Source organism: Eubalaena glacialis (assembly GCF_028564815.1).
Source record: "Eubalaena glacialis isolate mEubGla1 chromosome Y unlocalized genomic scaffold, mEubGla1.1.hap2.+ XY SUPER_Y_unloc_1, whole genome shotgun sequence".
Lineage (NCBI taxonomy): Eukaryota > Metazoa > Chordata > Mammalia > Artiodactyla > Balaenidae > Eubalaena > Eubalaena glacialis.
Window position 1 is genome coordinate 757,157 of NW_026871142.1, and position 144,179 is coordinate 901,335.

Consider the following 144,179-nt stretch of genomic DNA (forward strand, 5'->3'; position numbering starts at 1 on the left):
ATGGTGTGTTAGCTTCTGCTTTATAACAAAGTGAATCAGTTATACATATACATATGTTCCCATATCTCTTCCCTCTTGCATCTCCCTCCCTCCCACCCTCCCTATCCCACCCCTCTAGGTGGTCACAAAGCACCGAGCTGATCTCCCTGTGCTATGCGGCTGCTTCCCACTAGCTATCTATTTTACATTTGGTAGTGTATATATGTCCATGACACTCTCTCACCCTGTCACATCTCACCCCTCCCCCAGCTTTCTTTTGATTTCCATTTGGATGGATATCTTTTTCCATCCCCTCACTTTCAGTCTGTATGTTTCCCTGAGTCTGAAGTGGGTCTCTTGTAGACAGCATAATACAGATCTTGTTTTTATATCCACTCAGCCAGTCTATGTCTTTAGGTTGGAGCGTTTGAGCTATTTACGTATAAGGTAGTTATCAACATGTATGTTTTTATTACCATTTTCTTAATGATTTCAGATTTATTATTGTAGGTCTTTTCTTTCTCTTTTGTTTCCTGCCTAGAGAATTTCCTTTAACATTTGTTGTAAAGCTGGTTTGGTGGTGCTGTATTCTCTTTCCTTTTGCTTGTCTGTAAATGTTTTATTTTCTCTGTCGAATCTGAATGAGAACCTTACTGGGTAGAGTAATCTTGGTTGTAGTTTCTTCCCTTTCACCACTTAAATTATGTCCTACTAATCCCTTGTGTCTTGCAGAATTTCTGCTGAAAGATAAGCGGTTGTCCTTATGGAGATTCCCTTGTATGTTATTTGTCATTTTTCCCTTGCTACTTTTAATATTTTTTGTGTGTGTTTAATTTTTAATAGTTTGATTAATATGTGTCTTGGCATGTTTATCCTTTGATTTATCCTGTATGAGACCCTGCACTCCTGGATTTTATTAACTATTTCCTTTCCTATATTAAGGAAGTTTTTAATTCTAATATCTTCAGATATTTTATAGGTCACTTTCTTGTCCACTTCTTCTTCAGCAACTCATATATTTCAAATGTTGGTGTACTTAATGTTGACCCAGAGGTCTCTGAAACTGCCCACAATTCTTTTCCTTCTTTATTCTTTATTCTGCTCTGCAGTAGTTATTTCCACTAATTTATCTTCCATGACACGTATCCGTTCTGCTGCCTCAGTTATTCTGCTATTGATTCCTTCTAGAGAATTTAATTTTTTTCTTGTTGTTGTTGTTCAACATTGTTTGTTTGCTCTTGAGTTCCTCTAGGTCCTTGTTAAACGTTTCTTTTATTTTCTCTATTCTATATCTAAGTGTTTGGATCATCTTTACTATTTTTACTCTGAATTGTTTATGACACAGACTGCTTATTTCCTCTTCATTTCTTTGGTCTGGTTGGTTGTTTCCTTGCTCCTTCATCTGCTGTTTGTTTCTCTGCCTTCTCATTATGCTTAATTATTGTGCTTGTGGTATCATTATTGCAGGCTGCAGGTTGGAGGTTCCGTTGTTCTGGTGACTGCCCCCAGTAGCTAAGTTTGGTTCAGTGGGTTGTGTAGGCTTCCTGGTGGAGGGAATTTGTGCTTGTGTTCTGATGGATGAGGCTGGGTCTTGTCTTACTGGTGGGCAGGACTGCTTCTGGTGGTTTGTTTTGGTGTTTCTCTGACCTTATTATTCTTTGAGGCAGCCTCTCTGTTAATATGTGGAGTTGTGTTCCCGTCTTGCTTGTTTCTTTGGCATAGGGTGTCCAGCACTGTAGCTTGCTGGTCTTTAGTAGAACAGGGTTTTATCTTTGAGATGGAGATATCTGGGAGACCTTTCACCTTTTAATATTACATGGAGCTGGGAGTTCTATTGTGAACCATTGTACTGAACTTGGGTCTCCAAATTTAGAGGCACAGGCCTGACACTAAGCAGGAGCACCAAGACCCTGTCAGTCACATGCCCAGAAGAAAAGTGAGAAAAAAAAAGGAAAGGAAAAATAAAATAAATTATTATAAAGTTATTGGAATACAAAGTAATTATTAAAAATAAAAGAAGTTAAATAGTAATTAAAAAGAAAAAAAAAAGAAGAGAGCAACAAAACCAAAAAACAGGGAGCTTCAAGATGGCAGAAGAGTAAGAAGTGGAGATTCCCTTCCTCTCCACAAATACATCAGGAATACATCTACATGTGGAACAGCTCCTACAGAACACCTACTGAATGCTGGCAGAAGACCTCAGACCTCCCAAAAGGCAAGAAACTCCCCATGTACATGGGTAGGGCAAAAGAAATGGGAAAAAACAGAGACAAAAGAATAGAGACTGGACCTGCACCAGTGGGAGGGAGCTGTGAAGGAGGAAACATTTCCACACACTAGGAAACCACTTCGCAGGTGGAGACTGCAGGGGGCAGAGAGGGTAAGCTTCGGATCCATGGAGGAGAGTGCAGCAACAGGGGTGCGGAGGGCAAAGTGGAGAGATTCCCGCACAGAGGATCGGTGCTGACCAGCAATCACCAGCCCTAGAGGCTTGTCTGCTCACGCACTGGGATGGTCGGGGGCTGGGAGCTGAGGCTTGGGTTTCAGAGGTCAGATCCCAGGGAGAGGACTGGGGTTGGCTGCGTGAACACAGCCTGAAGGGGACTAGTGTGCCACAGCCAACCAGGAGGGAGTCCGAGAAAAAGTCTGGAGCTGCAGAGAGGCAAGAGACTTTTTATTGCCTCTTTGTTTACTGGTGCTCGAGGAGACGGGATTAAGAGCACCTCTTAAAGGAGCTCCAGAGACGGCACGAGCCGCGGCTTTCAGCGCAGACCCCAGAGATGGGCTTGAGACGCTAAGTCTGCTGCTGCCACCACCAAGAAGCCTGTGTGCAAGCACAGGTCACTATCCACAACTCCCCTCCCAGGAGCCTGTGCAGCCCGCCACTGCCAGGGTCCCGTGATCCAGGGACAACTTCCCGGGAGAACATACAGCACGGCTCAGGTTGGTGCAACGTCACGTTGGCCTCTGCCACCGCAGGCTCGCCCTGCATCCATACCCTTCCCTCCGCCCGACCTGAGTGAGCCACAGCCCCCGAATCAGCAGTTCCTTTAACCCTGTCCTGTCTGGGAGAAGAAGAGATGCTGTCAGACGACCTACGCACAGAGACAGGTCCAAGTCCAAAGCTGAACCCCAAGAGCTGTGCGAACAAAGAAGAGAAAGGTAAATTTCTCCCAGCAGCCTCAGAAGCAGTGGATTGAATCTCCACAATCAACTTGATGTACCCTGCATCTGTGGAATACCTGAAAAGAGAATGAATCATCCCAAATTGAGGAGGTGGACTTTGGGAACAACGATATATATATTTATTCCCCTTTTTCTCTTTTTGTTCATATGTGTATGCTTCTGTGTGTGATTTTGTCTGTATAGCTTTGTTTTACCATTTGTCCTAGGGTTCTGTCTGTCCTGTTTTATCTTTTTTTTTTAGTATAGTTTTTAGCACTTATTATCATTGGTTGATTTGTTTTTTTTTTTGGTTTGGTTGCTCTCCTCTTTCTTTCTTTTTATTAAAAAATATTTATTACTTTAAAAATTATTTTTTAATAATTCTTTTTAATTTTTTGATAACTTTTATTTTCTTTTACTTTATCTTCTTTCTTTCTTTCTTTCTTTTTCTCCCTTTTATTCTGAGCTGTGTGGATGACAGGCTGTTAGTGCTCCAGCCCGGCATCAGAGCTGTGCCTCTAAAGTGGGAGAGCCAAATTCAGGACACTGGTCCACAAGAGACCTCCCAGCTCCACGTAATATCAAATGGTGAAAATGTCCCAGAGATTTCCATCTCAATGCCAAGACTCAGCTCTACTCAACGACTAGGAAGCTACAGTGCTGGACACCCTATGCCAAACAACTAGCAAGACAGGAACACAACCCCATCCATTACTAGAGGTTGCCTAAAATCATAATAAGTCCACAGACACCCCAAAACACACCACCAGATGTGGATCTGCCCACCAAAAAGACAAGATCCAGCATCATCTGCCAGAATACAGGCACTAGTCCCCTCCACCAGGAAGCCTACACAAACCACTGAACCAATCTTAGCCACAGGGAACAGACACAAGAAACAATGGGAACTATGAACCTGCAACCTGAGAAAAGGAGACCCCAAACACAGTAAGTTAAGCAAAATGAGAAGACAGAGAAACACACAGGAGATGGAGGAGCCAGTCAAAAACAACCAGACCTAACAAATTAAGAGGAAATAGGCAGTCTACCTGAAAAAGAATTCAGAATATTGATAGTAAGATGATCCAAAATGTTGGAAATAGAATAGACAAAATGCAAGAAACATTTAACAAGGATGTAGAAGAACTAAAGAGGAACGAGGCAATGATGAACAACACAATAAATGAAATTAAAAATTCTCTAGAAGGGATCAATAGAAGAATAACTCTGGCAGAAGAACGGATAAGTACCTTGAAATTAAAATAGTGTAAATGACTACTGCAGAGCAGAATAAAGCAAAAAGAATGAAAAGAATGGAGGACACTCCCAGAGACTTCTGGGACAACATTAAAAGCATTAACATTCGAATTAGAGGAGCCCCAGAAGAAGAAGAGAAAAAAATAGAGACTGAGAAAATATTTGAAGAGATTGTAGTTGCAAACTTGCCTAATATGGGAAAAGAAATAGTTAATCAAATCCAGGAAGCACAGAGAGTTCCATACAGGATAAATCCAAGGAGAAACAAGGCAGACACATATTAATCAAACTATCAAAAATTAAATACAAAGAAAAAATATTAAAAGCAGCAAGGGAAAAACCACAAATAACACAGAAGGGAATCCCAATAAGGTTAACAGGTGATCTTTCAACAGAAACTCTGCAAGCCAGAAGAGAGTGACAGGACATATTTAAACTGATGAAGGAGAAAAATCTACAACCAAGATTACTCTACCCAACAAGGATCTCATTCAGATTTGATGTAGAAATTAAAACCTCTACAGATAAGCAAAAACAAAGAGAATTCAGCACCACCAAACCAGCTTTACAGCAAATGCTAAAGGAACTTCTCTAGGCAGAAAACACAAAAGAAGGAAAAGACCTACAATAAGAAACACAAAACAATTAAGAAAATGGTAATAGGAACATACATGTCGATAATTACCTTAAATGTAAATCGATTACATGCTCCAACCGAAAGACATAGACTGGCTGAATGGACACAAAAACAAGACCTGTATATATGCTGTCTACAAGAGACCCACCTCAGACCTAGGGACACATACAGACTGAAAGTGAGGGAATGGAAAAAGATATTCCATGCAAATGGAAATCAAAACAAAGCTGGAGTAGCAATTCTCATATCAGACAAAATAGACTTTAAAACAAAGACTATTACAAGAGACAAAGAAGGACACTACATATGATCCAGGGATCAATCCAAGAGGAAGATATAACAATTGTAAATATTTATACACCCAACATAGGAGCACCTCAATACACAAGCCAGATACTAACAGCCATAAAACTGGAAATCGACAGTAAAACAATTATAGTAGGGAACTTTAACACCCCACTTTCCCAATGGACAGATCATCTAAAATGAAAATAAATAAGGAAACACAAGCTTTAAATGATACTTTAAACAAGATGGACTTAATTGATATTTAGAGGACATTCCATCCAAAAACAACAGAATACACATTCCTCTCAAGTGCTCAAGGAACATTCTCCAGGATAGATCATATCTTGGGTCACAAATCAAGCCTTGGTAAATTTAAGAAAATTGAAATCATATCAAGTATCATTTCCGACCACAACGCTCTGAGACTAGATATCAATTACAGGAAAAATTCTGAAAAAAAATACAAGAACATGGAGGTTAAACAATACACTCCCTAATAACCAAGAGATCACTGAAGAAATCAAAGAGGAAATCACAAAATACCTAGAAACAAATGACAATGAAAACACGATGACCCAAAACCAATGAGATGCATGCAGCAAAAGCAGTTCTAGGAGGGAAGTTGATAGCAATGCAATCCTACCTTAAGAAACAAGAAACATCTCAAATAAACAACCTAATCTTGCAACTAAAGTAATTAGAGAAAAAAGAACAACAACAACAACAAAAAAAAAACCCAAAGTTAACAGACGGAAAGAACGCAGATGAGAAATAAATGAAAAAGAAATTAAGGAAACGATAGCAGAGATCAATAAAATTAAAAGTTGGTTCTTTGAGAAGATAAACAAAATTGATAAACCATTAGCCAGATAAATCAAGAAAACAAGGAAAAACACTCAAATCAATAGAATTAGACATGAAAAAGGAGAAATAACAACTGACACTGTAGAAATACAAAGTGTCATGAGAGATTACTGCAAGCAACTATAGGGCAATAAAATGGACAAACTGGAAGAAATGGACAAATTGTTAGAAATGCACATCCCTCCGAGACTGAACAGGAAGGAATAGAAAATAAGAAGAGGCCAATCACAAGCACTGAAATTGAAACTGTGATTAAAAATCGTCTAACAAACAAAAGCCCATGACCATATGCCTTCACAGGTGAATTCTATCAAACGTTTAGAGAAGAGCTAACACTGATCCTTCTCAAAATCTTCCAAAATATAGCAGAAGGGGGAACACTCCCAAACTCATTTTAAGAGGCCACCATCCCCCTGAGACCAAAACCAGACACAGATGTAAGAAAGAAAGAAAACTACAGGCCAATATCACTGATGAACATAGTTGCAAAAATCCTCAACAAAATCCTAGCAAACAGAATCCAACAGCACATTAAAAGGATCATACACCATGTTCAAGTGGAGTTTACCCCAGGAATGCAAGGATTCTTCAATATACGCAAATTCATCAATGTGATACACCATATTCACAAATTGAAGGAGAAAAACGATATGATCATCTCAATAGTTGCATAGAAAGCTTTTGACAAATTCAACATCGATTTATGATAAAAACCCTCCAGAAAGTAGGCATAGAGGGAACTTTCCTCAACATAATAAAGGCCATATATGACAAACCCACAGCCAACATCGTCCTCAAATGGTGAAAAACTGAAACCATTTCCACTAAGATCAGGAACAAGACAAGGTTGCCCACTCTCACCACTATTGTTCAACATAGTTTTGGAAGTTTTATCCACAGCAATTAGAGAAGAAAAGGAAATAATAGGAATCCAAATTGGAAAAGAAGTAAAGCTGTCACTGTTTACAGATGACATGATACTATACATTGAGAATCCTAAAGATCCTACCAGAAAATTACTAGAGCTAATCAATGAATTTGGTAAATTAGCAGGATACAAAATTAATGCACAGAAATCTCTTGCATTCCTATACACTAAGGATGAAAAATCTGAATGTGAAATTAAGAAAACACTCCCATTTACCATTGCAGCAAAAAGAAAAAAATATCTAAGAATAATCCTACCTAAGGAGACAAAAGACCTGTATGTAGAAAATTATAAGATACTGATGAAAGAAATTAAAGATGATACAAACAGATGGAGAGATATAACATGTTCTTGGATTGGAAGAATCAACATTCTGAAAATGACTATACTACCGAAAGCAATCTACTGATTCAATGCAATCCCTGTCAAACTACCACTGGTATTTTTCACAGAACTATAACAAAAAAAATTCACAATTTGTATGGAAACACAAAAGACCCGGAATAGCCAAAGCAATCTTGAGAAAGAAAAACGGAGCTGGAGGAATCAGGCTTCCTGACTTCAGGCTGTACTACAAAGCTACAGTAATCAAGACAGTATGGTACTGACACAAAAACAGAAATAAAGATCAATGGCACAGGATAGAAAGCCCAGAGATAAACCCACACACATATGGACACCTTATCTTTGATAAAAGGGACAAGAATATACAGTGGAGAAAAGACAGCCTCTTCAATAAGTGGTGCTGGGATAACTGGACAGCTACATGTAAAAGAATGAAACTAGATAACTCCCTAACATTATACACAAAAATAAATGCAAAATGGATTAAAGACCTAAATGTAAGGCCACACATTATCAAACACTTAGAGGAAAACATAGGCAGAACATTCTATGACATAAATCACAGCAAGATCCTTTTTGACCCATCTCCTACAGTAATGGACATAAAAGCAAAAATAATCAATTGGGACCTAATGAAACTTAAAATCTTTTGCACAGCAAAGGAAACCATAAACAAGATCAAAAGACAACCCTACAAAGGGGAGAAAATATTTGCCAATGAAGCAACTGACAAAGGATTAATCTCCAAAATTTACAAGTAGCTCATGCAGCTTAATATCAAAAAACCAAACAACTCAATCCAAAAATGGGCAGAAGACCTAAATAGACGTTTCTCCAAAGAAGATATACAGATTGTCCACAAACACATGAAAGAATGCTCAACATCATTAATCATTAGAGAAATACAATTCAAAACTACAGTGAGATATCATCTCACAGTGGTCAGAATGGCCATCATCAAAAAATCTACAAACATTAAATCCTGGAGAGGGTGTGGAGAAAAGGGCACCCTCTTGCACTGTTGGTGAGAGTGTAAACTGATATAGTGACTATGGAGAACAGTATGGAGGTTCCTTAAAAAACTAAAAATAGTACTACCATACAACCCAGCAATCCCACTACTGGGCATATACCCTGAGAAAACCATAATTCAAAAAGAGTCATGTAGTACAATGTTCATTGTACCTCTATTTACAGTAGCCAGGACATGGAAGCAACCTAAGTGTCCCTTGATAGATGAATGGATAAAGAAGGTGTGGCACATATATGCAGTGGACTAGTACTCAGCCATAAAAAGAAACAAAATTGAGTTATTTGTAGTGAGGTGGATGGACCTAGAGTCTGTCATACAGAGTGAAGTAAGTCAGAAAGAGAAAAACAAATACTGTACGCTAACACATATATATGGAATCTAAAAAAAAAAAAAAGGTCATGAAGAACCTAGGGGCAAGACGGGAATAAAGACACAGACCTACTAGAGAATGGACTTGAGGATATGGGGAGGGGGAAGGGTAAGCTGTGACAATGTGAGAGGAGCATGGACATATATACACTACCAAACGTAAAATAGGTAGCTAGTGGGAAGCAGCCACAGAGAACAGGGAGATCAGCTTTGTGCTTTGTGACCACCTAGATGGGTGGGATTGGGAGGGTGGGAGGAACGAGATGCAAGAGGAAAGAGATATGAGAACATATGTATATGTATAACTGATTCACTTTGTTATAAAACAGAAAGTAGCACACCATTGTAAAGCAATTATACTCCAATAAAGATGTTAAAAAAAAGAAAAGAAAAAAAAGTAAAATAAAATCAATAAATAAAAAGAAAATAATACAGATAGACAGAACTCTAGGACAAATTGTAAAAGTAAATCTGTACATTCAAATCACATAAAGAAGCATACACATACACACTCACGAAAAGAGAAAAAGGAAAAAAAAGATATATCATTGCTCCAAAAGTCAACAACCTAAATTTTGGGATAATTTGTAGTCTATTCATGTTTTCCACAAATGCAGGGTACGTCAAGTTGATTGTGGAGATTTATTCAGCTACTCATGAGGATCCTTGAGGGATTTTCCTTTCTCTTTTGTTTGCCTAGCTCCTGGAGTTCAGCTTTGGATTTGGCCCCGCCTCTGCATGTAGGCCCCTGAGGGCGTCTGTTCTTCACTCCGACAGGATGGGGTTAAGTAGCAGCTGATTAGGGGGCTCTGACTCACTCAGGCCAGGGGGAGGGAGGGGTACAGAATGTAGGGTGAGCCTGTGGCAGCAGAGGTCAGCATGACGTTGCAACAGCCTGAGGTGTGCCATGTGTTCTCCAGGGGTAGATGTCCCTGGATCATCCGTACCTGGCTGGGGTGGGCTGCACAAACTCCTGGGAGGGGAGGTGTGGATAGTGACCTGTGCTAGCACACAGGATTCTTGGTGGCTGCAGCAGCAGCCTTAGCATTTCATGCCCGTCTCTGGTGTCTGCACTGATAGCCACGACTCATGTCCATCTCTGGATCTTGTTTAGGTTGTGCTCTGAATCCCCTCTCCTCACACACCCTGAAACAATGGTCTCTTGCCTCTTAGGCAGTTCCAGACTTTTTCCCAGACTGCCACCCGGCTCGCTGTTGTGCACTAGCCACTTCAGGCTTTGTTCATTCAGCTAACCACAGTCCTCCCCCTGGGATCTAACCTCAGAAGCCCGAACCTCCATTCCCAGTCCCCAACCGTCCTGGCCAGTGGGTGAGCAAACAAGCCACTCAGGCTCTTGAGTGCTGGTTGCCACTGATCTTCTGTGCAACAATCTCTCTGCTTTTCCGTCTGCAACCCAGTTGCCGTGCTCTTGTCTGTGGCTCTGAAGCTTACTCCCTGCCACCGACATCTCCACCAGTGAAGCTGGTTATTAGTGTATGGGAACTTTTCCTCCTTCACAGCTCCCTCCCCATGGTGCAGGTCTCATCCCTATTCTTTTGTGTCTGTTTTTTCATTTTCCTTTGCCTTACCCAGGTATGTGGGATGTTTCTTGCCTTTCAGGAAATCTGAGGTCTTCTGCCAGGGTTCAGTAGGTGTTCAGTAGGAGTTGTTCCACATGTAGATGTATTTCTAATGTATTTATGGGGAGGAAGATGATCTCCACGTCTCACTCCTCCACCATCTTGAAGGTCTTACACTCCAGCTCCTTTTCTCTCTCTCAAGATTGTTTTGGCTATTCAGGGTCTTTTGTTTCTCCATACAGATGGTGAAATTTTTTGTTCAGGTTGTGTGAAAAATGCCATTGGTAGTATAATAGGGATTGCATTTAATCTGTAGATTGCTTTGGCTTGTATAGTCATTTTCACAATCTTGACTCTTGCAATTCCAGGACAGGATATATCTCTCCATCTGTTTGTATTAACTTAATTTCTTTCATCAGTCTCTTTTACTTTTCTGCATACAGTCATTTGTCTCCTTAGGTAGGTTTATTCCTAGTTGTTTTATTCTTTTTGTTGCAATGGTAAATGGGAGTGTTCCCTTAATTTCTCTTTTGGATTTTTCATCGTTAGTGTTTAGGAATGCAAGAGATTTTTGTGTACTATTTTTGTATCCTACTACTTTACTGATTTCATTGATTAGCTCTAGTAGTTTTCTGGCAGGTTCTTTAGGATGCTCTATGTATAATATCATGGCATCTGCCAACAGTGACAGTTCTACTTCTTCTTTTGTGATTTGGATTATATTTCTTTTTCTTCTCTCATTTGCTGATGTTAAAACTTCCAAAACTCTGTTGAATAATAGTGGTAAGAATGGGCATCCTTGTATCATTCCTTATCTTAGTGGAAATGTTTTCTGTTTTTCACTATAGAAAAAGATGTTGGCTGTGGCTTTGTTATATATGAGTTTTAATATATTGATATATGTTCCCTTTATGCTTACTTTCTTGAAAGTTTTTATCATAAAAGAGTGTTGAATTTTTTGAAAGCTTTTCTGCACTTATTGAGAGGATCATATGGTTTTTATTCTTCAATTTGTTAATATGGTGTAACACATTGATGATTTTCATATGTTGAAGAATCTTTGCATTTCTGGGATAAACCCCACTTCATCATGGTGTGTGATCCTTTTAATGTGCTTTTGGATTCTGTTTGCTAGTATTTTATTGAGGATTTTGCATCTATGTCCATCAGTGATATTGGCCTGTAGTTTTCTGTCTTTGTGACATCTTTTTCTGGTTTTCGTATCAGGGTGATGGTATTTGTAGGGAGAGTTTGTTAGTGTTCCTCCCTCTGCGAGATTTTGGAAGAGTTTGAGAAGGATAGGTGTTAGCTCTTCTCTAAATGTTTGAGAGAATTCACCTGTGAAGCCACCTGGTCCTGGGATTTTGTTTTTTTAAAGATTTTTAATCACAGTCTCAATTTCAGTGCTTGTGATTGGGATGGTTTTATTTTCTATTTCTTCCTGGTGCAGTCTCGGAAATTTGTGCTTTTCTCCATTTCTTCCAGATTGCCCATTTTATTGGCATATAGTTGCTTGTAGTAATCTGTAACGTCTGTTATTCACTTAGACAGGACTGGTTAAAAGTAGACCTAATTAGGGTGCTCTCACTCACTCAGGCCAGGGGGAAGAGGGGTACAGAATGTAGGGCAAGCCTTGGACACAGTGGTCAGCATGATGCAAAATGAATGCACAAAATTCTCTTGAATTCCTATACACTAATGATGAAAAATCTGAGAGAGAAACTAAGGAAACAATCCATATTACCATTGTAACAAAAAGGATAAAATACCTAAGAAGAAACCTACCTACAGAGACAAAAACCTGTATGCAGAAAACTATAAGTCACTGATGAGAGAAATTAAGGACCACACAATCAGTTGGATAGATATACAATGTTCTTGGATTGGAAGAATCAACATGGTGTAAAGAGCTATACAAACCACAACAATCTATACACTCAATGTAATCCCTACCAAACTACCAATGGCATTTTTCAGAGAACTAGTAGAAAAACATTCACAGTTTGTATGCAAATGCAAAAGACCCCGGATAATAAGAGCAAACTTGAGAATGCAAAATGGAGCTGGAGGAATCAGGCTCCTTGGCTCCAGACTATACTCCAAAGTTACAGTAATCAAGACAGTGTGGTATTTACACAAACACAGAAATATACATTAAGGGAACAGGAGAGAAGGATGGGAGTTAGACCCAGGCATGTATGGTGAACTTATCTTGGATAAAGTAGGCAAACTACACAATGGAGAAAAGACAGCCAATTCAATAAGTTTTGCTGGGAAAACAGAACTGCTACATGTTAAAAAGTGAAATTGAACACTTCCTAATACCATACACCAAAGTGACCTCAAAATGGATTAACAACATAAATGGAGGTGCAGACAATTTAAAACTCTTAGAGTAATCTCTAGGCAGAACACTCTATCACATAAATCACAACAAGTTCCATTTGACAAACCTCCTAGAGAAATGGACATGAAAACAAAACAAACAAATGGGACCATATGAAACTTAAAAGCTTTGGCCCAGCAAAGGAAACCATAAAGAAGACAAAAAGAAAACCCTCAGTATGGGAGAAAATATTTGCAAGTGAAGCAACAAACAAAGGATTACTCTCCTTTGTAATAGTAATATAATAAATATATAAGCAGCTCATGAAACTCAGTATCCAATCAAGCAAACAACCTAATCCAAAAAATGACAGAAGAGATAAATAGATATTCTGCTGAAGAAGATATACAGATTATAAAGAAACACAAGAAAGGATTCTCAACATCATGAATCATAAGAGAAATGCAAATCAAACTTAATGAGGTAGCACTGCACATGCTCAGATAAGCTATCCTCAATGTATAAAACACAAATGTTGGAGAGGGTGTGGAGAAAGGGAAACACTTTTAAATTTCGAATGAAGTTAAAGACAACTAAGTGCTACTAGAGCCATTGTATGGAAAACACCGAATGAACTTTTTGGCCAACCCAATAGTTGGTTAATTTGAATCAGGATCTAAACAAGGTCCACTGATTCTATTTGGATGTTATGTCTGTTAAGTCTCTCTCTTCAATTGTTCATTGTAAAATAAAACCCAGATACAGAAAATCACCTAAAACAAATACGGCTTAATGAATTATTATAAGACAAATACCTTCTGGCCACAGTTAGGTCAAGAAATAGAAGTTTTTCACCCACCCCGGAAGCCTCCCATGTGCCCCATTACAGTCACAACTCTCTTTCTCCTCCCAAAGGAACCATTATCTTTGACATTTAGAGGAATCGTTCCCTTGCATTTCTATGGTTTTGTTACCCAAACACACTTCCCTAATGACTCTGGTTTAGTCTTGTCCATTAAAAAGATTATTATAACCCTTAAAATTTCTTTTTTGTAAACGTTTTATTTGAGAATAATTTTAGATTGATAGGAGAGTTGCAAAGATAGTGTGGAGGGTTGCCTATACCCTTCACCCAGCTTCCCCTTATGTTACCATCTTATGTAACCATAGTATAGTTCTCACAGCTAGAAAACCAATATTGTAACATTACTGTTAACTTCATACTTTATTCGAGTTGCACTAGTTTTATTCTACTAATGTCCATTTCTGTTCCAGGGTGCCATCAAGTCCCATGTTTTATTTAGTCATCATGGCTCCTTAGTCTTCTCCAGTCTGTGACAGTTTCTTGGTCTTTCCTTGTCTTTTATGACTTTGGCATTTTGTAAGAGTTTAGGTCTGTTTTAGTTTCCAGCTTCCCCTTCCATCCCTTTCTTTTCCTGATCATTTATCTGTTGAACAACCCATATTTGACCTGGAGAATCTCCCACAGCCTGGACTCTGCTTGCTGCATGTCTGTATTTCCCCCAGATTGGCAGTTGGATTCAAACACTGGATCAGACTCAGGTTTGAGCCCTTCAGCAAGATCTTCATTTACTTTTAATACAGAACAATACCACTTCCTACCCTGCTTTTTCCCCTGCCATTGACCTGTCAAAGCCTGTTCTCCCTTGGAGTTAGCCTGTCTTCCAGACCTCAGCACCACCTCCCATGAGCAGGGGTGAGCCCCACGTACAGGCCAAAGTGGGGGGGGGGGCGTAACAAAGCCCTCATTCTTCTTTCTGACTCCCATCTCTTACCTTGTTATACCTTCATGCCCAATGAAGCAAATTGAGTTGTTGGTTTTTTTGTTTTGTTTTGTTGTTTGTTTTTGTTTGTTTTTCACACCTGAAGTTGGTATGCTTCTAAAGGGATATGGACCATATCTTATTTTTAAATGCATCTTCCTATAATGCCTGGAAAGTCCTAGGCCCTCAGTATTAAATAAACAATCAGTGAGTGAGTATCTTAGTTTGAGGTCTGTGGTTTCTTCTGGGTAATGAGATCACAGGAGTCCTATGGAGGAATGTGTCCTGGGGACATGAATGGGGGGACAAAAGGCTGTACAGAAATAGAGGACAAGGGGCACGTTGCAAAACAGGAAAAGAAGAATGAGAGGAAGGAAGGCAAGTGTTGACCTTTGAGTCCGTTTGGCAAAAGACAGAGTTCTGCATACTTTGCCTTCTCTGCACCTGGAGGGCTGTCCCCACTCCAGCTCTTCCTGCTAATTGAATATCAGCCTGACCCTGTAGCAAGCTTGAGCATTCAGGCATTACAGCATCTACTGCAATCTGTGTTGACATCCCTGTGCTTGAAGGTGAGGACTAGCCCCTAGCAATACAAGGGAGATTAGCATTCTGTCTTTCCAGAATAGGATTTTCTGGGGTGACATTAACTCCCTCTCCATGTCCTCTCGTCCTTGTAAATTGTCTTCCTCAGGACTGCTCCTAGATTAACTTTTAATAATTTGTGCATTTTCCATTTTTCCCCTTTATTTCCTCCTACCCCCTCACCCCCTCAAAAAAAAAGAGGTCAGTTGTTGAGAAGACACTCAAGCTACAGAGTGTTGATCTGTACACATATTTTTTTCCTTTTAACAGCAGATCACATCCTTTGTTTTCATATTTTAATGTTTAAAATGTCATAGACTTCCATATAATAATAGTTGTATTTTTAATATCCATTGATTGAGAAATATATAACAAATGAAAGCACTATGGCTATACATCATGACAGTATACATCGTGACATTTGAATGAAAAATATGTGTAAGCATATTTTTTATTCATTCTAGACAGTGCTTGGGACACATAGGGATTTCCAGAATCCTTGTAATAATTAAGTTACACCCTGCTCCCCACAGTGGTTTGCCGCTTACATGTTAGAAACAATGGCTTGTTTGCTTTTTTCAAATGGAAGTTGATTTATTATTTTTCCTGATTATAAAAATAATCCATGTAATTCATAAAAATTTCAGACTATGCAAGGAAACATAAAGGAAAAAAAAGTGACTCATAATCTCACAATCCAGAAATAACAACTGTTAACTGTTCACATCCTGGTATCTCTCTTTCTTGACTTTTTCTTGCATGAATATAGAGATAAATATTGTGTCACTGTGAAGAGTTTGGGCTCTTGAGTCCAACATATCCCAGTCTGTACCTCAGCTCTGCCACTTAAGTGAACTATGGCAAATTACTTAACTGCTTAGTGCCTCAGTTTCCTCATCTGTAAAAGATGAGTGTAATACCTACTGATACCATTGGGTTGTCATGAGGGTAAGTAATTAGTGTAAAGCTTTTTCTTCAGTGCCTTGTTTATTTATATGCTCATATTTAAAGCTCAATAAATGTTAGTTATATGTATAATTTCTTAATCAAAATGAAATCATATTCTCTGTATTGTTTTGTAACCTGTTTTTTCACCTAAGAGTATATGATGGACATATTTTCATGTCAATTTTCTTCCATCACATCATCATTTCATTGTACGGATATGCCATGATTCATTTAACCAATCTCCTATTATGGAGGAAGCACTAATTTTTAGACATGACTCTTTCACTATCTAGTCAGACTTCTAGGTCTTTTAATGGTAGGTTAAAGGTCACTGATCAGAAACCCTCACTTACCTGCAGCCCCTTCAGTGGACACTGCTCAGTTTCCTCTTTCCCAGCAGTTTTTAGGATTTACTGGTGCAGAAAAGTGGACCACTTCCTCAAGCCTCAGTTAGCCCAGGTAAAGTCCAGGGACCAGGTAGTGTGGTCAGCAGAGTCGGTCTCTCTCTGCCAGGAAATGACTAGGTCTGAAGAAAGGGCTTGACCCTCTTCTCCAAACAGCTCAAGAAACAGGTTTTTTGAAGACCCCCTATATACTAGACCTGGCAGGGCTGCTGCTTAGTTTCACCTCCACTCAAGCTCAGGAATGTTTAAACACAAGCCAAGTCCGGTCTGAGGTGAAGTGTAGAAAAATGGGTCTTGAAAGGTGTGGATCACTGAGATCAGCCTGTACCCAGGAAAGATCAGTACAATAAATCTGTTGTATCAATACGTTAGTTTCTATGCTTTCATATTGTTTTCTTTTCTTTTTGAGAAAAAAATTTTTTTAATCTAGTCTCACCTGAACTAAGAATGAGAGTGATTGTAATTCCCTAGGCCAGAGACTTCCTTGGTATGTGGGTGGTCCTGGTCACCATGATTTGTATCAGAGAAAATGGAGTGATGGCCAAAAAAATTAGGAAACATGGGAATGTGAGAACTGATTGTTAGTAAGTACACCGGTCCTTTCTTTTCTTCCCCCACTCTTTTATTTTTTTAACATGACCTCACAGAATTGTACTAATTGTAATCCTTGGTTGATGACACACTCTCATTGTTTATGGATGTCCCCCTTCCCTCTTATCTATCTACCTACCTATCATCTATCTATTATCTATCTATCTACCTATTATCTATCTATCTATCTATCTATCTATCTATCTATCTATCTATCTATCTATCTATCTATCTATCTATCTATCTACTTTTGCAGTAAGAATTGCCCTCTTAAGCACTACACATGAGAAGTACTGTCTTGCCCCTGTTTCACAACTTAGCAGCTACTCATCTGGTCTTGGTCTTCACTTCCTTCTCAGACATCTGAAGGTATCTTCTTCTTCTTCTTCTTCTTCTTCTTCTTCTTCTTCTTCTTCTTCTTCTTCTTCTTCTTCTTCTTCTTCTTCTTCTTCTTCTTCTTCTTTAGTTTATTTTATTGAAGTGTAGTTGATTTACCTTGTTGTGTCAATTTCTGCTATACAGCAAAGTGATTCAGTTATACATATATAACATTCTTTTCCATTATGGTTTATCACAAGATATTAGAATATAGTTCCCTGTGCTACACAGTAGGACTTTGTTGTTTATCTATTCTAAATATTGAAGGTATCATCTTGATGCTACAGCTTTGGTAATAGAGTTCTTCTTTTCCTTATCTTCAGTCCCTGACCTGGTAAGGATTCATGACAGCAGCATCAAATCCTTAAGTGAGTTCTGTCACAATAGGATGTGGATGGCAAATAGCCAAAGCAGGTCATGGGGAAGGATGGACAGGCATCAATATTCCCTAAAGCTGATGCCTGGTCCTATGGAGAGCTGGATATCAGAAAAGAGTTGAAGTTCTAATATCAGGGAAGTCAGCAAGGTGTGGAGGTCAAGGCAAGAATAAACCAAAAGGCAAGGCCATTCCAAAATGGCCTTATCTCCCAAGTGACACTGCCTGCCTCTGGCTATCTGCCTATTCCTTTCTAAGCATGTTTTGCATGCTAAAAAATTAGATGAATTCATGATGTCTGGTGTGTGCAGAAATAGCCAAACTGTGGGTGACAGGAATCAAGGATTTGTTTAGTGCAGTGGGAGTGAAAACCAGAGTTTGCAAAGAAAGAACCTGTCATATCACTGAACATGGCTGGGCAGATGCTAACTAGGAAGCTGCTTCAGTTTCCCCAATACCAATGGACTCTGAGGGACTAAGCACTGATCATTCTGAAGAGAAACGGTTTATTGGTTGCAAACTTATGCCTAAGCACCCTCAAGGGATTCTTTCTAACTCATAAGTCCAGGCACAATTATCTCATACTTCACATTTATCTCATACTTTATATCCCTGATATAGTCGTTTACCTCGCAAGCCCCCTGATGTTGCTGGAAGATTTTCCTTCCCCATCCTTTTCACCTTTTATGCCAGAGAGTCATAAAGAATCATCAAATTCTTCATCTTATCTTCTAGGAGAAGCTAACTGGTGTGGCTTGACTTTTTCAAGGCCCCACCTTTGTCTTATAAGGTAGAGTACACTTGCTGAAGTTTCTGTAGCTGCTGGAAGGTGGGTGAAGAGGGCTTCCCTCCCTACTGCAGGGCAGTGGGGAATTACATGAGCTTGTGTTGTACTCTCCTGTTCTAAAAACAAAACTTTGCATAAGGTTTGTTCGGCCTGTGGGAATGGCCAAACAAACCACGTACATGCAGGAGACATGGAGACGCAAGAGGGGCCAAGACCTACAAGATGAGCTACCAGGTGCAAACTCAAATGTCTCTAGGGACCAGGGGTACTAGAAATGAGGGAACGGGCTGAGAGTTATAATAGGGAATGGTGGGGATTATGGTGAACTAGAGAGGGCATGCTCCTTCTAAAGGCCTTCAAAGTTAGTTTTTCCAACTTTTTCTTGTAAAAAAAAAAATCAAGCATACAGGAAAGTTGAAAGAATAGTATAATACACACCTGTATGTCATCTACCTCGTCAAGTCAACAATTGTCAGTATTTCACATATTTATTTTATCTGTCTCTCTGTGTCTAGGAATGTATGTACATATGTATGTATATATGTATGTGGGTGTTCTTTTTCTGAACAATTTAAAATTTTAAAAATGACAATAACTGGACTGTCTAAACAAAACACAACTGCAGACAGATTTGGCCCAAGGGCTGCTCATTTGTGACCACAGGGGAAGGACTGGACACAGACCAAGTGTGGGGACCAAGAGGAAGTCTTCGGAGTCCAGTTAACACCCAGTTAACACTAAGAGCTCCTACGCGGAGCAAAGGGGGACCAGCAGAAATGGGCATGGCCTTCCCAATCCTCCCCTACCATTTTGTTTCTGAAAAGAATAGATAATCTTTTTCAGATGGGCTAGGGTTCTACTTTTTTTTTCTACATGTTTTTGTGAGACGTATCATATGTATAAAAGAATTGAAATAATAATGAAGACATTAGTATGATATATTGTTCTATATTACTCATTTTTATAATTATAATATATAATAACTAATATTTATATAATAATGAGGACACACGTGTATTTACCACCCAGCTAAAGAAATAATATGCTACCGGTAGCTTCAAAGGCCCCTGAGTGCCTCTCCCTAATCTCCTTCCCCTCATCTCCTCCCCTACCTTGAATAACCTCTATGCTGATGTGTTTGTCTGTCATTCCCTTTCTTTTATTTGTAGTTTAATCACATATGTTGTTTAGTTTTGCCTACTTTTGTGTATATATGTGTGTGTGTGTATATATATATATATATATATATACACACACACACATACACACATATATATGGTATTTCTCTCTGACTTGATTGTTTCCACTCAACACTAAGACTTTGAGTTTCATCTTTGTTGACATATGTAGCTTTGCTTTTTGTATTCCATTGTATGAATATGGGTGGATGTACCATGGTTTATTCATCCATGGTCTTATTTATGGACATTTGGGTTGTTTCCAGCTTGTTTTTGCTATTATGAACCCTGTTTCTAGGACATTCTTATCCATGTCTTTTTTTTAAACATCTTTATTGAAGTATAATTATTTTACGATGGTGTGTTAGTTTCTGCTTTATAACAAAGTGAATCAGTTATACATATACATATGTTCCCATATCTCTTCCCTCTTGCATCTCCCTCCCTCCTATCCTCCCTATCCCACCCCTCTAGGTGTTCACAAAGCACAGAGCTGATCTCCCTGTGCTATGCGGCTGCTTCCCACTAGCTATCTATTTTACATTTGGTAGTGTATATATGTCCATGCCACTCTCTCACCCTGTCACATCTTACCCCTCCCCCTCCCCATATCCTCAAGTCCATTCTCTAGTAGGTCTGTGTCTTTATTCCCGTCTTGCCACTAGGTTCTTCATGACTTTTATTTCCCCTTAGATTCCATATATATGTGTTAGCATACTGTATTTGTTTTTCTCTTTCTGACTTACTTCACTCTGTATGACAGACTCTAACTCCATCCACCTCACTACAAATATACAATGAAATATTACTCAGCCATAAAAAGAAATGAAATGGAGGTACTTATCCATGTCTTGTAGTGTTCATGCGTAAAAGTTTCTCTAGTGTATATGCTTAGGAGTGGAACTCCTGAGTCATAGGTTCTGTGCAGATTCAGTTTTACTAGGACATGCTAAATTGTTTCCCAAAGTGATTATATCATATGTTTTCAGCAGAGTGTGGGTACACATTGTTCCATATCCTAACACTTGGCTTTAACTGACTTTTAAATTCTTGCCAGTCAGTTTAGTGTCAAATGCTACCGTGTTGCAGTTTTAATTTGTATTTCCCTAATTACTAAAGAAGTTGAACATCGGTTCTTATACTTATGGGCCATATTTCTTCTGGAAAATATCTGCTTACATTTTTTACTCTTTTTTTATTGGTTATCTTTTACTTAATGATATGTAGGAGCTCTTGACATAGTCCATATACTAATCCTTTGTCAGTTGGGTGCTGTGAATGTCAGTATACCAATTTACAATAAGAAATAGAGTACCTGGCCTCTAGGGCCAGACTGGGTTCAAATCCCAGCTCCACCCTTCACCAACTATGTGATCTCAGGCAGTTAATCTCTCTGTGCCTCAGTTTCCTTAACCTCATCCATGGAGTACCTAACCCATAGAGTTACTGTGCCAGTTAAATGAGTTAATATATGTAATGTACTTAGGATGGTACCTGGCCCCTTTTAATCAACATATGCATTTCAATAGAATGTTGCTTAGGGCCAGGGATTTTGTTTTGATTCGTCTACTAATTTATCCTAGGGACCATTAAGAGTGCCTGGCACATAGTAGGTGCTCAATAATATTTGTTGAATCATCTTTCTCCTCGTTTGTAGATTGTCTTTTCTCTTTCTTTAGAGATTTTTTAAAGTTCTTAGTTTTAATGTGAATGTATCAATCCTTTGTGTGTTGTTTTAATAAAAATGTCCCCATATGAGAATATGAAGATATTTTTCTATACGTTCTTCCAAAATTTTAAAAGTTTGTTGTTCTTAAAAAAATTTTTAATAACTTTGGGAAAAAGACAGAGATGCAAAAATAGCACGTTTAGTTACTTACAGAAAACGTTAAATCGCCACAAAAGTCGATTTGAGTGCTTTTGAGTCTGTAAATGGGATTAGGCTAAGCCTCTTAGCTCCTCTTCAAGCTCATTCCTCCATGTTCTTAGCCTCAGGGCTGAGTGTTCCATTCTAGGCCTTCTCTCCTCACCTCTTTAGCCTCATGTTTTCTCTAAAATTTCTTAAAGTCAATTACTCATAGAAGGACATAAGTAAAATCTATTTTATATCTCATTCATTCATTCAACAAATACTTATTGTGTGCCAACTATTGTATACAGTGTTCTAAGTGCTGGGGTTTCAGCAGTGTACTAAACAAGGTCCCTGTCCTCATGATGCTTATATTCCAGAGAGGGATGACAACAAAAAATAAATAAATATATAATGCCAAATGGTGATATATTCTGTGAAGTAAAATAAATCAGAGTAAGGGGGATGGGGATGGGGCTGCCATTTTAGGTAGACTGGTCAGGGAAGGCATGTGGCTATCAAGAGGAAGAGCCATTCCAGAGAGAGGGAACAACAAATACAAAGGCCCTGAGGCAGGAGCATACTTGTTCAAGGAATTTATTCAAGGAACAGCAAGCAGATACTGTGCCTGGAGTGGAGTTAATAACAAGTAGAGAAAAGAGTAGGAAGTGGAGTTAACAACAAGTAGAGAAAATAGTAGGAAGTGGAGTTAGAGAGATGGTGGTAAGGTTAACCATGGTAAGTCCCTGAGGAAATAAGTTATCTTGGATCATCAATTGCTACGTGTTGGGTAGAAGCAAAGCCTAGGGCTGGCTTCCTATTCTGGTCTCCTGTTCTCTGGTTTCTCTTCCCTTCTATACTACTACTCACTTAATCTTTTGAGAATTCCTTCTGTACTACCACTTTCAGGGGTCCTCTATTGCTTATGAGATAAGGGCCAAATTACACAGCATCTGAAACCTTACTCATGCTGTTCCTCTATCCAGAACACTCTCTCACCTCTTCTTTGCTCAAGGTCACATGATAAATATATTCAAGACAAGAAGCCAGTTGTCTTGACTCTAGTCATAATAAGCAGAGCATATTAGAATAAGAATGATTTGTTAATTAGGATGTAGGTTCAGTGAATGTGACAGAGATCCAAAATAAAATGTAGTTTACATAAGATAAAGATCTATTTCTCTCTCTTTCAGACCCAAAGATAAAGTGGCTATTGTGCCAGGTTACTCAGTGAAGTTTTCAGGGGCCCAGGCCCCTCCATCCCTATGGTTTTGCCTTTATGTGCATGATCCGAGATGGCAACCTCTAAATGACCTCTCTGCTTTGGTATTTGTCCTTTTTTTTAAATATTATTTTATTTTATTTTATTATTTATTTATTTTGTCTGCATTGGGTCTTCATTGTTGCATGCAGGCTTTCTCTAGTTGCAGTGAGCAGGGACTACTTTTTGTTGTGGTGTGCAGGCTTCTTATTACAGTGGCTTCTCTTGTTGCAGAGCATGGCCTCTAGGCACATGGGCTTCAGTAGTTGCAGCACACAGCCTCAGTAGTTGAGGCACTTGGGCCCACTAAAGTGCACGGGCTTCAGTAGTTGTGGTGTATGGGCTCAGTAGTTGTGGTTCACAGGCTCTAGAGTGCAGGCTCAGTAGTTGTGGTGCATGGGCTTAGTTGCTCCACGGCATGTGGGATCTTCCCAGACCAGGGATCAAACCCGTGTCCCCTGCATTAGCAGGCAGATTCTTAACCACTGCTATCAGGGAAGTCTGGTATTTGTCCTTTTAAATTCTATTTTTTACAAGGCAGCTAGAGGAAGGCTTCTAAACTATAAGTCAGATTTTGTCATTCCCTTGCTCAAAACCAATAATGAGGAAGATCTCGAGACAGACATGAAGTGATTTCCAGGATATACTTTAAGTGAAAAAAGTAAGATACAGAATAGCATATACAGCTATGCAACATTTAGTCAAGAAGAGGAGGGATATGAATATATATGTGTACATACAAATATATCATATAAATGCTTCTAATTGGAAAAAGAACTCTAGAAGGAACAAAAAACCAAATTAACCTTCCCCGTAGAGACAGGGAAGGAAAAGTTTAGAGGGGGTGGAGTTGGAAGTGCAGCTTATCAATACAGTGCATTATGTGAGCTAATAAGTGTGGACGGGATGATAGAAATAGAAAAACATCATTGTACAGCTTCTGATGAAATAATTGTGACATGTAATGATCATCACTGACTGCTATAACCATGAGGTGAAAGTTGATGTGGAATGTTACAATGAAAATATCAAGCTATCACCACCCACACTTCAGATTAATCTTAGAAACACTAAAAGGGAGATAACTTCAATGTGAAGCATATACCCATCAAGTACTCTTACCTTCAAAATTGAATCTGAATCCAAACAAGCCTCTGGCTAACTTCCAGTTTACAGAAAATAAGAAGGATAAAGGAACAACTTAAAAGACGCCATGAGGAAGCTAACAGACAAATCCAGAATATGGGACTTTGTATAGGACAATGGTCTAGTTTCTTCAATAAGTCAACGGTTTGAAAAAAGTGGGGAGTGGGGGGAGAGGACTGCTCTAGATTAAAATAATTGATGGGACATCATAAACCAACTGTAAAGAAAAATATTTTGAAGACAAGGAGGGAAATATGACTATGGACTGAGTATTAGATGATACTAAGGAATCATAGTTAATTTTATTTTGGTGTGATAATGACTTTATTGTTATATAAGAAAATGGTCATATTTTTTATATGTGCCATACATAAGGGTGAAATTTGTTTTAAAGCACTTCAGCTTAAAAAAAAAGAAAAGTTGGGATACATGAAGCAAGTGGCATTATCTTAATAATTGTGGAATCCAGAACTTCCATTTATGGAAGTTCATGATTACTATTCTCTCTAGTTTTGTATGTGCTCAAAATTTTTCATACTAAAAAAAAATTAAACCTTCCAGCAACTCATCATCTCACATAGTAGAAAATCCAATGCTATCACATTGTCTTATGAGGTCCTACTTGATTAGCCCCTGTCTACCTCTGTCACCTCAGCTTTCATTCTCCTGTTGTTCATTCCACTTCAACCAGTTACCAGGCAATCTTTAAAAAAATTTTTTTTAAATTACAGTATAGTTGATTTACAATGCTGTGTTTGTTTCAAGTGTACAGCAAAATGATTCAGTTATATATACATATATATCTATTTTTTCAGATTCTTATCCCTCATAGGTTATTACAAAATATTTAGTATAGTTCTCTGTGCTATATAGTAGGTCCTTATTAGTTATCTATTTTATATAGAGTAGTGTGTATCTGTTAATACCAAACTCCTAATTTATCCCTACCCCCTTCCCGCTAACCCCACTTTCCTCTTTGGTAACCATATGTTTGTTTTCTATGTCTGCCAGGCAATCTTGTTATTCCCTGAACATCCCAGGCTCTTTGTCCTTGCTGGTCCCTCTGTTAGAACAGTTCTCCCCACCCCATGCTAATGTGACTGAATGCCTCACTTCATTCAAATGTCTGTTCCAACCACACCTTTCCAGGGAAGGCCTCCCTCACCACCTTAGCTGAAATAGGACTCTCCATCACGCACTGGTCCCTTATTGGCTTTATTTTTCTTCATGGCACTTATCACTATCTGAAGATGCTTGCTTAATCTGCCTCCCCTAACTAGAATGTAAATTCTGTGAGGGCAAGGTCTCTGTTTTACTCAGTGCTCCAATCCTAGCATCTAGAACAGTGCCTGTCGCATAGTAGGAACTCCATAAAACATTTGTTAAAATGGCAAAAGTATAGTGTTGTGACAGTTTAAAAGCCCTGAGTGACGTGGCACAGATAGCAATTTATGCTGACACATTTGCTGAACTGCTAATCCTCTAGGAACAGCGTGTGCTGTGATGCCCTGTATATGTCATATGGTGGGAGAGATCTTGGGGATAAGGAGTGAGGCATCTCCCAGATTCTGCTTGTCTTGAGGGAGGACTTATTTGAACATGTTTTGGTGCTGTGTCTCCAGGCCGTTGGGTTTGTCAAGGGGGTGGAGTCCTCCTCCAGCTATCAGCATGTCTGTTCTGTTTTCTGACTTACCAGTTCCCAGGTCTGGGTCATCCCTAAACTCAGTTTTCTTCCAGTCACTGGGGAAAAAAGGCAAACGGGCTATTGAAAAAAAGCAGCAGGTCCTGAGAACCAGAGATTAGACTCTAAAAATTTCTTAGTTTTTCCTCAGACATTATGCCTTGAGACTGTGGTGGTTTTTGTGGAGGAATAAGAAGTGGGGGGTTCCATGTGATAGCCTTGGACCTGGGGGAAGCAGTCAGTCTGAGGGTCTCTTCCCACCCCCAACAAGGAACCATGCCCCTCCTCTGTATGCTCTCCAACCTCTTTGCATTGTCCCTCTTGATACCCTCTTGTTATGCAGCCACAGAAGAGATGTGAGCTTGGGCCTGTGGCACTCTTAAACAAAGCCTGTTCAGAGATGTCTGTGCAGAGCCCCCATTCAATTCTTCAGCTCAACAAATTCTGAGGGACCATGGCCACTGATTTTGCTGCACACTCAGACAATAGTGTTTTGCCATTGGAATGAGGTCTTGCTTTGGCCTAGAAAGCACCACTTTCAAGGACAAAACTTCGTAGGCCCTGAGGAAACCCCCTCCATTTTCTCCCAAGGGAAGAGACCATGAGGGAACTGTAAGCAGACAGATGATAAATCCTGTCAAAACCCAAAATTCAACCCAGTAGATCTGAAGATTTAATTTGCTTTATTACATGATTCATGAATCTGTCAGCATCCCATCTAGCAGCCAGAAGGAACCTCCCAGGAGCCGTACAAGAGGGAAGACTTTCTCTAGGAGGTGGGTCAAAAAGGATCTTGCTGTGATTTATGTCATAGAGTGTTCTGCCTATGTTTTCCTCTAAGAGTTTGATAGTACCTGGCCTTATATTTAGGACTTTAATCCATTTTGAATTTATTTTTGTGTATGGTGTTAAGGAGTGTTCTAATTTCATACTTTTATATGTATCTGTCCAGTTTTCCCAGCACCACTTATTGAAGAAGCTGTATTTTTACCACTGTATATTCTTGCCTCTTTTATCAAAGATAAGTTGTCCATATGTGTGTGGGTTTCTCTCTGGGCTTTCTACCCTGTTCCATTGATCTATATTTCTGTTTTTGTGCCAGTACCAAACTGTCTTGATTACTGTAGCTTTGTAATATAGTCTGAAGTCAGGGAGCCTGATTCCTCCAGCTCCATTTTTCGTTCTCAAGATTGCTTTGGCTCTTCGGGGTCTTTTGTGTTTCCATACAAATTGTGAAATTTTTTGTTCTAGTTCTGTGAAAAATGCCAGTAGTAGTTTGATAGGGATTGCATTGAATCTGTAGATTGCTTTGGGTAGTAGAGTCATTTTCACAATGTTGATTCTTCCAATCCAAGAACATGGTATATCTCTCCATCTATTTGTATCATCTTTAATTTCTTTCATCAGTGTCTTATAATTTTCTCCCTACAGGTCTTTTGTCTCCTTAGGCAGGTTTATTCCTAGAAATTTTATTCTTTTTGTTGCAATGGTAAATGGGAGTGTTTTCTTAATTTCACTTTCAGATTTTTCATCATTAGTGTATAGGAATGGCAGAGATTTCTGTGCATTAATTCTGTATCCTGCTACTTTATGAAATTCATTGATTAGCTCTAGTAATAAAAACAAAAATAAACAAATGGGACTTAAAGAAACTTAAAAGATTTTGCACAGTAAACAAAACCATAAACAAGACCAAAAGACAGCCCTCAGAATGGGAGAAAATATTTGCAAATGAAGCAACTGACAAAGGATTAATCTCCAAAATTTACAAGTAGCTCATGCAGCTCAATAACAAAAAAACAAACAACCCAGTCCAAATATGGGCAGAAGACCTAAATAAACATTTCTCCAAAGAAGATATACACATTGCCCACAAACACATGAAAGAATGCTCAACAACATTAATCATTAGAGAAATGCAAATCAAAACTACAATGAGATATCATCTCACAGTGGTCAGAATGGCCATCATTAAAAAATCTAGAAACAATAAATGCTGGAGAGGGTGTGGAGAAAAGGGAACACTCTTGCACTGTTGGTGGAATCGCAAATTGATACAGCCACTATGGAGAACAGTATGGAGGTTCCTTTAAAAACTAAAAATAGAATTACCATAAGACCCAGCAGTCCCACTACTGGCCCTGAGAAAACCATAATTCAAAAAGAGTCATGTACCAAAATGTTCGTTGCAGCTCTATTTACAATAGACAGGACATGGAAGTAACCTAAGTGTCCATCAACAGATGAATGGATAAAGAAGATGTGTCACATATATACAATGGAATATTACTCAGCCATAAAAAGAAACGAAATTGAGCTATTTGTTGTGAGGTGGATGGACCTAGAGTCTGTCATACAGAGTGAAGTAAGTCAGCAAGAGAAAAACAAATACCGTATGTTAACATATATATATGGAATATAAGAAAAAAATTAAAAAGATCATGAAGAACCTAGGAGTAAGACAGAAATAAAGACAAAGACCTACTAGAGAATGGACTTGAGGATATGAGGAGGGGAAAGGGTAAGCTGTGACAAAGTGAGAGACTGGCATGGACATATATACACTACCAAATGTAAAATAGATAGCTAGTGGGAAGCAGCCACATAGCACAGGGAGATCAACCCGGTGGTGGTTTGTGACCACCTAGAGGGGTGGGATAGGGAGGGTGGGAGGGAGGGAGATGCAAGAGGGAAGAGATATGGGAACATATGTATACGTATAACTGATTCACTTCGTTATAAAGCAGAAACTAACACACCATTGTAAAGCAATTATACTCCAATAAAGATGTTAAAAAAAAGGGGGGAAGGCTTTTATAGAAAGGAAGTTGGAGAGAAGAAGTCATTAGCAAAAGAAAAGAAAGGCTGGGGACTTCCCTGGTGGTCCAGTGGCCAAGACTCTGCACTCCCAATGCGGGAGGTCTGGGTTCAATCACTGGTCAGGGAACTAGATCCTGCATGCAGCAATGAAGATCCCACATGCCACAACTAAGACCCAGCACAGCCAAATAAATAAATAAATATTTAAAATTGAAAAAAAGAAAAAGAAAGTGTCATTTTAGACCAAGATATCTTCTTCTTTTTTTAAAAATAAATTTATTTATTTATTTATTTATTCATTCATTCATTCATTCATTATTTATTTATTTATTTATTTTTGGGTGCAGTGGGTGTTCGTTGCTGCGAGCAGGCTATCTCTAGTTGTGGTAAACTGGGGCTACTCTTCATTGTAGTGCGTGGGCTTCTCATTGTGGTGGCTTCTCTTGTTGCAGAGCACGGGCTCTAGGTACGTGAGCTTCAGTAGTTGTGGCATGTGGGCTTCAGTAGTTGTGGCTCATGGGCTCTAGAACGCAGGCTCAGTAGCTGTGGCACACAGGCTTAGTTGCTCCGCGGCATGTGAGATCTTCCTTTACCAGGGCCCGAACCCATGTCCCCTGCATTGCCAGGCGGATTCTTAACCACTGTGCCACCAGAGAAGCCCCCAAGACATCTTCTTTTTGTGAGGAAAGGAACTAGCAGATTGCCTCTTCCTACTCTTGGGGGGGCGTAGGGCAGATAGAGAGGGCCCACATGACAGGTTACCTCATTGGTGCTGACCAGAAAGTTTCGGACTGGTTGATTAAGATTACATTCCTGGGGAAAGTCAAAACTGCAATTAGGTTGGCTATCGTTGGTTTAGGTTAGTTTTGGCATCATGGGTTTTAGCACAAGTGATGCCATTTTGGGTCTGTGGTTTTTCTCTTTAACATTTCTAATTGGTTATTATTAGTATACAGGAAAATTTGATTGTCTCATATATTATCTTGTATTTAGCCACTTGTTTGAACTCTCTTATCAATTCTAACAATTTCTTAGTTTATTCTCTTGAGTTTTTAAATTAAACAATCATATTATTTGCAAATAACTTGTAACCTATTGGTTCCTGGACCAAGTTCAGTCATTAAGCTGTCATAAGGTAAATTCATATCCTACTGGTGCAATATAATACATTCTAATTTGTTCCTGAAAACTCATCTGACACTAAAAATATCAAAATTGATAATGAAAATAAATGAAAAATAAAAGAAAATCCAAATATATGTTTTTAAAAGATCCTTATGAACTATGTAATAAAAAACACTAAATAAAACACTTTTTAAAAAGCTACATTATAAATGCTTTAAATGCTACATTAGAAATGCTTTTAATACCACATTAAAAATGCTACATTATAAATGCTTCTTTCTGGTGGAGGTTATTTTTATTCATGGGCTGGGCTAAGATGACCATCGTGAATATATTAAAAATAACACTGAATTGTACACTTTAAAAGGGTAATTATGTGGTATGTGAAGTATATCCCAATCTTTTAAAAAAAGAAAATATAGTCCTTGAAGTTTGGAATGAAGATGTCATATTTTTCTGCTAAATATCAAGTGAACATAGGCATTTTTTATTACTCTTATGACCCTCCAAGTGCATTTTAAAATAGGGTCATCTCTCTGGAAAGTTTTTGTTGCCGATGAGCTGCATATTGACACATGGTAAATGTTTAGAGAGGGATAATTTCTATGGCAACTTGAACAGTGACCCCTTGCTCTCCTATTTCAATAAAATCTTCATGGCTGAGTTCCTTTGAGGACCTAACAATTCAACCACCTCTGCTTTATAGCCAGGTCTTGATTTATATTTCTTGACATTGGAGATTTGTGACAGCATTAGATTACAAAAATTCCTGCTTTATTGATATTAGACACCTGTATGGAAATAGTAGCCTTCCTCTTCAATGATTTCAATTAACTTTTCCGGGAACTCCTTCAATGCTTCTGTGCCAGGACCTGCAGATTACCTCTCCCCCAATTCTGATATCGTAGTAAAATTTATCTTGTTGTAGCTATTAAAACAGAAGTGTATTTTGTTCAGGGTGAAATGTTTTCTTTTGATCTCTCTGCCTATTTTTATGTGTTCTTAAGAGAGACAATGTTTTTGTCAAAATTATTGCTTAGCTCATTATGCATTAATGGAGTCAAAATATCACATTTCAATTTTAAGTTATAGTCTCTCAATTCTTTATTGATTTGGCATTTCTTTTCTCATATATTGGGGGAAGTGAAATTTTTTTCAAATTTGAAGAAAACTGATGAAAAAAAAGTGATAAAGGGGATCAGATATTGTTACTTCCTCGTTCAAAACTTTTCAGTGGTTTCCCATCTCACTCAGAATATTTACCATGACCTCCAAGACCTTATGTAATTGAATCCCTGCCTACTCTCCCACCCTGTTTTTATTCTTCTCCTTGTTCACTCACACCTCAGCTTATTAACAATTGAATTTGTATCAGTGTAAATAGCAGTTTGGGTATTACAGTGGGTATTTTAGTTGTGATAAGAAAGGAATCACCTCTAAACATATTTCTGTTGCCTTCTTTCCCATATTTATTCCTCTCAATTCTGTTTTACTTGTTATTGCTTTGGCCAGGAATCTGAAAATAGTAGTAAGTAACTGTGTTGATAAAAGACATTCTTGGTTTGTTTCTGATTTTAAAGGAAGTGTCTATAGGGTTTCATTTTATGATGCTGGTTATTGACCTGAGATAGGTAGCATTTATGATATTACAGAAGTATCTTGTATTCCTAGGTTTTAAAGAGTTTTTAATCAAGAATGGACATTTAATTTTATTTTATGCTTTTTAAGCATGTATTAAGATGATCATACAGTTTTTCTCTGTTGACCTATTGTTGTGTCTTAGGAATAGATTTCCTAATATTTAACCATATTTGCATTCCTGGAATAAATCTTTCTTGGTGGTGGAGCATTCTGTTGAGGGAACTCTGAATCCAATTTATTCTTATTTTATTTAATAGGTTTACATCTTTGTTTGTAAGTGATATTATTCTGTAGTTTCCTTTTTTGACATGTGTGTTGTCTCTGTTTTTAATCAGGTACTATCAATGAAAACACTTGAAAGAGATGAACCATCTTGGTGGCCTTCTCTGAGTAAGTGCAATGGTTCTATTTTCTCAGGGTGGCACTTTATACATAATCAAAATTTATTAATCCCTCATACTTTACACAAAAATTAATTCAAAATGGATCATGGGCTTAAATATAACATGTAAAATTAGAAAAATGTTAGAAAAGCACATGGGAGAAAATCTTGGGGCCCTAGAGCTTGGTGAAGGACTCTTAGACATGACACCAAAAACAAGATCCGTGTAGTAGGATGAATAATGGTTAACCCTAAAGTGTCCATGTCCTAATCTTTGGAACTTGTGAATTTGCACCTTACATGGCTGAGGACTTTGCATATATGATTAAGAGATGGGAAGATTATCCTGAATAATCTATGTGGGCCCAATGTAATCACAGGGGTCCATATAAGAGGGAGGCCAGAAGGTAAGAATCAGAGAAGGAGATGTGATGCCAGAAGCAGGGGTTGGAATGACATCTTTGCTGGAGGAAGGTCATGAACCAAGGAATTCGGACAGCCTCTAAAAGCAGGAAAAGGCAAGGAATGAATTCTCTCCTAGAGCCTCCAGAAGGAATACAACCTTGCCAACACCTTGATTTTAGCCTGGTGAGAGCCTTTTTCAGGCTTCTGACCCCCAGAATTGTAAGATAAATATTAGTTGTTTTAAGCCACTATGTTTGTGGTAATTTGTTATAGCTGCAATAGTAAACTGATAAAATTAATAAAAGAAAAATTTGATAAATTGGACTTTACCAAAACTAAAATTATTTTCTCTGCAAAAGACCCTGTTAAGGGGATGAAAAGACAAGCTATAGACTTGGAGAAAGCATCTGTAAACTATGTATCCAACAAAGGACTAGTATGCAGAATATATAAAGAACTCTCAATAGCAAAAAGCTAATCAACCCAATTTGAAAATGAGCAAAAGGCTGAAGAGACATTTCACTGAAGAGGATAGATAGATGGCAAATAAACACGTGAAAAGATGTTCAACATCATTAACCATTAGGAAAATTGTAGTGTAAGTGCTTAATAATCAGCAGTTTTTAAATTGTAATGTAAGTGCCTGTCATTAAGCTTTTGATTGCTGAGGCGTCCATTTCAAAAACATTCATCTTGAATAAACACATTGTCAGCTACACAATGAGATAAAGAGCCAGGCTCTCCCACTCCTGTAGTTCCCCTTTTAGAAAGCTCTGGGTGACCTAGATAACTGAAAGGATGTGTGACCCTGCTTTTCCCTTCCTATGCTTTAATTCCCACTCTTATGTTTTAAATTCACTAATAAAGAATGAACTCGTGAAATCCTGGGCACCTCACCCTTAACCCCAATAAAGGCAGAACCCCAGGTTCACATGCTCTCTCTCTCTCTCTCCCCATGACCTCTCTGTGTGGCGCTCAGTGTTCTATGTACCATCCAGGACTTATGAGTAATGAACCTCGTTTTTCTAAATTTCCTTGATAGTCTTGCAATCATAATAAGAATCACAAGAGCCGGTCCAGACACAACATTGGCTCTGTTTAGGGAAATGTCCCTGGGGCTCGCCCACAAATAGTAGGGCCCAGGTGAGTGCCCCCAGGCATTTCTAACTGATAGGATCACCATTGGTAGGCTGAAACTGACCCCTACCAAATGCAGATTAAAACTACAACGAGATATCACTACACATGTATCAGAATGACTAAAATAAAAACAGTGACAATACCAAATACTGGCTAAGATGCAGAGAAATTTGCTCCCTGATTTATTGCTGATGAGAATGTAAAGCAGTACAGTCACTCTAGAAAACAGTGTGACCGTTTCTTATAAAACTAAACATGCAATTACTTATATAGCTCATGAATTGCACTCCTAGGCATTTATGCCAGAAAAATAAAACATGTTCACACAAAAACTTGTACATGGATGTTCATAGAAGCTTTACTTGTAATAGCCCAAAACTGGAAACAATCCAAATGTTTTCCATTGGGTGAGTGGTAAAACGAACTTTGGTACATCCAGACCATGGAATACTACTCGGAAATAAAAAGGAATAAACTATTGATATACGACACCTTGGATGGATCTTAAGGACATTATGCTTAGGGAAAAAAGCCAATTTCAAAAGATTACATACAGTATGATTCCATTTGTATACAGTTGTCCCTTGGTATCTGAGAGAGATTGGTCCCAGGACCTCACCCCCCCACCTCGCTGCAGATACCCAAATCTGCAAATATTCAAGTCCCTTATGTAAAATGATGTAGCATTTGCATACAACTTATGCATATTCTCCCTTATATTTTATTATTTTTAATTTAATTTTATTTATTATTTTATTGAGGTATAGTTGATTTATAATATTATATTAGTTTCAGATGCACAACATAGTGATTCAAAATTTTTATACATTATATTCCTTTTATAGTTATTATAAAATATTAGCTATATTTCCTGTGCTGTACAATATATCCTTGTAGCTTATTTATTTTATACATAGTAGTTTGTACCTCTTAATCCCTTACCCTATCCCTCTTCCCTCTCCCCACTGATAGGCAATAGTTTGTTCTATCTGTGAGTCTGTTTCTTTTTTGTTATATTCACTAGTCTGTTGTATTTCTTAGATTCCACATATAAGTGGAATAACATACAGTATGTGTCTTTCTCTGTTTGACTTATTTCACTAAGCATAATACCTTCCAGGCCCATCCATGTTGTTGCAAACAGCAACATTTCATTCATTTTTTATGGCTGAGCAGTATTCCATTGTATATAAATATACCACATCTTCTTTATCCATTCATCTGTTGATGGACACAGTTTGCTTCCATATGTTGGCAATTGTAAATAATGCTGATATGAACATTGGGGTGAATGTATCTTTTTGAATTAGTGTTTTCTTCTTCTTCAGATATATACCCAGAAGTGAAATTGCCGGATCATATTTAGTTCTATTTTTAGTTTTAGTTTTTAGAGGAAATTCCATAGTATTTTCCATAGTGGCTGCATCAATTTGCATGTCCACTAACAGTGTACGAGGGTTCCCTTTTCTCCACATCCTCACCAACATTTGTTATTTGTGGTCCTTTTGATGATAGCTCTTCTGACAGGTGTGAGGTGATAGCTCATTGTGGTTTTAATTTGCAATTCTCTAATGATTAACAATGTTGAACATCTTTTCATGTACCTGTTGGCCATCTGCACGTCTTCTTTGAAAAAATGTCTGTTCGAGTCCTCTTCCCACTTTTAAATTGGGTTGTTTGTTTTTTGATATTAAGTTGTATTAGCTGTTTATATATTTTAGGTATTAATCTCTTATGGGTCATATCGTTTACAAATATTTTCTCCCATTCAGTAAGTTGTCTTTTTGTTTTGTTGATGGTTTCCTTTGCTATGCAAAAGCTTTTAAGTTGAATTAGGTCCCATTCTCATATATTTAAAAATCATCTCTAGATTACTTATATTATAGTGCCTAATACAATGTAAATGCCATGTAAATAATTGCTGGCTTGTGGCTAATTCGAGTTTTGCCTTTTGGAACTTTCTGGAATTTTTTCTGAATACACTTGAATATTTTTGATCTGACAATATTTTTGATGAAATATTTTTGATCCGTGGTTGAAACCGTGGATGCAGAATCCTTGGATACAGAAGGCTGATGGTAATATCCTTGAAATGACAAAGCAACAGAAATGGAGAACAGGTCAGTGATTGCCAGGAGACAGGGACGAAGGTGGAGGTATGTGATTATATGGTGTAGTATGAGGGAGTTCCTCTGTGTTGATGAAACAGTTCTATATCATGATGGTCATGGGGGCTACACAAATCTATATATGGGGTCTAATTGTATAGATACACATACCTGCACACATACACACACACACAAATGAGTGTGTATAAAGATGGTGAAAACTCAATAAGGCCTGTAGTCTAATTAACGGTATTGTACCAGTGTTAATTTCCTGTTTTGATATTGTACTACAATTATATAAGATGTCACCATTGTGGGAAACTGGATAAAGGGTCAAACGAACTTTATTTTTGCAACTTCCTGTGAATCTACAATCATTTCAAAATAAAAAGTATTAAAATTTTTTATTGTGATTTTGAAACTTTAATATAGCTCACACTTTTTCCCTTAAACTAAAAGGCTAATTTTTCTTTGAGATATAATTCATATTGTAACCAAGCAGAACTGTGTGGGGCCCTCTTGGGGACAGACACCCTTTCCCACAATGTCTCCTGCCTGCATCTTATTTGTAGAAGAAGCTTGGCATCTTTGACTCCATAATGTATCTATCTCTTCTGCTGCTTTAATCTCTGAGTCTTAAACCTCTGCTTAGCTCTACACATAGACATGATAATCATTAAAGGAATTTTGCTTACAGCTTAAGATTTGTGCAAACAGCCCCTCACTTGAATCTTGTCTCCCACAGGGAGATAAGGAAGTATGAACAAAAAAATAACGATTCTCTTGTCAAGATTTAAAGGAACATTGTGACCAGACTCACATCAACCCAAGTCAGCTGACCAAGAACAAAGTTTTCACAACCATCCTTGGACCCTTGGTAAATAATAAAAAACAATAAAAAAAGTTTGAATTCTACCTTGAATTAAGATGGTTCTTTAGGACATTAGTCCGCCATCTTCTTGGTTTGCTAGCTTTCTGAATAAAGTGTTTTTCCTGGCCCCAACACCTTGTCTCTCAACTCAGTGGCCTCTTGTGCAGTGAGCAGTATGAGCTTGAACTCGGTTACAATATATCATAAAATTCACCATTTTAAAACATGCAACTTAGTGGGTTTTAACATATTCACAAGGTTGTGCAGCTATCACCACTATCTAATTCCACAACATTTTCATCACCTCAGAAAGAAACCATGTACCCATTAGCAGTCACTCCCTTTCACCTCTTTCCCCAGTCCCTGACAATGACTAATCTACTTTCTGTCTCTCTCTTTCTCTGTATCCACATATTTGACTATTCTGGACATTTTATGGAAATGGAATCATGCAATATATGGCTTTGTGTTTCTGGCTGCTTTTACTTAGCATAATGCTTGTAAGTTTCATCCTGTTGTGACATGTATCAGTACTTCATTCTTTTTATGGCTGAATAATATTTCATTGCATAGATGTACCACATTTTGTTTCTCCATCCATCAACTGCTGAACCTATGGGTTGTTTCCACATTTTTGCTATTTAGAGGCTTACCTAGGAGATGTTGTGGGTTCAGTTCCATACCACTACAATAAAGCAAATGTTGCAATATAGTGAGTCACGTGATTTCTTTGGTTTCCCAGTGCATATAAAAGTTATGTTTACACTATACTGTAGTTTATTAAATGTTCAATAGAATTGTGTCTAAAAAAACAATGTACATACCTTAATTAAGAAATGCTTTATTGCTAAAAAAATGCTATTATCTGAGGCTTCAGTGAGTTTTTGTAGTAACATCAGAGATCACTGATCACAGATCACCATAACAAACATAATAATAAAGAAAAAGCTTGAAGGGTTGCAAGAATTACCAAAAAAGTGATTTAGAGACACGAAGTGAGCAAATACTGTTAGGAAAATGGTGCTGATAGATTTGCTCCACATAGGGTTGCCACAAAATTTCGATTTGTAAAAAATGCATTATCTGCAAAACAAAATAAAGTGAAGCACAATAAAACCAGGCATGCCTGTGTAAATAGTTGTGCTATGGTCATCCATACACAAATTTTTCTGTGACCATGTGTTTTCAGTTCTTTGGGTATATATGTAGGAGTGGGATTGCTAGATCATATGATAACTTTAACTTTTTGAGGAACTGCCAAGCTGTTTTCCAAAGGGGCTGTACCATTTTATGTTCTCATCAGCACTGCCCTAAGAGTTCCAATTTCTCCATATCCTCAGCAATACTTGTTATTGTCTGTCTTTTTCATTATAGTCATCCTAGGGAGTGTGAAATTGTATCTCATTTTAGTTTTGTATTATATTTCCCTAATGGTTAACTGAGCATTTGTCATTGGTATATCTTCTTTGGAGGAATGTGTGTATTCAAATCCTTTGCCCCTTTTTAATTGGGTCTTTTTGTTGTTGAGTTGTAAGTTATTTATATATTCTGGATACTAGACTCTTATTGGATGCATGATTTGCAAATTTCTCCTGTTCTCTGTGTTGTCTTTTCACTTTCTTGATAGTGTCCTTTGAAGGACAAAAGTGTTTAATTTTAATGAAGTTCAACTTACCTATTTTTTCTTTTGTTGTTTGTGTTTTTGGTGTCATATATGAGAAACCATTGCTAAATCCAAGGCCAGCAAACTACCCTATTTTTTCTTCTATGAATCTTACAGTTTAAGCTCTCACTGTAGGTCTTTGATCCTTTTTGAATTAATCTTTGTATATGGTATGAGGTAGGGTTCCAACTTCACCCTTTTGCATGTGAATATACAGTTGTCCCTGCATCATTTATTAAAAAGACTATTCTCCCCTCCCCCCATTGAATTATCTTGGCACCCTTTGCAAAAATCAATTGACCATAAATGTAAAGTTTGTTTCTCGACTCTCAATGCCATTATGTCGCTATAAAAAGTTTATTTAATTAATACATTATTTTCCGTGAGGCCTAACCTGGGACCACTTGGAGTAGAATCCATGTCATTTTTACCCACACTTATGAACTAATTTAAGTAGGGTGCCACAGGACCACATTTAGGAAAATGAAGCTGATTAATAGGTCTCCAAGAAATGAGGAATGGGAGGTAGCGTGGTTTTTTGAATTAGAAACAACTTTGGAATAGAACTAGCAAAACCTGGATTTTGTGGCTTTGGGCAAGTTACTTCACCTCTAGGAGTTTTAGCTACTGTGAAATGGAGATGATGGCAGTCTCATGGGGCTGTGTTAGCATTCAGAGACAGAGGCTGTGAAAATGATGGCATAGTCTCTGGTACTCAGTAGGCTCTTTTATTATTATTATTATTGTTTTGATTATTATTTTGTCTACACCACACAGCTTGTGGGATCTTAGTTCCCTGACCAGGGATTAGACCCGGACCTTGGCAGTGAAAGCACTGAGTCTTAACCACTGGACCACGAGGGAATTCCCCGCAGTAGGTTTTTGACATAAAGTAGACTCACAGCTGGCACGTGGTCTTGTAGGTGCCCTCCCTCCTCACCCAGGGTGGTTATGTGGGATCAGGAGAGACAGGTTACTCAGGGCATGCCTGTGCCAGTTCCCATGATTCTGTCCTGTCTCCTACACTGTGCAGCAGTTCTGGTTCCACTCCTCCACCTTTTCTGTCAGCTACAGAGTACAGGGTGGATAAAGAAGAGGAAAATGGCTCTCCACAGACTAGCTTTCTGGCTAGGTTCCAGGGAAGCCCAGTAGTGAACCACACAGTAATAGTCATATCCTGTTTTATATATCTAGAGCTTTGTTTCTATAGAAGAAATGGCATAATTATTTTTAATAAAGTTTTTGCCAGTGTAGAACTGTGTCACAGCTGAGGGAATCGTGTCTGCTTTGGATCAGGAAAGCATAACTCAGGTCCCTGGTTTACCTTGTGGTGGCCCCCAAATTGTAAGGAAAGGGCCAAGGGCCTAGGAGGAAACAAACCATCCTTGTTCTCAACAAGGTTTCTAAGCTTCAACCTAAATAGTGATGGTGTCACTAAGGCTCAGGAAGAAAGGGCATGGTGTTCTTTAACTTCTAATTCCTCTGATCAGAGTTGGCTGGTGTCAGGGGGCAAAAAAGATCTGTGGACTCACAAGACTCTGCTTACTAAACTGGGTTGTTGCCCACTCTTCCCCATGCCTCAGGTTCCTTCCTCTAAGCTAGACTCATTAAGTACTTTCTGGCTTGGTTGGCCTCCTCACTCAACCCTGAGATCCTCCCCTCTCCCCAGATTCTTCTTTCCATGTGGCCCTACTTCGATCCCTTAATGTTTTGGGGGTTCAATAATGGGGAAATCCAGCTCCTGTTTTATGATTGTCAGCTCCTGGGTCTCAGGAGGCCATACTGTAATTTGTGCTGGTCAAACAGCTTGCACAGGGCGCTGATGTAGAGTGCGTGGTACTTGTCCACCGCCTTTTTGTTTGGCTTCTTAATCTTGGGAATTGGCAGGGGCTCCCCAGCTGTGGGGAAGGAGGAGAGACAAGCATCAGATCTTTCCCCCCACCCAACTCAAATTACCCATTCCTCAGAGGGAGCCACATACTGAGACTCAGTATCTGGGTTCTCTCCACTTCCTTTGTTCTTTCCCTCTGCTCCAACCCCATCCTGTCCCATGTTCTCCAAATACCTAATCTCGTGCATGCTTAAGAGAATGAGAATAAACTCAGAGTGCTGAAGGAATGTATACGAATAATGATGCCCTCATGGCAGCTGTTGAACTGAGTCCTTCCCATGAATGGCCACGGCTCTGATCTGTTTAGCTGTCCTCCTCACTCTGCCCTCAACCACAGCTACTGGAATTCCCATTGCCTGTCCCTGCTGTGTGCCGGGTCCCCTGAGACTTGAGGGATGACCTGGGTGGGGGGAATGAAGGACCAGAGTGGTCCAAAGATGCTGGAAAACTTACCAACAGTGACAGTGGGCCGATTGAAAGGCAAGAATCCCCAGGATCTCGACTGAGGCCCCGGCCGTGGGAGGTAGAGAAACTTAGTCTCAGGGTTTTTTTGATTCTGTCCTGCACGGTTTTTTGGAAGAACCTTAGCCACGTGCCTTCAGGGAAGGTCTCTTGATTGTGAACCTCATTCTCTCCAAAGGAATAGGAGGGGACAAGGTACGATCTGCAAAGAGACGGGCAGAAGTGTGAGTTCTCCCAGGAATCTCACCGCAGTGAAACCCTCTCCAAGGTAGGAAACCTCTACAATCTCCCCATTATAGGACAAGAGTCCAAGCACCCAAACATCTCCAGCCTTGTGTCTCATTCTTGCTATGCTCCACACCCACCCCTCACAAGGGAACCCTTTGAGGGGAGTTGCTGCACCTTGTCTTGTGATGGGAGGAAAGTAATCTCAGGAAATCTAATAGCCCTTATTGTACCCAGCATCCAGAGTGATCTTCCTAAACTGTGTATCTAGACATGTCACTCCTCTCTTTAAAACTCTTCCAGAGCTCCTCACTTTGTACCACACTGCTTAGCATGGACTTTGTGCTCTAGCCTTGTCTACCTGGCTAGCTTCCCCTCTCCCCAGCCTTTTGTTGCAATCTGCTTAGCCATACTAAGTGTGCCACGTTCTCGCTTGTCTATGCGTCTTTGTACATCCTGCTCCCTCTGCCAGAAATGCCTTCCTTCTGTCTTCACGTGGGTAATTCTATTTCAGCCTTCACTACTCAGCTCCAATTTCATCCCCTTGAACAACCTCCAGTTCTTTGACCCGCTCCAATTCCTTCCACTCCCACTCCCTGTATCTAGTGCTTACCTCTTTCCTACACTAACACTACCCCAACTCTGTACTACAGTCATCACCTTGCCTGGCTGACTCCCAGTAGACAGCAAGCTAATCAAAAGGGGGAACTATGTCTTATTCATCTTTGAACCCCAGGGCCTGGCATAGTGCCAGACATGTCAACATAGGCCTTCACTGAATGCCTGAGTTCTTCTCCCTTTTGGTCTGACTGGTAATGCCTACTAATACTTCAATTCACAGTTCGGATGTCACCTACTTATGAAACTTCTACTTTGGGTGAAAGGCTTTCCATCAATTGGTGCTCTCATAGTGCTTTATACATATGTCCATTATGTCACAGCTTTCATTCAACAAATAGGTATTGAGTTCTTTCTATGTGCCAGCACTTTTTTAAGCCCTTGGGACACATCAGTGAACATAATGGATTAAAAAAAATCTCTGTCCCCGTGGAGCTTACCTTTCATTAAGAGAAGACAGACAATAAACAATAATAATGAACAAATACAAAACCATATATGTAAAGAAATAAAATTGATGACGTATGAGGAGATAAGTGCAATGGGGAAAAGATCCAGCAGGATGGTCAGGATAGACCTTATTGAGAAGAGACACTGAGCAAAGACCTGGAGAAGGTAAAGGAATAAGCCTAAGAGTTATTTGCAGGAATAATGTCCCAGACAGAGGGGACAGCTAGAGCAAAGACCCTAAGGGAGGAGCGTGTGGCTTGTTTGAAGGATAGCGAGGAGGTCAGTGTAGCTCTAATGGAGTGAGCAAGGGGGAGGGCAGTGGCTGATGAGATCAGAGATGTGGCAAGATCATTTAGGGTCTTGCAGGTCCTTGCAAAGACTTTGGTTTTGCTCGGGGTGAAATGGAAGCCACTGGAGCATTTGGAGTAGTGACATGATCTGACTCACACTGAATAGGATCATCCTGGCCATGGTTGAGAATAGACTCTTGGATGTGAGGGAGGCAAGGATAGAAGCAGAAAGAGCACTTAGGAGACTGTTGTAATAATCCAGGGGCGAGACAATGGGGTGGTAAACCAGGGGGTGATAGTTGAGATGGTAAGTGGTTGGCTTCTGGATATATTTTGTAATTATATGTGAACATGTCTGTCTTCCATTGGACTGTGAGTTCCTTAAAGGCAAGGACTAGGTCTTATTTATTTTTATATCCTTAATGCCTAGTACTATGCCTGACACACAGTAGCTGTTCAATAACTGCTGAATGAATGCATTCTATTTCTCAAAACAGATTACATGCTCTTTGGGGGCAGTATACATGTTTTTTGCATCTTTGCAATCCGCTCAGCATCAAGCCCAGTGTCTTCCTTGCCCTGGGTAAGTTTTCTGGGCCTCACAGTTCATGAGTTGATATAGGCTGAAGCCCCACTTCCCCAGACCCCCAGCCTACCAGGCTAATGGGCAGAAGGTAAAGGTCTTTTACTGTTTTTTCTCCAAATTCAAGTTTTAAAAGTACCCACCAGAATGTGTCTGGAGGCCCAAACACCCTTAAGGCACAGTGTGAGCGAGTAGAGAGAAACAATCAGAATGAAGAGGGAACCACCTCTAACAGGTTTCTGAGGAAGGGTACCATTCTGGAGAGGTGCTACAGAGGACCTACGGCACCCTGATGATAGGGCACCAGAACCTAGGGACCCACCCTGTCTTCAGTGCCAACCTCACAAAACCTTTATGCTGTTTAAGGAGGATGGTAGAGGCTCCTGGGTGGCACAAGAGGGCTTCAGCAGCTCCACCCACCACAATAACCACAGCATTGCCCAAACCTTTCTTGGTCAGCAAATACTTCAAGGCCAACTCACTCACTGGGCACACACCTGTGAAACCAAAGAGTCAAGTGGTATAACAAACTTGGTGCTTGGGGACGGGATAAGGGGTTCCTCCAGGGTCTTCCTGCTGGAGACAGTTCTTCTGTCTCTTGACTGTGCTTGTTTCCACTCTTCTGCCTTTAACCTCCACATCCTAGTTTAGCCCTGAGGTTGGTCCTTAGGGTCAGCTGCTTGCCTTGCAGCTCTGCGCTACTACAGTTGGGGCTACATTGAGTTCTTCTGCCTACTTTCTCTTAACTCTATAGGATTTAAGCCCATCCCTTCCTTCTCTACCCAGGAACTACAGCTGTCTTCCACTCTCCCCAGGCTGATGGCAATTGAGGCTCTCCAGAGTTCTCTTCCCTAGGAGTAATGAGGAATAGCCACCACCAACCTATTTCCTCCTTAGAGCAACCTGGCAAAGGGAAGCCATTGGCTGGGGGTTCTGGAGAGTAGGCAGACCCAGGATCCTGTCCAAGCCAAATTGAAATGTAGATGAACCGTGGAATGAGGATGACATCTTGCTGCTCTACAACAGTCACAGAGTCTTTCCTCACCTCTGTTTTCCAACTTTGCCCTGTGCTCACCTTCTGTTCTCTCTTGGGATGGCAGACATTGGCTCCAGGCCACAGTCCTTGAGATCCAGGGTCATACCAACCTCAGAGGGGAGCAGAATCATCCTCTGGGACTCTAGTGGTCCCACCTGGCCCCTCCAGATATCAATGTATCTTACATTTAATGTTTGGCTTCAGTTGTTTTCTGGTGTCCAGAAGGATGGATATTCATCCAAAGAGAAGGACATTTGGCACAGTACCACGGCTTGAAGCCTGGCATGAGGAAGTTTTCCTGGATTCTGACGGATGCCTATCCTTTATCCCTTGATGTCTTATGCAAGTTCAAAGGGGTTCTCAGGAGATGAAGTTCATGGGCCAGGAGGGTACCAGCTAGTATGAAAGACTTAAAAGTGTCTTTGAGACACCCTGAGATGAGAGCTGCTAAATAAATGACTGGCCAAAAGAAGCCAGTTGACATCCCCCAAAAGTCAGGCAAAGTTCATCTGAGCTGTCCCATTCATGCCTCATTTTCCCTATATTTGGTTTTGATATTTGGCTATTGCTTTCTGCTTTCCACTTTGGCTTTGATCCTGAACTCCAGGCTTCTGCTTCCTCCTCTGAAAGGATCCATGGCAACGCTTATGAATGCATATAACTTATCCTGCTGCCTAATCAAACCCTGCCTCTCAGACCTTGGACAGAACCTGAGGCTTGGCCACATATTCCTGTTACTGGCCCAGTGTGTTCTGGACTCATTTTCTACTAAGAAGTCCTCTTCCAGCAGGGAGTGAGAACTGGACTGACTGTCAAGTCTTATAGAAGTTGGAGCCCTGAGGTAGGTCAGAGAATGGAATGATTTCTTATACCCACCCACTGACATCACATAATCTCACACAATTGGGATCCAGAAGATCCCTTCCAAGGTCCCTACATAAGGAGTGATGGCTGGGAAATTCTGAGCAAAGCCAGTGGCCTCAGTGGCAAAGTTGATGAAGACACCATAAGAGAGAATGCCATGGGGATGGTTGGCAATGATATAGTTGTGTTTGGGACAGAGGTCATGAGTCTTCACCAGCTGTTAGAGGGAGATTGAATCAGAGTAGTGGATAGAAGGAAGAGAGGACACGTGGACTCAGATCCCAGTAGGTAGCCTGTGTTTCCCTTGGGGAGCCCCAAATCCCTATTCACTGGGATGTCTTCACTGCCACAGGATTGCCAGGGATTATGATGCTCAGAGAGGCTGACCTGGGTCTGCCACTCTGAGGCAAGGTGTTATCCATTTGTCTCCCCACCTGCCCATCCATCTTGGGTCCCTATTCTGCATTATGCCTCTGGGCCTTTATGTCCACTGCTGGCCACCAAAGCCTTTGAAACCATGGGGCTGAATAGGGAGGAAGAGCCTGGGTAAGAGGGAATGAGGGCACCCAGAGGTAGCATAGTCACCTTTACTGGGAAGTAATTTGGAAATAATTCCAGAGGGTCCAGTTTCATACCCAAGTTGAACGCCTACCACCTGCAGGTATGGAAGGGAAGGGAAGACTCGGTGAGATCTTGCCAATCCCTCTACTTCTCTCGGAGGTGAAGGGTTCTTCCTAAAATCTTCAGGTCACTAGAGGGGCCTCCTTCTCACATTTCCATATCTTGGGCACAGAGCTATAGGTACTGTCCCTAAATCCAACTCCCAAGGAGACACAGGAAGTCCCGGCTCCTCTGGAGCAGTCAGAAAGGTGGGAGGGAAGTAGTAGGATGCTGGGAGCACCCTCCCAGAAACCAGCCTCAATTCTTCCTGGGAAACCTGGCAGAGACCTCTGTTCCTTGCTGAGCTTTGCCCTCCTGTCTCCCTTTGCCTTCCTGTGCTCCTCTCCCTCTCTCCTTCGCTTCGCCTCCCTGACCTCCTTTCCTTTCCCTTTCCTCTTCTTTCCTCTCCCCACCTCTTTTCCATCTGTCTCTCCCACTCTCTCCTTCCACCCCCACCCCAGCCCTGTGGTTCCATCCTTGGTACAGACAGGGACCACCACTCTTCCCCTGTTTCTTACCTTGACTGTGGGTGTTCCAGTCATAGGCGAGCCAGGCTAAGGCGAGCACACACAGCATCCCGAATTTAGTGAACACCAGAAAGTAGGGTATAAGAAGAATAGGAATAGCTCCTGAGGGGACACAAAGGGTTCGTGCCCTTCAGTTCCCTTCAAGTTTAATACACCTATCATAACCCCAATCTCTGCTCTGTAGTGAAGGAGCAGGTCGAGGCTGGTGTGAGACTCTTCTCTCCTCATCACACCCCACAACCCCCTACCCCGCTCCTAGCTCTGCTGTGGTCCAGGATGACCTCTGAGTCCCTGGATCTGGGTCCCCTTGATGGCTGATATCTTAACTGAGGAAACAGCAGAACCATGACCTTCTCAGAGTAGGTCCTCAGCTGGGGTCAAAGGACAGCACTACTTGGCAATTGGAAGGAAACAACATCTTGGGCCGGTGGCTTACATCCTCATTCTGAGACCTCAGGAAGTCCTTTCTGAAAGCTCAACCCTCTTTCCTTTGTGCAACTGCTCTGTCAGCACACTCCAGTGGAGAGGGGCGGCCTGCAGTGTATGGGCTGTTTGATGCTGAGAAGAAAACACATATTAGAAACTGCTTTACTTTGTTCAATTTTGTCCCATTCGAAATGTCTCAAACGTTCAGAAGGGGGAAAAATCATCTCTGTTAGCAAAGGGTCACAGCAGGCTGTGAAATGCAGACGTGATATATCTTACAGCAGTGGGAGTTGAATTCCATTTTAAAATCTGCATTCATGAGAAAGAGGGGCTCAGTACAGACACTGTGAATTTAAAAATACCCAGCTAAAAGAATGACTTCTTTGACCAGATAATATCATAGTAGATAAAAGTTTCAGAGAAGGGGAAGAAACTCAAGAGTTACCTGCCAGCAGGTTTGTCTCTTGCATTTTGGGCTTAGATGAAAATAACAGGAAAAAGATGGAATGGGCATTTAAAAAACAAAAAAAAGTCGTGTTATGGAGTAGAAGAAACCTTAATGATAGGCTGAATTCCCCTTACAAGAGCTGGCTGAAGTGGTTGTTGTAAGCATACTAATTAAATAGGAAAAATAGCAGGGGGAGGAATTTTATGGGAAGATTGCCATGGATACAAATCTTGCTACCTCTGACCCTCATAAAAGATGAGAGTAAATTTGCTGGGTAAGCTTCAGAAGAAAACTCAGATAATGTTAAATATGAATGATTATTATTTTTTTTTCAACTTCTTTATTGGAGTATAATGGCTGTACAATGGTGTGTTATTTTCTGCTTTATAACAAAGTGAATCAGCTATACATATACATATATCCCCATATCCCCTCCGTCTTGCATCTCCCTCCCACCCTCCCTATCCCACCCCTCTAGGTGGTCACAAAGCACTGAGCTGATCTCCCTGTGCTATGTGGCTGTTTCCCACTAGCTACCTATTTTACATTTGGTAGTGTATATATGTCCATGCCACTCTCTCACTTCGTCCCAGTTTACCCTTCCCCCTCCCCATGTCCTCAAGTCCATTCTCTAGTAGGTCTACGTCTTTATTCCAATCCTGTCCCTAGGTTCTTCAGAACCATGTTTTTGTTTTTTTTTTAGAATCCATATATATGTGTTAGCATACGGTATTTGTTTTTCTCTTTCTGACTTACTTCACTCTGTATGACAGTCTCTAGATTCATCCATGTCTCTACAAATGACCCAGTTTCATTACTTTTTATGGCTGAGTAATATTCCATTGTATATATGTGCCACATCCTCTTTATCCATTCATCTGTCAATGGACACTTAGGTTGCTTCCATGTCTTGGCTATTGTAAATAGTGCTGCAATGAACATTGGGGTGCATGTGTCTTTTTGAATTATGGTTTTCTCAGGGTATATGCCCAGTGGTGGGATTGCTGGGTCATATGGTAACTCTATTTTTAGTTTTTTAAGGAACTTCCATACTATTCTCCACAGTGGCTGTATCAATTTGCATTCCCACCAACAGCGCAAGAGGGTTCCCTTTTCTCCACACACTTAGAGGGATTTTTTTTTAGTAGATTTTAAAAGTATTTAATTTAATGGGATTTTCTATGCAGATGATCATGTGATCTGTGAATTAGGACAGTTGTATTTCTTACTTTTCAATCTGTATGCTTTTCTTTCTTTTTTTTTTTTTCCTCTTGCTTTATTGCACTTGTTAGGACTTTTAGTACGATGTTGAATACAAATGGTGAGAGTGAACGTCCTTGCTTTGCTCCCCATGTTAGGGAGAAAGCTTTCAGTCTTTTACCATTAAGTATGATATTACCTGCAGGTTTTTTTTTTTTTTTTTTTTACAGATGCTCTTTATCAAGTTGAGAAAATTGCCTTCTATTCCTAGTTTGCTGAGAGATTTTATCATGGATTAAAGTTTGTCAAATGCTTTTTCTACATCAACTGATATAATTGTGTGTGTATTTTCTCCCTTAGGTGGTTAATATGTTAGGCTACATTGATTGATTTTCAAATATTTACACTTGCATTCTGGGACAGAGCTCACTTGGTCATGGTATATTAATCTTTGTTTGATTTGCTTGTATTTTTTTGAGGATTTTTGCATTTATATTCATGAGGGATATTGGACTGTAGTTTTCTTTTTTGTACTGTTTTGTCTGGTTTTGGTATCAGGGTCTGGCCTCATAAATGAGTTGGAAAGTGTTCCTTCCTCTTCTATCTTCTGAAAAAGATTGTGTAGAATTTGTGATATATCATCTTTAAAATGTTTGGAAGAATATGGCATTGAAACCAAACCAACTGGGTCTGCAGATTTCTGTTTTGGAAGGTTTATAACCTTCCAAAATTAAAATTTACTGTAATTAATAGTTACAGGTTATCTATTTCTGTTGGGTGAGTTTTGGTTGTTTGTGCTTTTCAAGGAAGTCTTCAAATATAATTGTTAATTTGTCTATTTTTTTCCAGTTCTGTCAGGTTTCACTTCATATATTTTAAAGCTCTATTGCTAGGTGCATAGAAATTTAGGATAGTTATGTCTTCTTGGTGAATTGACCTTTTTACCATTATGTAATATCCTTTTTCACCCTTGGTCTTGATTTTAAAAAAATAAATTGAAACCTGTACACCCTCACATTACTAATGATTACTAGCTTAAGTTAAAGATGGTACCAATATGAATCTAAGTGGGTCCTTTCTTCAAATCATTTCTGATTCATTTTGCTTGCTCACTTTTCCCATATAGTAATAGTCAACATTTACTGTACACGCATCATGTAAAACTAAGTATTTTATATGTGTATTTTATTTAATCTTCATAAAGCCCCCATTAGAACAATAATCATTCTCATTTTGTGAATGAGGAACCCAGGTTCAGAGAAGTTAAATAACCACTTAAGGTCACACAGCCAGCTAGTGGGTGAGCCAGAGTTGAGAACGCACACTCTTCCTCCAGAGACTGTACTCTTTGCCACTGAGCTCTAATTATTGCTTTCCTTAATCAATTATTAATTCCTGTCAGTTCTGTCCTCCAAACATCTTTCAAATTATTCCATTCCCCACCTCCATGCTACCATCCGGTCCAAGCCACCACTCTCTCTCTCTAAGCCGACTGCCAATGTCTTCCCAACAGGTTACCTGCTTCGATTTGAGCCATGATGCAGCCAGCATGCTAAATGCAAATCTCTGTCCTTCTATAGCATATAACCAAGAACATGGCTGGTTTGTCAAAGAGACATTTCTGTGGTTCTGTGATTACTTAACGGATCAAAATTAGTGATAAATATGAGAATCTATGGGAGTTAATGGTAATTCAATAATTCAACAACTCACATGTCTTCCTATGACTCTTAGGATCCAGTCCAGTCTCATAACCTTGGTTCTGAAGGTCCTCAGTGATGGAGCCCCTGGCCATCCCCTGGTTCTCTGCATGCCACCATACTGTTCTTCTGTCAGTTTCTTCAACTCATTCTGTTCCCCAGTCTCCGGGCTTCTGTGCATGTTGTCCCTTTTGCCTGAAAGACTCTTTCCTCAGCTCGTTGCCTGACTAGCTCCTATTCATATTTCGGGCCTCAGGATAAATGTCACAGTTTCAACATTTTGGAGCTGTCTTTAACTTCTCTCCCTTTCCAAAAAAAAAAATATATATATATATATATCTCCCATTCATCCTCCTGCCTCTGTCTCCATTGCCACTGCTGTGGTCCAGAACTTGATCTCCTCTGGTCTGGACTGCAGCCTCTTGTCTATTCTTGCCTGCTGGTCTCTTCCCCTCCAGTCTATTTTCCATGCCGCAAATATATTTTTAAAACACAGTCATAATGTTGTTTGCCTCCTCTGAAGCCTTCAGTATTTTCCCACTGCTGACAGGATAAAGTCCGAACATGTTAGCCTGGTGTTTAAGGCCCTCCATGGGCTGGCCCCACACACCTTCTTGGCCTCATCTCTCAGCACCGGCACTCACACCCCTTATGATGTAGCATGAGGTGATCATAACCACACTGCTGTAAGGACACAGGGTGATCTGAAGTGGCTCATGGATGGAAAGTTATTTTAATGTGTAGTGAATAAAAGTGAATTCATGGTGGTAATGTAAAGTTTCCTGTTAGAATATATTAACTTAGGTTACAGGAATGAGTCAATTTGGGGAAAAAATATTAAGTAATAATAGCATAAGTGGTACTCAGCTGTGGGAAGAACCAGAAAGTGGGATGCAAATGGCTGAAGAATGGGAAACGGGGGTCCAACCACTTTAGTCTACTCCCCATTCTTTCAACCCACCATGCAATTTCACCTCTCCATGCCTTTGGTGATGCTGTTCCCTTATTCTGACTACCCGCTCTCCAACTTTCTGTCTATATCAAAATTCTCTCAGCCCTCAAGGCTTAGCTCAAATGATACCTCCTTGATGATATCTTTGCTTATTCTCTGGTCAGAATGAAGAGTTCCCTCCTGTACACACCCACAGCACATTACTTCTGCATCTATTTGGCCCTGTTTCATTTTGCTTCTTGTGTAGTTAACACCTTACATGGCTGGCCCTTTGCCTTTTAGACAGTAAGCTTTTTTTTTTTTTAATAAATTTATTTATTTTTGGCTGCGTTGGGTCTTTGTTGTGGTGCGCGAGCTTCTCATTGCAGTGGCTTCTCTTGTTGCGGAGCACAGGCTCTAGGCACGCGGGCTTCAGTAGTTGTGGCTCACGGGCTCTAGAGCACAGGCTCAGTAGTTGTGGCGCATGGGCTTAGTTGTGCCATGGCATGTGGAATCTTCCCTGACTAGGGCTCGAACTATGTCCCCTGCATTAGCAGGCAGATTCTTAACAACTGCGCCACCAGGGAAGCCCTAGACAGTAAGCTTCTTGAAAACAGCCTGCAGCACAGTGCCAAGCACAGGAGGATGACTCAGGATAAATATATTTGTTACATTCAGTTGTAGCACAGGGACGTTTGATTTCAAAATTCTCCAAGTGACAGGTGAATGTTAACAGGGAAAGAAAGCACCAATGCCCTTATTCCAAATAAAGAAAGGCCTTCTGAGGTTCCAGGGTGTGCATGAATGTGTAAGGCTATGGGCAGCCTGTCATTTCTAGTGTAAAACGAAAACCCGGCGTCTTAATCAGTTGGCTCAAAGCCTTCAGAAATCCAAGAATGTGGCTGGTTTGTCAAAGACGAATATCTGTGGCTTTGTGATTACTTATTGGATCTGTATTACTATAAATATAAGAACCCGCGAGAGTAAAAAAAAGATAACTTAGTAATTCAGCAAACATAGACTAAGCATACCTCATGTGAAATATCTGTGCTAGAAGCAATGGGGGCAGGCTTGGGGCCTGGAAGGAGGAGGGTGAAGAGCATAAGTATGAAAACGACGAAAATAACTTAAGTATGGTTACTGATACCTTGTATAGAGCATTTATTGTCAACAAGCACACTGTTCAGCACTTAATGTGCATTAGCTCATTTAATCCTCTCATGACCCTGAGAGGTAGATAATTTTATTATCCCCATTTTACATATGAAGAAACTGAGGCTCAGAGACATCATGTATCTTCATTTCAAGCTTTGGGGAAAAAAATAGGTAGCATTTGTTGAGTCTTTATTATGAAACAAGAGCTACTTTAAGCACTTTGTGTATGCTTAATTAATTTTAAGTCATATTAAGACATGTAAAAAATAAAGTTCCTGCTTTCCAGAAACTCATAGTCTAGAGGGGAAAACTGACACCATAAATAATGGATATATCCTAGAGGGTGAGAACAATACAGTTAGGGTTCAAATGTCATTATATGGGGACCAAAGGAGAAGACCATTCTTTACTACCAGGCAACCTAGAAAGCCTTCTTGCAGAAGGTAAGAGTTAAATTGAATCTTGAAGGAAGAGTAGGATTTTGACAGATGGATTTGTGGCGGAAGGGCCTTCCACGCACAAGGAAGAGCTCGAAAGAAGGCTTGGAGATGGAAGAGTCCAAGGTCTGTGAGTAATACCATAACCTGCAAAAGTACAGGGAGCATGGGAAGCCATGGAACAGGAGATGACACTGGGAAGGAAGCAGGGGAGCTCAGGTCCCATGTTGAATGGAATGAGAAGCCAGTGATTGTTCTTAGCAGAGGAAGAGCGTGATCATATCTGCGTATCAGTAAGATCATCTGAGATGACTGTGTGAGCAGGAGAAACGGTAGGCAGGGAGGTCAGCTAAGAGTTGCAGTGACTTAGATGAGAGGCAACGGGAACCTGAAATCAGCTACTACTTCAGAAATCAATTTGAAAGATACTATGGAGGCAGAATTTTCAGGGGTTTGCAGTTGACTGGATGTAGGGGGTGAAGGAGAGGGAGTAGTGAATGATGCCTTGAAAGGGCCTGTGGGAATGCTCGGAAGGTATCAGAGTCTCTGTTTGCCTCATTTTCTAGGATCTAGTTACTCATTATTCTTCCTGAAGGTGCAATGAATTTAGAGTCTAGGGTACCTGTCTCAGAAGTGGTAGTCACTCTTCTGTTGATCAAACGTCTTCTAAGGTGGGGTGGTTGAGCTCTGATGTCAATTTCTATAACAGAAAGAAAATGAACATCTACTGAGGGTTTTCTTTGCTCTTTGATTTTCAGAATGGTCTTGAGAGCTCTGTTCTACAATGGTAGAGGGTGAATGACTTACTCGCACAAGCTCACACAACAAGTAAATGGCAGACCTGGTCTGTCTGACTCCCAAGAGTATGTTCTATTTTTTGTATTATCAGCAACCAGAGATAGGAGGCAGACCCACACACACACACACACACACACACACAAAGATGTCTATGAGAGAGAAAAAAGAACAAGGGGTGGACTCAAAGGTCTTTACTGAGGAGAAGAAATCTGGAAGAATCAACAGTGTCAAACCTGGTCTTGCAAGAAATATAACAATGACAAGACGTGGCTCCTGTTTTCATGGAGCTTATTGGGTAGAGGAGGCATAGGGTATAAAGGCTGCTATGCAAGCAATTTTTCCAAAGTGCTCTGGGCTTTCAGAGATAAAGTAGTCTCAGGTTGCCAGGAAAATGTTGCAGAGAAGGTATGACTTGAGCAATATCTCAAAGGAGGGGTTGTCCAGGGATAGTCCAGGAAGGGTGATCAGGGAATCTTTTAAGTGGAGGAAATAGAGCAGAAGTGAAGGAGTGAGAGAGTAAGTACCCTTCACATTTGTTCTGTGAATAGATTGCCTGGAATACGAGCTTCGCCTAGGGGAAGAGTAGGGGGATGAGCTGGTAAAGAGTTTGAGGCAGAGAGTGCAGCAGTGCCTTGAATGCCCAGGATAACACATTTGTACTTCATCAAGTAGGCAAGGGAAAACCGCTGACTATTTTTGAGCAACAAAGGGCTGTAATCAAAGATGCATTTGAAAGACTCTTCTGGCTGTAAGCAGTGGAATATATGGGAGAGGGTGGAGAATAGAAGGCCAGGAAAGAGGATATTGCAACAGTTTAGATAGATGGCAATACAAGCCCAGAAAAGAAGAGACAGATGGACAGCCATCCTTTAACTGGAAGCTGGGCCTCAGAGGGGCTCTCAGGAGCATTGCCTAATTCCAAGGGTCATGAATATTTATATTCCACATCTCCCCCAAACCATCTCTTCATTCTTCTCTCCTCACTTCTTTTCTCCTTCTTGTCCCTCTGTCTTTTCTCTCCCCCTCTTCCCTACTTTTTCCCCCATCACTGCCAGTAGTGTTCAGTAATCAGCCATGATTCTCAACATCATTCAGGAAGGAAGAGAAGTGCTGAGGGAGGCTCTGAGCAAGACAGAAAGAATGAAGGAAAGAGGGTGAGAAAAAGAAGGAAGAAATGAATTAGGAAGGAGGAAGGGAGAGAGGAAGGAAGGAAGGACACTTTTCTGTAAGGAGCATTTACTGGGAACCAGGCCATGGACCCCTTTGGCAGTCTGGTGAAGCCCTTTTCTGAACAGTATTTTTTAATGCACAAAATAAAATACACAGAGTTACAAAGGAAACTCATCATAGTACAACACCGTTATCAAAATATTGCCAAAAATGTCATACAGTAACATGGGCTTCTTGATTTATGCATGAAATAACCACACCTAATGGTAGTTCCAATACCTGTTGGAATTTGGACGTGGTAACGAGCATAAATGAACTTTTGAGATGACTGCAACAACTGGCATGTGAAATGTAAATCTCTGTGATGTCTATTACCGACAAATTCACAGGTATTTCTGTGGTTTGCTGCCTACATTCATCATTTCAATATGAGGTTAGTGAAAATAAACAGGTAATTTTTTCCATCCAAATTCAACGTTGTCCCTCCCTGCCTCAGTCTAGGTCTATAGGTCCCTAGTTAAGAAGCACTGCTCTACGGGGTCATATAGCCTCCCAGAGATTGGACTTGGCAGCCTCCTAACCTGTCCTATGCTTCAGGATGACATTTCTCCACGTCCAGTTTCCAAACTTGCCCCTGTAATTGGCTGCTCACAAAGCCCTGGTTTCTGACTGAGAAAAGCTTCAAGCTCTCAGCCCATTTGCCCAGTACCGATGACTGTCATTCTCTGAGTCCATTGAAGAACTGGCCCTTTCTCAAAATTCTGTCTAATGAGTCACTCATGCAGCCCACAGATTTTCCATAATTCTCTCATCATAGTCTTATCCTGGAAAATCACCTTACGTCTACCAGTAGCACCAACTCTGCCCCTGCCCCCGAATAGGACTCTTTTCAGCTAGTTCACAGGGGACAGTCCTGAGAGAAGGCTGGGGTAATCTTTAAACCAGGAAACCTGCAGCCTCACTCCTGGCCTTCATGCCCCTCAGATGGGAGGAGAAAAATCTAATGAACACAACAGTAGCCATCTCTCTGGGTGGAGAGGCACAGTCCTTCCCAGAGAGAGGGGACCAACCAAATGATCTCTTTGGAGCCCTCCTCATCTGGAGATTCCTGGTCTCTTTCTTCATCTGTTCTCTTGTGCTCTCCAGCCCCTGGGGTTCACTCACCTACAAAGACATAGACTGGGATCCACTGCAAAACAGAGAGTGTTTGGAGGCTTTCCTGAAGATACAGATGGGAGAGGAAGGCAATGGCCACGGTGTTGTTCTGTTGTGGTAAGAAGGCTGGTGCCTCCAAAGCTGAGCTGATTGCAGGTGCTTTGCTTTAATCTCATCACTGAGTCCTTTTATCTGCTGGAGGTTTTAGCCTTGACCTAACGTTTCTCCAGTCTTCCCTGTTCTCTCCTCACCTCAACTTCCTACACACACACCAGGATTTAGATCATACTTTCTAATCTCTCTAATATGCATCCTTTCCCCACAGATGCTCAATTGCCTCGGGCTGGTTCTAGCTGTGTGTGTGGGAGGTGGGGTGGGGAGGAGGGGTCCCTCATAAATTAGTGCAGGAAAAGGGAATGGCTTAGGCCTCAAATAGGATCTCTGAAAAGCAGTCTGCCCTGGTGGATGCTCTTTGACTCCTCCTGTCTTCTGCTGAGAGCCACCTAGTCGACTAGAGCCTTTTTCTGCATGAATATCTAGACTTCTCAGATCCCTCCTTGTGCCTCTGTTCCCAGGGGTTCTGTACCAGTGGCCAGTGGGAGAAGCATTGCACAGAGAGCAGACCTGGCTTTCGGTCCTGGCTCCGCCAAGTTCCTCCCCGGACGCTGTGGGGGAATCGCTCTGTCTCTCTAGATCTGTTGTTGGGAGGCATTCTAGCTGCTAAAGGCATGGACTTTAGAGCCAGATAGCTGGGGTTCAGATCTCAGCTCTGCCACTTACAAGTTGGCAAACCTCTGTGCCTCGGTTTCCCCAACTGTAAAATGGGGATAATAATAGCACCTGCTTCATAGGGTTGTTCTGAGGATTGAGTGAGTGAATGTAAAGCACTTAGCACACGGCCTGGCACACAGGAGGTATTACTGTAAGTGTTTCCTATTATTATTCTTCGTTTAATTAAATGAATGTCTACTGAACATCTATTATGTTTCAGGCTAAAAGGCTTGCTCCTGCACACCAGCCTTTTCAAAATTAAAGATTGTCTCCAGGTCCCAGGCCTGTGGATTCCTGTTTTTGGTAACTATCTGTTGAGTGATTACCGTTTGCCAGGTGCTGTTCTAGGTGTTGAGGATTCATTGGGGAAGAAGATGGGCATGATTCCTGCCTTCACTGAACTCACAATCTAGTGGAGGAGACAGACATTAAAAACTTACGAAACTGTCTATACACTTGAATTTCTGATAACCGTCCTAAAGGAAAAGGCCAGTAATTCTCAGCATAAGGCTTCTAATGTAGGTGCTCAAAAAATGTTTTTTGAATGTAATCAAAAAGGTTGCAGGGAAAATCAAATACAAAAAGGTATCAAGTGTCCTACAAGTACAAGGAAATATTGATTCCTTAGCCTTTTCCAGGAATATTAGTGGAACTCTGTCTCCCTCCCTATCTCCCACTCCGGCTTGGGCCTCCTCGATTAGACTGACTAATATGAATCTTCAGAGTTGAGCTTAGGGGATGGTTTTGGTGCACCTTGGGATGTATTGTCCTCCCCCAATGTACCCTCCATGGCCACTTGACATGCCACCCCTCCTCCTCTTCCTCTTTCTTTTCTTCCCCCTGGCTAGCTGGGGTTACCAAGCTGCTTCTTGGGGGCTAGTTGGCCACATACAGGGTGAGACGTATTAGAGTACATCTGCTCAGAATCTGCAGGGGAGAAGGGAAAGAGGTCAGAGGTGCGCCTGGGCTCTTCCAGGGCAAAGCACAGATGTGGGGAGGGCGAGAGTATCCCGGATAGATGAGTTCCAAAATGCTGCCAGCTCCAAGGCTGCTTACAAATCAGGTCTCTACCCCACTTCACTTTCAGATGGGTAAATGGAAGAGGCCTAGAAAGGGCTCACACAGGGTGTTAGATGCAGGGCAAAGACACACCGATTTCCATTTCTGTCTCCCTAATGTCCGGCTCAGGGCCTGGTACAGTGTAGGCATTCAAGTAAATGCTTGTGGAACAAATAATGAGGTCTGGTTTCCTGGTTCCTTAAGCAAGATGGACTGGTAGGGCTGGGCCATGACCCTGATTTGCCAGCCATTTCCCCCCCAAAACAAAGAGCATACCATCTGAGCTGGAGCCTTCCTGAGCCAAATGGACAAGGATAACATGAACACCAGTGAATGTAGTAAAAGCAGGAAGAAGAGAAGTAGGTGACCAGACAAATCCTGAATAACCAGCACTCATGATTTCTCAAGTACAATCCAACCAACCAACAAGCAAACCCTTAGCTGCCTCGGAGTAAGCAGTACCAAAGGAGAGGTGGCTGAGAAGCACAAAAGGGTCTGGTAGTTTCATTCATAGACATTTAGGGCTGATATGAGTCTAACCCTCAAGAAACTCACAGTCTAACATGTGAGGTGGATGGAATCACAGTATGGGGTGCCGTGGGGTGTGCAGACACAGATGAGAGAAGCATCCGCCAGCCTGAGGAGGACAGGGAAGCCTTTATGGAAGCAGAGGTGCTGCGGTGAGGAGAAAGGGTGCAAAAGGCATGGAAGGACAGCACGGGGAAGACTGCAATTAGCTCATCAAACCAGAAGCTAAGAAGCTTTGCAGGAACAACAGAAAACCAAAGAAGACTGGAAGGAAAAGGAGAGCAAGGGGACTTGGGAGCTCAGAAGAAGTGGGTGGAAGCGAGGGAAATGCTGAGAAAGAAGCAGCCCTAGGATTCTTCTTCCTGGATTCTGAAGGTTCACCCTCAGCCTTCAGAATGACTCATTTCTAGAAAGCTTTGGATAGCTTAGGTTTGCCATAATGTGTTTTCTTCTGATCTTTCCCCTTCAATCATACTCTTACTTGGTTCGGTACTGCAATTTCAGCAATACCTGAATAGGAGAACCTATTTAATGCCAGTCAATGGGCTAGGTACTATACAAGGGACATACATAATCCCTTCTTTCACCAAAGTTTTATTGAGGTTCTACTCAAGCCTGGCATTATTCTAGGTTGATAATCATGTGTGTGGTGGGTCAGGGGGCTGGCAGGGAGTGAAAAGTACACATGTCATCAATACAAGGATTGGGGCCATCAGAGAAGTACAAAGAAGATGGAGGGGAAGGCTAGTACCTGTGTGACCTTGGACAAGACACTTCCCTTCTCTGAGTCTTGGTTTCCTCCTCTGGAAAAAGGGACTAATCCTATTTATTTGCTGTGAGGAGTAGTGGTAATGTTTGAAACGTTCTCGGGCAGTGTCTGCCACTCAGAAGCTTTTCCATGGTACTGGTACTCAGCCGTGCGGGAGGGTGGCATTTGCAATGGGCTTCAACAGGCAGAGAAGTAGGGAGAGTGATCTGTCTTGTGGTGGCTGGGGAGACACAAAAGTCTGCAGGTTTGCTTTGTCACAGGGACTAGTTTCGTTTGATAGGAGCCTCAGGTTTGTGGAGGGGAGCAGAAAGAGAGAAGACTGGACATTGGCAAGTGGGGATGTCTTCCTCATAAATTCCTTTATGTCTGGAGATCAGCAGCTCTAGAAAGAACCTACAGAAAGTAAATGAACCCAGGAGTAGTGGCTGGAGGTGGGGACCGAGGAGGTGGAGGGTGGGACAGAACAGTGTATTTCAAAATCTCTTGGAAGTCACTGGATCACTTCTCAGGGCAGGCAGGCTCTGGGGAACAACAGCATATAGTGCCTTGGTTCAGGCTAGAATGACCGACTATGTCTATTTGCTAGGGGCTGAGGAGTTGCCCGGGACGCAGGACTTTCAGTGCTAAAACCAGGGTGGTTTGGGGCTTATTGGGACAGCTGGTCCTCTAGTTCAGGCCTTTGTCACTGTCTCCTGGACTTCAGCAGGCTGCTCCCCACTGCTCTACCTTCCTTTGGTCCTTTGCTGCTAGAGGATTGCTATCAAACACAGCTCTTACCCTCTGCCCTGTTTCTAACCCTCCAAAGGTTCCCATGGCCTCCGGGATCAAGTTTGAACCCGAGAGCCTGGCCTCCAGAGCCCTTGCTCCACTGGTTTCTGCCCCCCTTGAAAGTCTCACTTCCCATAACTTTCACACCACACCAGATACAGCCTCCTTTCCCAACCAGGAAGTGCCCTTTGCTATTCTGGGCCTTTGCCCACGGTGGTCTCTTATCAGCCTATGCATGCTTAGCATGTCCTACGCATGTTTCAAGTTGCTGTGAAAATGTCACTGTCTGAGATTCTCCACCCTGCTCTCTCCTCTGGATTCCCAAGGTACATTGTACATACTTTCGGGAGAGCACATATTAGGAAGTTAGTTTGAGAGTGTAGACCCCACTGCTATATCCAGCTTCTAGTGAGATGCTTCATGTACAGTAAGCTTTTGGTATATATATCTTGAATAGTCAGCATATTCACATGATTCAAAATTCAAAAGGGTCTATAGGGAAATTCAGTGAAAAGTCTCCTTCCCACTCCTGGCCTCTAACAATCCCACACCCCTCCTCCTCCTCCAGGGAAATTTTATGCATGCCCAAGCAAATAAGGTAATTTGCTTTGTTAAATGAATAAAGGCAATAACAGTAGAAACCTAGAAACAATACAAATGTTCCAAATCTGGGCCTGGCTAAGTAAGCAATTATATAGGAATCTTATAGACAATCTGCAGTCATTAAAAGTCATAAAAATTATTATAAGGTAGACTCAGTAGTATATGATATGGTAAGCTTTCAAAGCAGAGTATAAAGCAGACCTCTCCACTGAATACACTTTGTGAATATGTGGTCCCTTCAGTGATAGGATGAAAGGGGGTCTGAGAGAGAAATGATTGCTGCTTTAAGGTGAAGGGATTCTGGGTTTCCTTTTATGTAAAGTTGTTTGAATATGAAAAGAAAGAGGCTGCATTATTGTGAATCTGCCTGACGAAGAAGCGTGATTCATGATGGGACTCATTCATTCAGTAATTCATTCTGCAGACACTGAATGCCGGCTTTGTCAGGAGAAGGCCAGAAACAGTGCTGAGCTTCCCAGGAAAAGCACTAAGTAGGCGACAGGCCCTAAGAAACTCTAATGGAGCCAGAGGGGTGGGGAGTGTGATGAGTTCATTGCCAGGCTGTTGAGTTTGAGTTTTTGTTCATCAAGAGGAGTGGTGTGGTAGATAGATGATAGGATATGGGTCAGGGAGCTCAGCAGAAAGGTCAGGGCTAGTGCTGGCCATCAGCATACATGTGGTGTGTCATGGAAGCCGGAGGTGGGGTGAGCTCACCCAGGCAGAAGGTAGACAAGGAAAGGAGAAGACAGGTTCCATAAAGTGGATGAGGAGTATTTCTGCCAATCTCTCAATGTCTCTGAGCCGGGGACAAGGGCACCAGGGTAGCAGAGGTCGTGTCTGTCGCTGAGTGTGGGAGGGCCTCAGAGTTCAGGCAGAAATCCTCCCTCCCAGCCCCTGGCTGCCAAGTCTCATGCGCTCACAACCTGGGTCTGGTCTTAGTAGTCCAAGAGGGCCTGGCAGAACAAGTGGGGGGGCTTTGACGGGCTTAGAAAATGTGTGGGAACCCTTAAGTGAGAGGGTGGAATAGAGAGAGGGTTTAGAAGATTCACTTGTACCAAGATTGGATGGGGCTGGAAACAGGTGAGCCTGGCACTGGGAGCAGGAATGTTCTACAGGTTGAGGGATGTAGGGCCCCAGGAAGGGGAAAGTTCTGAGTCCGGGGTATTCCCCTAGTGAGCAGGTCTCATATGTGCCCTTAAAGGGCCTGGCCGGCAAAGCTGATAGAATCATTGCTCAAAATTTAGACAGAGAAAGGGGGGGGTGGTGATCCCCAGAGCAGTGTGCCAGTGGGGTATCTCGCCCACCTTCATATGTCCCCCGTGATTTGTGCTTCCCGGGGAATGTGGCAGACTGGAAGGACGTGACCTGTGGAATCAGGCCCACCTGGAAGCCAGGCCCAGCTCGACACTTAGGGCTGAGTGATCTTTGGGAAATCCCTTCTCTGAGCCTCAAGTTCCTCATTTACAAATTGAGGCAATAATAATATCTACCTTGGGACGTTGTTGTGAGGATTAGAAATAGTCAACTCCTAGTGTACAGTAGGTGCTCAATACATGAATTCTTGTTATTTGTGCTACCAAATGGGAATAGGATGGCCTAAGTCATTGCTGAGTTGTACTCTCTTGGAAGGATTTATTGCCAGTTGGGACAAGAAACTGAAATCTTTTGTTTACCATCTTTTCACATACGTTTGTCAAAGGCGGTCTGGTGGGCAGATAAGTAAAAAACGTTCTCAATTTCCACTGCAGGTAACAATTCTCTCCTGTGCTGGTCATCTCCAGCACACAAAGAAAAGCATGTTCACAAACCTTTTTGCTGGTGGTGATATATATAGAAGACTGAGAAAGCAATAGGGGGGCAGGGGTTAAAATAAGTTGTGAAATACTGAATTTAAAAAACAATGCATCCCCTCCTCTGGGCGCCAAACTTACAAACATTTGTGCCATGTTTTCTAATTGTTCAAAGTGCTTTTCCATATTTTATTTCATTTGCTCCTTACTCTGGCCTGTGAGGTAAGTAGGCCAGATGTTGTCAGCATCTGGGAGGGGCTAAAACTGAGAGAGCTGGTATTAGAACCCATACCTCCTTGCTATGGAGCGTGAGTGAACTGAGCCAGGTTAAACCTTGGATGAATGGGTGAAAAGCAATCTGTGAGGAAATGATGTGCAGGTGTTGGAAGGAGCTGTTCTGCAAGGAGACAAAGGTCACAGTGCCGTCTTGTTGTTGGGTGTCTGAAAGAGCTGGGTGGCAGTGTATCTTTTGTGCTGATGAGCAAACCAGAGGCCCACAGTAAGGAGAGGAGGACTTTGGAACTCAGTTGACATAGAGAGGTGGATTTAGGTTCAAAAGTTTTATCATTTGCACGTTGTTTTAAATGACAGCAGTGACCCCGGTGACCTGGGTGGCCCTGGGTCACCCGGCTAGGGAGGGGCAGAGCACTGAGGATTGAGACTCAATTCAGAACCCTTAACTCCAACTTCTTGGGCTTGAAATCAGGTCATTCAGTCCCCTGCCCTGTCTTTCTTACAGCGGTGTTGAAAAGAATAAGACTGGAAAGGACAAATCACCACATGATGGCATTAAAAGAAGTAGTGCCCAGCGTTCACCTTTTCCAAATAACTAACTGGCCTCCATGTGAGAGCTACAGAGGGCAAATATTTTGGCTACACTGATATGTTTGCACGGTCTACGTATTAGCTGTGTGCTGAAGTAAGTCACTGTGTTTCCCCAAGCCAGTTTCTTTCCCTGTAAAACGAAGGCAGGCATCATCTCCTGCCTGACGGGTTGTGAGAATGAAATACGCAGCATACGTGAAATAAGCATAGCGCAAACGAAGAGGCAGTACTGTTATCTGTGGAATGCTTTGAGTCCTCGCTTGCCACAGTCCACCACACCCAGCTCACTCTAGGACCCTGAAACGCCTTCTTCTGGTGGGAGTAGAGAAGGTGGTTCTCTTTTTGTTTTCTCTAGCCGCCAGGCAGGCAGACTGAACTAGGGAGGAAAATGAAGGAAGATGGGTTTGCTCACCGCCTCTGTCTTCTTATCCCCCATCTGAGGGGGAAATGGCAGGGGGGAAGCAGGGTGGCATAACCTTTTCTTCGGTGAGTCAGCTAAAAAGGAATTTCTAGAGCTCCAATAACATATAAGTGGTGGTTTGGGTTTGGATTTTTCAAGCTGCTCCCTCTTTTTAAGCTGCTTTGAGATGCACAACTAAAAGCACATGCAATTGGGAAGCACATGGAAAATGACAGAAGCACAGCTTGTTATCAATGTGAACTTGAAGAAATCACTCAGCTTCTCTGGCCCTGTTTTCTCATCTGCAAAATGGGGACAATGCTACCTATTTTGCAGGGTCATTGTGAGTATTAATAGCATGTGAAAGTGCCGGGTCTGGTGCCTGGCACAGAACAGAGTTTCCAACACCTACCTTTCCATTCCCTTTCCCTTCCTAGTGGACAGACCATAGTCACTGAGCTCAGATGAAAACACTTATTCTTCAGCCTATTATCATGGCTGCCATTATTCATTTAATTCTCACAAAAACCCTAAGAAACAGCTCATCTATGAACATAGAGAAAACAGAGGAGCAGTTCAGAGAAGTTATATTGCCCAAGGTCACACAGCCTTCAACTTTTAAAGCCAGGATTCAAACCCACTTTGTCTAGTTTGCCTCTTAGATATCAGAATGTGAGGGGGCTTCATCAGGCTGGATCTTCTGGAAGGACCATCTTTAAATAGACTCAGACCAAGGGGATAACCCCAACCTGGCCCATTTTGGGAATGAGCTCAGGGCGGAGTTTCAAGGGCACGAAATAGGCCATTGCTAGAGGCAGCCTGGCAATAACTGGAAGAGAACTACAAATGAATGTTTGCTTCCCAAATCTGTGGGGAAGTTAATCCATGCTCTGCCAGTTTCAGGAGCTTATGTTGTGAGGGTGACATGAATCCTTTATTAAGCAGTATATGTTTAGCAGTAAATATATCATTGGTAGTCTTCTGTCATCTCTCACTAAACATAACGTCCTATTCATCGTCTGACAGCCCTCCATTTACCACCCTACAAAGGAGAGGGATCTGAGTCTCCTTTTCAAACCCCTGTCTGAAGCTAGACTGCAGAAGCTAGAATAGGAAGGCTGAGTCATCTTCTTGAAAGAAAATGAAGTGTACCAAAGCCACATAGAACAAAAGTATGTTTTCTATAGATATCATTTGTTTTCACACATGGCTTCTTTTCTAGGGTATCAACCCGGGAGCTGAGGACGTGTCTTCTCTTTACCGCAGAAAGTAGGTACCTTTCCTTGTCATCTGTGCTGTCCCCCCTCCTTCACTCCCAGTTATTGGCATGACTGCAGGTACCTTATTAACTAGCAAAATAACTGCCACGGCACACTGACCGCTTGGGACTGTGCCAGGTATGGCACAGCACGGGCAAAGAGGGCCAAATTGGTCTTCCAGCAGCCCACTTAAGAGCTAGGCTATGGCCTGAGCTGCTCTTACCCTCAGGGTTCTAGATAGATCCAGAGTAAAGGCCCTGGCCTCAGATGCTCACACAAGGATGGCTCTCATAGTGCCTTATCGGTTTCCTCATTTCTCATGGCTTAAGCAAGGAAGATTGGGTAGATAGGATTGTTATGTTCTGTTCATTTACAGCTGTAATTCCTGAAAATAGAGCCGTGTGGCAGGGCAAGTCCTGGCTTTTGTGCTTGTCCCTTGTAAAGCAAGTGTTGGGTTAGTTCACAGCACTGGGGTAGAAAGGAGAAAGCAAGCTCCAGCCAGTCTGGGCAGCTCTGATGCTGGGTAACTCACTGCCCACATCAAAGGGAGATGACTAGGATCTCTCCATAAGCCCAGGGAACCACAGCTGACCCCCTCCCCTCACCCCCTGGAAGAAAGCAGCTGATACTCATACCTCTGCACAGGCTCACATGATAGAGGGCACTTTTCTTTTTCAAAGAGAATTCATACAGCCATTGATTATACAGAACCATTTCTTAGTACTCTTTTCTTTCCATTTAAGAAAAGTGGACTATACCATGATGAGGATTCTAATGCCAAGACAAGATTGCTGGCTCATCATCTAGGGTACAAATACACACTTAATTTTTTGACATTTTAATGAACGCAAAGCAAGATTAAGCATCTCTGCCTTCGTTGTACACGACTGAAGCAGGAGCCCAGGGAAGGGAAGACTGCACAGCTTTCCTTGGTGGGGAAGACAGAAGCCCCGGTAGTCCTGTCTTGTTGTGGGGAGACTAACCCATGTTCTGTCGGTTGCCACAGCCCCTAGGATGGGTGTCCTTCCAGTCATCCCAATCCCGAGCTCTGTGGAGTGCTTGTTCATCATCCTCTTCCTCCTGTTCCTGATCTTGTCGCTGAGCTGCTGTTCTGAACTCTGCCCAAGTGGAAAAATGAGAGAGCAGGGTGAGGCAAACAGTGACTGTTACGGGCCCCAGCTCCACTCTGAATACAACCACATAACAAGAGAACAAAGAATATACCCCTAGCTGCCTACCCTGGGGCCAGCAGAACTGGGAAGAGTACTTACTATTACTTAACAGGTGACATGTTAAATAATAGTAAGACAGGATCCTCTGAGTGGTTTTCATGAGAAGGCAAAAACATATAAGTTGCCCCTCAAAATGAATTCTATTTTGGGAAAGAATTCTTGCTAAAATGGCCAATCCCTCACAACAGAAAACAAAAACACCAACTGACCAACAGAACCCCAGCAAACCAAAAACACTGAAGTGTTTCCATAGTATAGTGGTTATCACACTCGCCTGACAAAAACACTAAAGTAAAAAATATTTATGGTTTTATGATTTGTGATTTGCCAGGGAGGTGGGACTACAGGTGACTTCTCCTTCATCCATTTCCTTTATTACAGTTCTGCAATTCTGTGTGTGTATAAAATTGGAAATCACGTGGCAGTTGAAACTACCAGAAAAGAATGTGTGTTATTTTGCACGTTTGGAACAGGGTGTGAGGTCCAAATGGCACTTGTCATGCAGTGTACCAAATACTATGTCTCTTTTGCACGATTTTTTTCTTTCCTTTGTGAGGTAAAGGAACAATTTCCTAGCTACTTTGAATTTGCCCACGAGAAATACTCTCATTACCATGATAAAGAATGAAATATGTGGGGAATCTGATCTCTCCTTACAGCTTAGGAGTCTTGTGTTCTGCTTTTTTTAACCCTTTTATTGTAAAATAAAAGGTACTGGAAATCACACAAAAATATATATAACTTAAAATTTGATAAGGAGGCTATACCTTTATAGCCTTCACTTGGGTCGAGATATATATTTTCTGTACCCATCCCCAAAGCTTCTCCGTGAGCATCTACCACATGACACCCTGTGCTCACTGGCAGTTAATTCCCATTCCTTCCGTCCCTGGAAATCACCAAGCTACCTTCTATCTCTACAGATTTGCCTATTCTGAACATTTCACATAAATGGAATCAAGTAACAAGTGGTCTTTTGTGTCTGACTTCTTTCACTTAGCATAATGCTTTTGAGGTTAGTCTTACCCATTTTCAAATATTTTAATATAGTTTTAATCTACAGGTTTCTTCTTCCAGCCCTTTCTTTCCTTACAAGTTCTCTATTGAAGAGGCAGGGGCATTTGACCTGTAGTTTCCCCAAATCTGGATTTTGCTGACGGCATAGTCGTGATGGAGTCCAACATGTTCTTCTGTATTTCTGCAGATTGGCAAGTGGACACAGAGCTTGATATGACTCAGGGTTGATCCCTTCGCGTGAATACAGGTGGTGCTATCCTCCCCCAGCAGGTGGCACATAGTATCTGTGTCTCCTATGTTGTGATGTTAGCAGCTGTTGATGCTCAATGCCTAGATCCGTTAATTTTCCCAGGGTTTCAAAATGGTGATACTCTTTAACATTTCCTTTTTTATTAAGTAGAATGCTTTTTATAAAGAGAGGCTTTCCCTCACCTACTACTATTTACAGGAAAAGAAAACAAGATTAATGCTTGATTCCTCTGCTTTAATTTACCATTTCTCAAGGTAATAAATTGGTTCCTTATCATCCTCTGAAATTGAACAATTTTTGTTTTAACTATAGTTATGAACTCATGGATTTAAACATATTTGATGGGTTTCAATGAATTGCAATGATTTCTAAAAAATATTCAAATAAGCTTTCTAATTTTAGTTTTAATTTACAGAAAAATTGAGAAGATAGTACAGAGTTCTTATACATCTGTACCCAATTTCCCTTATTGTTAACATCTTACATTCCTATGGTTTGTGTGTCATAACTAATGAACCAATACTGATACATACATAACAACTAAAGTTCCTACTTTATTCAGATTTCCTTAGGTTTTACGTAATGTCCTTCTTTTTTGGTTCCAGAATCCCATCAAATATTCCATATTACATTAGTCCTCTGTCTCCTTCATCTCCTCTTGGCTGTGAGAATTTCTCACTTTCCTTGTTTTTGATGACCTGGACAGTTTTGAGGGGTACTCATCAGGTATTTTGCAGAATGTCCCTCAACCTGGGGTTGCCTCATATTTTTCTCATAATTAGACTAGGGTTATGACTTTTGGAAGAGAATAACACAGTGAAGTTTCCTCCTTATCACATCAAACCAAGGCTACACACCACAAACATGACTTACCATTGTTGATGTTAACTGGGATCACTTCAGGTAGTGTTTGTAGGGTTCCCAACTGCTCCCCCCTCCTTCTATAGTATAGTCTTCGGAAGCAAGTAACTAAACATAGCCTACACTTAAGGGGTGAGGAGTTATGCTGCATCTCCTTGAGACAGGTGTATATACACAAATTATTTAGAATTATTCTGTAGGGGAGATTGGTCTCTTCGCCCCTATCTATTTATGTAATCGTTTATTTCTATCACTATAGACTCACGGACACATTTTATTCCTTGTGTTTTAATCCAATACTGCTATTTTCCTGCTCACATTCTTCCAGTTTTGGCCAGTAACAGTTCTTTCCAAAGGCCCTGTGTCACATTAACATACCTCAATATTTTTTTGTTTGTTGTTATTGTTTTTTGAGTGCTTCTTTATTTTCTAGTACTATAAGATATTTCAGGTTCATCTTGTATATTCCCTGTCCAGCCCTAGAATTATCCATTTCTCTAAGGAGCCCTTTAATTGGAGAATAGTATTAGAAACCAAGATTTGGGCACTAGATGTGCTCGTTGCTACTGGCAATTATCCTTTTTCAAGCCAAACTGTCTTTGGCCAGTGGAAACGTCTTCAAAGTGGCTTCTGAGTCCTTTTGACATGACCATAGCAGTCTTTGAAAGCTTCTTTCCTATCCTTTATGACAAGATGTTCCAAGCTCATCTTATTTATTTCCTGCTGCAAACTTGGAATTAGCTATTTCTCTAAGACATCCTGGTTTATTTTAATGGGAATGGTATTTCAAGAACAGAACCTGGGTTACTAGGTGTGCTCATTGCTTCTGGGCTGGTCATTGTTTCTAAGCCTTTTCAGCGGAAAAAGCAAAAGTGTGTGTGTGTGTGTGTGTGTGTGTGTGTGTACTTTTCAATAAAATTTCTCATGAGTTCATATTCAGGACTACAGGGGTGTTTTGTTTCTAACTCAAATTCTTTTGAGTTACATCTGTATTCTTCCACACTAAAAGTCTTAGCTCTCAAAGACAGAGGATGATGGAATTTGAATATCTCATAATTACTCAGTTAATATTATCTCACATTACACAGTCCTGGAATAACACTAATACTGTTACCAATATAATTGCTGAGAACAGTTCTTTTTTTTGCATATTCTTTCCCCATTTCTCCATGGGGAGATCTACATTACCAGAGCACTGGGCATATAGGCATTATTACTTTCTCTCTTTCAAATCTCATTTAGTCTTAGTTCTACAAGTAACTATGTATTTAATGCTGACTGATAGTACTTATATCAATGTCTCTAGCATCACTTTGGTTGTCTTAAGCTCATTCTCTAGCAAATTTCTCAGAAAGGGATCATGGGACCAATATTTCCTGACTTCCTGTATGTTGATAAATACCTGTACCCTTTATACCTAAAAGTCAGTTTTACCGGATATAATGTTCTTGGCTCACATTTTTTCCCCTTGAGTGTCTTAAATGTTACTCCATTTTCTTCTGGCATAAAGTGTTGGCGTCAAAAAGTTTGAAGATGATCGAATTTTCCTTCCTTTACAACCCACCTGCTGTTTTTGCTGAAGTAGCCAAGGCATTGCTTTTTTTAAAAAAAGTCTAGTAATTTTATTAGAATGTGTCTTGCTGTTGGTCATTCTGGAGCAAAATTCTTAGGTACGCGGTGTGCTTTTTAAAAGCAATCTAAAGTTTCCTCAATATTAGTTTTTTAAAAAAAAATATCTTTATTGGAGTATAACTGCTTTACAATGTTATGTTAGTTTCTGCTGTACAACAAAGTGAATCAGCTTTATGTATACATGTATTCCCATATCCCCTCCCTCTTGCATCTCCCTCCCACCCTCCCTACCCCACCCCTCTAGGTGGTCACAAAGCACTGAGCTGATCTCCCTGTGCTATGCAGCTGCTTCCCAATAGCCATCCATTTTACATTTGGTAGTGTATATATGTCCATGCCACTCTCTCACTTCATCCCAGCTTACCCTTCTCCCCCAACATATCCTCAAGTCCATTCTCTACATCTGCGTCTTATTCCTGCCCTGCCACTAGGTTCATCAGTACTGTTTTTTTAGATTCCATATATGTGCGTTAGCATATGATATTTGTTTTTCTCTTTCTGACTTACTTCACTCTGTATGACAGTCTCTAGGTCCATCCAATATTAGTTTTAAGCATTTTTTTCTTTTTCCTTGCTTCGGTATCCTTCTTTAGATAATCTTATTATCTATATGTCAGGTGTTCTTTGCTATCTTTCATATTTGTCACTTTTTCTAGAAGTCTGTTCATCTTTGCCTCTTTTTGATTTAAAACATTTTCCTTTTTACTTCAGAAAGGCATTTTCTGCTATATTCAATCATTCTTGTTTTCTTCTAGTTTAGCCTTCATTTCTTTTCTTTTATTCAAATTGAAGTCTAACTGATGTACAATATTAGTTTCAGGTGTACAACATGTTGATTTAATATTTTATATATTATATTCCATTTAGAGTTATTATAAAATATTGGGAAGATGGTGGAAGTGTAAGAAGTGGAGATCACCTTCCTCCCCACAAATACAACAGAAATACATCTACATGTGGAACAACGCTTACAGAACACCTACTGAACGCTGGCAGAAGACCTCAGACCCCCCAAAAGACAAAAAACTCCCCACGTACCTGGGTAGGGCAAAAGAAAAAAGAAAAAACAGAGACAAAAGAATAGGGATGGGACCCGCACCAGTGGGAGAGAGCTGTGAAGGAGGAAAGGTTTCCACACACTAGGAAGACCCTCCATTGGCAGAGATGGGGGTGGGGGGGGGAAGCTTCGGAGCCACGGAGGAGAGCACAGCCACAGGGGTGCAGAGGGCAAAGTGGAGAGATTCCCGCACAGAGGATCAGTGCTGACCAGCACTCACCAGCCCGAGAGGCTTGACTGCTCACCCGCCGGGGTGGGTGGGGGCTGGGAGCTGAGGCTCGGGCTTTGGAAGTCAGACCCCATGGAGAGGACTGGGGTTGGCTGCGTGAACACAGCCTGAAGGGAGCTGGTGTGCCACAGCCAGCCGGAGGGAGACCGGGAAAAAGTCTGGAACTGCCGGAGAGGCAAGAGACTTTGTCTTGCCTCTTTGTTTCATGGTCCGTGAGGAGAGGGGAATAAGAGCGCCACTTAAAGCAGCTCCAGAGATGGGCGTGAGCCAAGGTTATCAGCGTGCACCACAGAGACGGGCATGAGATTCTAAGGATGCTGCTGCAGCCACCATGAAGCCTGTGTGCAAGCACAGGTCACTATCCACACCTCCCCTCCCAAGAGCCTGTGCAGCCCGCCACTGTCAGGGTCCCCTGATCCAGGGACAACATCCCTGGGAGAACACACGGCACGCCTCAGGCTAGTGCAACGTCATGCCAGCCTCTGCCACCACAGGCTCGCCCTGCATCTATACCCTTCCTTGCCCCCGACCTGAGTGAGCCAGATCCCCTGTATCAGCTGCTCCTTTAACCCCGTCCTGTCTGGGCAGGAACAGATGCCCTCAGGCGACCTACACACAGAGGCAGGGTCAAATCCAAAGCTGAACCCCAGGAGCTGCGCGAACAACGAAGAGAAAGGGAAATCTCTCCCAGCAGCCTCAGGAGCAGCGGATTAAATCTCCACAATCAACTTGATGTACCCTGAATCTCTGGAACACCTGAATAGACAATGAATCATCCCAAATTGAGGTGGTGTACTTTGGGAACAGCGATATATATATATTTTTCCTTTTTCTCTTCTTGTGACTGGGTATGTGTATGCTTCTGTGTGTGATTTTGTCTGTACAGCTTTGCTTTTACCATTTGTCTTAGAGTTCGGTCTGTCCGTTTTTTTTGGTTTTTTTTAGTATAGCTTTTAGCGCTTGATATCATTGGTGGATTTGTTTTGTTTGGTTGCCCTCTTCTTTCTTTTCTCTTTTCTTTTACTACTTTTCTAAATTAAAAAAAAACATTTAATATTTATTTTTTATTTTAATAACTTTATTTTATTTTTTCTTTCTTTCTTTCTCCTGTTTATTCTAAGCCTTATGGATGACAGGGTCTTGGTGCTCCAGCCGGGAATCAGGGCTGTGCCTCTGAGGTGGGAGAGCCGAGCTCAGGACACTGGTCCACCAGAGACCTCCCAGCTCCATGTAATATCAAATGGCAAAAATCTCCCAGAGATCTCCATCACAACACCAAGACCCAGCTCCACTCAACGACCAGCAAGCTACAGTGCTGGACACCCTATGCCAAACAACTAGCAAGACAGGAACACAACCCCACCCATTAGCAGAGAGGCTGCCTAAAATCAAAATAAGGTCACAGGCACCCCAAAACAAACCACCGGACGAGGTTCTGCCCACCAGAAGAAACAAGATCCAGCCTCATCCACCAGCACACAGGCACTAGTCCCCTCCACAAGGAAGCCTACACAACCCACTGAACCAACCTTACCCACTGGGAGCAAACACCAAAAACAATGGGAACTAAGAACCTGCAGCCTGCAAAAAGGAGACACCAAACACAGTCAGTTAAGCAAAATGAGAACAGAGAAATGCACAGCAGTTGAAGGAGCAAGGTAAAAACCCACCAGACCAAACAAATGAAGAGGAAATAGGCAGTCTATGTATTTCTGAAAAGAATTCAGAGTAATGATAGTAAAGATGATCCAAAATCTTGGAAATAGAATGGAGAAAATACAAGAAACATTTAACAAGGACCTAGAAGAACTAAAGAGCAAACAAACAGTGATGAACACAATAAATGAAATTAAAAATTCTCTAGAAGGGATCAATAGCAGAATAACTGAGGCAGAAGAATGGATAAGTGACCTGGAAGATAAAATAGTGGAAATAACTACTGCAGAGCAGAATAAAGGAAAAAAATGAAAAGAATTGGGGACAGTCTCAGAGACCTCTGGGACAACATTTAACGCCCCAACAATAGCATTATATGGGTCCCAGAAGAAGAAGAGAAAAAGAAAGGGACTGAGAAAATAATTGAAGAGATTATAGTTGAAAACTTCCCTAACATGGGAAAGGAAATAGTTAATCAGGTCCAGGAAGCACAGACAGTCCCATACAGGATATATCCAAGGAGAAACATGCCAAGACACATATTAATCAAACTATCAAAAATAAAATGCAAAGAAAACATATTAAAAGCAGCAAGGGAAAAACAACAAATACCATACAAGGGAATCCCCATAAAGTTAACAGCTGACCTTTCAGCAGAAACTCTGCAAGCCAGAAGGGAGTCGCAGGACATATTTAAAGTGCTGAAATGGAAAAACCTACAACCAAGATTATTCTACCCAGCAAGGATCTCACTCAGATTTGACAGAGAAATTAAAACTTTTACAGACAAGCAAAAGCTAAGAGAACTCAGCACCACTAAACCAGCTTTACAACAAATGCTAAAGGAACTTCTCTAGGCAGGAAACAAAAGAGAAGGAAAAAACCTACAATAACAAACACAAAACAATTAAGAAAATGGTAATAGAAATATACATATCAATAATTACCTTAAATGTAAATGGATTAAAGGCTCCAACCAGAAGACACAAACTGGCAGAATGGATACAAAAACAAGACACCCCCTTCAGACATAGGGACACATACAGACTGAAAGTGAGGGGATGGAAAACGATATTCCATGCAAATGAAAATCAAAAGAGAGCTGGCATACCAATTCTCATATCAGACAAAATAGACTTTAAAACAAAGACTATTACAAGAGACAAAGAACGATACTACATAATGATCAAGGGATCAATCCAAGAGGAAGATATAACAACCATAAATATTTATGCACCCAACATAGAAGCACCTCAATACACAAGGCAAATGCTAACAGCCATAAAAGGGGAAATAGACAGTAACACAATCATAGTAGGGTACTTTAACACCCCACTTTCACCAATGGACAGATCATCCAAAATGAAAATAAATAAGGAAACACAAGCTTTAAATGATGCATTAAACAAGATGGACTTAACTGATAATTATAGGACATTCCATCTAACAACAACAGAATACACTTTCTTCTCAAATGCTCAAGGAACATTCTCCAGGAAAGATCATATCTTGGGTCACAAATCAAGCCTTGGTAAATTTAAGAAAATTGAAATCGTATCAAGTACGGTTTCTGACCACAACGCTATGAAACTAGATATCAATTACAGGAAAAAAACTAAAAAATACAGACATGTGGAGGCTAAACAATACACTACTTAATAACCAAGAGATCACTGAAGAAATCAAAGGGGAAATCAAAAAATACCTAGAGACAAATGACAATGAAAACATGATGACCCAAAACGTATGGGATGCAGCAGAAGCAGTTCCAAGAGGGAAGTTTATAGCAGTACAGACCTAACTTAAGAAACAAGAAACATCTCAAATAAACAATCTAACCTTACACCTAAAGCAGTTAGAGAAAGAAAAACAAAAAAAAAAACCCCAAAGTTAGCGGAAGGAAAGAAATCATAAAGATCAGAAATAAATGAAAAAAGAAATGAAGGAAACAATAGCAAACAGCAATAAAACTAAAAGCTGGTTCTTTGAGAAAATAAAATTGATAAACCATTAGCCAGACTCATCAAGAAAAAAAGGGAAAAGCCTCAAATCAATAGAATTAGAAATGAAAAAGGAGAAAAAACTGACACTGCAGGAATACAAAGGATCATGAGAGATTACTACAAACGACTATATGCCAATAAAATGGACAACCTGGAAGAAATGGACAAATTCTTAGAAAAGCACACCCTTCCGAGACTGAACCAGGAAGAAACAGAAAATATAAACAGACCAATTCCAAGCACTGAAATTCAGACTCTGATTAAAAACCTTCAAACAAACAAAAGCCCAGGACCAGATGGCTTCACAGGCGAATTCCATCACACATTTAGAGAAGAGCTAACACCCATCCTTCTCAAACTCTTGCAAACTATAGCAGAGGGAGGAACACTCCTAAACTCATTCTACGAGGCCACCATCAAGCTGATACCAAAACCAGACAAAGATGTCACAAAGAAAACTACATGCCAATATCACTGATAAACACAGATGCAAAAATCCTCAACAAAATACTAGCAAACAGAATCCAACAGCACATTAAAAGGATCATACACCATGATCAAGTGGGGTTTGTCCCAGGAATGCAAGGATTCTTCAATATATGCAAATCAATCAATGTGATACACCATATTAACAAATTGAAGAATAAAAAAACATATGATCATCTCAATAGATGCAGAAAAAGCTTTTGACAAAATTCAACACCCATTTATGATAAAAACCCTCCAGAAAGTAGGCATAGAGTGAACTTACCTTAACATAATAAAGGCCATATATGACAAACCCACAGTCATCATCGTCCTCAATGGTGAAAAACTAAAACCATTTCCACTAAGATCAAGAACAAGACAAGGTTGCCCACTCTCACCACTATTATTCAACATTGTTTTGGAAGTTTTAGCCACAGCAATCAGAGAAGAAAAAGAAATAAAAGGAATCCAAATCAGAAAAGAAGAAATAAAGCTATTACTGCAGATGACATGATACTACATATACAGAATCCTAAAGATGCTACCAGAAAACTACTAGAGCTAATCAATGAATCTGGTAAAGTAGCAGGATACAAAATTAATGCACAGAAATCTCTTGCAATCCTATACACTAAGGATGAAAAATCTGAAAGTGAAATTAAGGAAACACTCCCTTTTACCACTGCAACAAAAATAATAAAATACCTAGGAATAAACCTACCTAAGGAGACAAAAGACCTGTACCCAGAAAACTATAAGACACTGATGAAAGAAATTAAAGGTGATACAAATAGATGGAGAGATATACCATGTTCTTGGACTGGAAGAATCAACATTGTGAAAATGACTCTACTACCCAAAGCAATCTACACATTCAATGTAACCCCTATCAAACTACCACTGGCATTTTTCACAGAACTAGAACAAAAAATTTCACAATTTGTATGGAAACACAAAAGACCCGGAATAGCCAAAGCAATCTTGAGAAAGAAAAACGGAGCTGGAGGAATCAGACTCCCGTACTTCAGTTTAGACTAAAAAGCTACAGTTATCAAGACAGTATGGTACCGGCACAAACACAGAAATACACATCAAAGGAACAGGATAGAAAGCCCAGAGATAAACCCATGCACATAGGTCACCTTATTTTTGATAAAGGAGGCAAGAATACACAACGGAGAAAAGACAGCCTCTTCAAAGTGGTGCTGGGAAAACTGGACAGCTACATGTAAAAGAATGAAATTAGAACATTCCCTAACACCATACACAAAAATAAACTCAAAATGGATTAAAGACCTAAATGTAAGGCCAGACACTATCAAACTCTTAGAGGAAAACATAAGCAGAACACTCTATGACATAAATCACAGCAAGATCCTTTTTGACCCACATCCTAGAGAAAGGAAGTAAAAACAAAAATAAACAAATGGGACCTAATGAAACGTAAAAGCTTTTGCACAGCAAAGGAAACTACAAACAAGATGAAAAGACAACCCTCAGAACGGGAGAAAATATTTGCAAACGAATCAACGGACAAAGGATTAATTTCCAAAATGTATAAACAGCTCATTCAGCTCAATATTAAAAAACAAACAACTCAATCCAAAATGAGCAGAAGACCTAAACAGACATTTCTCCAAAGAAGACATACAGATGGCCAAGAAGCACATGAAAAGCTGCTCAACATCACTAATTATTAGAGAAATGCAAATCCAAACTACAATGAGGTATCACCTCACACCGGTTAGAGTGGGCATCATCAGAAAATCTACAAACAACAAATGCTGGAGAGTGTGTGGAGAAAAGGGAACCCTCTTTCACTCTTGGTGGGAATGTAAATTGGTACAGCCACTATGGAGAACAGTATGGAGGTTCCTTAAAAAAGTAAAAACAGAACTACCATACGACCCAGCAATCCCACTATTGGGCATATACCCTGAGATAACCATAATTCAAAGAGTCACATACCACAATGTTCATTGCAGCTCTATTTACAATAGCCAGGACATGGAAGCAACCTAAGTGTCCATCAACAGATGAATGGATAAAGATGTGGCACATATATACAATGGAACATTACTCAGCCATAAAAAGAAAGGAAACTGAGTTATTTGTAGTGAGGTGGATGGACCTAGATCTGTCATACAGAGTGAAGTAAGTCAGAAAGAAAAATACAAATACCATATGCTAACACATATATACGGTATATTAAAAAAATTTTAAAAAAAAGGTCATGAAGAACCTAGGGGCAGGATGGGAATAAAGACACAGACCTACTAGAGAATGTACTTGAGGACACAGGGATGGGGAAGGGTAAGCTGGGACAAAGTGAGAGAGTGGCATGGACATACACTACCAAATGTAAAACCAATAGCTAGTGGGAAGCAGCCGCATAGCACAGGGAGATCAGCTTGGTGCTTTGTGACCACCTACAGGGGTGGGATAGGGACGGTGGGAGGGAGGGAGATGTAAGAGGGAAGAGATATGGGGATATATGTATATGTATAGCTGATTCACTTTGTTATAAAGCAGAAACTAACACTCCATTGTAAAGCAATTGTACTCCAATAAAGATGTTAAAAAAAAATTGGCTATATTCCCTGTGCTGTACAATGTATCTTTGTAGCTTATTCATTTTATACATAGTAGCTGGTACCTCTTAATCCCCTACCATCTTGCCCTTCCCTCCCTTTTCTCTCCTCACTGGTATCCACTAGGTTGTCCTCTGTATCTGTGAGTCTGGTTCTGTTATATTTTTTATTAGATTTTTTTTTGATTCCACATATAAGTGATATCATACAGTATTTGTCTTTCTCCGACTTATTTCACTAAGCACTAATACCCTCTAGGGGCCATCCATGTTGTTGAAAATGGCAGAGTTTCACTCTTTTTAGGGTTAATACTCCACTGTATATATATATATATATACATATATATATATATACATATATATATATACATATATATATATACATATATATATATATACATATATATATATATACATGTATATATATATATATACACACACACACACCACATCTTCTATATCTATTCGTCTACTGACGGACACCTTTGGTTGCTTCCAGATACTGGCTAATGTAAACAATGCTGCTATGAACATTGGGGTGCATGTATCTTTTTGAATTAGTGTTTCCATTTTCTTTGGATAAAAACCCAGGGGTAGAATTGCTGGATCATATGGTAGTTCTATTTTAATTTTTTGACAAACTGCCACACTGCCTTCCATAGTAGCTACACCGATTTATATTCCCACCAACAGCATAGTCGGGTTTCCATTTCCATACATCTTCGCCAACATTTGTTATTTGTAGACTTCTTGATGATAGCCATTCTGACAGGTGTGAGGTGATATCTCATTATGGTTTTGATTTGCATTTCTCTGATGATTAGCAATGTTGATGAGCAGCATCTTTTCATGTTCCTGTTGGTCATCTGTATATCTTCTTTGGAAAGATGTCTACTCAGGTTGTCTGTCCATTTTTAAGTTTTTTTAATATTGAGTTATATGAGCTATTTATATATTTTGGATATTAACCCCTTATTGGGCATATCATTTGCAAAATATTTTCTCCCATTCTGTAGGTTACCTTTTCATTTTGTTGTTGGTTTCCTTTGCTGTGCGAAAATTTTTAAGTTTAATTAGGTCCCACTTGTTAATTTTTGCTTTTGTTTCCTTTGTCTGAGGAGACATCCATAAAAGTATTGTTACGATTTATGTCAAAGAGTGTTCTGCCTTAGCCTTCATCTTTATTATTTTTATTTTTATTTTTTGGCCACACCACATGGCATGTGGGATCTTAATTCCCCAACCAGGGATCGAACCTGTGCTCCCTGCAGTGGAAGAATGAAGTCTTAACCACTGGACCGCCAGGGAAGTCCCAGCCTTCCTTTCTCTTTTTTTTTCTTTTTTAATTTACTTGGCTGCATTGGATCTTAGTTGTGGCATGCAGGCTCTAGAGTGCATGGGTTTACTTGCCCCACAGCATGTGGGATCTTAGTTCCCTGACCAGGGATCGAACTCGCATCCCCTGCATTGGAAGGCAGATTCTTAACCACTGACCACCAGGGAAGTCCCTCAGCCTTCATTTCTCAAGTGATTCTTTCTTCTTACTTCCCCCAAGTTGTCACTACATTTCTGAGTTTTTCTAATCCTGCTTTGTATTGTTCTTTCATGTCTTATTTAATTTTCTTAATGTCTTCCAACTCATTTTTAAACAGTATATTTTAAATTTGTTGTTTTCTGAACGTGTCTTTCTGGAATTTTTTCCCCCTTTTTCTCTTTTTTTTTAGTTGAAGTATAGTTGATTTACAATACTGTGTTAGTTTCAGGTGTACAGCAAAGTGATTCAGTTATGTATATATATATATATGTTTTTTCAGTTTATATCCTTTATATCACTTACATGTGGAATCTAAAAAATAATACAAATGAAACTATATACAAAACAGAAACTGACTCACAGATATAGAAAACAAATTTATGGTTCCCAAAGCAGAGAGGGAAGGAGGGACAAATTAGGAGTATGGGATTAACAGATACAAACTACTATACATAAAATAGATAAGCAACATGGAATGCTTTTGATTCTCTCCTTTTTCTCCTTATAATAATTTTGTGTGGGATCTGACCTTGATTAATTTTCCATTCATTTTTCTCACAGCTTTATTGAGATATTTTTCACATACCATAAAATTCACCCATTTAAAATGCACAATTCAGTGGTTTTTAGTATATTCAGAACTCTGCAACCATCATCACAATCTGTTGCTCATTCTTATGTGTGCTAAGCTTTCCTGAACTTTTAGAAAGAACTATGGTTCAGGGTGGCTTTTCTAACTTCACAGAGGCTCCCTTTCTGCTGTTTTTATGTATGTTAAAGGAATACGATGACTTGCTTCATTAGAGTTCTTGGTTCTGGTCCTCTCTCCCATTCTTATCTAGACCTTTTCTTTCCTTATTCTTTTTTGTCCCTGTTCTGCTCAATTTGAATTCTATTCTCAGCAATTTCTCCTCAGTGTGGGACTGTGTATGAGTCGGGAGATCTGGTGGCTCATTTTCAAGAGTTCATTAAGGGTTAGCTTGCTCCATCCCTTTCAGACCTTCTGACCACAGGTTCCTTGTATTCATTCAGTTTTTATTGGAGGGCAAAATCTCTCCCATTTCAACTAATGTTCTTAAACCGAACTGCCACACTTCTATTTTTTTCATTAAAAATGTTTAATTGAAGTATAGTTGACATACAATATAATATTTGTTTCAGATGTACAACATAGTGATTCTATATTTGTATCAATTATGTGTCATACAAAGTTAATTTAATATTATTGACTATATTCCCTGTGCTGTGCATTACATCCCTGTGACTTATTTATTTTATAACTGGTAATTTGTATCTCTTAATCCCATTCACCTATTTCACCAATCCTCCCATTCTCTCAACCACTAGTTTGTTCTCTGTATCTATGAGTCTGTTTCTGGGTTTTTTAGGACTCATTTGTTTTATTTTTCTCTGTCTGACTTATTCACTTAGCATAATACCCTCCAGGTCCATCCATGTTGTCATAGATTGCAAGATTTCATTCATTTTTATGGCTTAGTGGTGTTGGGAAAACTGGAGAGCTACAAGTAAAAGAAACTAGACCATTTTCTCACATCATTTACAAAAATAAACTCAAAATGAATTAAAGACTTAAATGTAAGACCTGAAGCCATAAAACATCTAGAAGAAAACACAGGCAGTATGCTCTTTGAAATTGGTCTTAGCAATATTTTTTTTGATCTGTCTCCTCAGGCAATGGCAACAAAACCAAAAATAAACAAACGGAACCATACGGAGCTAAAAAACTTTGGCACAGCAAAGGGAACCATCAGCAAAACAAAAAGGCAACTTAACTGAATGGGAGAAGATGTTTGCAAATAATACATCTGTTAAGGGGTTAATATCCAAAATATATAAAGAACTCATACAACTCAGTACAAACAATCTGAATAAGAAATGGGCAGAAGACCTGAATAGATATTTTTCCAAAGAAGACACAGAGATGGCCAACAGGCACATGAAAAGGTACTCAACATCATTAATCATAAGGGAAATGTAAATCAAAACCACCTCAAATGCAATGAGATACCACCTCACACTTGTCAGAATGCCACGCTTTTTAGTGAATACTTGTTTGTTGTTTTGGAATTCTCCTGTTTGTCAGGTCTTTCACATGGTCCGTCAACTCCTTGTGCTTTCTCCTACACAGATGTTCATTCCTTGTTGATCTTGTGGCTATGCATGATCTGCCCTTACCTGTTTTTATTTTGAGTTTCATGGGGATACACTGTCACTTAGTTTTGCTGTAATTATTATCCATGAATTTTTTCTTTTGTCTTTTTACTGAAATATAACATACATGCAGAAAAATACACACAGTATAGCTCAATCAATTTTCACATCTGAACACATCCATGTAATTGGTACCCAGATTAAGATACAAAACATTACTAACTCTTCAGAAGTCCCCCTCAGATCCAGTTCCATTCATGATCTCCCACTAAGGGTGAGCACCATACTGGCTTTTAACCAGCATATACAAGTTTCAGCCATGTCTGAACTTTATGCTCTTTTGTGTCTGACTTTTTTTACTCAAATTATGTTTGTAAAATTTAGCTATATTTGTTACTTATAAGTAAAGAACTATAGTCTGTTTAACCTTATTGCTAAATAGTATTTCACTGTGTGAATATGACAAAATTTATTTATCCATTCTACTATGTATGGGCACTTAAGTAGTGTTCAGTTTGGGGTATTACAAATAATGATGCTATGAGCATTCTTGTACAAGGCTTTTGAGGAAATATGGTCTCATTCCCCTTAGGTATATACCTGGGAGTGAAACTGCCAGGTCATGAGGGTATACATATGTTTGACTCTTGTGCAACACTACAACCACCAATCCCCCCGAGGTTCTCAATCTTTATTGTTTCCTTTCTTCCATATACTTTAAGCTTATTTTGTTCTTGTTTTCCCCAACTTCTTAAGTTAGTACCTTAGTAACCGATTTTACCTTTCTTTTTTCTAATACAACTACTGAAAGTTATACCTTTCCCTCTCAGCACTGCTTTAGCTGTATCCCACAAGTTTTAATGTATTTCATTATCATTCAGTTAAAAATACTTAATTTTCTTTGTGATTTCTTCTTTGACTGATGGGTTATTTATAAGTATGTTGTTTAATTTTAAAATATTTAGGGACTTTCTATATGTCATTGATTGCTAGCTGAATTAGATTGTGGTCAGAGAACATAGTGCAATTTCAATCTTTCAAAGTTTATGAAGGGACTCCCATGGTGGTCCAGTGGTTAAGAATCTGCCTTCCAATGCAGGGGACAAGAGTTCGATCCCTGGCTGGGGAAATAAGAACCCACCTGCCATGGGGCAACTAAGCCTGTGCACCACAACTCCTGAGCCCAAGCACTATAGAGCCCATGCGCCACAACTAGAGAGAAGCCCGCGTGCTGCAATGAAGAGCCCATACACCGCAACGAAAGATCTCACATGCCGCAATGAAGGTCCCACGTGCCACAACTAAGATCCAATGCAGCCAAATTAATTAATTAATTTTAAAAATAAATTACTTAATTAAAAAAAAGAAAGTTTATGGACACTTATTTGGTGGCCCAGAATATGGTCTAAGTTAGTGAACGTACCATGTGCATTTGAAAAAAGGTGTTATTTTGCAGCTATTGGATATATTTTTCTATAAATGTCAAACAGGTTAAGGTGGCTGCGAGTTTTCTCCAGATCTTTTATGTCCTTACTGATTTTCTGTCCAGAAATTCTTTCAGTTACTGAAAGAGAAGTATGAAAATCTCTAACTATGGCTGTAGATTTGTCTATTTCTCCATTTAATTCTGTCAATTTTTTCTTCATGTGATTTGAAGGTTGTTATTAGTCACAAACATGTTTATGATTGCTATGTCTTCCAGATAAATTGCCCCTTTTATCAGCACTAAATGTCTTTTTGAAAGTCCAGTAACACCTTTTGTCTTGAAGTCTACTTTATCTGACATTATATAGCTTCTGCAGCTTTGTTATGTTTACTGTTAGCATGGCATATTTAAAAAATCTTTTTACATTCCACCAATCTGTACCTTTATATTTAAATGCATCTCTTGATAGGAGATCAAGAGGGTGGTGTAAGAAGATGTGGAGTTCACCTCTCCCCACGAACACATCAAAAATATAGCAACGTGTAGAACAATTCTCACTGAAAACTAACTGGAAATTGGCAGAAAGACTCCTGTACAACCAAGGTTGTAAGAAAGATACACAGAAGTCCATAGAGAAGCCTGGGCTCCACTCATGAGTATTGCATGGGTAGATTGCCCCCAGGTAGGGTAGAGAAACCAGCAGCCTGCTGCCCTAGGCTACTGGTTTCAGGCAACAGCCATGCTGTGCTCTCCAGCCAGAGTTGAAAGAATGTTCTAGCCCTGCTCACTTCATGCCACAAGCATGGCACTGGATCTAGGGTGGCCAGGACCTGAAAAAAAACTCGACCTTGAGATGGAGAGGTGACCCTGCCCTAGGGTGGAGCCCAGGTGGGGCAGCAGTGGTGACCATTGCTGGAATTTACTCAAGAGGCGCCCCAGAAGCAGCCCAGACTTCTGATGGCACCAGAGCTACTGGGTTTCCCACAGCTGCTTTGCTGCGTGTGTATCCCAGCCCAAGCTGAATGTTCTGGCCCTGCTCACTCCATGCCACAGTGTGGCACTACAAAAAAAGGAAATTACAGGCCAGTATATTTGATGAATATAAATGCAAAAATCCTCAACAAAATATTAGCAAGCCAAATCTAAAAATATATAAGAAGGATCATACACCACGATCAAGCTGAATTTATTCTAGGGTCACAAGGGTAATTCAATATATGCAAATTAATCAGTGTGATACACCACATTATCAAAAGGAAGGATAAAAATCACATGATCATCTCAATAGATTTAGAAAAACCAATGTGACAAAATTCAACATCCATTAATAATAAAAACTCTGAAAGTGGGTATCGAGGGAACATATCTCAACATAATAAAGGCCAATTAGGACAAACCCACAGCCAACGTCATACTTAATGGTGAAAAGCTGAAAGCCTTCCTGCTAAATTCTGGAACAAGACAAGGATGCTCATTCTCCCCACTTCTATTCAACATAGTATTAGAAGTCCTAGTCACAGCAGACAAGAAAGAAATAAAAGGCATCCAAATCAGAAGGGAAGAGGTAAAACTGTCATTATTTGCAGATGACATGGTACTATATCTAGAAAACCCTAAAGTCTCCACCCAAAAACTATTAGAACTAATAAATGAATTCAGCAAGGTTGCAGGATACAAGATCAATATACAGAAATCTGTTGCATTTCTATACACTGACAATATCAGAAAGTAAAAACAAAAAAAATCCTGCTTAAAATTGCATCAAAAAGAATAAAATACCTAGGAATAAACTTAACTAAGAAGGTGAAAGACCTATACTCTGAAAACTATAAAACATTTATAAAGGAAACTAAAGATGATACAAAGAAATGGAAAGCTATCCTGTGCTCTTGGATTAGAAGAATTAATGTTATTAAAATGGCCATGCTGTCCAAAGCAATCTACAGATTTAATGCAATCCCTATCAAAATATGCATGATATTTTTCACAGGACTAGAACAAATAACCCTAAAATTCATATGGAACCACAAAAGATCCTGAATTGCCAAAGCAATCTTGAGGAAAAAGAACAAAGCCAGAGGTATAATGCTCCCAGACTTCAGAATATACTACAAAGCTACAGTAAACAAAACAGCATGGTACTGGCATGAAAACAGATACACAGATTAATGGAACAGAATAGAGAGCCCAGAAATAGGCTATGGTCAATTAATCAATGACAAAAGAGGCAAGAATATATAATGAAGAAAAGACAGTCCCTTCGATAAGTGGTGATGGGAAAATTGGACAGCTACTTGTAAAACAATGAGATTAGAACATTCCTTCACACCATATACAAAAATGAACTCAAAATGGATTAGGAGACCTAAATATAAGACCTGAAACCATAAAACTCCTAGAAGAGAATATAGGCAGAACACTCTGACATAATCGTAGCAATATTTTTTTTTGGCTCTGTCTCCTAAGGCAAAAGAAGTAAAAGCAAAACTAAACAAATGGGACATAATTAAACTTAAAAGCTTTTACACAGCAAGGGAAAATACTGACAAAATGAAAAGACAACCTATACAGTGGGAGCAAATATTTACAACTGATGTGACCCACAAGGGACTACTATCCAAAATATTATGAACAGCTCATACAATTTATCATCAAAAAAACAAACAACCCAATAGATGGGCCGAAGACCTGAAGAGACAGTTTTCCAAAGACATACAGATGGCTAACAGGCACATGAAAAGATGCTCAACATCACTAATTATTAGAAAAATGCAAATCAAAACCACAATTAAGTATTACCTCACACCTGTCAGAATGGCTATCATCAAAAAGTCTACAAATAACAAATGCTGGGGAGGATGTGAAGAAAAGGGAACCCTCGTACACTGTTGGTAAGAATGTAAATTGGTGCAGCCACTATGCAAAACAGTATGGAAGTTCCTCAAAAACCTAAAAATAGAACTACCATATGATCCAGCAATTCCACTCCTAAGTATATATCTAGAAAAAATTAAAACACTAATTCGAAAAGATACATGCACCCTGATGTTTATAGCAGCACTATTTACAAAAGCCAAGAGATGGAAGCAACCTAAGTGCCCATCAACAGACGAATGGATAAAGACGATGTGGTATATATATATATATATATATATATATATATATATATATATATAATGTATATATATATGTATATGTATACATACATACATACACACAGAGAATGGACTATTACTCAGCCATAAAAAAGAATGAAATTCTGCAATTTGCAGCAACATGGATGGACCTAGAGGGTATTATGCTTACTGAAATAAGTCAGACAGAGAAAGACAAATACTGTATGATATTACTTATATGTGGAATCTAAAAAGTAATACAAATGAATGGATATGAAAAACAGAAACAGACTCAGAGATATAGAAAACAAACTTGTAGCTACCAAAGAGGGCAGAGGAAAGTGGGGAGGGACAAATTAGGGGTATGGGATTAACAGATACAAACTACTATGTATAACATAGATAATCAACAAGGATATATTGTATAGCACAGGGAATGATACTCATTATCTTGTAATAACTTACAATGGAGCATAATTTACAAAAATACTGAATCATTTTGCTGTACACCTGAAACTAATATTGTAAATCAACTATACTTCAATTAAAAAACAAATAAAATGCACCTCTTGTAGACAGCAGGTGGTTGAGTCTGGTAATTAATCTCTGAGTTCTAATTTGAAGGTTTATTCCATTTATATTTAACATAATTACTGACATGGCTGGATTGGGATTTACCATTCTGCTATTGGTTTTCTGTTCATCTCATCTGTTTTTTGTTTCTCCATTCTTTCTTGCCTTCCTCCCTTTTAATTTCTCCATTGACTTTATAGCTTTCTCTCTTTGCATTATTTTTGAAAAAATAGGCCTTAGTTTTAGAGCAGTCTTAGGTATAGAGTAAAACTGAATGAAAAGTACACAGCGTTCCTATATACCCCCTGCCCCACACAGACACACCCTCCCCCCACTATCAACATTGAGCCACAGTGGTACATTTGTTATAATCAATGAACCTACACTGATGCATCATCATCATGCAAAGTCCACAGTTTACATTAGGGTTCACTCTTGGTGTCGTACATTCTACGGATTTGGGCAAATGTATAAAGACATATATTCACCATTACAGCATCATACTGAGTAGTCTACCTGCCCCAAAAATCCTCTGCGTTTTGCCTATTCATCCCTTTTCCTCTAATCCCTGGCAACCACTGACCCTTTTCCTCTCCCCATAGTTTTGCCTTTTCCAGAATGTCATGTAGCTGGAATCATACAGTATGTAGCCTTTTCAGATTAGCTTCTTTCACTTAGCAATATGCATCTAAGGTTCCTCCATGTCTTTTTATGTCTTGATAGCTCATTTGTTTTTAGCAATGAATATTATTCCATTGTCTGTATGTACCACAGTTTATCCATTTGCCTACTGAGGGCATCTTGGTTGCTTCCAAATGTTGGCAATTATGAATAAAGCTGCTATAAACATTTGTGTGCAATTTTTCTGTGGACCTAACTTCAACTCATTTGGGTAAATACCAAGGAGCATGACTGCTTGATAGCATGGTAAGAGAATGTTTAATTCTGACAAACTGTCTTCCAAAGTGTCTGTACCATTTTACATTCCCACCAACAATGAATGACAGTTCCTGTTGCTCCATTATCCATGCCAGCATTTGGTGTTGTCAGTATTTTGGATTTTGGCCATTCTTATAGGGGTGTAGTGGGATCACGGTTGTTTTAATTTGCAATTCCCTAATGACATATGATGTTGGGCATCTTTTCATATGCTTATTTCCCATCTATATAATCTTCTTCAGTGAGGTGTCTAAGGTCTTTTACTCATTTTAAAATTGGGGTGTTTAGGGACTTCCCTGGTGGCACAGTGGTTAAGAATCTGCCTGCCAACGTAGGGGACACGGGTTCGAGCCCTGGTCTGGGAAGATCTCACGTGCCACAGAGCAACTAAGCCCCTGTGCCACAACTATGGAGCCCACGTGCCACAACTACTGAAGCCCAAGCACCTAGAGCCTGTGCTCTGCAACGAGAAGCCACCGCAATGAGAAGCCCACACACCACAACAAAGAGTAGCCCCCGCTCGATGCAACTAGAGAAAGCCTGCGCGCAGCAACAAAGACCCAATGCAATGAAAAATTTAATAAATAAATAAATAAAATTGGGGTGTTTAATTGAGGCATTGCTTTACTATCTCTGGGACCCACTGTTTCAAATGGGAAGGTGACAACAATTCATATCATTGTTCTTCTGTGTGTAATATGTACTTTATCTCTGGCTGCTTTCAAGATTCTCTTTTTCTTTTGTTTTTGGCAGTTTGACTACGATGTGCCTATGCTTGGTTTTCCACTGTATTTAACACCTGCTTAGTTAGGGCTTACTGATATTTCTAAATTTGAAAATTTGTGTTTCACAGATTTGGGGAACATTTCAGCCATCATTTATTCTTTTTTTTTTTTAATGGCCCCTTCTCTCTCTTTCTTCTCTCCTACTGGTATTCCAATTGTACATATGGTAGAACTTTTTACATTGTTCCACAGGTCATTGAGGCTCTTCATTTTTTACCAATCTTTTTTTTTTTTTTTTTCAGATTGGCTTATTTCAAGTTAACCAACCCTTTCTCCTGTCATTGCCTATCTGTTATTAATCTCATCCAATTTTAAAAAATTGAAATATAGTTGATGTACAATATGTTAGTTTCAGGTGCATTACAGTGATTTGACATTTGCATACATTATGAAATGATCACCACCATAAATCTGGTAACTGTATGTCCCTACACAAAGTTATCACAATATTATTGACAACATTTCTTATGTTGTATATTACACCCCCGTGGCTTTATTTATTTTATAACTAGAGGTTTATAGCTCTTAATCCCCTTCACCTATTTCCCCTCTCCAACCTCCCTCTCCTGTGGCAACCACCCGATTTTTGTCTGTATCTATGAGTCTGGTTTGATTTTTAAACTTCAGATATTGTATTTTTCAGTCCCAGAATTTTTTGTGCATAGTTTCAACTTCTCTGAGATTTCTTACGTTTTCATTCATTACAAGTATATTTTCCCCTATGCCCTTGAGCATAGAAATAAGCTGCTTTAAAGTCCTTATCTGCTAATTTCAACACCTGAGTCATCTTGGGGTTGGTCTTCATTGATTGCTTTTCCTCTTGAGTATAAGTCACATTTTCTTTTTTTTTTTCCCGTACGTATAGTATTTTAGGACTGAATCCCAGACTTTGTGAACGGTTATGTTATAGAGATTATGAATTCTGTTTTGTTCCTCTAAAAAGTACTGATTTTTCATTTTAGTTAGTTTTCATTTGTCTAGAACGAAAATTCCAAATTCTGTTTCCTCTGCATTGGACAGTAGCTGGATTATCCATTCAGTTATTTTAGCTCTAACGAGGGTGCTTGGAGTCAATCCTGTATAGCTTAGTAGTCTGCCAGAGATTTGGGCAGGGTTTATACAATTAGGGCTCCTCCTCTGTGGTTCTCTCCTGGGATATCGTCTCAGTTTTCAGTTGCTACAGTCACCCTGAACTCAGTTCTCTCCTTCCTCATCCAATAAGACTGGTTTCTATCCAAGTTTTACCTACCTCCATATTACAGCAAGCGCAGCCTGCCCATGGGTGAAAAGCTATACAAAAAACAGGAAACCTTTTCAAATGATCAGTCTTCTCTTTGCTACAGTGGAAACAGCATTGGAAGTGGGAATTTTAGGGCCTGTATTAACACCCTAGCCTGGCCACTTTCTAGCTATGTTTACTTTGGGTTAGTTCTCAGACACCATTTCCTCATTCTAAAATGGGAGTAAGAATGTTTGCTTCATGGGGTTGTTAAGAGTATCAAGTGAGATAATACATGAGATAAGGAAAATAGGCTAAGAAGGGCTAGATGATGTCCTATCTAAGTGGTAGGAGTAATTGGTTACTCCAGATCTGTCCATGCTTTTTCTGCTATGCCATATTGCGTCCATCTTTCTAATGACTACCAGCTCCACCTTTCCCTCCCAAAGACAGTTCCAAGTACCTACCATGATCTAATTACCAAACTGAGCACCAAGAACACAGTAAGCCAAAGTCCTTGCCCTCAAGAAGTTCCAAGTACCATTCCCTTCTTATAAGTGTTGACTGCCCTACAGTTTATGTCTGATTTTGGTCACTCTCAGTGCCTTCAGATAGCTGTTTTGTTATATTCTGTTCAGTCTGTAATTGTTATCTATAGGAGGGGTTGACCTGATACAACCTACTCTACTGTTACCAGAAGCAGAACTGCTATCTATGGATTTTTGGCTTTGCTATCTAGCTGCTCAGTCTGTTTTTATGCCATGATATTTGGAGAAATTAGAAAACTATGCTGTCCCACTGCCTCCATCCTCCCAAAATCATGTGCTATTTATTTTAATAATAAATGAAATAAAATACTGACTAGAATCTATTACTCAGAATCCTTGTCCAGATTTCTTTTGCTTCTAAAAGGCAAAAATACTTGGTCTGAATTTAATTGCTCCAGAGTTAGGGACCAGTAGTGTAGTAGTATAACTACTCTCCTCCCACCCCTCCATACCTGATGTTTTCTTGGCTATACCCTGATCGGGTAATGCTCCAAATTTCCGATGCTGTTCATACCAGTCATTCACTGTCACAGATGCCAGACTTGGATAACAAGCTCCAAATACTCTGCAAGAATCACACTGCATTTAGAAAAGTAAACATAAATAGCTCTATTAAAAAGCCTCTTCTCTTTAGTGATAAATCCTGTGTCTGTTTCATCCTTGCTCCCCTACCCAGCTATCTTCTGAGGATTTGTGCAAACTGCTGTCAGGATATGTAAAAAGAGGCATCCAGGAAGGAGAATTAAAGGCAAGCGCTTTCATGAGAAGATAAATAGCCCAGAATCATCTCCCAGTAAGCAATCCTGGAGGCTAACGCCCCACAGAGGAGTGATGATACGATGGAAGGAGTATTTATACTTGGAGGGTATAAAAGATACACAGAGGAAGAAGACTCTTCTGCCACCCTATGGAAAAGCATCCCAAAACTCAGAGTTAAAACCTAGATAGGCAAACATGTCCTTTTGAGAACTGTAGCTGAAGGAAACAGTGGGAAACAATTTTAAGGTCTACAATTCTCCCTTAGATTCTTTTCTTCTTTCTGTTTTTAATTAGTTAATTAATTAATTTTTGTTGGTTTCCTTTCTAGCCTATTTTTAAGTTCGAGTTTGTGAGAGAAATGTCTGATGAAGACAGACAGAGAAAGTATCAGAAGAGATAATATCCCTCTGATGAAAGAACAGCCTCCCCAGGTGAAGCCATTACCTTCTGTTACTCATGCACTGTAAATGAACCATAAAAGCATGGGGCTTGCAAAGGCAACCCACTTTTTAATACTACCTACTTGGCTTGGACCATGTTCCGAGTGAGAACAAACGGTTTCATTGGACGCCTGTCCTGACGAGATGAGTGAGAAGTTGATGCCTAAAAAGGAAATTAATTATCAGAGGTGTACTTGTCATTCTGCCCACCCCACTATGCAGGCTCTTATGTCTTTAGGTGCTTGAAAAGCCCTGTTTATCAGTCTCTAAGATATATCTGCAGAATACTAATGGTGGAGGTTGGTTAGCTCTCCTGAGGTGGCCCAAGTATCTTGCTGGAAAGGAAGGAAGAGAAAGCTCTCCCAGGAATCATTTCACCACAAGTGAAAAATTACTTGACTTTAAAATACTCCCCTCCAAAGAGGAAGATTCCAAAGCCTTCTTCCATGTTCCATCTAAAACCCTTGAGCTGAATTTGAAGCCCCTTTCCTTAGCCTGGCCTTCAGTGCTAAAGTTGAATTATGAAGACCCTTCTGCTAAAACATTGTCCAATGTAATTTTGCTATTAACTGTCATGAGCTCCCTAGGATGTTTTAGAAGTGGATGTTCCTAAATGCAACGGGGGGAAGAATGGGTTAGTATCTTTCATATATAGGTGTATAGAAATGTTTCAAGGAAACTTGGTTGTCCAGGGTCACACCAAAACAAAGAAAAGATCAAAGAAAAGATGTTCACTTGGTTCTAAACTCCATCACTTCCAGAGCCAATCCCAATACCTAATGACAGAGCATAAAAACAAAAAACTAAGGAGATGGGAGGATCCAGAAGAGTCCAGCCTCATGATGCTTGAAAACCACTGATCTAGATATGCCCAAGGGGCCTTAAGGCTTTAGAATACTAATTGTTCATTCTTTGATCCTTTCACACGAGAAACTAGGTTGATGTTACCCTGAGGCAAAAGCTCCTGGGCTAATTAGTGAAAATCGAATTAGCAAGAGGTTTCTCTGAGGACTTAAATGCCTGCGACTAGCTGATAAATTGAACTCAATTCATGTTATATTGTGAACCAAAAAACAAGTGGCAGCAGAGCCTAATATTTTGAAGTAGCAGCTCCAAAACACATTTATGATCTTTAGAGACAGCCAAAGTGGCGTTACAACAAGTTTTCTTTACCAATATGCCCGACATTTTGTGCACAGAGATGTCCTTGCTGTGTTTCATACTTGGGTGACCTAAGGTGTGAGAGTGTATCATTGTGTAAGGTTAAATCCTGGTTTCTCCCCCAACCTAAACACATTCCATGTCTTTTGCTTTATCTTCTTTTTACTCTTTTCTCTTTCTCAAGTTACACTCTTCTTCTTCATTCCCATCCTATCCCTCTTCCTGTTTATTACAGTCAAGCACAGGTTTTCAAGGCCCACCTCCCTATGCCTTCCTTCAGCAGTCATGACTGCTCACAGCCCAAACCAATTTTCACTTCAGAGAAGCCTCTCTCCCTCCTGGCATGTCACAAAATTACAAAAGACTGGAAGTGTGTTACAGGCTAGAAAGCAGTGGGGAACAATACTATAAGCTAGAAAGAAAGCTATCCTAGTGAACCTTCAGCCTTCCTCCACTAATCTTAATAAGAACAATGATTTTATGGAGACTTAAAAGGATTTTAATTCGATTACTCTCCTGTAGAAGATTCAAATCTCTGACAGTAGCTTTTTTAGCGACATAGACAGTGACTAGGCTTACCTCTTTGGAAGAGTCTCTTCCTCTCAAGATCTTTATCTCCTGGTCAATGCTCTCAATCTCTTCTAAGCTGATACAAATCCACCTTCGAAGGTGAAGGAGGTAATATTCACGAACACGCTCATCATCTGCTTGACCACGTTCCACAGCAGATTTCAGTGCAGACAACCTATGCTCCACCTCCTTCTTCTGCTTGTATCTGTTCCACAGAAACGCATTACCATGAACTTAAAAATAAAGAGGTGTTCCTTCAAAAGAAGGCCACAATACAATTTTACCTTTACAAATGACCGGGTACACCGATTTCCATTTAGGCAAAAATACAGATTCTATACCTCAGAATTTGCCACCAAGGCAGTTCTCTCAAGACTACAAAGCAAGGAAGGTATCAGCAGAAGCTGAGAAATACATTCTGAAACTAGAAAAATATCAAAGTAACCTGATCTGAGCAACTCTTCCCATCATATTTTGAGATGGGAGTGTCTTAGTAATTTTATGACATCAACCTTTACTAGGTTGGGTGCTTAGTATATACAATGTCCATTTGGGAATTACAGCTTCAAATAGTCATAGAATCTTAGGGGTCATTTACCTGCCATTGATGCAGGAATTCCTTGTGAAACAGCCTAAAAAATGGTCATCTCTTCTTTTCTTCTGGGCAAAACATTTCCAACTCCTCTAACTCATCCTAGTATAATCTGAAGACTCATATCCACCCTGCCTGCTTTTTTCAAGATGCCTTCTAGTATGTCACCTATCACTCACTGGACAACTATTTACTGAGTACCTATTGTGTGACAGGTACTGTTCTCAGTGCTTGAGACACAACAGTGCATACAAGAAAGTCCTTGCTCTCCTACAGCCTTCAATCTAGTGTGAGAAGACAGACAAAAAGAAATAGGTGAGTCAGGTGGTGGTGAAGTGCTCTGAGGAAGCAAAAAAAGCAAGGTAAAGTGGATAGAGTGATGGTGCGAAAGTAGGGGTGATCAGGAGAGACTTCTCTGAAGAGATGACATTTGAGCAAAGACTTCAAGGAAATAAGGATGGAAGCCATGCCGCTATCTGAAACAGTGTTCTAAGGGGGAAAAGCAAACATGAAGGTCCTGGGGTGGGAGAGTGTTGGCCTGACATGTTTGAGAAATAGCAAGGAGGTCAGTGTGGCTGGCATGGAGTGAAGAATAATAGGAAGTGAGGTCAGAGAGATAGCCAGGGCCATAATTTGTAGAACCCTGTAGGCCAAGAAGACACGAAATATCAAATGTCATGATATTTTGAGAAGAGAAAGTCACTGGAAGCTTTAAAATAGAATACATGAAATGAACTTTTTTTTTAATGGACTACTCTGTTGTGTGTAGACTCGGGGCGGGGGGGGAGGCAAGGGTGGAGCAGGAAAATCAATTAAGAGGATATTGCCACAATCCAGGTGAGAGACAGTGACTTGAAATAGGGAGGTGGTGACATGTGGACGTAATTAAAATATAACAGTATTTGCTGATTTATTGGATGTAAGGTCTTGAGGCAGAGAGGAACCAAGGGAAAACTCCACAACTTCCAAGAGAAGTATCTTGAAATATCTATGTCTGGAACCCCACTCTAGACGTCCAGAACCAGACGCTCCTCTGTGGGTGTTCACCCAAATCTGGAGTTCTTAACCTGAGGTCCACGGACAGAGTTTGGAGGGAGGGGTGTTCTTGAACTCCCCCAAATTTTGTATAGAATTCTACGTGTATGTTTCTTCTTCTTCTTCTTTTTTTTTTTACTGGGGAGAGGTTAAGGAGGTCCACGACCCACAAAAAGTCAAGAACCTCCCCTCTGGAAACATTCTTTATTATAAAAACTTTTAGGCTCTTCTGCTTCTTTTAATCAACAAGTGGGCACTTTATGTAATGTTACAAATAACTGTCACAGCACCATCACAGGTGGCCTTCTGAGTCAAATACTACACAGGTCAATTCCTAGTTCATGAATGCTATTACAGATATCACTTGAGAACATTTAACTCTGGTGCCACTCCTACCCCCACCCTCTTTCCTGGATGTACCTAAGTCAGGAAAAAAAAAAAAAAAAAAAAAAAAATATATATATATATACACACACACACACACACACACACACACACACACACACACACATATATATATCAGGGCCTTAGAATGTATGTAATCCAGGGTATATTCTTGGTTAGTCTACTGGGCCTTTGAATAAGGTTCCTGTGCTTCCTTTCCCATCCTCTGCATGCACGTGGTCTAGTCACACTCTCTGGTCTTTCCTTCTTCTCTACTTCCTTTGCTTCTATGACTTTGCTCCTAGTCATCTTTGGGACTTCTAAGTTCCTGAACTCCTATTCTTTGAGGCCAGTGTTTTTTAAACCTTTCTGTCTTAGCAGAAGAACCCTTTCTTCTTATGAGAGCTTATTTGGAACTCCAAAAAGTAATAAAAGATAAAATCCGCCCTGTTTAAATCAGAGGAGGGCTCCCAACATGCCCCCTACCCAGGCACTGTGGTGGAATCTTAGGGCTCGAAGGAACAGATTGTAAACCACTGTCTTAGACCTGTGTCACTGTTCTAGATTTCCTATGGTGAGACACTGCATGCGAACACTCCCTATCACCCTAGAATTCCCCACTGCCTGTCACCCTTCTGACTCTGGGCAACTTTCATCATTCATTCCCCTTTTCTGTTCCCAAGCTGCTGAAGAGAGGTAACGAATTACAAATTTGTGTCAAATGAGTCAACTACAAATTCATATGATCAAACTTCAGTGGAACGGTCACTCTTGTTCAGCTTTTTGTTCATCTTTTGTGGATTCCATGCCACCATCATGCTCACCAGATGGCCAGCCAATGTAGAAATTCAATTTCCCTTTTTACCTTAAAATCTCTGCAGCTTCACCTTTCCTCCTCTCCTCTTGCCTTTAAGGAGCTAATGTTGTCTTTACCATTCCACTTTGGCTATAAATCCTGTCCCCACCCACATTCTTCCAAGCCTCACTCAATCAATCATCCTCCCTGTCATTAGCAGTTACAACTTTTCACTCTACTGGTGCCTTTCCCCTATCCTAGAAACACCTTCCCTCAATCCATGTTCTGCCTTTTCAAATGACCACTCTTCTCTCTTTTCTAAACAGCACTAGAACTGGGAATTTGAAGACCTGAGGTTAAAGCCTGGCCACTTACCAGCCATGTAACTTTGGACAAGTCAGTACTCAGAGCCTATTTCCTTATTTCTAAAATGGGATAATATCTGCTTCACGGGGCTGTTAAGAGGATCAAATGAACAATATTCATGAAAGTACTTTGTAAGCAGCAATATATTGACATCTGATGGGAAAAATTGACGTTAAGGGGGGCTAGATGATGCCCATCTACTAGGTGGCAGAAATTGGACTGGTCACCCCAGGTCTGACTCCAAAGCCCAGGCTTTTTCTGCTATACTATATTGCTTCCATCTTTCTGATGACCACTCCGTCCTTCCCAAAGATACCTCAAGTACCTACTATGATACAATTACTGGTTAGGTACCAAGGATATAATGATATAATTAGGATACTAAGGATATAATTAGTTAAGGTCTCTGACCTTTAGAAGTTCCAAGTCTAGAAAATAACAGATTGTTATGCCCTTATAAGTAACATAAACTAAGTGTTACAGTATCTGGGAGGGGAGACAGGTAGAGAGAAACTTCAAAGAAGACATGACATTTGTCCTCTCTCTTCCCCAGGCTTCTTTCTATAAGTACTTTTACCTGTACCTTGTTGAGTCTCTTACCTCTGCTCTTTCTTTCCTCTTCTTTCTCCCTTAATTTGCCCCAAGCTTTTGCCCTTGACTTTTTTTTCTCTCTACATGTTTTTTCTTGGCAAACTATCCACACCCAGAGACACTCCTGAATTTTTAGCACTAGCAGCAAAACAGTCTGATAAGTTTTAGTTACACATTTCCATCTGTCTATAGACATGGCTGTCCAGTTGTCACTTTAAGACCTAAATTCAGTAAATCTAAAACTAGACTCATTACTTACCCAGCTTCTACTTCTCCATTTCTGTCGAAAGAATGTAGGTAGAGTTAATCAAGACTTACGCCTCAAAGATGGGAATTAGAGTAGAGAAGATTTGTGAAGAAACAGGTTTTGAGGGAGAGAGAGGACATACCATTCAGGTGTTTTATGTAGGATGGCCTCAGTGTGTAAAGTCATGAGGTGGGGGATGGAGGACTTACAGAAATTAAATAAGGATTTGAACAATTTGTTTTCTAATCATATAAATGCTTCTTGCAAAACTAATATCTCTGATAGTTGTAACTTCATTTTTATCACTTCTTCCCAGTTGAAGTACTATTATAACACGTTAACTTGTCTTTCTGCCCCTCTCTTCCCTTTCAATGTTCCATACACATCACTTCCTTACAGTCCTCCAACCATACTACTCTTAGCTTCTGCCAAATCAGACTATTCTCCATTTCCTGTACATACCTCCAACTACCCTGCCTTGGGCTTTTGCTCATGTTGTTCCCCCCTGCTTGTCAAGAATAAATATTTTCTGAACACCTTCTATATACCAAGCCCTGTGCTAGACATACCACAGAGAACAAGAGAGAAATGGCTACTGCTCTCATGGAGTATACATTCCAGTAGGGGAGAAAGACAAAGCCCAGAAAGACAGATAAACAAAGAGCATTCCATGCAAAGAGAACAACATGTACAAAGACTCTGTAGAAGGAAAGGACTGGATCTGTTCGGAACTGAAAGAAGGCTATTACGGCAGCAGTCTAGTGAACAAGGGGAGTATGATATATGACGAGATTGGAGAGAGGCAGATGCCAAATCATCCAGGTCTTTATAGTTAATGGCTTGGATATTTCAGGTGAGAGATGCTGGTGGCCTAGATGAAGGTATGATAGTGGAGAGAGAAACAGAAGGACATAAGGTACATTTTGTAGCTAGAACTGGCAGGCCTTGTTGATGGACTGGATGTGGTAATTCAGAAGGGAGGAACTGAAGCTAACTCCTAGGTTTCTGGCTTAAAACCTGGGTGAGTGGTGGTCTGTTTATTGAGATGGTAAAGACATAAGTGTGGGGGCACATTTGGGGATTAAAAAGCCAGCAGTTCAATTTAGGGCATGTTAAGTTTGAGATGTCTGTGAAACATCCACGTATGGTGTTCAAAGTCAGGAGAGGTCTGGGTTAGTGATATAAATATGGGAGCCATTAGTGAAAAGATAGTGTTGGTATCTCATCTGTCAGGCATTAAAAAAAAAAAAAAGTTCAAAGATCAAGCTTTCTAACCAAAGAAATGCAAATCAAAACAATGAGGTATCTTTCCTGCTTGCCCATCTGGATTTTCTAAGTGTTGCCATTCAGTACTCTTGCAGTGGGACATACTTTGAAACTTTGTTATTGTGGAAAGCAATATAATTACCATCAAGAGTCAAAATATTCAAACCCTTTGATTTAGCCACTGGTTCTTCTAGAAATCTGTCCTACAGGAACAGTGACAGATGCAGTTATGTTTCCTCATAACATTACTTAGAATAGCAAATAAAAAATCAACCCATAAACAGGCTAAGCATTTGACAATATTAGTTTAAATAATTATGATATGACTGTTAAGCTGGAATACTATTTAACCATTAAATACCATGGCTTCAAAAGACATGGGGAAATCAAAACAGGATGTTAGGTTTACAAAAAAGGATAAAAAAATCTATATTTATGGTATTCTTCCAAATTTATTAATTAAAATAACTATATATCCGGAAGGAAATACATCAGATAGTTAACAAAGATCATCTCTGAGTGCTAGGATGAAGACTTATTTTTAATTTAAAAGATGTTCTGTTTTCCAACTTTCTACAATGAGTATTATTACTCTTACATTCAGGCTAACCTGTAATTTGCATTTTTAACCATCCTTCTAGTCTCACCTCAAATGCTACTACATTCGGAAACCTTTTCCTTAACCCTCCAACCAGATGTGATCACTCCCTGGTCTTTGTCCACAACACCATTTGTATCTCTCTAGTGCATTTACAGTCTTTTTTTTTTTTTTTTTTTTTTTGGATATATTATGATTATTTGGATACCAAACTCACTGTTTAAACTACCTGTTATATCCCAACGGGCTGCCCCGACCTTCTTACAAAGGACATGATACTGAATTCCACTTCATATCAGTCTATCCCATTTCCTCAAAAATTATTCTCTGTCACTCACTAGCTCTTAACCATACTTTATTATCCTTTAAAGCCCTTACCACCTAAAATCACATTTTTATTTACTAGCTTACTGTCTGCCTCCTCCACCAAAACAAGAGCTCCATGAGGGCATGGACTTTGTCTGGATCTCCATTACTTAGCACACAGTAAAGTCTCAATAAATATGTTAACTGAATCTACCAATTTTCAGCTCTCTAGACCAGGCCTCTCCTCTGAGCTTCATGCTACAGATACCTTGACTTGAATGTCTCCTAGGCACCTTAAATGCAACATGTCTCACTATACAATTCATACTCTCCCCTATCTGTACTTCCTCTTCTATTCCCCCATCTCAATGAGTTCCACAGCCACCCTCCTACATCAGAAACATGGACATCTTCCTTGCTGCTTCCTTCTAACCTACCTGTCACAACCAATTGATCATTTTCTGCAGATTCATCCCTATGAATAAATATATCCCCTCCATCCCTTCTGCCATTGCAGTAGTAAGGTCTCATCACCTCTGTGACCTAACTGGATCTAATCTTCTCCCTCAGAATGCTTCCTAACTGCTGCCAGAGTATGCTAGTTAAAATGCAAATATGACCTTGCTACTCTTTAAGGGGAAAAAAAAAAGAAAAAAAAAACCTCCAGTGGATCCCTCGTCACCAAACAAATCTCAAGCTCCTTAGCATGGCCTAATAATAGGTAACCTTTATAGAATATTTACTATGTAATACATACTGAGCTAGCTGTTTTATGTGGTTTATTTTATTAATGCCTCTTAACCCTATGTGATAGGTACCACTGTTACTTAGACTTCACATATGAGGAAACCTGAGACTCAGACAGGTTACAAAAGTTACCCAAAGTCCAATGGCTTATAAGTAAAGCTGGGTCTCAAACCCAGGTCTCTCATTCCACGACCTGTACTCAGCTACAAAGATACGACAATAGCTGACTTTGACTGCTTACTGTATCAGACAATGTAAGAGCTTTTTATGCATTTCTCTTCTATTTTATAGGACCTATTATTATCCAATTTGACATCTGGGGAAATTAAGGCACCGAGGGATTAAGCAACCTACCCAAAATCAGAATGATTAAATTTTGGAGCTGGGATTCAAACCCCCTTCCCAAGTTCTCAGGAACAAGGTCATTCTTTCACCTTCTTCACACCTTAAGCTCTCCTTGGTCTGAACCCTACAAATTCTTCAGCATCATTTTTTCCCCTCCTTCACCACCCACTTTGTGTTCTAGCATCACCTAATTGCTTACGGTTGTTCCCCACCCCAGCACTGTGGTCTTTAATGTCCCTGTACCTTTACTAATGCTATTATCTCTGCTGGCTAAAGCCCTCCTTTCCTTTTCCTCTAGATGATACTCCTATTTATCCTTAAGCAACTCATCACAGGAGTCACCTTGTCCAGGGAGACTTCTCCTCTCTCCTGCTCCCTCTTTGGTTAGGTGCCCCTCCTGTCTGCTCTCCTGATACCTTGTGCATTTCCCTATCACATCATTTTATAATTTATACTGTTTCTATGCCTCTTTTCCTCACCACAGCGTATGCTCCTCCAAGGCAGAGACCACCCATATTCATACAAACGCCCATACTCAGTTTGAATCCCCAGTGCCTAGCATAGCTCCTAAACACTGTGAGCACTCTTTTTAAAAAACTAAACTAAGAGAGTAAGCAAGGTGTTCAAGGTCACAAAATGAAGCTGTGCCAGTACTAAGATTAGTTCAGGATGTTACACATCTCATCCAGTATTGTTAGAACAGAGCTTCTCAATCAATTGACCATAAATGGACTATAGCTACAAGATATTTGTGCCCTTCAGAGATACTTACCTCACTGTACCATGTGAGTATTGCTGTGCTGTGATGTGGGAGAGACTGGGAGACACTCTGCTAAACTACATTGCTGTTGTTGGCAACCATAAGGTGCTAGGGGTCTGACAGTTAGGTATGATCATTTCAACCAAGGCAGAGGCTTCTCCAAAAACTCAGGAGTTTGCTCTCACCAGGGCCTATGCTAAATAAGAACCCAAAGAGTGACACGCACCATTGTTTCCCACCACCCCAGGAAAAAAAAAACAAACATGCACCCTTCCCCCGCAACAGCACTGCCATTGGGCAGTCCTCAAATGACCCACCTCTCTCTTCTTGCCTGTCTCTGAGATGCCATAGCAACGAGGCTAGAATAGGCCAAGGAGGAATTAGCAGTGTTATTTTCAGCGGAGTTGGTCTTGGTTTTGGGCAGCTCAAACTCTGCCACATGATAGTATTGGCACTGAGTTAAGTAGTTTAAAAAGTGTTCTCGAGCCCACTGCAAATGATCTAGACGCTTGCTGGGGTTGACTTGTTTCATGGCGAATGCTCCTTGAAATGCTGGCACCATCAGGTACTTCAGATCGCTGGAAGCAATCTCTTCCAAATCTTCATTTCGGCTGGAAAGAGCAAAGAGGAGGCTGTGAAGTCTGGCTGGGCATTCATACTGTGGCCCTGGCTTCCTGGGGGAGGGAAGGGCTGGGGTGGAGGTGGGGGTGGGACAAAGGGAGGAGGCACCGGGAACAGCTGCCAGTTTTCTTCACTGACAGTGGCTGAGCGCTCACACCCAATGCCTATGCAAATAGCCAACACTAGGGAGCCGAGTCGTGTGATATTAAGTATCTCGGAAGAGACGTGGAGAACGTAAACCATGTACACAAGGTCGCAGTGGGAGGCAGGAAAGAAAGGCTCCGGGTTTTAAAGTTCTCCTGCACCCAGGATCAATGGTTCCGCCCTTGGTAACTATTATTACCTACTTTCTCAGTCGTACTACCCTCTCCCCATACCTGAACAAGTCGAGCTCCAATAACATTTCGGCAGCCTTCTTCAGGAGGGCCAGTCCCTTGAACACCTTAGCTTGGATGATCTGGGAGTCGGTGGGTTCAGTCGCGACTTCCACTTCATCCAGAAGCTGCTTGCTGGTTTTGAAGAGCTCGGGGAGCCGCGGCAGCAGTAACTCGCCTTCGGCCGTTGCCATCTTGGGGCAAGGAAGAACACAGAAAACCTCACTTCCGGCCCTGGGACAGATGGGCTGGGCTGCCAGCAACGAAACCGGAAGGGGCGCAACATTGGTCCAGTGGCTCCATTGTTACCTAAGCGTCGGACAACTGCCAGAAGCGGCTGTTAGCTAAACCTAGCAACCGTTTCCATAGACTCATTTTACCAGGCTGCCTATTACCAGTAGTAGGCATCTGTTACAGGGACACAACGCGCAAACAAACAAGCAAACCCTAGGTGCTGCTTTTCGCGTGTCTACTCGTCGCCGACGTGCTTTCTATGTAAAATATACACCGGATTTTGAGAACTTATTACGAAAAAATAATGTAAAATATCTCAATAATTTTTACACTGACATGTTGAAATGCTAATGTTTTGTACATATTGGGTTAAACATATTATTAAAATTAATTTCACTTGTGTCTTTTCACTTTTTTAATGTGTCTACTAGAAAACTTAGAATTACATATTGGGTTCACGTTTGTGGCTAACAGCTACTGTACAGCGCTGATGTAAAAATATAATTCCAGGACTTTGAACGAAGGGACCTCATTGCTTTGAACATATCAATATAAATATGTACTGATTACCATAGGACACACCCCCAGTTGTCCTAGGAGATTTAATTTAAGTAAAATGCATGTTGCCTGCCCTGGAAAATAAGCTTTTAAACTAAATGCAGTTTACACTATCATTGAGAAGAAAACAATTTTCATGTAAAAACAACTAGAGGGCAATATAGTACAGTATATAACTAGGGGATATGTTGTACTGCATAGGTTGTTGGAAACCCAAGAAATGACAAATCATTTTATGTTAGGAGTAGTCAGAAAGCTTCTTAGACATGACATGCAGTCACAGAATTTCAAAGTTGGAAGAGGATCTCAAAAATCAGAGGAAAAAATCCTGAGACCAGATAAGTGACTTGCCCAACGAGTTGTGACAAAGCCAGTGTCTTCTAAGTTCAATTGTTTTTACTCCATCTATCTTAAATTGAGTAGGATTTAAAAAGATGGAGAGGCCTTTCATGTGGGACAGAATGAAGCCCCAAGCTAAACCAGTGCTTGGCAAGAAGGAGAGGAGAGTGGGGCGTAAGTGTGGGTTGAAAAAGCTTCCCAGGTGATTCTAATACGCCTTCCCTTGCAACCTGCTTTAGAAGCTGAGGAGGAAAGGAAGCTCTGGTGAATCACGAATTTGATTTGTCTGGAACCTCTAATGAGTCTTGTAAACTGAACTTCCAGGGTCAACCTTGGCCAAGAATACAAAGAAGAAAGATAGTACTTGTGAAGGAGACTTAGAAACAGTAATTGTGAGACTAAAGATAATTTGTTCCTGCACATTTGCTTGGATTAAGACATACTTTCACTGTTGCCTAAGAGAAAAAAAATATGCAGAATTTGAATTTGGTCTTGAATTTGTAAGCCATTTTTCTATGGCTTTCAAAATGAGTCTTCATGAGAATCACCAGTTACTTTCAGAGTGCATATCATGTATTCACATCATCATTTTAAGTATTGCATTGCATCTTACTGAGATAATACCAAGACTAAAAAGTGGTTAGAAAAAAAGTGATAATAAAAATGAGTCATTTATTGTGTTTCTGTGTGTAAACACTTTATCACATTAAATCCCTGTTGTGTATGAGAGATTTTTTTTTTTTAAATCCTAGTTTAGGGGAACCAGAGGGACCCTTAGAAATCTTGTAAGTAAAATGTCACTTAAACTTTTTGTAGTAGCAGAACTCTTTTTCCAAACCAAATTTTAGACAGGCCCATACTTTTTAAAAGGGCTGCTGTGTTTGAAGTAGATACACAGAAGCCTGCCAACTCAGCCCATCTTTTCCCCAACTTGTGCAGTGGCACCGAAGGCACTAAAGCACTTCTGAGGGACTCGAGGGCTTAAGTAGCACAGTATAAAAAGCACTAATCTAGCACAGCCCCCTCGTTTAGCAGATGAAGAAACTGAGACCCTGAGAAGTTAGGTAACTTGCCCAAAGTTGTAGAGCTAGGATGACTAACTGGTCAACAGTATATAGAGTGAGTCGGAATGGGGAGAAACTAAAGTCCAGGAAAATAGTAGAAAGCATTTAAGTAATCTATGCATAACTATAGAAATGAGATGACCTTTCAAGTATTTCCTGTTGTGCCTCCCCGATCGAAATGATGTTCGTTTGTCATGTTTGGATCAACACAGATTTTTTCTCTTAGATAAATTTTGTGAGTCATGAGATAAATGGTATAGTAGACCTTTTCCTGCCTGTCTGAATTAAGGCGTTTGGCAGTTTAGACCTTCTTTGGTCTACTGCTGTTTTGTCTTGAGTGAGTAATGTTCTACTGATATTTGTACCTGTAATGCCAGCAATAACACTAGATGAGATCAAATTGCACACAGTGTAAAGCCAAGAGCAGGCTGTAACTTGCCAAAAATTATATATGGAATAATGACTTAATCCCTAGTGTTCAAACTATCTTCACTAAGTATTTCTGAGATTTGAATTTGCCTGACTAGTAACAAGAAGTTCATTAAGCCATGAAAGGAAAAACTCTAGTACAATGAAGACTGAAGTAAATGAAAGATTTACATTCCCACTTTTATATCCAACTCTGAGGAATGTGGTAAAACAGTTAAAAACACTCTGGAGACTGATATTTGAGTCCTACCTCTGCTACTGAGTAGCTGTGTGTCCTTGCAGAATTCCCTTCCTTTCTACATTAGTTATGTGCTACCTAAATCCTAGGCACTGGAAATTCAAAGAACAAGACACTGGGTTTGAGCCCTTAAGGGGCCCATAGTTCAATGGGAAAGACCAGTAAACAAATAATCAAATAGGAATTTGGTAAGAATGGAGGGAATAACTTTAGCCCTGAGGGGGGCATTCTGTTAAAGGTTAAACTCCATACCTGACTTTCTGATCCTTTCTGACTTGCTGCTGACATCCTTTCCATTCTGTTCACCCATGGATCCTAAGCTCCACCTTTAGTGGACTCTCCTCCTAGTTCTCCAAACTATCATGTCCTCTTAGGCCTTCATGCATTTACATGGGTCGTGCCTTCTGCCTGCAATGTCCTTCTCTCCCTTGTCTGCCTGGCAAATCTGTATTTAGTACTGACAACTTAGCTGAAGGATCACTTCCTCCAGGAAGCATTTCCTGATCGTTTACCTGCTGCAGGTGAGGTGCCCTCCTCTTAGCTCTTCCAGCGCTTTATTCAGCTCCCTATGACAGTACTGGACTATGGTTTTCTGTATCCACAGCTGTCTCTCAGTAGCCTGAGAGCTCCTTGAGGTCAGGGAGAGTGTCTTGTTCGACTTTGTTTACCTCAGCACAGCACCTGACACTGTGGGGTCATTAGGTAGGGACTCAGTGTTAAATGAATTACAAAACAATAATACCTTACCTTCTCTGAGTGCTCATTTCCTGCCAGATGACTGTGCTAAGTATTTTATATGCATTTTCTCAATGAATCCCTACAACTGCCCTAAGAAATAGGTGTTGTTATATCCTTATTTTACAGATGAGGAAATTGTGGCTCAGAGAGGTTAAAGTAACTGGCCTTTTAGTGTTCCCTTACCATGGGATTTGAACCCAACTCCATTGAATCCAGATCCTATTCTAGAGCCCATGCTTTTAACCACTGTACTATACTACAAAAGAGGGGGGAAATTACAGACCCAGTGAAGAATGAAAGGGGAAATGAACATGTAACAGATTGTGCTAAAAAGTAAAAGGAAGCAAGGCTGAATCAGTAGGCTGGCCCACATTATGGAGGATGTGGAGTCAGCCAGAAGTGTGTAGACTTGATGTGCTGTAAGCAATAGGGAGGCATTTGGTTTAATTCAATATTTATTAAGGACCTATTATATGCCAGCCACTGTGCTAGCTGCTGGGATGTAAATATGCATAGTCTTTGCTCCCGAAGCTCTAACTGCCAGGTGAGGGAGACAGACAACAAGTCAATGTAAAGTGGTATATGATTTTATAGTGATACATAGTGATACACTGAGAGTGATACATCTCAAAGGAGATGATGCCAAAACTGAGTCTTGAATGGTGATAGGATGTGTAGGGAACTTGAAGCATTTCACTATTATTGGAACTTACAGTTGGATGCAACATAAGGTAGGTAATTAATTCATTCAACATGTATTTATTGAATGCCTGCTATGTGCAAGACACCATTCTAGGCGCTGGAGCGAATGAGACAGACAAACCTCCTGCCCTTGTGGATCGCAAGGCAAGCAGTAGCTACTGCATGCCCATTTGTATAGCACTTATTTCCAAAGAACTCAGATAATGTCTTAACTGCGCCCCACAGTAGCTCTGAGAGAGACTACAGTAGGTATACTGGTCAGTCTTTCCAAAATGTGGAGGCATACTGGTGATATGAGAGATGAATTTAGGTGGTACATGGAGGACCACTTAAAACATTTAAATAGCTCTAAGCGATACCCCTAGCAACCTTCTAGCATCAGAGATAGAAAGCTTCACCTCCCGCTGTTCCCTAGGTGACTCCACCCCTTCCCCATCTGTTGCCATGGAGATGAGTGGCTTTACTTCTCTAATTCCCCTACCTCCACCACTAGGTGAGACTCAGAGAGCCCCCTCCCCATCTCCATGGAAAGAATTCCATGCTCCCCAACCTTTCTTCCAAATCACATCCTGCTTCTCAGGCTGTCACTATAGAAACAGAAATGTCATCCCCATCCCCCCAGGCATCTCCATGAGTGACCCTCAACCTTACCCCCAGGACATAATCAGGATTAATCCCTACTAGAAGTCTAGAAATCAGGGGTTGCTGGAAGGAAGGTGAGGGTGACTCCCTGCTGTGGCTGCAGTCTTTGTCTCTTTCCCTCTGGCTTTGAATGAAGGCATGGGGGCCCCTCTCTCAACAAAGGGGGTAGGGAAATTACAGTTTATAAGTACCAATTAGGTGCCAGGCACTGGGCTGGGCACTTTACATACTCAAACCAGACATTTTACAGAGTTTAAGGGAGAAAGGCTCACAGAGGGGGAGGCACTTGACCTTGTTTCCCCTGCTGAGCCTCTTATCATCCTCACTGAAACCGGGAACCAAGAGGATTTTATTTCCACCATTCTTCTTTGCTGTATGACCTTGGGCAAGTAGCCTCCTGTCTCTGAGCCTCATTTTCCCCATCTGTAAAATAACAGTATTGGACTAATTGTCACCTTGAATATCCCCTTATTAATGTCAGATCATACGTAGTTCTGATCTTCTCTTGAGGAACTGATTTTTTCTAGGTATGAATGCTAGTAAATCTGTTAAGGTGTTTTTGTTTTATTAAACGGACATAGTGGAGGTCTTCAAAAATTTTTGACTGAATATAAGTTTATTGTTTAGAATCTCTAATGGTTTCTTCTAAGGTTTTTTGTTTGTTTTGAAATTTCTATTTTGAAGTAATTCACAGGAAGCTGCAGGGAGGTCTTGTGCATCCTTTACCCCACCTCTGCCAATGTTGGCATCCTAACTACCAGTATAAGATCAAAACCAGTCAACGGACACTGATAAAATACAGAGAGCTTATTCAGAGTTCACCAGTTTTACATGAACTCATTTGTGTGTGTGTGTGTGTGTGTGTGTGTGTGTATGTGTGTAGTTCTAATGCAATTTTATCGCATGTGGAGATTCATGTATCCACAGCCTCAGAAGACACAGCGTTGTTCAATCACCACAAGGAATTCCTCATGTTGTCCCTTTATAACCACACTCACCTACTTCTCTCCCTTCATCCCTAATCCCTGGCAAACATAAATCTGTTCTCCATGTCTACAGTTTCGTTATTTCAAGAATTTTATAAAAATGGAATCATATAGTATATAACCTTTTGGAATTTCTTTTTTCACTCAGCATAATTCCCTGGGGATTCATCCAAGTTGTTGCATATATCAAGAGTTCATTCTTTTTATTGCTGAATAGTAAGTATCTGATGGTATGGATGCACCAGTTTGTTTAACCATTCACCTGATGAAGGACATCTGGATTGTTTCCAGTTTTAGGCCGCTATGAACATTCATGTCTTTTTGTGTGAGTCAAACATGTCTTTCACGAGCAAAATGTTTAATTTTGATGAAGTTCAATTTATCAATTTTTACTTTTATGGACTGTACTTTTCGAGTCAAGCCTAAAAACTCTTTGCCTAGCCCTAGGTCCCAAAGATGTTCTCCTATTTGTTTCTACGAGTTATATAATTTTATGTTTTACATTTAAGTCTGTAATCCATTCTGAGCTCATTTTTGTATAAGGTTGGGGTTTATTTTTTGCCTATGGTTGTCCAGTTGCCCTACTACCATTTGTTGGAAAGACTATCCTTCCTCCACTGAATTGCTTTGTACCTTTGTCAAAACTCAGTTGGGCAGATTTGTATGGGTTTATTTCTGTGTTCTCTTTTCCACTGGTCTATGTGTATATCCCTGTCAGTGCAGAGCATGGGCTTTTGAGACAGAATGCCTAGTGCCAGTTGCTAGCTTGGGTGATCCTGGGCAAGTTACCCTTCCATGACTTCCTACCTCACTCAGTATATAAGAAGGCCTTCAGAGCCCCACCTGATCTAACCCCAGCCTACCTCTCTGTGCTTATCTCCTATTACTCCTCCCCTTATTCACTCTGTTCCAGCCACACTGGCCTCCTGACTGCTCCTTAATCACATCACATATGTTCCCACCTTAGAATCTTTCCTGGGCTATTTCCTTATCTCAGAACCTTCTTTCCACAGACATCTTGATTGCTACCTCCCTTATCTCCTTCAAGTCTTTTCTGAAATTTCATCTTCTCAGTGAGGCTTTATTTAAAATGGCAAAGCCTTTGCCTCTCCCCTTTCCCATGTGTTTTTACCTCCACAGCATTCATCACCGTCTCATACACAATGCCATCTACATATTTATTCTTTGTCTGTCTCCCACCAGTAGACTACGAGCTCAAGGAGAGCAGGCATTTTTGTTTTGTTCACTGCTGTATTCCCAGTGCCTACACTGTGTCTGGTATAATACACCTTTGCTGAATGAACGAAGAAATGAGTGGATAGATGGATGGATGAATGAGTGAGTGAAAGAAGGCTGTGAGCCAGGGCCAGCTCACTTGAGCAGTCTCTCTGCCCTGTAGCTTGTGCCAAGACAGGGCTCCAGCCAGCCCCATCCACTTGCCTTTCTAAGGCTGACTACCAGGTGGCAGTTGGAGCCTGAACTCTGGCTACATTTGCTTGCACCACCACCCCCACCCCCGCCCCCCACCTCCGGCTTTCTCCCTGCTGCCTGTCAGTCTTGCCCAGGACTGTTTGACCTTCTCTGCCAAGGCTTGGCCAGGGGATTTTGTGTGAGCTGTTGAAGTAGGCAGCGTTAGTACCTGAAGCTTTGCATCTTTTTCTCCTCAGAAAGGTACTAGTTTCTTTCCTATCCCCCTCTGCTTTCTGTCTCAAATGGAAGAAACCATAGATAGTAGCCACTGGGCTGCTCCAAGGTCACTGTCTGCAGCCTCTAGGACATCAGGGAACATGGACCTAAAGAGATTATATCTCCACTTCTGCCCAGCCCAGCAAGCCTCTCCCTTAAGGGGTGTTACTACACTCCTTAAAGGGGTAAAGGCTAGGTACTTTAGTGCCAGGGTTAAGCCTTTTGAGTCAGCCTGGGTTTCAATCTCTACTGTGCTGCTTATTAACCCTGTATCCTGGGTGATGTTGGGTAACTGACTCAGATTCTTCAAGCCTTGGTTTTTTCAGCTGTAAAATGAGGATAATAATGGTTCTAAACTCACTGGGTGGTAAGAAGATTCAATGCGATAATGTGTGTATACAACATTAGCAGAGTGCCTGGTATGGAAGAAGGCTCAATTGAAGAGAAATCAGGGGCAGGGGTGGGGATAAATAAGACCAGACATGACAAAAACTGACCAGGGAGTATGAGGAGGGTGCCGCTTAGGTGACTAGAAGGTTGAAGCCAAGAAAAGGTGAGAGATCCAGGAAGTCTTTGCAAAAGAGACCATGTTTCAGCTGTAGCTCATAGGTCAGGTCAAAATCTGCCAGACAGTCAAGCTGGAAGGAGAATCCCAGGAAGAAAGAGTGGTATGTGCAAATAAAGAAAGGCACAAAACAGTATGTGCATACCCCTGACTAACTGTAAGTAGTTAAGTATGGCTGAAATGCATGTTTCCTGTGGGGAAGTGACAAGAAATAAAGACAGGGGCCAGATCACAAAGGGCCTCATGGAGAAGAAGATTGGGACCTGATCTGGCATGCAGTGGGGAGCCATCAAAGAATTTAAAGCAAGGAAATGATGGTTACACTTGCTGGCTTGGAGATTCAGCTGCCTTGAAGGAGGGCAGAGACTGGAGGCAGGTGAGAGATTAGCTGGGCTTAGATTGGAGAAGTTGTAGTGGGGATAGAGAACAATGGATGAAGACCATGGATTTTTTTCAGAGGAAGAAATCAGCAACCAAGTTTTTCTAAAAGCTTGCCTGAAAAAGGAAGGAGTGCTAGGTCCAGAGAAGGAAATTATGGTACAGTTGTTTTTTTTTTTAATACAGGTGAGACTTGAGGCTCTTCTATTCCCCGTAGCACCTGGCACCAATTAATTGAATGACTGGAGGGAGGGGCACATAGCCCAATACCTGCCAAGTGGTAGGGGCCTATCCCAGATTCAGTGGGGACCCCATCCTCTGACTTCCCTCTCATCTCTAAGCTGGAGGCCCATGACACAAGCGCTGAGAGGCTGGTGAATTTACTCAGAGCCTGGATTTCCCTTCCACTTAAGGGACTTCCCTATAATGGTCCCCAAGGACTGAGGGAAACTTATAAGCCAGTCAGAGAAGGTATCTCAGTTTGTTCATTTCCTGGCACGCCAATATGTTAGGAAAGCCCAGCAATTCTCCTCTATTTCTTTTTCACTTTCAAAGACCTTCACCCCCTTCTCTGCATTATCTTTCCCCAGGGAGAATTGTTGGTTCTTGATTTTCCCATCTTTTATCAATACTTCCTACTCGGCATGGGACTATTTAAAACTACCCAAGGTCCAGCCCAGGCCCACAGTTTGGAAGAAAACTAAAGGAGTCCAACAGCAAGGGCCATTCAGAACTCAGCCTGCTTTTGGCCTTGCTGTCTGTGCACCTCATGGGCAGTAGTAGAAATTCTGCCCCTCTGCCCCAAGGCTGCTATCTTCTACATGCTGGGGACTTTTGCCTTCCTGGCCCATCTGGGGTGAAAATACAGGAGTTTGTGGTGGATAAGAAAGAGACAAATGAATACTTATATACGGGTACTTTGTGTTAAGTGTTTTGTAGATGTCATTGTATTCCATCTCCACAACAACCCGATGAGGGAGGTATTAGTGTCATTATTTTATGGATGAAACTGAGGCTCAGGGAAATGGTAGAATTTGCCCAAGATTATTAGGTTAGTTAGTGGTAAGTCAGGAATTAAACCCATGTGTTTTTAACCTCAAAATGCATTTGTACCCAGTAAGTTATTTTGCGGGGAGAGTGGGGTGGGGTTGGGGGTGGGAGGAGAACCCCCCTGGTTGACCTTGTTTCTAAGAGAAAAGGCTAGAAATAGGTTTCTCCTGCCCTGAGTGGGTGCCACATCTCCCAAAATAAAAAAATTTAAAAAATTAAAAAAGAGTAACCAGGGGTGGGCAGTGTCTACCTAAGGAATCTATACATGGATTCATTGTTGCCTCTCCCTCCTTTCTTCACCCCCACTTGGTGAGCTCCTGGGGAACAGGGTGAGCGGGCAGACTCAGACTCAGGTTTGCTGTCCCCTTGGACAAGCCTCTTCCCTTCTCTGAGCCTTTTGTTGTTCCAGCTATAAAATGAGAGTATTGTCAGAGAGAAATGGTCTCTAAGGTCTCTTCCAGCTCTAACATTCAAGGATTGTATTGATTGTATTGTACTGTAGGATCGCCTGATTCATTCATGTATAGAAACAAATTTCCTGTTGCCATAGAGAACAAGGGCTTTTTGAACTAGAAAAAGATATGCTCAAGGAGGCAAGATAAATAGTGGAAAGGGCATAGGCTTTGAGTCAGCCAGACTTGGGTTAAAATCCTGTACACTGGGCAGGTCACTTTGCTTCTCTGCACTTCTTTCATCATCTATAAAGCAGGAAAAACTACTCCTGTTTCTTGGAGTGAGGTAATGTATATGACAGTGCCAAGGGAGGTACTCAAGACCTTTTGTGTGTGTAAATGGGGTTTGGCTTTTCCTCCCCAACTCCACCCCACTCTGTCTAGCTCGCAGGATATTCTTTTCTCTCCTCCTCCCTGACAGCCAGGCTGAGTGTTTCCTGCCAGGGCTTCGGCTTCCAAATTTTTCTGGCAGGGCTATCAGGAAGTGTGGAACAACTCGACCTCTCTCACAACCTTGTAAAAGCCCTAAAGGGGATGGTGCAACTGAGACCCAACCAAAGACTGGACTTTAGGTGTAGCTAGCTGGAGGCTCTGGCCTCAGAGGCCCTCAACCAGCTCTGTTGGCTCAGCTCCCTCACCCTGGCCTCCAGTCTCCTGGACCATAACTGCCTGGCTAATGACATAGTGCTCCAGTTCTTGTGTCACCCTCAGGTTCTGGACCTCTCAGCCAATTGCCTCATCAGTGACATGACTGCTTACCAGGTGACCAAACTCAGCTCACTGGAGAGCCTAATCTCTCAGACAATCACATGATTCACCTGGCTTGGGGTGCCTTCTTGGATCCCCTTTTCTGTTGGGCATCAACCCGAGCAACAGCTACATTCTGGAAATTTGCTGGCTTGTCCATGCTGTAGGAGCTCATTTCGGCCAGGAATTCTCTTAAGTATCCACCTTCAGCCTCCCAACCTGTGGCAGCTCCACTTGAGCCCCAGTGGCCTGCAGTTATCCATAGCTGAGGGCATACCAGTTTCAGGTATTAGACCCGAGTCATTCCTGACTGAGTACCTTCCCACTTCTACCCACCCAATACCAACTCCTCTATTTTAACCTCTCTGACGACTCCCTGGCCTTCCTAGAATCAAATCCCCTATCCCCAGCTTTGGGGGTTGCATTTGGTACCATGATATAACATCCAACCTGAACGCATTATCTTGGCATATCCCACTTGACCTAAGTAGGCAGCAATCCCATGAGACTTCCTTGGTAGGCTTCCTGCCCTTCAGCACCTCATAATGGCCTGGAACTGTTTCCAGAATGTGACAACCCTCTGCCCCATGGCATCACCAGTTCTGAGGCTGGTTCCTACTTTCCCACTGTCCTTCTGCCCTTGACATCTCTGGATCTCTGGGGGAATATTATTTAGTCATTGCCCACCTGGTTCTTTGAAATTATGCCCAGGCTGGAAGCCATGGACTTGAGGAACAAGGGGTTCACCTGTGTTGGAGGCATGGGGCCATGGGGGAAGAGGCCCTCAAAAGCCCCCCCACCCCCCGCCCAAAGTCTTTTCAGGGCGGTCTTCCTAGTGAAGCATCTGGGCCTTCATGGAAGAAGCCCAGGGTCTTACATTCAGGAATCTGCCCCTGCCACCTTTTGTTCCCTGGATCTCTCAGGTAATACGGGGCTGACTTTAACTGCAGGGACATTCTGAGGCCTGCATTTCTGTTCGTGGAAGCTCTCTTTGTACGGTACGGCAATAGCATGACGGACTCCCAGGCACAGCCTCCCTGCCTATAGAAGCTCAGTGCCTTGACTTCTCTGGCTACAAGCTGAGCAGCTTTCTCAACCAAGGGCCTTGGCTGCTATCCCTTGGCCAGCCTGGACCTTCATTACCAGAGCCTGCAAGCTGTGAAAGGGTGACCCTGAGGGTCGTGCCTGACCACCTCACAAGCTTGACCACTTCTAGCAATCTTCTCCACTGCTGGATGCTCTGCTTAGGGCCAGACCTAGAGGAAGGCCAGAGTATTTATCTTGGTAGCAGAACAGCTGCTGCGCTTGACTAATGGGTGACCACAGTTTACCGTGTATGAGGCATGGGAGCCTTTGGGCTATGTGGACCTGGCTGGTGGTGACTGGCCTGTTGGTCATCCAGTGTGGTCTGACCACCTTATTGAGAAAGAGTCATTGCTTGGCTCTTGGTCTGCAGTTCCACAGCAACAGTATCAGCCCAAGGCCTAAGTAGGAAACTATGGGGAAAGACTGTGGGTGGGATTCTTTTGCAAGGCACGGCCCAAACCTCTTGGAGAGGGGTAAGAGAAATGAGAAACATGTGAAAGAAGATAACCATAAGCAGGCCACAGGGGGTTTCCTGTGTACAGAGGGAGACATGTTTCTCTCTAGCAGCTGAAGTGTGGATTCACAGAGGACTTTAAAGGTATCACATTTGGGTCTTTTTTTTTTTTTAATTTATTTTTGTCTGCATTGGGTCTTCATTGCAGTGCATGGGCTTCTCATTGCGGTGGCTTCTCTTGTTGCGGAGCACGGGCTCTAGGTGCACAGGGTACAGTAGTTGTGGCACGCAGGCTCAGTAGTTGTGGCTCACGGGCTCTACAGCGCAGGATCAGTAGTTGTCGTGCACGGGTTTAGTTGCTCCACGGCATGTGGGATCTTCCCAGACCAGGGATCAAACCCGTGTCCCCTGCATTGGCAGGTGGATTCTTAACCACTGCACCACCACGGAAGTCCCCACATTTGTGCAGCCAGAAAATGGAGATGCGCCAGCCCGCTGGCACTACAAGAGAACTTTAGACATATCCTCCCCTCCTCCCTTCCTGAATGGTCATGCAGCCTCTGCTTAGACATCCCTCTCCCTCCCCGGGAAGCCTGTTCTAGCCACGGACTACTCTGATTCCTAAGACAGATTTTCTTCCTTGTATTGAGTCCAAGTCTGCTTCCATTCCTGGGTTCCAGCTCTGCCCTCTGGGGCCACATCCAAATACATCTGTTCTCTTGGACTCTGACAGAAGTCTGAAGACAAGAGACCCATGAATCCTCTCTTCTTCAGGCTAGACAGTCCTAACTCTTTCAATAAATCTTCAGGTACTAAACTGTCACCAAATGTAACTTCTCTGTGTCTCAGTTTCCTCACCTGTAAAATGGGGACTAAACCAGATAATACATGCAAAAATCTTGTAACAGTGTCTGGCATATTGGAAGCAGTTGGTGAGTGTGGGCTATAATTATTAAACTCATATTGCTAGATTGGATCACTCTGTGAAGTCAAAAGGCTGTGCCTTATTAATCTCTGTATGGCCAGTGCTTAGTCCAGTGTCTTGCACACAGTCGACACTTAATTCATGTCAGCTGTGAGATGGTGACATGGTCTCGAGTCCCTGTTCCAGTCTACTCACTCTCTTCTGGACATATTCTAGTTTGTTCCTCTTAATGTATGAAGCCCAGAACTGAATACTGTCGGATTATTTCAGGTTCAAGTAAGTTACAGGCATAAAATCCCAGAATCCCAGAATCTCACATCAGGGATGGACTTTAAAAGTCTGTTATCTATTCCATCGAGTCTATCTTCATCTCCCAACTCTTCCATCTGATTCTACCGGCCCCAGGAAATTGTCATCCAATGCGTGAATAACGCAGTGAGCCAGGTTCTGGGAAGACAGCAGTTTCTGTGGGAACTCAAGCCCTGTGATCTCAACACACACCAGAAGAAGAGTTGGGGACTTCCCTGGTGGCGCAGTGGTTAGGAATCTGCCTGCCAATGCAGGCAACACGGGTTTGAGCCCTGGTCCGAGAAGATCCCATATGCCGCGGAGCAACTAAGCCCGTGTGCCACAACTACTGAGCCTGTGCTCTAGAGCCCATGAGCCACAACTACTGGGTCCTCATGCCACAACTACTGAAGCCCATGCGCCTAGAGCCCATGCTCCACAGCAAGAGAAGCCACCGCAATGAGAAGCCCATGCACCGCAGTGAAAAGTAGCCCCCACTCGCCTCAAGTAGAGAAGGACCGTGCACGGCAACGAAGACCCAACGCAGCCAAAAATAAATAAATAAATTTAAAAAAAAAGAAAAAGAAGAAGAGTTAAGGGGTTTGGTTTAGCATCCTGACTGAGGCAGCGTGTGTGCTCTGGGCCAGATTCCTTTCCCTTCATTTCTAAGTGAAATTACCTTTTTAAATGTGTGGGTTTGTCAAAGGGAAAAAATGGGTGTTTCTGTATCTGGGCATGTGAAGTAAGCAGTGAAGAAAGAGTGAGAGAGAGGAGAGAGGACACACACTCAGACAGACAGAGACAGAGAGAGAGAGACAGAGATGAAAAGAGAGAGAGAGGAGACAGAGAGAGGAATGAGTAGTGGTGGAAGAGAAAGGGGGAGAGAAGAGAGACCGAGAGACAGTGATGCAGAGAAAGTAAAGAGACATGTGTACATACATAGAAATGAAGCAAGAGAGGAGAGAGAGACTGAGACACAGAGAAAGACAGAGAGAAAAGAGAGAGAGAAAGGAGAAAGAGACGGTATATAAGTATACACACATGCACACACACACACACAGTTGGAGACAGAAACAGTGCAAGTGAGAGACAGACACACACACACACACACACACACACACACACAAGCCAGTAAGAACAAGTGAGCATGAGATTCAAGCTGTCTGTGGAGCCTGGAGTTCTTTCCCACCTGAATGATGGTCCTGAAGCCTTTGGGGCAACCCAGAGATCAGCAACCCAGATTTTTCCACCTGGAAGGACTCCAAAGGTCAGTTGCAGACCCTGTAACTGGCTAGTTTCTGGTCTCTCTACTATCAGTCACCCACCCCCACCCCCCCCCCCAAATGTGATTCCTTCAAGTCTTGATCAGTGGGTTGGGAATCATAGGGAGCACCCAGATGGTCCTTTCTCCAGCCACCCCATGGCAGAAAAATATATACAGGCATCTCTAGTGATGGTGGCCCACAAGGAGTGTGCCAGTCTCCCAGACCAGAGTGATGCTAAGGTGCTTGGACCCACTGCCAGACAGAAATCACCTATGCCTACATTCTGGGGAGCTTGGACTCACTGCCACATATTGGCCCAGACATCACCTGGACTGGTCTGGTCTGTGGCTCCTAGAGCTTTCATTCTCAAAGAACCCTTATTAAACACCTTGGCAGGGCTGCGGCTGGGGCAAGCCCTGCATGAAAGGAATCCAAAGCCAGGCCTAGGCTTACAGAGGGGAACCAGAAACAAACAGCTGAAAGGCTGCATGATTAACCAAGCGAACAGGTAACCAGGGCAGAATGAATAATCGACAAACACATCTACATTATGTACAAGAATAAGGATAAATCCATACCTGACAGAAGAGAGAGAACAAGAGAATAGGCAGGGCAGAGACAGCAAATTGGCCACTCTTCTAACTAATCAGGAGAGGCTCTCTGGATAAGGTGGAATTTCAGATTTCTGAGCATGTCTGCCCTCTCTGTAATGTGATTAAAATTGGTTTAGAAATTTATGCTATATTTCAAGCGAGTGCTGTGCTTAAAGTGTAATTGCGTTTGGCCTCATATTTGACATTCTTGAAATTAGAGCAGCTTACATGCAATAAGGAAATTTGTCGAGAATGGAATTTGATTTTTTAAGCCAACGCACAGAAGAGCAGTTGCAATCTGAGCCTCTGATGGATGGCTCCTTCAGGGCTGCCTCTCGGCTCTCTCTCTCTGTGCTGAACTTCCTGTTCATTCTGGAACTCTCCTCCAGCTCTCAGCAGGAGGGAAGCTTCTTGACCTCTGACTCCAGAAACCATATTTCTCCTGGCAGTCAGAGTCTGAGCTATCGTGACTCTCTGATCCAGGCCTCTCCTACACATCTGCCAGCCTCAGACTGTATGCCAGGTTGGGCAATTAGGGACTTCATCTTTGTCACCCAGGATTTAGGACCTTGATCTGGGATCTGAAACACCCAGAGCTGGTGCTATGTGTATCCTGGCTTGCTCTCCTTTGTCAGAACTCAAAAGAGCTGTTAGGATTGCTGGCTAATTCTCCCTCTCCACTATGGCAGAGGCTGAATGGCTGCTCAAGATTCTGTCACCACCTCAATAGAGATGGTGATGAGAAAGGAGAGAAAAAGAGGGGAAAAAAAGATGTCATATTTCAGGGTATCCCAAACCCTTCTCAGATTTGACTCTGGCTAATTAACCATGGCCTTGCCATTGCGGGTTACAGAGGAACAGCCTATCTGTGTGACCCTAGAATCCTAAGACTGAGAGGGACTGCAGGCATCATCTAGTCAGTCAACAAATATTTTGAGCACATACCATGACGCTGGGGTTATACAGCTGAACAAAACAGGCCTTGTCCCTCCCTCAGGAGCTTCCAGTCTAGAGGGGAAAACAGTCTTTATACAGAAATGTGCAATTGTTTCATTACTTGTCAGTGTGCAAAGTGCTCAGGGAAAGTACAGCTACTCTGCCTAGTTTAGTAGTCTGGAAGGCTTCCCTGCAGAATTAATGTTTCAGGTCAAGGCCAGCAGGAGGAGAGGTTAGCTAGGAGAAGGGTGGGGGGGGGGGGTGGGGATTTGTGGGGGCTCCATGCAGGAGGGAGCAAAGTTCCAACTACTTCATGGACTAATTAACTTCACATAGGAAAGCCGCTCCTCAGGCCAGCTGTCTTGCAAATGACTGCTTTTGGTCACAAGAAGACCAGACTATGACAAGCCTGGCATAGAGGTATTACTCCCTCAAACATGCCCATGGATGGATCCAAGAGGATCAGCTATGGATTTGATGGACAGGACACTGTTATGCTGGCAGGCAGGCAGACAGCAGCTTTATTTAACCTTCTTCTGGTCTTATTTTTGTTTATTGGGCATGGAATATAGAGGCCTCCAATTTGACACCAGTCCAAGGGATAGGGCTGGCCTCTGTGGATCTCACCTGTCCTCAGCAAACATATTCTGCCAAGCCAAGGAAAGGGAAGAAACACTTATTGAACACATGCTCTGTGTCAGGTGCTTTTACAAATACCTCATGAAATCCTCACGGTACACTTAAGAGGTAGGTACCTCTTTGTTTTCGCAGATAGGGAAACTGAGGCACAGAGCAGTGAAGTAACTTGGTCAAGGTCGCAGAGCTAGAAAGTGGGGGAGCTGAACTGCAACCTAATGGGACTGATTCCCAAAGCAAGCTTTTCCCGCAGTTCAACACAGTTTCTCTGCAACAGCTGGACGTTCCTACCAAGCAGCAGTCCACCTGGGAGTAGACCCAACTGGGTCCTTCTGGTTCTCCATACTGGGGCCTACCTTCATGCCCGGCTGGGGCTGCCATCACTATTCTCATCACACCTGTGAAGGGCCAGCTGGCAGACATCTCAGCTTCTCTAAGTTCTAATCAGCCTTGATCCAGCACAGAGGTGCAATTAAGGGGGAGGGTGTGGAGAGACAGGCTGGTAGAGGTCTCACTTGATGCCCCTGGGGGGACAGACTCCCCCTATGTGTCCAGAGCAAAGCGTGAGAGGCATACGCCCTAGAGCCTTGGAAGCAGTTTCTCCTTCTCCCCAGGGGAGGCAGCTAATTCCCCGAGTGCTTCTCCCTTCTTGCCATACTCCATGTTTCCCACTCTTGGCTCATTTGGTTCTGTGCCCCGGTCGTGTGCAATGATGGGCTGCCCACTCTTGAAAGTTAGCACAATCCCTTTCGGGGAGGTATTGGTGCTTGCATCATGAAAGAGGGCTGGGGGCCGTGTGGGAAAATGAAGCACAGCATCCTGTCTCTTCTGTAGAATAAACTGGGTTTTACTCTCCAGTGCCACTTCCCAAGGGTACCAAGGGGGTTGAGGTGGGGTTTCCTATCCCTGATTATAGACCTGGGCTTAAGTCTGCTGCCATTTTTCTTACTGGATGGGCCTCTTGTGGAAGAACAATACTTTCACTGAGAACTGTGACTTCTAGCACCTGACCCTGACAGAGGCATTAGGCCCTGAAATCTTAAAGAGCTCACATTCCCTTAAGACTAACTTATACCCAGGAACTGAGCCCAAGAACAGTGTTTTCCTGGCAGATAAAATTCTGTTTGGGGAAGAAAGCTCACTCAGGAAAATAAAGGCCAACTCAAAAATATGTTTGGGGAATAGAGAAGACATTAAGGTGTTGCTGGGTGTGAGGTGGCAGTGGTGAGCTGGACTAAATGGCACTCTCTAAGATCTCCTCCATCTGGGAGATTCAGAGCAAAGGCAAATGTTCACAGGGATCCTTTGATCTGGCTTGACTGACAGCTTGAGAAAGCACCATGTCCCTTTCCAAAGGAGTTTCTCTCTCCGAACCTACGGACAGAGTACTGGTCTGGGACTCTCCTGTGGCCCAGAGCCTGACTCTGGCATTTGCCCAGTTCACCTCTTAGCCCTCTGACCTAGACTCTATCCTGTGGTCTACTGGCCAAAAATGACTGCAGCTAACCTTCTGTTTAATGTACATGTGGGGGGGGGGCTTGAAATAGAGACACCCATTGCTAATTGTGTTGAATGAAGAAAAATGAGGCCTCTGTTTTGAAGGGAGAAATTTGAGCAAAGTACCAAGGAGGCCTTCACTTGGGCAAAAAGGGGGTGCTCTAGGCCCCAGGGAGTCCAGAGGCACCTGAAGAGCAACTGATTTCACTTTTTGTTCCCCTCTCAGAACCCCTGGGACCTCTACCAAACTGACATCAAGATGAGAAGATTCTCACAAAGAATTACACACACATGCAGAGTGGATGTAGACTCACAGAGCTCCTGGACTGGTGGCTGCTAGGTGTCTACCCTCTGTAATTGGTGCTATGCTGGGTCTCAATCCAAATACTTTAGAATTCATTGTCTTACATCTTCCTTCTCTCACCCATTTTTATTAATGCTGATGGGCATTTGAGTTTGCAACTCTTATTACATCGCTGCCACAGAACGATGAATGATAATCACAATGATAACTATAACCACAGCAACAACCCTCCTATTTGTATAATGATTTAGATCCATGGACCGGCAGCATCAGCAGCACCTGGAAGCTTGTTAGAAATGCAGAATCTCAGGCTCCCTGAACCAGAATCTGCATTTTATTTATTTAATTTTGGCTGTGTTGGGTCTCTGTTGCTGTGCACGGGCTTTCTCTAGTTGTGGTGAGCAGGGGCTACTCTTCGTTGTGGTGCACGGGCTTCTCATTGTGGTGGCTTCTCTTGTTGTGGACCCCAGGCCCTAGGTGCACAGGCTTCAGTAGTTGTGACATGCGGGCTCTAGAGCGCAGGCTCGGTAGTTGTGGTGCACGGGCTTGCTCCGCAGCATGTGGGATCTTCCCAGACCAGGGATTGAACCCATGTCCCCTGCATTGGCAGGCGGATTCTTAACCACTGCGCCACCAGGGAAGTCCCAGAATCTGCATTTTAACAAGATCCCAGGTGATTCGATTCACACTAAAGTTTGAGAAGCACTTGTTTAGTAGACCATGGACAACTGCCATGGGAACTTGGTCAAAGTTCTTGGGCCTCTGGATTACCTGCTATATTTCCTGTTTTGTCACCTTCTATCATTGACTCTATACCCTAAATCCTAAAGGGCCTATGAGTCTGTTTCAGGGACAGCAAAAAAGCTGGGAACTAGAGCAGTGTATCTGACTTTGTAGGCAGTCTGGGCGGGGAGAGGTGATGGTAGCTAGAAGGGAGAGACACGAATGCACCCACATGGGGCCTACGAGAAACTCACAGTGCTCCCCAATAACCATTCCCTAGTATATTTAGATGTGACCTGGTTACCGGATACTAAAGCAGGGTTAAGAACACCAAATGGTTATGGAATGAAACCAGGCTGTTGAACACAAGCACAGAACAAGTGTTTTAGCTGTAAAGTTTAACCAGACATTTCAGTGTTCTCTGCTATCAAGTTGTCATCCAATCTCAGCTTGCACTCCAGTGACAGGGAGCTCATTACCTCACAAGGTATCTATTCTGATTCATGGGCGACCAGTTCTGTTAGAAAGTCAATTCCTTGTGTTGAGCTGAAATATGCTTTCCCACGGTTTCTATCCATTTATGGGCCCTGGCTCTGTCTCTTGAGGCCTGTACCCCATCTGCTCTTGCTGTCCTGTAACAGCCCTTCAGAGGTATGGAAACCACACTGCCTTTGGTTTTCTCTTCTCCAAGCTAAACAGCTCCAGCTCCTTCAACTGCTTCTCATGGGACCTGGGTTCCAGTTCTCTCCCCAGCCATCTGGGCTTCCCTTAACTGGAACCCTAGCAGGATTAAGTGCAAAGGTGCAGAAAGAGGGATCAAGAGGCTAAGCAGCAGCCTGAACCCATGTCTGAAGATTGGGATCCAAGTGCACGTCAAAGAGGCTCGGCTTAGAATCTAACGGCAGGCCTTTAGTCAGCTGAATAATAAAGGACTTTTGTTCTTTTGAGAACATTTTTAGAACCTGGTACTTCCCACCAGAGGCAAAACAAGGCAGGTTTTAAGTAGTTAGTCCTTGATGCAGTACTGGTTCCTATCCACCTGGAGAGGGTATACCAGCGCTTTTATCTCTCTGCCACTCCCACTGCCCCCACTGCGCCTTCCTTCACTACCTCTGTAGGATGTAGCTCCAGTACACCTGGTCAGTGACTGTCTTTGCCAGCCAGGAACCCTAGTAAGACCAGCCAGGAGAGGGTACAGCCCTCATTTTGCCACTGTTCTCCTGTCTCCTCGTGAGCTCTTCTCTGGTCACAAGACTGTCTTGTCTACTCTTTGGGTGCTTTTCATGAATCTGCTTGAACATCCCATTGCCTAAGCTACTTTTCATAGATCATACTTTCAGTGGCCTTGGGCCCCCCCAGCTATGGTGAATAATAAAAATAGCAACATTAATAGCTAATATTTATTGAGCATTAAGTGTTTATGATGTTTCAAGCACTTTACATACATTAACTTATTTAATCCTCACAACAACCCTATGAACTGGGTACTATCTATTATTAGCCCCATTTTTCCAGATGAGTAAATTGAGGCATGGAGAGGTTAACTAACTTGCCAAAGGTGCAATGGGAGATATATAGTAGTATGTAGAATCTAGCTCCAAAGCCCACATGCTTAGTACTGTCACTATAGAGGCAAAATTTCCCCAGTGTATCCACAGACCACCTATATCAGAATCACTTGGAGAGCCTATTAAAAAGTTCCAATCCCAGGGAAAACTATGCCTTCATGCTGTCTCACAGGGTGGATGGACCATCTTTCCTTCATCTTCTGAGGCCTGTGGACCTCATAAGCCAGTATGTCTCTCAAACTCAGGGGTTATCAGAACCCCCTTCAGAGCTTGTTGAAAACACAGGCACTGGGGCTCCACCTCCAGAGAGTCTGATTCAGCAGGCCTGAGGTGGGATCCAGAAATGAGCAATTGCCATCATTTTAACTGTCATAAACACTGAGTAATCCTCACTGCAGGTTTTCTCCAGCTTTCTTTACCCACTCCGGGCCTCCTTCTGGCTCAGCAAAGGCTCTCACTATCTCCTGATGTGAGGCTCTCTCGGCTCTCCACTGCACAGACCTCTCCTTTCTTCAGATCTTAGAAGGTGTCTTTCCCTTTGTACAGGGCAAAACTGTTCAAATATGGGTTCTTGATCCATCCCCTTCTGGCCTCCTGGGGGAGGATCAAGCACTTTTGCTCTCTTTCCCCTACTCTCTCTGTTTTCTCTCCTCGAACCATAAATGCACTCAACCCTGCCTAAAACAAGAGAAAAACACAAAACAAACCTTTCTGCTTTCTACATGAATTACTGCTCTCTCTTCTCATTCACTATACACTTCTCGAAAGAGTACTTTATAACCTCCTTGGACAAGTTAACCACTCTTTACATTAGTTTTCTCATCTGTGAAATGAGGATTATGATAGTACATATCTCATAGGATAAGGAAGGATTAAATTTATGAATATATGCAAAGTGCTTTGAGTAATTCCTGGCACGTGGTAAGTGTTCAATATAATAATTATCAGCCATGTACATGGTAGCTATTATGATTATTCACAATAGCCAACAATCTAGTCTCAGTCCTCATCCTGAAATTCTGTGACCTTCAATTCTGTTTGACTTCCCTATTTTTGTTTTTAATATTATTTACTGAAGAATAACACACACACAGAAAAGTGCCCATTTCATAAGCGTACAACTCCATGAGTTTTCTCAAGTGAATATACCTGTATTGCTAGTGCTCAGATTAAGAAATACAGTAGTAGTATCATTACCCTCAGAAGCCTCCCCCCACTCTCTTAGACACTTCTCCCATTGTTAAAATTTATTTCTAACATTTTTCGTTTTTATATGACACCTAAAAATTTAGAAGGATAATTAATTTTCTTGTAAATTACCTATTTATTTGTATGGTCTCATTTTACAAATTACTTTGCAGCTTCATTTTTCTAATGAGTACTTAAAATACGAAGCTACTTTTAGGAAAACACTGAATTAAAATTTTTTTAATTTTCAATTATTCATTATAATGATTTTCTGTGTTTCAAGAAAGATTTTAAGTTTTAATCATGCTAGCTATTGTGTATGGAGGTAGCACTACAATACTGAAACTTTTAAAATTTAACATTTAGAGCAAGCCTGTTAGGGAAGTTTTTATTCACTGGGAAAAAATCATGGCTAATTGTTTTTTCGTTAAAAAAAGAAAAGCATTTGCAATTTTAAATGATTTTTTTCTTAATTAAAAAAAGGTCTTTTGTTTGCAGAAAAAAATACTACAAAATGATTTTAATGAGTCTCTTACAGTATCTAGGAATCTTTATACTGATTTGTTTTTATTGAAATACAATATAAAACAAAACTGTAATATATGCTCACTGTCAATAATCTGGAGAAATTAAATCCCATAATTCCACTGGGAGAAAACCTCTGTTAACATTTTGTGTTTATTCTTACCATGCCTATTCTACTCAAATAGAACTGTTAAACAAAGAAACAACAGGCCCAAAATGAAGTCACTTGTGCTATGCCCCACATCAGTAAACCAAGACTTAATATGTAACCAAATTGCAGTTTTAGCCCATCCCATGAAAGTGACTTTAACCAGTCAGTCTGGAATTTCCTGGCCAGCACTAGTGAGGTAGTCTGCCACATAGACCCCTGCCTTCCCGAAAAGGAAGGTGACCTTGTCTGAAATAACCCCTTCTTTTGTTTATGACTTCTTTGTCCCACCCCTTCGCTGCCTTTCAAAACTTTCCATTTTGTACAGTTCCTTGGAGCTCCTCTCTACTTGCTAGATGGATTGCTGTTCGATTTATGAATTGCTGCATAAAGCCAACTGATCTTCAAATTTACTCAGGTGAATTTTGTTTTTTAACAGAACTTTAAGTGGTGCTCCCCGCCATCCTGTCTGTCTATCACCCTCCCCACCTTGGCCTCTGGGGACTTCTATCTTCAAAGATCAGTGAGGGAATACATCAAGGCTAAAAATTTGACCCGGCTCAAAGTAAAAAATCAAAAACAACAAACAACAAGGCAAAACAAAAATTATTAAATTTCAAAGTTTCTGTGGCAATTTCTTTGTGTCACCAAGGTTTAGTGGTTCTGCTTTTAGACAAGGCATTGTAGTGGGCCTCAGGTCTCTGCATAAGTAGAAGCAGAAAAAAGAAACAGAAACTGCTTTGCAAATGATGCAAAACTCAAAATCCATTGTGGGTCTGATTTCAGGAAAAAATTATACTGCTTTTAAAATGTGGAATTAATGATCCCCTCATCTTATCAATGAAGGAAGGAAGGGTCAGAGAGGGGGAGTGTTGGGCTGATGGTCACACTGCAGAATTCCACGGCTGACTCGTCTGTGTCACTTTTCCCACTGCACTGTGCTGCTACCACAAGCAGCCTTGACATGACTCTTGGCTGTAAGTCAGGCAGAACAGTCCCAACATAGCTTCTGGGGCCAGAATAGACCCCGAGTAGACCCTGCTCAGGGCAATTAGAGAAAGCCGCATGCAGCAACAAAGACCAAATGCAGCCAAAAAAAAAAAAAAGTAATGTGTTCATGATAGAAAAATTTTAAAATGCAGAAAAATGCAAAGAAAGTAAAAATCTCATAATCTCACAATTCAGACTTCACAATTCATTGTTGACATTTGGCTTATAGCTTTTTAGTGTTTCTTTTATATATGCATGTATCTGTATGTATATGTACTGTATAAATGTATATGTATACATATGTATATATTATATGATTCTTATTATAGTAAAATAAATACAATTTACCATTTTAACGAAAAAATGTGGAATTTAGACTTTATTATCGCTGAGGATTATTTGCTTTCCTTGAAAGCAGTGGGATGTGTATATGACAAAGAGAGAGGCTGTGAACTGTGGTCAAATAGTTACCTACTAGAGAACTACAGGAGGAAGGATGTAGAGCCCTCCCTGTATTGTCCTGATGAAGCTCCTGTCTTAATATTATCAACTGAAAAATTCTGAGCTTGGTGACAGTACTGATGGGTGACACACGCTTGTCTTGCTACTGCTTTTATTTATTTATTATTTATTTATTTATTTATTTATTTGGCTGTGCCATGCGGCTTGTAGGATCTTAGTTCCCTGACCAGGGAATGAACTCGGGCCCTTGGCAGTGAAAGTGAGGAATCCTAACCACTGGACCACCCGGGAAATCCCGTACTGCTTTTATTCTTAAAATTTGATTATATAGTTAAAATTTTAAACTCTATTTATATTTTGAATAATCAGTGCATTCATACCCTATTCTCAGCTGCTGAGTTTGTCTCCTTGGAGTTTCTTGTGTATCCTTTCTAAGATAGTCTGTGCTCACTCACACGCTCTTTTCAGTTTGGCTCAGATGTACAAAAAGCTTTAGTGTACAAAGGTTGTATACATGAAACTGGGGACACTCTACTTGACTGGTAATTGAAGGGATTTTTAAGGGTCTATCTCAGTGGACCACTTCCTGAGTTACTCCAGCCAGAAACCAGGGAATCACCTCTGATCCTGTCTTTGTCTTTACCCTCCACATAAAACAAATGTTAATTCTACTGCCAGTGTCCATCACTTTGGTCCCCTGTTCTCTCCCTGCTGCCACAGCCCCAGGCCAGGTCAGCGTTGTCTGTCATGGATTAAAAGACAGCCTCTCAAATCATCTTCTTGCCTCCAATCTCTCTCCTTGCAATCCATTCTTTCCCCTAAGATTCCTTATCTCTAAAGCATAGCTCTGATGTCTCATTCCTTCTGAAAAACAAACTTTTAACAGATTCTACTGCCTCTAGGGTAATTTTCTAACTCCTCAGTACAGAAGATTTTTTCCACAAAGGATGGACCAAGTGGCAGAAATATTCTCTCTTCTCGGGTGTGGCTGGTCACTGAATCTGGGCCCTACGGGAAGGCAGCTCATGATCAGAAACTGGTTACTCCCAGGACCCCTCAGTGATGCTTGCATTCCTGGGAATGGACAAACACTAATTCACATCAGACTGCCACAGTCCCCCGAGTTCTCATTTACTTCTTAGAGAGCCCACTCCCCAGGGGCTAGAATACCCCGAGTAGCCTGTTCTTGGTTTCAAGGTAGCTGAGAAACCCAGATAAAGCGGTTTCGTGGACATGGGAAAACACTTTTGTCGCTACCCATTTCCTTCCTCTTTTGTTTCAAACAAAATTCTGCCGTGATTTTCCAAGAACTTTGAACTCACCTCCAATTCCAGGAAGGCCTTATTAGCCTCCTCCTAGGAGGTGATTCAATTCGGTGATGAACCTTGGTGGCTTCACCTCAGCCACCCTGCTCACTGCAGTCCCTCGCCCTCCAGCTCCCACAGACGTAAGATGGCGGGGGCTCTGGATTTTGTTTCTCACAGGTTCAAAGGAGCAACAAAGCGCATGTGCTCATGGGCTTCACTCTGATTGGGCGGGCCCAAGCCATAGAGTCAGCTTGAGCCAATCACTGTGGCCCAGAAGAATCAGTGTTTTGATTGGCAGACCTGAAAGGGGAGGGTCTTGGAGGTGAACGGCTGTCACCCCAAGAGGGTGACGGGGGTTGGCACCCCCAAAAGGAAATTGGAGGCTTTTGTGGTAATGGAGGGAAACAGACGCTGGACATGCGAACAACCCTTCTTTACTTGTGTCTCGCCCACTGCCACCGCTGGTGTTTGCCTACTGGGGTCCTCACAGCCTGGGACGCTCTTCCCTTTAGGGCTTCCCCCCTAAATCTGAGATGAACTTTCCAAGCTTCCCGTTCCCTCTTCCTCCCTACTCCAAGCTGGCCCAGAGCATTCCCACTTCATTTCCTCATCTTCTTACTGGACCACAGCACTTAAGGGTGGGCCTTGGGTTGGCAGTCACTTGGATTTGTGTGGTTATCTTCTCCGAGGCTGTGAGGCTGCCGTGGAGAGCACAAACTCAGTCTTAATTGTCTTGGGGCCCCTACCCTGGCCTTCCTGGGCCCCTACCCAGCCAGCAGTGCCTGCTATTAGAGATACTCAGTGTATTTGGTTGAACTGATTAGGATCAGTTAAACTGTTTTAAAACTTAAACAGTTTAAAACTTAAACTGTTTTCAAGTCCCCTCAAATATGTCAGAAGCACTATTTACACACTTGAGAATGTATTCCAGTGTTTCTAGGCTATTCATTAGAACAGGTCCCTTGGGCAACTATCCAAGCCTGCTGAACCAGTAGTTTTCCACTTAGGAACAAGGGCTGGAGTCAACATTGCAGTTGTGGTGTCTCTACCTTAGGCTATTCCTGCAGCTCCACAATACTGTTGTGTTCCCAAACTCAAAACTGATCAGGGCCTGGGGGAGAGACGAACATTTCTGTGGTTCTAGAAGGAAGACTCAACTGAGTAAAAGAGTCCTAGCAAATCTCCTTTAGTGCTCCCCCAGCTCCCAGCCCAGGTTTCCCCATGCCCAGGGGCTTCTGTGGTTCTCTTCTGGCTCACTCCCCACCTCTAAATACAAGAAACCACTTTTGTTTTCAGATTTCTTCTAAATCCTCTTGAGATGCTTGAATGGCCTGAAAACCTCTGAGGTGGTGATTATCCAGCCTGGGCTTACACATATCCAATAACAGAGAACTCACCACCTTGTGAGATGGTTTTTCATATCTTTGAATAGCTCTGATTATCAACACATTCTTTCTTACTCCAAACCAAGACTGCTTCCCTATTGTTTCTGCCGTGTAGTGTTATGGGGTCATACTCAATGTTCAGAGACAGGTCTTAGATTTGTGTGTGTGTGTGTGTGTGTGTGTGTGTGTGTGTGTGTGAAGGAGAGAGACAGAGAGACAGAGAAACCAAAACAGACACAGAGGGAGCTGAAGGGCCTACAAAAATCATCTAGGTTAGTGGTTAACAAAGTGTTTTGGCAAGATTAATTCAGGAGCATAAAACATATTTAGGGGGCATATTTTTCCTATCCAAAGTCAAGTTGGGACTTGATGGTTGAGTAAATGTGCATATGTATAATCCCCCTAGGAGATACCCACTGAAATAAAAAATAATCAAAATGAATAAGAAGATGTCTTTTTCAAACTAGGAACAGGCCACAGACGCATAGCACAACCTTGGTATCTCCATATGCAAAATAATTTAAACCAAAGTAAAAATGAAGACGCCAGGAAAAAAAGGCACAAGCTACCTGGCTCCTCCCATGCCCTCCCCGACCCCATGACAAAAGGCCAGTTCACTATTTCTGTTTCCTTTGTTTTCTATCTGTTGCTCCAAGGGCTAGGTTTTCTCTTTCCTTTAGTCTTTTTTTTTTTTAATCTTCTAAATGGGAGCATAGGCAATTCACTTTTAGTTCTACTGGTGGTTATTTTTATGATGGTAAGCACCATGCTTAAGCCTATAATTCTCAATTTTTCAACTTCAAAAGTGAAATGGTACCTTTGATTCACCCTCTGAGAGATGAGAAAAATTTCACATTTACTCTTTACCTCCTGATTTTTTTGTCTAATTTTTGTCCCTATCTATTTTAGATAAATTATGGTTGTTTTACACAGCATAGCTTTTCTTCCAAGGACTGTACCCGACTGTCAAAGAGTCTCACTTCAAAAAAAGGCCCAGGGCCAGTTTCACAAGTGAATGGACTATTTCAAACTTTAAAGGAGCAGATAATTCCTCTGCTATTTAAATTATCCCAGAGGAAGAGGAAGAAAGGAAATAGTGTTTTGAAATCATTTTTTCTAGTTTTTAGATGATCTATAGATAAAAATTTCTACTTAAAAATTCAATGATATAATGGATAAACAAAATGTGGTATATACACACAATGGAATATTATTCAGCTTTAAAAAGGAAATTCTGACACCTGCTACAATGTGGATGAACCTTGAAGACATTATGCTATGTGAAATAAGCCAGTCACAAAAGGACAAATATTGTATGATTCCACTTATATGAGGTACATAGAGTAGTCAAATTGAGAGACAGAAAGTAGAATGTTGGTTGCCAGGGGCTGGCAGGAGAGAGAATGAGGAGATATACAGCCTTACAATAAAAAAATTCAACTATATCGAAGTACATAGTTTAAAAGTAAAACCTCAACACCTTCCTCCTTCCACCCACCCATTTCTTTCCCTCTCCCTAGAGGAAACAATTCATATGGATGATCCAAAATTTACTCAGCTAGTCCTTACTGAGGATATTTAGGTTGTATCTAGAGTTTTACTTGGACAAACAACACTCTAATGAATAACCTTGAAATATACTGCTGTATAATACATATATCTGTAGTATAGATCCCTGGATATAGACTGCCAGTTCAAAAGCTATGTGCGTTTTATTTAGTGAGCTAGGTTTAGATTTATTTATTAACTCATATAGTTCAAACTATCAGCTGTTTAAGAGATTACACAGTGCAAAGCTCCATCCCATCCTTTTTCCGCAGCAACTTGGTTCCCCTCCTCAGAAGCAAACAATAGTGTCATTTAAAATATATTCTTTAGTCATGTACAAGAGAAAAAGTATGTTTGAGAATGCCTGTTTCTGCATTCTCCCATCAACACAGCATATTATCAAACTTGACTTCTTTGCTAATCTGACTGATGAAAAATGGTATCTCATTTAATGTGTATTTATTTAATTTGTAATATTATGGGTAGAACCAATGGTTACTAAAGCTGGGAGACCATGCCAGCCTCCCTCTGCAGCCTCTTTCCCACAGCTCCCTCACCTCTCACCTCTATCCTCCAGCTCCACTGAACACGGAGACACCCTGCCTTTGCTCTGGCTGTGTCCTCTGCGAGCTCCTCCTAAGCCTCCCTGCCACCCCAGGTCTGATGAAGTGTCCTTCCTCTGTGCTTCCTTTCATCACAGCACTGGTCATGCTGCTTTCTGTTTATTTCTGTCTATTTTCCTATCTGCCACCTCTACTAGATGGTGAGCGCTGGGACTGGATCTTTATCTCTGTACCTCTATTGTTTATCACCATTCTCTTCAGTAAATATGGAGTGAATGGATGAACGGACAGCTGGCAGTTTCACATGGAGGTCACTGGAATGCAGTTATTCTGTGTGACTGACTGAAATGAGATTTACCCTCTCATAAGAATGTAATATATGTGGAAGGTGGCACTTCAATTCAGTGGTGAAATGGTGGATTATTCAGTAAGTGGTGTTGGGCTAACTGGTTAATTACCATAATTGGAGAAAATCAGTTTATGTCCTTATCTTACACCCAAGTAATTTCCAGGTGGATATGTTAAATAGTGTTAAATATAAAGAGAAAGCATATAAATCTTGAAAGTATACACGAATATTGATCCAACCTTGGGATGGGGAAGCCCTTTCTAAGCAAGATACCAAGACAGAAACCATAAAGAAAAAGATTGCTAGATAGACTCCACTACAATTTTAAACTTTAGCATATGCAAAAAGTCAGAAACAACACTGAAAGGCTAATAATGTACAGGAAAAACTATTTTTAAAAAATATCCGAATGAAAAGTGGAAGGACCTATTAAAAATCCATAAGAAGAAGACAAACTTACCCATAGAAAATTAAGCAAATGTCAGGAACAGGCAATAAATTAAGAATTATTTGTTCCAGCATGAATGAAATAGACATGCTAATAAATACTTAGAGGAATATTCCACCTTACTAGTAATCAACAAAGGGTCAACTAATACAGCATTTTTCACCTAACAAATTAGCAAAGATGATAATTTTCAGTGTTTGCAACTATATGGGAAAATAACACTCTCATACCCTGAGAGTGTAAATTGGCTCACTCTTTCTGGAGGGCAATTTACCAGTATGCATTAAAAGCCTCTCCTTTTGACCGAGATCACTTCTAGAAATCTTATCAAAGGGAAATAATCAGAAATATAGACAAAGACTCAGCTACAAGGATATTACAGTGGCATATTTATAGCAGTAAGAAATTGAAAGCAATCTAAATGTCCAGCAATAGGACAAATAAATTATGGCACACAGCCTAGAATGCAGGCATTAAAATCATCGTATTGAAGACTAAGGGCAGAGGGAAATGCTTATAATGTATTGTTAAGTAAAAAAAAAAAAAAAAAAAAGTAGTTCAAATAGAATGATACCAGTCTGGTTTTTAAAAATATGTATGTCTCTGTGTTTGTGTAGAAAAAGCATGGAAGGAAGGAAGATACTGACTGGCCTGAGGACTCCCTGCACACAGGCCACCCTGTCCTCAAGAGGGCACTTTGGTAAGCTCCAGTGGCTTTTGCTTTCACGCTGCAGCCCAAGAAGTTCTGGTTTCCACTGTAGGACCTGTGGGAAGAGGCCAAGTGGCTCCAAAAGTTACTGTAGACAGAAGGAATGGGTGGTTGCTGCCACAGCTGATAGTGTTATAGTCTTAGGCTCCTAGGTAATGATACATTTATTGCACATTTTATACATATTTTCATTTAATGTACCTAACATCCCAAGAAATACCTCTAAGACAGGTATTAACTGTCCCATGTTACTGATGAGGAAACTGAAGCCCAGAAAGATTAGATGACTTAATCCAAGTCACAAAGCTAGGAAGTGGGTATATGAGCTGGGCTTCAAATCCAGATAGATGTCCTTGTCTTTGGCTGCTAAGGCAAAAGGGCATGATAATGAGTAAATGAAGAATTGTAAGTAAATGAATGAAGGTTGCTTCTGGAATTGAATCCCTTTGGGAACAGTACCCCATGGCTTTTGCACACAAAATTGCCCAGAACAGTCACTGTCCTCAGTGACTGTGGTCACTGTTACAAAATGGAACAGACTGCAAATCCCTCGTGTCCTGCCGGATCCCACAGCGAAGGCCCCTTCTTGGCTTGTGCTCTGGGCCTGGTTGGAATCTGGCCTGGGTTTACTCTTTCCTGTCTTTCCAGCTGAAGGCAAACCCAGTGGAGGAAGCTGGAACAGGTCCAGTGAGATCTTAAGGGTTCCCTAGACAGAAAGAGTTATTTCTCTTGTATTTAGGGAGAAGCCTGTAAAATGGGGCTCTGCTGGTTTGTTTGCTGCCTTCTGCCAAAGAATTCCGTGGGCAGCACCAGGACCTCTCCCCACTCCCAGCAAGGCCCACGTTACCAGGCAGTGCCCTCTTCACCAACCTATGCCCTCTTCCCCATTCAGGGCCTCTGCCCGGTACATGCCCCCTTCCTTGGCCAGTGCACCCTGCCCTCACAACAGTGCCCCATCTGCATCCAGCCCCTCCCAACTTTATGTGCAGATAACTTCCCTAGCGAGAGCCTCCTCCCCTAGCCAGATGCCACACCCTAGCCCTTCCCCATTCAAAAGCCAGGAATCCCTTTTTCACCTTATACCAATTCATACCCTATACCAACCAGGCCCCTGGTCCTTGTCACCAGCCTATTCCCTCTTCCTCACTTCCCTAACCCTGCCCCTCAGTCTATACACCCTTGGAGCCAGGCCCCCTTCCCCAGGTAGTCCCATTTCCTCACATTATGCACCCTGCCCCAGCAGATAAGCCATCCCCCATCAGAAGCCCTTAACCTGCCTGTGCTTCGAAGCCAGCCAGGCCTTCTTCTCAGCCGGCCTCTCTTTGTCCGTTTATACCTTCCTCCCCAGTTACCTATGACCCTTTGCCTGGCCAAGGCTAGCTCCCCAGCCTGGTTCCCTTCCCCTCCTAGGCAGACTTCCCCTAGACCCACCTAGACCCTCACCCCAGCGGAGTCACATTCCCAGCCAGTGTCCTCTTTTGCAGCAACCCTACCCAGGCCCCTGCCCCCGCTTGTTACCCACCCACCCCCGCCAGCCTGTGCCCAGGCTCCCTGACCTAACTTGGTTTTCCTTTCCCAGCCTATGTCCCCTTGCCTGGCCAGGCCCCTTTCCCCAGCCAGAGCCTCTTCCTCAGCCTATGCCTCCTTCTTTGGATTAGCCCCCTTTCTAAACCAGCCATCTTACCAGCCTGTGTCCAACTCTCCAGCCTCTAACCACTTACCTGGAAGTTTTCCCACCCTGGGCCACAGCCCAGCCTCTTTACCATCCTATGCTGCCAGGCTCCCCTCCCCAGGCAGGCCTCAACCCCAGCCTGTCGTATTCCCCATGCAGGACCCTTCTGCTCGCAGGCCCCTCACCCAGCCACAGCCTGTTCCCCAACCTGAGACCCTGTTGACAGCCTCCTTAGCCAGGCTACCCTTCCCCAGGCAAGCCTCCTCTTCAACCCTTTGTCCCCTTGCCCTCACGGGACCCCTTCTCCAGAAAGGGCCTCCTTCTGACAGCCAGGTGCTTGTGCCCAGCCTTTTCCCTTTTCAGCTGGACCACTTTTCCAAGGAGTTCCCCCTTCACTGGCCTTTCATAGCCAGTGCCTCCTTCCCTGGCCAAGCATCCTCCTCTCTCAGCTCTCCATCACCAGTAAAGTACCCTCCCCAACCATGTGACGTCTCCCTGCCAGGACCCCTTCACACACACATGCCCCCAGCTGGGAACTCTTTCCCAGCCAGACTCCTCCCCACAGCCAGGCTCTCTTCACCCAGGGACCTACAGCCTTTCCCCTAGTCTAAGCTCATTTTCCCAGGTGGGCCTCCTTCCCAGTAAGGTCCCTTTCCTCAACCGGTATACCCCTTCCTCAACCAAACCCCTCCCCTAGCTTATTCCCCCTCCTCAGCCAGATCTTCCCCACATCCCTTGCCTGTGCCCGCAGCTAGGTCCCTTTCCTCAACCATGTGCCCTCCCTCAGCCAGGAAACACACCTTCATTCCCAGGCAGGATCCCTGCCCTAGCAGGCCCTCTCCACCTGCTAATCCCCCTCTTCCAGCCAGGTCCATCAACCCTCCTATTATCCCATGCCCAGCCTATGTCTGTCTCAGCATTCGAACCTCTCCTGCCACCAGGTTCCTTTCCTAGCCTGTGCCTCCCTCCCAGGCCTCATTCCCCTGCCAGAGCCCCTCCCCAGGCAGGCCACCTTTCCCTGCCAGGATATTTTCACCCCACAATCTCCCCCAGCCCAGCTAGTCTCCCATCCTCAGCTTGTACCACCCTATCAAGTCTGTGCTCCTTTTCCAAGACAGGCCCCTTCCCACGTCCAGGCCCCTTCCCCAGCCTGACCCTCTTCCCCAGCCTAGGCCTTTCTCCCCAGCTTAAGCCTACTTTCCCAGCCAGATCTCTTTCCCTGGTCACGTGCCATTCCCCAGGCTTTTCCCCCTTTAACAGTCAAGGATTCCTTTCTCATCCTTTGCCCCTAACTCAACTAAGCCTCTTTCCCTTGACCAGCCAAGTCTTCCTTCCCTAAGCAGCCCCCACTCCATTATCCTCTTCCTAGCCTGGCCTCCTTCTTCACCCTGTGCCCCAGTCCACACAGGTTCCCTTACCTAGCCATCTCCCCTTCTTCTGGCCTGTTCCCCTTTCCCCTGCCACGTCCCATTCATCCTCCTAGACTGACCCCTTCCCCAATTTTCACCCTTTTTCCCAGCCAGGCACTCTTCTACAGATTATGCCTCCCTTTCTGGCCTATTCTTCCTTCCCCAGCCAGCATTCTCATCCCTATAAAAGGCTCTCTTCTCACAATGCGTCCAAATACCTAGTTTTCTCAGGGACTTCCTCTTCTCAGCCAGCTGGCTATCTGAAAATGTACTGATGCACACATTTACACAGTGAGCTATCTGGCAGGATTTCTATATTTGTATTTTGGAAACAGGTTCCCCACCCCACCCCCTGCCTTCAAAAAAAAAAACAAAAAACAGTGGCACTTCTTTCCCTCCTGCAACTAGCCCTGGACTGACAAGTTTTTGAAAGTGAGAATTCTTTTTTTTTTTCCCTTTTAAAATTGATTTTATTCATTTATTTATTTATTTTTGGCTGCATTGGGTCTTCATTGCTGTGCGTGGGCTTTCTCTAGTTGCAGTGAGCAGGGGCTACTTTTCGTTGTGGTGCGCGGGCTTCTCATTGTGGTGGCTTCTCCTGTTGCAGAACATGGGCTCTCAGCACGCAGGCTCACTTGTTGCAGAACGTGGACTCATAGTTGTGGCTCACGGGCTCTAGAGCACAGCTCAGTAGCTGTGGCACACGGGCTTAGTTGCTCCACGGCATATGGGATCTTCCCGGACCAGGGCTTGAACCCGTGTCCCCTGCATTGGCAGGTGGATTCTTAACCACTGCACCACGAGGAAAGCCCGATCTTCTGGTTCTTGAGTGATATTTGTCTGAAATCTGGGCATTTGGGTATTATGTCATTATGTCATGGAGATAAATGAGACTCTGAACCTCACTTAAACCATCTATTTTAGCTGGCCTCCTCTGACATTGCCACCAATAGGGAAGAGGGCTGTCACATCATTACTACCAGGTGGAAGTAGAAGTCTAGGTTTCCCACTTGACCTCAACTGATCCAAAGGGGGACTCCTCATTACTACTGGGCAGGGTTGACAGTTTCTGCTCCACAGTAGGCTTCCACTGATAGCTTCCTGCCTGGGAGGGGTCAGAGTGCCAGGTTATTGCTTCCTTTGTTACTACCTCCTCTGACACTTGGGTGGGAGGTTGACCTCTTTACCATTGGACAGTGGTGAAATTCCTGACTCTCCATTAGGTCTTCTCTGACATTATGTCAGGGCTGGAAATAGGGGGCACCTCATTACTGCCTGGTGGGGTGGAATTGTAGACTCCCCACATTGTCTCTACTGACATAGTGTGTGGGTGGCCTGTGGGGATGAAAGTCTCTTCTCTGTAATTGTCCTTCTCTGACACCACACCAGCAGGCAGGGGGTTGAGGGTATTGGGACATATCATTACAGCCTCAGGAGGGTGGAAGTCCAAGCTGCCCGCATAGCCTTTACTAGCATGGGTGGCAGCAGGGCCACAGTTTGTTCTCTGGTTTGGGTTGGAGCAGAGTGGTTAGTGCTAAAAATTTCCTGTCTTGCTAGGTTGATCTTTCCCTAGCCCTTTGGCTAGAGAGACAAGGTTTTGGCTGGGGCTCTTTTTGTGCCTGTTGGCATGTCTGGGTTGCTGGCTTTTTCGACTCCAAGTATGGGAAATATGAGACAAAAAGAAAATTCGTGTCTTTCCTCCCATCCTGAGGACTAGGGCGCCTGCCTTCTTCTCTCCACCTGTCAGAGTCTTCTTATGTTTGTTTTATACACAATGTCCAGGGATCTTAGTTGTAATAGCAAGAGGAATAGGGCAAAGTACAGTTATTCTATCTTCCCCCATCTTATTTTAAATAAACAGAAATACTTCACACTCTCCCTTACTGTCATTTTCATGTTTCAAAGAAATTAAATACCGTGACTTAAAATGAATCAAAGAGATGATAATTTTAGAAAACCGCTATGCTGATCGTGAAAGAGACATCATTTGGACTTTGATAGTATGATAGAAATGGTCTCATAGAGTCTGCTCGTTTGCAGCGATCAAAATTGCTTTTTTAGATGCTGCAGAAGGGATGACAGGTCACTTTGTATGTCAAGCCCCATTACGTGGTGTTGCTTTTATGGCCCGAAGTGCAGAAAAACCAGCTTTGCATGTGTTGAGCTTTACTGCCTGTAGTTTGTGTTGAGGAAACCATAGTTATTATAACATCCAATGTGCCTTTTCCAGCTCTGCATTGAAGCCTACCACCCTCTCTACCTCCACCCACTCCACCCCTCCTCTACCTTTCCCCAGCACACACTCTCCCATCTAGAGATTACGATCCAAATTCCCTGGCACATGCCCTGCCTTGTAGAGCCACACAACTTCAGCAGTCGATGGGCTGCCTGTTTTTCAGGCAGCTCTGTATGAATATCATTTCTCATGGCTGAGTTGTTGTTGTTGTTTTTTAGATTGGGTGGGGCACATGAACCTGCATTTTTTTGAATTTTTGAATTTAATTTAATTTATTTTTTTATACAGCAGGTTCTTATTAGTTATCCATTTTATACATATTCGTGTATACATGTCAATCGCAATATCCCAATTCATCACACCACCACCCCCGCCCCCCCCCCACACCACTTTCCACCCTTGGTGTCCATACATTTGTTCTCTACACCTGTGTCTCAATTCCTGCCCTGAAAACCGGTTCATCTGTACCATTTTTCTAGGTTCCACATATATGCGTTAATATACGATATTTGTTTTTCTCTTTCTGACTTACTTCACTCTGTATGACAGTCTCTAGATTCATCCACGTCTCTACAAATGACCCAATTTCGTTCCTTTTTATGGCTGAGTAATATTCCATTGTATACATGTACCACAACTTCTTTATCCATTCATCTGTCGATGGGCATTTAGGTTGCTTCCATGACCTGGCTATTGTAAGTAGTGCTGCAATGAACATTGGGGTGCATGTGTCTTTTTGAATTATGGTTTTCTCTGGGTATATGCCCAGTAGTGGGATTGCTGGATCATATGGTAATTCTATTTTTAGTTTTCTTAAGGAACCTCCATAATGTTCTCCATAGTGGCTGTATCAATTTACATTCCCACCAACAGTGCAAGAGGGTTCCCTTTTCTCCACACCCTCTCCAGCGTTTGTTGTTTGTAGAGTTTCTGATGATGCCCACTCTAACTGATGTGAGGTGATACCTCATTGTAGTTTTGATTTGCATTTCTCTAATAATTAGTGATGTTGAGCAGCTTTTCATATGATTCTTGGCCATCTGTATGTCTTCTTTGGAGAAATGTCTATTTAGGTCTTCTGCTCATTTTTGGATTGGGTTGTTTGTTTTTTAATATTGAGCTGCAAGAGCTGTTTATATATTTTGGAAATTAATCCTTTGTCCGTTGATTTGGTTGCAAATAATTTCTCCCATTCTGAGGGTTGTCTTTTTATCTTGTTTGTAGTTTCCTTTGCTTTGCAAAAGTTTTTAAGTTTCATTTGGTCCATTGGCTTATTTTTGTTTTTATTTCCATTTCTCTAGGAGGTGGGTCAAAAAATATCTTGCTGTGATTTATGTCAAAGAGTGTTCTTCCTATGTTTTCCTCTAAGAGTTTTAGAGTGTCCGGTGTTACATTTAGGTCTCTAATCCATTTTGAGTTTATTTTTGTGTATGGTGTTAGGGAGTGTTCTAATTTCATTCTTTTACATGTAGCTGTCCAGTTTTCCCAGCACCAATTATTGAAGAGGCTGTCTTTTCTCCATTGTATATCCTTGTCTCCTTTGTCATGGATTAGTTGACCATAGGTGCGTGGGTTTATCTCTGGGCTTTCTATCCTGTTCCATTGATCTATATTTCTGTTTTTGTGCCAGTACCATATTGTCTTGATTACTGTAGCTTTGTAGTATAGTCTGAAGTCAGGGAGTCTGATTCCTCCAGCTCCATTTTTGTTTTTCCCTCAAGACTGTTTTGGCTATTCAGAGTCTTTTGTGTCTCCATACAAATTTTAAGATTTTTTGTTCTAATTCTGTTAAAATTGCCATTGGTAATTTGATAGGGATTGCATTGAATTTGTAGATTGCTTAGGTAGTATAGTCATTTTCACAATGTTGAGTCTTCCAATCCAAGAACATGGTATATCACTCCATCTGTTTGTATCATGTTTAATTTCTTTCATCAGTGTCTTATAGTTTTCTGCATACAGGTCTTTTGTCTCCCTAGGTAGGTTTATTCCTAGGTATTTTATTCTTTTTGTTACAATTGTAAATGAGAGTGTTTCCTTAATTTCACTTTCAGATTTTCCATCATTAGTGTATAGGAATGCAAGAGATTTCTGTGCATTAATTTTGTATCCCACAACTTTACCAAATTCATTGATTAGCTCTGGTAGATTTCTGGTGGCATTTTTAGGATTCTCTGTGTATAGTATCATGTCATCTGCAAACAGTGAAAGTTTTACTTCTTCTTTTCCAGTTTGTATTCCTTTTATTTCTTTTTCTTCTCTGATCACCGTGGCTAGGACTTCCAAAACTATGTTGCATAAGCGTGATGAGAGTGGACATCCTTGTCTTGTTCCTGATCTTAGAGGAAATTCTTTCAGTTTTTCACCATTGAGAATGATGTTTTCTGTGGGTTTTTCGTATATGGCTTTTATTATGTTGAGGTAGGTTCCCTCTATGCCCACTTTCTGGAGAATTTTTATCATAAATGAGTGTTGAATTTTGTCAAAAGCTTTTTCTACATCTATTTGAGATGATCATATGGTTTTTATTCTTCAATTTGTTAATATGGTGTATCACATTGATTGATTTGCGTATATTGAAGAATCCTTGCATCCCTGAGATAAATCCCACTTGATCATGGTGTATGATCCTTTTAATGTGTTGTTGGATTCTGTTTGCTAGTATTTTGTTGAGGATTGTTGCATCTATATTCATCAGTGATATTGGTCTGAAATTTTCTTTTTTTGTAGTATCTTTGTCTGGTTTTGGTATCAGGGAGATGATGGCCTCATAGAATGAGTTTGGGACTGTTCTGTCTTCTGTAATTTTTTGGAAGAGTTTGAGAAGGATGGGTGTTATCTCTTCTCTAAATGTTTGATAGAATTCACCTGTGAAGCCATCTGGTCCTGGACTTTTTTTGTTGAAAGATTCTTAATCACAGTTTCAATTTCATTACTTGTGATTGGTCTGTTAATATTTTCCAGTTCTTCCTGGTTCAGTCTTGGAAGGTTATACCTTTCTAAGAATTTGTCCATTTCTTCCAGGTTGCCCATTTTCTTGGCGTAGAGTTGCTTGTAGTAGTCTCTTAGGATGCTTTGCATTTCTGTGGTGTCTGTTGTAACTTCTCCTTTTCATTTTAATTTTATTTGTTTGAGTCCTCTCCCTCTCTTTCTTGATGAGTCTGGCTAATGGTTTATCAATTTTGTTTATCTTCTCAAAGAACCAGCTTTTAGTTTTATTGATCTTTGCTATTGTTTTCTTTGTTCCTATTTTATTCATTTCTGCTCTGATGTTTATGATTTCTTTCCTTCTGCTAACTTTGGGTTTTGTTTGTTCTTCTTTCTCTAGTTCCTTTAGGTGTAAGGTTAGATTGTTTATTTGAGATTTTTCTTGTTTCTTTAGGTAAGCTTGTATTACTATGAACTTCCCTCTTAGAAGTGCTTTTGCTGCATCCCATAGGATTTGGGTCATTGTGTTTTCATTGTCACTTTTCTCTAGGTATTTTTTGATGTCCTCTTTGACTTCTTCAGTGATCTCTTGGTTATTTAATAACGTATTGTTTAGTCCCCATGTGTTTTTTTTTTTTTTTAGATTTTTTTCCCTGTAATTCATTTCTAATCTTATAGCGTTGTGATCAGAGAAGATGCTTGATATGATTTCAATTTTCTTAAATTTACTGAGGCTTGATTTGTGATCCAATCAAAATGTGATCTATCCTGGAGAATGTTCCATGTGCACTTGAGAACAAAGTGTAATCTGCTGTTTTTGAATGGACTGTCCTATAAATATCAATTAAATCTATCTGGTCTATTGTGTCATTTAAAGCTTGTTAATTTTCTGTTTCAATAACCTGTCCATTAGTGTAAGTGAGTTGTTAAAGTCCCCCACTATTATTGTGTTACAGTCGATTTCCTCTTTTATAGTTGTTAGCAGTTGCCTTATGTATTGTGGTTCTCCTATGTTGGGTGCATATCTATTTATAATTGTTATGTCTTCTTCTTGGATTGATACCTTGATCATTATGTAGTGTCCTTTCTTGTTTCTTGTAACATTCTTTATTTTAAAGTCTATTTTATCTGATATGAGTATTGCTACTCCAGGTTCCTTTTGATTTCCATTTGCATAGAATGTCTTTTTCCATTCATTCTGTATGTGTACCTAGGTCTGAAGTGGGTCTCTTGTAGACAGCATATATATGATTCTTGGTTTTGTATCCATTCAGTGAGCCTGTGTCTTTTGGTTGGAGCATTTAATCCATTCACGTTTAAGGTAATTATCAATATGTAAGTACCTATTACCATTTTGTTAATTTTTATGGGTTTGTTTTTGTAGGTCCTTTTGTTGTCTTGTATTTCCCACTTAGAGAATTTCCTTAGCATTTGTTGTAGAACTTGTTTGGTGGTGCTGAATTCTCTTAGCTTTTGCTTGTCTGTAAAGCTTTTGATTTCTCCATTGAACCTGAATGAGATCCTTCCTGGGTAGAATAATCTTGTTTGTTCGTTCTTCCCTTTCATCACTTTAAATATGTCATGCCACTCCCTTCTGGCTTTTAGAGTTTCTACCGAGAAATCAGCTGTTAACCTTATGGGAGTTCCCTTGTACGTTATTTGTCATTTTTCCCCTGTTGCTTTCAATAATTTTTCTTTGTCTTTGATTTTTGCCAAGTTGATTACTATGTGTCTCACATGTTTCTCCTTGGGTTTATCCTGTCTGGGACTCTCTGCGCTTGCTGGACTTGGGTAGCTATTTCCTTTCCCATGTTAAGGAAGTTTTCAACTATACTCTCTTCAAATATTTTCTTCGGTCCTTTCTCTCTCTCTTCTCCTTCTGGGACCCCTATTCACAACATAATGTGAATATTGTTGTGTTTAATTGTTGTCCCAGAGGTCTCTTAGGCTGTCTTCATTTATTTTCTTCTTTTTTCTTTATTTTGTTCCACGGCAGTGAATTCCACCATTCTGTCTTCCAGGTCACTTATCCGTTCTTCTGCCTCAGTTATTCTGCTATTGATTCCTTCTAGTGTATTTTTCATTTCAGTTATTGCATTGTTCATCTCTGTTTATTTGTTCTTTAATTCTTCTAGGTCTTTGTTAAACATTTCTTGCATCTTCTCGATCTTTGCCTCCATTCTTTTTCCGTGGTCCTGGATCATCTTCACTATCGTTATTCTGAATTCTTTTTCTGGAAGGTTGCCTATCTCCACTTCATTTAGTTGTTTTTCTGGGGTTTTCTCTTGTTCCTTCATCTGGTACATAGCTCTCTGCATTTTCATCTTGTCTATCTTTCTGTGAATGTGTTTTTTGTTCCACAGGCTGCAGGATTGTAGTTCTTCTTGCTTCTGCTGTCTGCCCTTTGGTGGATGAGGCTATTTAAGAGGCTTGTGTAAGTTTCCTGATGGGAGGCACTGACGGTGGGTAGAGGCAGCTGTTGCTCTGGTGGGCAGAGCTCAGTAACGTCCACAGCTGAGTTTTTGATAAGGATTAGATAACAGGGAGTTCAAGGTTATCTTTTCCAATAAGAAACACTGGGAATGGTGATAGTTCATCTTTTTGATTAACAACATATGCTTTGCCAGTTGGTGGGGTGGGAGGGGAAGGAATTAATGCCTATCTTGTAGGGAGCTGTGATGATCAAATGTATGTCAGTCACCCAGTTCAGTGTCTGGCACTGAGGAAGACAGTAATAAACGGAAGTTCCTTTCCTCTACCTTACCCCAGTCCCTACCTCACAGCTCCTGCCCCGACTCCATTCTCACACATCCTCCCCTTTCCATTTCACCACAGCCAGTCCTCCTCCCCTTCATAGGCCAACAGAGACAGCAGTTTCCATGGTAATCACCATACTCATTAGTTCAGAGTTTATTGGTCCTTAAGTGTCTGTCTGGACTGGGTTCCTAGCTCACATCAGAGGGCGCTCTCCAGTGAGCTCAAGGGCTGTTGAGAAATTGTCAAACACAAGCCATTATATTCAAGTTTTCCTAATTAGAAACAACAGCATACAATGATATTTTGGTGTAAAGAGAGGAGTTGTGAGGAACTCATCTCATCCTGGATGTTCCAGATGCTCACAGTTCCTAGGCATCTGGAGAATCACTCCCCAGCACTCACAGATGCAGGATTACATCGCTGGGGTGTAGGTGTTGGAGTGTGAGTAAGGAGGCTGGGAGATTGAGCAACAGGGAGCCAACCTCACTGAAGGTATTCTGGGTATCTTTCTGAGGATTTGTTCTTTCCTCATCCTCCCACCTGTCCCTTCAGGCTCTAAGGTCATAAGAGTTTGCTCCTCTGTTCATGCTGGGTTTCTATACTGACCCCAACCTTGTCCTTGACTGTACTTCTATGCTTGAACTGCTTTGCTCATTCGGTCAGCCACCATTTATCAGTCCTATGAGATGCCAGGCACTGTGCTAGGCACTGTGGATATAACCATGAACACAGTAGACAAAGATTCCTAACCTCAAGGAGGTTACAGCCAAGTAGGGCAAGACAGTCAAAGAACAAAGAACTGCAGAAACGTATGGTTTCAAGGTAATGGCTTTTTCTGCAATTTGCCCGAGCAGAAGAAAATTTAGAAATAACACCTATCTCTTCTTTAAGCCCGTATGTTATTAGGGCAACATCCTCTGGAATTATAGGAAAATCAAATGTATAGACTATATAACCACCGACCTCACTACATCGATAAGTTCTGTTCACCGAGTACTTTCTCTCTTGTGTGTGTACTGTCTCCTTTTGGAAACATACCTTGCATGGAAGAGTTTGTACATGGTTTCAGAATTTTATTGTGATGATGTTCGTCTACTTTGCAGATTTCATGGCACTTAGCACAGCTGAGTGAAGGCAGTGAGGCAAGGTTTTCCCCGGTGAAAATGAAGTGCTCTTTTGAGCATTTCTTACATTTCATTGATTTTCTTAGGTGTCCTTGTATTCTTACAACTAAAAGTACATAGGCATGGCTTAAATACTTCTTGACATTCACCCCATGGTTAAAAATTTTGGCCATCATACGGGAGGAATATTTAAATGGAGGGTTCCAGTAACAAACCCTGCTGATGTGAGATATATGACAATCTCTTTAAATTCACACTCCACACGCCCTCATAGCATCTTGCCATTATTGCAGTCTAAAGGTTAGCCTGAGCGTCCTGCATCTCTTCGTGTCTAAGTTTGCAGCCCCAGGAGAGACAGAAACAGCTCTCAGTGCCCGTGAGGTCATGGTGTTCC

At 41.4% G+C, this 144,179-nt stretch overlaps 1 protein-coding gene, 1 long non-coding RNA gene and 1 pseudogene across 2 annotated transcripts; all 3 read right to left on the minus strand.

Moving 5' to 3' along the window:
- Nucleotides 1-39,593: 39,593 nt before the first annotated feature.
- Nucleotides 39,594-58,857, minus strand: LOC133082950 (diacylglycerol O-acyltransferase 2-like protein 6; annotated as a pseudogene).
- LOC133082954 (uncharacterized) lies at nucleotides 51,347-52,492 on the minus strand. Its single transcript, XR_009699095.1, has 2 exons — nucleotides 52,417-52,492; nucleotides 51,347-51,510 (listed from the first exon to the last, which is right to left on the minus strand). It is a non-coding gene; the product is annotated as an uncharacterized LOC133082954 (long non-coding RNA).
- A 5,654-nt stretch (nucleotides 58,858-64,511) lies between the features above and the next one.
- On the minus strand, nucleotides 64,512-101,172 carry LOC133082951 (immunoglobulin-binding protein 1-like). Its single transcript, XM_061179624.1, has 6 exons — nucleotides 100,958-101,172; nucleotides 100,277-100,570; nucleotides 91,936-92,131; nucleotides 90,279-90,358; nucleotides 89,449-89,561; nucleotides 64,512-64,807 (listed from the first exon to the last, which is right to left on the minus strand). The coding sequence occupies exons 1-6, from the start codon at nucleotides 101,146-101,148 to the stop codon at nucleotides 64,668-64,670; spliced, it is 1,014 nt and encodes a 337-aa protein (XP_061035607.1). The 5' UTR covers nucleotides 101,149-101,172; the 3' UTR covers nucleotides 64,512-64,667.
- Between the last annotated feature and the right edge of the window lie 43,007 nt (nucleotides 101,173-144,179).

What these genes read in the sequence shown, in the direction of transcription:
- LOC133082951 (XM_061179624.1), bottom strand. Translation starts at nt 101,148, where the DNA reads ATGGCAACGGCCGAAGGCGAGTTACTGCTGCCGCGGCTCCCCGAGCTC. An exon ending in TTGGAGCTCGACTTGTTCAG is followed by an intron (nt 100,571 to 100,957) that starts GTATGGGGAGAG and finishes TGCTCTTTCCAG; the next exon opens with CCGAAATGAAGATTTGGAAG. An exon ending in CGGAACATGGTCCAAGCCAA is followed by an intron (nt 89,562 to 90,278) that starts GTAGGTAGTATT and finishes TGATTCTTGCAG; the next exon opens with AGTATTTGGAGCTTGTTATC.